The 126243-nt window shown below is 42.8% G+C and overlaps 3 protein-coding genes across 24 annotated transcripts; 1 reads left to right on the top strand and 2 right to left on the bottom strand.

Annotated features, from left to right (window-relative positions):
• Nucleotides 1-7963: 7963 nt before the first annotated feature.
• RIIAD1 (regulatory subunit of type II PKA R-subunit domain containing 1) lies at nt 7964-15338 on the bottom strand. Its single transcript, XM_068540824.1, has 5 exons — nt 15196-15338; nt 14625-14701; nt 9918-9964; nt 8677-8804; nt 7964-8071 (listed from the first exon to the last, which is right to left on the bottom strand). The coding sequence occupies exons 1-4, from the start codon at nt 15277-15279 to the stop codon at nt 8734-8736; spliced, it is 279 nt and encodes a 92-aa protein (XP_068396925.1). The 5' UTR covers nt 15280-15338; the 3' UTR covers nt 7964-8071; nt 8677-8733.
• A 5586-nt stretch (nt 15339-20924) lies between these two features.
• Nucleotides 20925-32383, top strand: CELF3 (CUGBP Elav-like family member 3). 20 transcript variants are annotated; one of them, XM_068540813.1, is made up of 14 exons: nt 20925-21069; nt 22304-22386; nt 27519-27567; nt 27999-28127; nt 28265-28344; nt 29382-29522; nt 29718-29859; nt 30106-30255; nt 30672-30737; nt 30980-30985; nt 31042-31103; nt 31149-31167; nt 31401-31484; nt 32256-32383. In XM_068540813.1, exons 1-14 carry the CDS (start codon nt 20925-20927, stop codon nt 32381-32383), a joined length of 1284 nt encoding a protein of 427 aa, XP_068396914.1. The 20 variants fall into 20 exon arrangements, with proteins under 20 accessions (XP_068396914.1, XP_068396913.1, XP_068396907.1 ...); XM_068540812.1 differs by having other exon boundaries at nt 29382-29525; nt 31045-31103; XM_068540806.1 differs by having other exon boundaries at nt 29382-29525; nt 31401-31544.
• A 2672-nt stretch (nt 32384-35055) lies between these two features.
• SNX27 (sorting nexin 27) lies at nt 35056-124636 on the bottom strand. 3 transcript variants are annotated; one of them, XM_068540798.1, is made up of 13 exons: nt 124154-124636; nt 101281-101512; nt 74515-74707; nt 72831-72895; nt 71143-71247; nt 68113-68191; nt 64050-64213; nt 56315-56404; nt 45652-45801; nt 45194-45322; nt 44744-44803; nt 35621-35721; nt 35056-35299 (listed from the first exon to the last, which is right to left on the bottom strand). In XM_068540798.1, exons 1-12 carry the CDS (start codon nt 124474-124476, stop codon nt 35638-35640), a joined length of 1674 nt encoding a protein of 557 aa, XP_068396899.1. In that variant the 5' UTR covers nt 124477-124636; the 3' UTR covers nt 35056-35299; nt 35621-35637. The 3 variants fall into 3 exon arrangements, with proteins under 3 accessions (XP_068396899.1, XP_068396902.1, XP_068396900.1); XM_068540801.1 differs by lacking the exon at nt 35621-35721 and having other exon boundaries at nt 35057-35299; XM_068540799.1 differs by lacking the exons at nt 35056-35299; nt 35621-35721 and adding an exon at nt 39996-43849.
• Nucleotides 124637-126243: the final 1607 nt, after the last annotated feature.

Genomic DNA, 126243 nt, shown 5'->3' with positions numbered 1-126243 from the left:
TGTTCCCAAGAGAGCTGTATTTCATTAATGATCTCCAAAGCCCTCTGCCGGTCAGACCTTAGCTGCCTCTCCAACGTTTCTGCTCAGTACAGTAATTCAGCCACTCTGATGTCAATGGCTAGGCACCCACCACCTGCCCGTTTCAGCGTCCTATGGTCCCCATTACTATCAGTGAGCCTGGTTCTGTGACAGTTCAGTCCTGCCTATGGAGCAAGGCCATCCCTGAGCTTCTCAACGAAACTGGTGCTCATCTCACAGCACGTTCTTTCTCACTTCAGTAAATAAAATATCCTTTGGGCCCTCTGATAGAACATAATCATTTGGTGACTTTTCTGACTTGATGTAGCATATAAAACTGGCATATTCACTCTAACCTGCCAACTTTTTTGACCCCTTTGATACCTTCTTCCATCATATACCAAGTGGCCCCCACTCACGGCAACTAAAGAAAGCCCGCACGCAGCAACGAAGACCCAATGCGGCCAAAAATAAAAACAAATAAAATAAATTTTAAAAACAAAAAACTTATCTAGAGCTCTGCTACTCTTATAATTAAATCCTGAACTTTATTCTCAGCTTTTTGGGTCCTCTAGATGCAGGAAAAAAAAGTCTCTTCACAAGCTGCCAAGGAGGGCCTCTGGCTTTCACAGGCTTCAATTAGTGACTATCACCCTCAGCCTTCCGCTGTCTTTCTCCACTGCACTGAGGGCCTCCAGCAGCAGCCATCCAATTCCACTGTCTTTATAACTTCTCAAACCTGATGTATTTCCCCCACTAATGCATTCCCTCCCACCAGGATCCCATCCCAGTGCACCGCTAGTGAAAGTTTTGACAATTGCAGCCATCCAGTGTGCCAGGAGCCATCCATGCTCTACCCACCACCAGCGATTGGGTCCTCATTGCCAGCCGGCCGGCAGGTGATTTGGCTTTAAAGTCACATTTTGGAATCTGCTTCCTCAGTACTCTTGGCACCAACTGTTGCCAGGCTGGGTTCCCTGGGTAACATACTTTGAGATGGAGATTTGAGTAAAGGAAGTTTATTAGGGTGTGCTGTCAGGATCAACAACACCTGTGAGGAAGTGAAGGCCACAGGACTGGACAGAAGGAGCCATGGAGCTGTGGTGACCCTTCAGTGCTGTCCCCCATAGAGGCAAGGGAATCAGGCCTTTGAACTCCCATACTGACCAGTGAATACAGGCTGTCTAAGGATGGGGCACTACCTTGGATGATTTTTCAGTTGAGGGCAATTTCTAGAGGGGTCTCGGCTTAGAAATGTTAGCCACCAAAACCACCCACACCTTGCGCAGGAAGGAAGGCTACAGGGTTGAGTGCTTCAGTCCTAAGGAGGGGTATCTGGATGGCACACCATGGCATCCACTGTAGGACCTTTAAATACGAGAAGTAGAATATATATATTTTTTTGATACTTCTCACCTAGGACAGCTATAGACAACTTCTCTCCCCTCTTAGATGGTTTGGTGTGTGGGGTCTCACAATCAGTTACTTTACTACTGGAAGGGTCGTCAGCCGCAGGGAGAAAAACGGTGTATTCCAAAACCAAATAGACATTGTATTAAGATCTTACTATATATTAGTCCTAACATCGCTATGAACTATTGAATACATGTGACCAAGAATACACTGTTCATCTTACCTTCCTCTCTAAGGGGTGGACTACTTTTCTTTACACTCAATAGATCTTCCCATAACATCTAGTGCAAGTCGATATACAGAACAGCAAACTGAAAAATGAAAATCATGGAGACGGAAATGATCTTGAATGAGAGATAGTTGGCACTCAAAATGTTTGTTGATAAACGAATGGATTTTGACCTCAGCTACAGTTAGAATGATAGATTAATTGCCCAGAGGTGTACTACATCCATGTTCCTGAACTGTCATCCAGCCATTTTTTGTTCTCCAAGCTAAACGGGTCTAGGTATTTTTTTTCCTAGCGTGAAATACTGGAATCACATTAGATTGGAAATCAGGAGAGTGCAAGCCCCCTGTGCCACTCTGTCATCTGTGGATAAGTTTCTTCATCTGTAAAATAAGACTGGACTGGCTGATCTCTAAGGCAATTTCTACTTGAACAAATTCTACGATTCAGTCCTCCCCTTTGGCGTCTGGTTTTCATTTCTCTAATCATAAAGTGTGGAAACAAAACGCAGTAACCCATTTAGCCTTTTTCCATCAGATTTAGTTTGCAGATACATCTTAATTGAACAATTAACCTATCCTACAGCTACCAGACAACTATTAGGAGTTTGTTCTTCCAGTCTCCTGAGATGCGCTTATCGCTGCAATTCTTTGAGGGCTCTGTGCTGTCACTTATCCAGCCCAGTGACTGAAGAATAGGATACTTTGTGAAGTCCTGCTCCTGAAGGACCCGCCTCAGATTCCAGGCCACTTGGGGCCTGTGAGAGACGGGTCAGGAGTGTGACTAGTGAACTGTTGTGTTGGGCCTTGAAGAAGCTTTCTGGAGAAAGCGCTAAGTCTTCAGTCTCACACAAAATAGCTCTAAACTCCAACATATCAACTTGCATTTAATTTTAGTGTACTCCCTCTTCTCCTTGTGACTCTCCTCAGTGACCGTCCCCTGTGCCAGGTTAAATTACTACCTCACTGACACTATAGCTGCTATCTACGAAGGCCTACCATAGGCCAGACATGGGAATGGTGCCTGCATGTGTAATGACACCCCGCACAAGTCCACAAGGGACATGTTATCCCCCTTATAGATGAAGAAACTCAGCAACCCAAGGGGACAACAGGAATGCTTTAACAGTGCCAAGAGCCTGTTCTTTTTCAACAAGCATTTAGTGAAAAGCTACTGTATGCAAAGCACATTTGATTCTTTTGGATTAAAGCAGAATTTTCCCATGGATGCTGAAAAATTTCTGGGTTTGTATGTCCACATGCACGTGCCAGCCTGCTCCCAGGGAGCTGTTTTTACAAAGCAAATGTTAGGATTCATGGATTTCAGATTCACGATGACAACAATGCTCAAAGATAAAATCTAGTAGCATGCCCCGCTTTTTTTTTTTTTTTTTTTACAGATATGAAAACCAACGCCCTATGAGACTGTTAGATAACAGTGATATCTAAGAAAAAAGTGAGGAAAGGCTTCAGGAAGAAGTTTCCTTGGAAGAAGCAAGACTTGCCCTTCAGATTTAATAACGGGGAGATATGATATTAGACAGTAACTTGATGCCTGTAATTCCTAATCATCTGTTAGCATTTAGCTCCCACGCTGGGAAACATTTTCTGGCCAAGCCCCCATCATGCCCACCTGCCACTATAGTGCCAGTCAGGTATCCCTCCTCTGTGCCCCTGCAGTGGCTTGCCCTTTTCTCTTATCATTTCACTTCTGAAACTGATTATAATTATCTATTAATCCATCTCCACTCACTAGACTACAAGTTCCTTGAGGAAAGTGTATCTGACTTCCAAAAGTTTGCAGCCTGAGTATATAATGTACCCTAATATTTGTTGAATAAACGAGTGAATAAGTGATCAAACAAATGAATTAATAATCAACCTTGCAAGGTTTCTTTCTTCTGACACTACTAAGAAGGAAACATCTAAGGAGTTCATGAAACAGCACTGCCAGAGATTAGGCCCTGGATTTTGCAACTTCTGAAGGAACTTTCTATTACAGGAATCTGGAAATTTGTGAACATTCTCCCACTCCTAGCCCTGTTTCTCTTCCTCCTGCTCACTCCACCCAGGCCTGGAACGGGCGTTCTCCGAGCGGAGCGGTGTCTCGCCCAGGAGAGGGCAGCAGAGGCCCGTCCAGGGAGATGAGAGCGACGAGCTTTCCAGCTCTGGCCCTGCCTTCCCACCCAGTGAGAGCCAGCCGGAGGCCATCCTTGCTGCAAGCCTGTGACAGCTTCTGCTCCAACTGTGAGGACAGGAACCTGACACAGAGGTCACTCTAGGTCACGTGGTGGCAAAGTTAGGCCTGCCCATTAGTTCCCATTACTTCTGGACATCAGGGCCGATCTGCACAACATTTCCAAGAAGCCCCTAATGTTTTTTAGCCTAAAAGTAAAATAGACCCGAAGATATGGAAAATGTCAAACCCCTGGATGCTCAAGCGTCTCCCATTACAAAAGCCCGTCCTCGACACTGCCTCCCCTTCTAGCTACTGCCCTTCCTCCGTCCGCCTCACAGCCTTGCTCCTAGAAGGTCATCTCCACGGGCAGCATGCATCCACTCCCACATCCTCATCTCACAATTGCTGCTAAGCCCACTGCAGTCTCACTTCTGTCAACCCCACTGAAGCTAATCATATTAATATTATGCACGACCCAATTGCAAATCAGTGGAAACCTTCTGGCCTAAATTCATCCCCCGGGGAGTTCCCTGGTGGTCTAGTGGTTAGAATTTGGCGCTTTCACTGCCATAGCGCAGCTTCAATCCCTGGTTGGGGAACTGAGATCCCACAAGCCACACAGTACGGGCCAAAAAATAAGTTAAAAATTTTTAAACATTTTTAGAATTAAAAAATAAATTCATCTCCCCATTGCCCCTGCCCCTGTCGACTTCCCTTCTGCTTTAGCAGATGATCCTATCATCCCTCTCCTTGTCCACACAAGAAACCTGGAAGTCAGTCTAGAATATACATCCCCCCTTATAACCCCGCCCCATTCAAATCACAAGCCCTGCCAATTCCTCCTCCTAAAGACAACTAGGATTCATCTCCTGTTTTCATGCCACTGCCTCGATCAAGCCTTCCTCGTGCAGTCAGGCTTCTAACCACCACCCACCCATCCTTGCAACCATTCAGCAAGTGCACACTGAGTAGCTACACGTGCCAGGCACAGCTGTGGGTGCTGGCCTTGGAGTGATGAGCACGACTGACAAGGCCTGCTCTCACCGGGGCTCACATTCCTGGGGCCACAGACAGTAACAGGAAAATAAGCAGACAAGACAATATCAGACAGTGGTAGGTGTTGTAAAGAAAACCAGACAGAGGGATGTGACAGAACGGCTAGGGGGAATACCTTTCTAATTAAATATGTTTAAATGCCTGGGGGAAGCGACTTCAGTCTGCTCCCTAGAAAAGGACTCTCTGAGGAAGTGACAATAAGCTATCTAGGGCACTGTTCAATGGCTAAATCCTCAACTTCCCAGCCTCTCTTCAAGAGGGGGCCGCGTACACAGTTCTGGCCAATGAGATGGTAGTGGAAGTTGCAGGGAGGAAGCGGGTGTCCCGAGGAAGCTTTTGCTTTCCTGAAAAGACAGACAAGTACCACTTGCACAGTCCCTTCCTGGTCCTCCTGCGTCTCCTCTGACCATGAGGGAGGGAAGGAACGGCAGAGAGGCGGCCCCTGAAACAACGCCAGCAGCCGCCACCTGCGGGTCGGCCACGTGAGGAAAGCACGGCCTGCTTGCTTAGCAGAGTCTTCTCTTGTTTCCAGCACACAGCATCCCTACTTGGACCATTAGCTCTGTGAGGTTCTGGGGAAGAGAAATCCAGGCAGAGTTCGAAGGCCCTAAAGTGGGAACTACCTTGGCATGTTCGGGGAGGAGAGAAAAGATTGGTGTGGCTGGAGCCCCGTGAGGAGGGAGGGAAAGAGCAGCCGACGACCGAGAGGTGGAGGGGCTCATGAAGACTTGCAGTCCCTGGAAGGCCATCCGGACTTTAAGTGCACAGAAGACCACTAAAGGGGTTTAGGCAGGAAAGTAACATACTGATTTAGGTTTCTTAAAAGATCATTCGAGCTACCACGTGGAGAATGAGTCAGGGAGGGAGGGTACGGCAGACACTGCTTCGGGACTGACCCAACAGCTGCTCCCCTCTCCTTTTCTCTTGCCCCCTTCCGCTCTGGAAGCAAGGAAGAAAGGAGTAATAAGAATCAGCAGACCAGGACTTCCCTGGTGGCGCAGTGGTAAAGAATCCGCCTGCCAATGCAGGGGACATGGGTTCGAACCCTGGTCTGGGAAGATCCCACATGCCATGGAGCAACTAAGCCCGTGCGCCACAACTATTGAGCCTGAACTCTAGAGCCCGCGAACCACAACTATACTGAGCCCTCATGCCACAGCTACTAAAGCCCGCGCGCCTAGAGCCTGTGCTCCGCAACAAAGAGAAGCCACCGCAATGAGAAGCCCGCGCACCGCAACGAAGAGTAGCCCCTGCTCGCCCCAACTAGAGAAAGCCCGCGCACAGCAATGAAGACCCAACGCAGCCAATAAATAAATAAATAAATAAATTTATTAAAAAAAAAAAAAAGAATCAGCAGGCCACCAGCATCCTGCTCAGCAGAATGTAAGCACCGAGACACCCTGACTACCCCATGCCTCTTGCCACGTCTGCCTAGCAAATCCCTTCTTACACATCACATGCCAGTTTCCGTGAGGCCTCCCTCACTCCCTCACTTCGCAAGGAGACCAGGTGTTCCTTCTTCCACCGCCTCCTGTATCATGTCCCTACTTCCATCATAGGTATACAACGGTCTTGATAGCAGTCGACATAATGGGACTGCTCATTCAACTATACAAGCATTCATTCTCTCCACAAATGCATACCAAGCACTTGCTATATTCAGACACTGTGCTAGGGGTCTGGAACTCAACAGTGAACAAGTTCGATTTTTAGGTTTGGTCCCTGCCCTGGTGGAGCTTTCAGTCCAAAAAGTGAGATATTCAGACAGTTAAGGTTTGGGGAGAAAAGCAGCCCGTCTCCCAGACCATGAACCGCTGCACGGCGGGGACAATCGCTCTGCCTTACCCCCAGGACCGAGCGCACTGTCTCACACAGAGAAGGCGCACTGTGACCTAAAAGTGCATTTCTTATCTCCACCAGGGAACTCCCCAAGCATGAGCCGCTGCACTCTCGTGTATTAAACCACGCGCCCAAGCATCCTGAAAAACGCTCTGCTCTCTCCCCACACTGTTGCAAGCCTCTGCCCCTACAAAAGGTTCCAAGAGTGTCTAACATAACACTTCACATCAGAGATCCTTAGTAGGTGTGTGTTTGGCTGAAGGCTTCGTTTGGATTTTCTAAACAGGGATACCTCATTGTCAGAGCCATGGCTGTTGAAGTGTGATTCTGAAAGCACTTAAGATAACTCCTCAGGTTCCTACCCCATAGCTTATTATGTGTAGCTTTAATAGTTCTCTAAATGCCCCATTTTGTTGCCCTTTCTACTACTGCAGATGATGGTAGCTGGGAACAAGACAGCAGAGACAAGGGAAATAAAAATAATACAGCCTCCACGTCGGTCTGTATTATTTGTTGCTTCTGTTGCCATAGTGAAGTTGACAAGTGACACACAGGTGAGAGGTCCTTCCCACGGTGGAGCCAGTGAGTGGTGGAGGCCAGAGAGGTAGGACACACACACACATGCAAGACTTCCATGCCTCCTAGGCCTGGAAAGGACTTCACCAGGCCAACTGGCCCCTCTCCTGCCTCTAAGCTGAAAGTCAAATGGTTGGGCAGCTTGTTCCTAAAAACCCTCAAGAACAAAGTCCACCACCTCTGAGTCACCCATGGGGCTCTTATTTCACAATATTCATGGCCCTGAATGGGTTTTCTGTGTCTAATCTCATTCGCTCTTGCCGTCCACCCAACCCAATTCCTCTGACTATTGCTTCTATGGAAATAAAAGTTAATCATCACCTGTACACTTTGTACAGTAACCCCGGCGGTAAGATAAAAAACAAAAGCCACCTTGGAAGCGTGGACTCTGCTTGAGTACAACCACGACCAGCTGTGTTCCTCTCAGGATTCCCCACCCCTGCTCTTTTTTCCGGTCTTGGCTCTGGGAGTGAGTGGCCTGGAGGGGCAGGGAGTGCACGGGGTTGAGGCACATGTGGAAACACCCACTGACCTAGCTCAGAGGCCTCTGCCACGAACAGAGAAACAGGCCTGCTACCTACCCGGTCAGAGTAGGGGCAGAGCAGCCTCCCATGAAGGATGTCTTCTTCCTTCTAAGTGAAATATAGCAGAGAGAACAGGGAGGTCTGTTTTTAATGAGCATCTTTAAAAGCCTTTGCAACAGCAGACACAGCCCGCAAACCCACAGTGATGGCAACAGGGCTCTCTCGCTTCCAGATGACCCTGCAAAACAGAAATGGTGCTGCTAAATCAGGAGTGTGGCTCTTTCCCACTTCACATTTAAAAATCCCAACCTTCAAAATCATTTCAGAAATCCTGCCCGAAAAATGTGATGGCCCTCACGGCGTAGCCTGGTTTGACGATGAAGGGGGCAGGAAAGCGCCCAATCCAAATGCAACGAGGGAAACTGCCCCCACCCTTGACAGAAGCAGTGGGAAAGCCCTTCTACTCCCGCCGCCAAAGACACAAGGAAAAGGCCACCTGCAGGAGCACACAGGAATTCTGCAGCCTGAGAGCAGGCCCTTGATACTAACGGATCCCACCCCGTTTCCCTAGCTCTCTCTTTCCTCCAGAACTACTCCACTTCCATTCTCTTGATCCATGTCACTAGATTAAGAAGACGGATGTCTCTCCCTGACACGGACATGCCAGACAAACCCTGGGCCTCTCTTCACATTCCCCAAAGTAGTGTCAGGAAAATGAAACACTTGCACGGAACTTCTCTGCAGCATCTCTGTTTGGTTTCTTTCACACCCTGGGCCGAGGAGCCAGTGCTTATTTTCACAGGAGTAAAGAAGCCTCTGACTGTAAGTGAGGTTAACACCCACCCCGAGGCTGGATTCTTTCTGTTCTCTCTCAACAGCTGAGCATCAGGATTTTGCTAATTAAGCCGCTTTCTTCTCCTTAATTAGCTGCATGTGAATCTTGTTGGGAAGTCTTGGATCCGTGAAATAGTCTGGGATAAGAATTAAAAAGAAGAAATCATCTAAACCCAAGGGAAAAAGACTAGGCGAGAGACAGCTCACTCTGCTAAAAAGCCAGGACGGCTCTGTCTTAGCAGGACTGTTACTGGTGGTCCTGCTTTACAATGTAATATGAGATGCCACAGCAAATCCCAAGGTCGCTGTCTTCCCCGCGCCCACCCCCCCAGAAGTTCTGAGCCTCCAGCTCCAGCGTTCCCAGCAAGGGCTGACAGGACGGCCCCTGTCCCCTCCACACCGCCCTGCCGCTGGCCTGTCAGCTTGCTGACGCACAGGGAGCCATCAGAGGGCTGAGGGAGTTCCTGGCTTTCTGCTCCAGGCCCATCTTGGGGCCCAAATAAATACCAAGTGTTATTCTTGTCTCAGCTCGGCCTGCTGGCTCCTGTCTCTGAGACATCACGCCCTCTCTGAGAATATCCTCTCAGAGGAGAGCCAGGCTCTTGCAGGATGACGACAGAAGAGGATTTTTATATACCCAGCATAACGTGAATCAGAGGCAGCATCTGCTGTGGCAGCAAAGACATACTTAGATTCAGTCAGAAACGGTTTGAGGCTGTAATCCCAGGGCTAAAAGGACCCAAGAAATCATCGAGCCCAGCCCCTTCCCTTTAAATACCATTGACCTCAAGCCATCTCAGGGCAGCGGAGCCCATTAGAATCACCTGGGGAGCCTTTAAAACTGTGGATGCCCGGCCCCACCCCAGACTAATTAAATAAAAACCTCTGGGGGTGGGCCCGGGCATCGGTATTTTTTAAAAGTTCCCCAGATGATTTTAATGTGCAGCCAGGGTTGAGAACCCTGCTTTAAGATTCCCAGGGAAAGAGCTGCCAGTCTGTTCCTTAGGGAGTCTCAAAATTCTTAACAGTCTTTACCACGAGGAAGTTCTGCCTCCTTTCTTATCTGTCCTCATTTTGAGGAAATGACATTGAGGAAAGAGCCTTTTGAAAAAAGCTCCCTTGGGAGACATTGGATAAAGAAGCACCCCAGACTCTGCAGGGAGAATCCTGGGCTTGTCCGAGTCTAAATTCACAGTAACACTCCTGGTGCTCGTTTATCAAACGCCCAAAATGGACTCTGCCTTACTCACCTGCAGCAAATTCTTGAATGTTGTCTGGTCTTTTCAAAAACATTTCTCTGGAAAACATCAAGGGATAAGGGGAGGAGGTAAAGCAGGTCCTGCACTGTCGGGGCAGATGACCTGAGACACACCCGTCGTGGCAGGCGGAAAGCCGGAGGACTCCTGCCAAGGACCCTTTCCTTCGTGATTTTCCTTCTAGTCAGGATCTGAGGCCAGGAGCAAGACGTTCTAAATGGCAAGAAGCCTAGGGAATGCTCACCTCACAAGACAGCGAGTGCTGCAGCCAAGTGAAGCTTGTCATTCACTCCGCAAACATTTCACAGAACCAGAGACCAGGCCCGGGCCAGGCAGCAAGTTGAAGAGCTCGCTGCCTCCTCCTCGAGGGACTCACGTGTGGTGGGACAGATGTGCAACCCACAACCTTCCAAGGAAGTGTAACCAGGAACCGCCACGGGTGGGGGGGAGGGCACAGTAAACCACGCTGAGAAGACAGACTTGAGATGGTTGTTGGCCCTGCATACAGTGGACACTGGGACAAAACCCACGGTGCCGGTGCCACTGGGAAGCTGAAACTGCCTTATAGCCCACCGACTTTTATAGCCCATAAAGCTCGTTCACAAACATTATCTCACTCTACACTCTGGGAAACAGCAATGACTGTGCCCCATTTTACATATGAAGAAAGCAAGCTTTCAAAAGGTTGACCATTTGCCCAAGTTCATAAAGCAAGTAAATAAAGGAGAGGAGGCCCAGGTCTTGTGGTTCCAAGGCCAGTGCTCTACAACATGGCCTTGTGGCCATGGCTGCCCTGCCCCACCAGCATGGAAGGCCCTCCCTGCCCAGGAGGCCCCTGCCTCCCAAGCTTCAAGAATTTTGCTTCCCTTCTTCTCCTTCAATTCAATTTGAGAATTGTTGAGCACAAATTCTGTGTAAGTCACTCTATAAGATATGAGGGATTGATTTTAAAAAGATAAGATATAGCCCCACCTCAAAGGAATTACAGGCAAGTGAAAGGAAATGGGTAAGTTCCCAAATGTCCAAAAGGCCAAGTAACCTCCAGGGTACGAAATAGTGTGCCGGGAGATCAGAGGAGAGAGAGTGATTCCTTACGGCAAGACCCCCAAATCCTCACAGAGCAGCTGGCGTTTGAGAGCGCCCTTGAGGTACACATGGGACAAGGGCTGAGGGACAAGAGCCTTCCAGACCAAGGAGCAGCAGGAATAAAGGCCCGAAAATTAAAGGGAACTGCCCATGTCCTATCGACAGTGAACTCCAGAGGGTGGGAACTGGGTCGTATCCGCCCTTGTTTCCCCAGGGTCTAGAAGAGCACTCAGGGAGTGTCAGTGCCCCTGCAGAGGGCGGTGGAATGATCAGAGAGGTCCAGTCTGGCTGGAGTGGGGGCACGTGCAGGGAGTAGTGGGAAGCGAAGGAGGCCCTAGTATGGAGGGCCTTGAAGACCAGGGAGAGACATTCATACTCAGTTCAAGAGACGATGGTGGGGGGACTTCCCTGGTGGCACAGTGGATAAGAATCCGCCAGCCAATGCAGGGGACAAGGGTTCAAGCCCTGGTCCGGGAAGATCCCACCTGCCGTGGAGCAACTAAGCCCATGCGCCACAACTACTGAGCCTGTGCTCTAGAGCCCGTGTTCCGCAACAAGAGAGGCCACCGCAATGAGAAGCCCATGCATCGCAACTAGAGAAAGCCCACGCGCAGCAAGGAAGACCCATGGCAGCCAAAAATAAATAAATAAATGAATAAATTTTTTAAAAAAGAGAGAGACAATGGGGGGACTTCCCTGGTGGCGCAGTGCTTAAGAATCCGCCTGCCAATGCAGGGGACACAGGTTCGAGCCCTGGTCCGGGAAGATCTCACATGCCAGGGAGCAACTAATGCCATGCGCCACAACTACTGAGCCTGCGCTCTAGAGCCTGCGAGCCACAATTACTCAGCCCGAGTGCCACAACTATTGAAGCCCATGGGCCTAGAGCCCATGCTCCGCAACAAGAGAAGCCACCGCAATGAGAAGCCCACGCACCGCAACGAAGACCCAACGCAGCCATAAATAAATAAATAAATTTATTTTTTAAAAAAGAGAGAGACAATGGGAATGGGTAAACAAAGCGTGGTAAAGTCACACAGTGGAATACTACAACGAGAATGGAGGATCTAAAAGATACTGCTGAGCAAAAGAAGCCAGGCACAAAAGAGCACATATTGTGGAATTCCATTTGTATAAAGTAGACAAAAAGGCAAAATGAATCTGTGTGATTAGAAGTCAGGATACTGGCTAACTTTTTGGAGGAAGTGACTGAAAGGGGCCACAAAGGGTCTGAGGTGCTAGTCAGGTTCTAGTTCTTGATCTGGACGCTAGTATCATGTGTGTTCTCAGCTTGCGGAAAGTTCATCCAGTTTAGGATATGCCACTTGTCTGTACTTTATATTTCAATAGAATGTTTAAAAAAAAAAAAGGCAATATTGTGGATCCACTGAAGATTTTTCCAGCCAAGGAATGATATGATCCGTGCTATGGTCTGGGAAGATTCATCTGCCTGGCTGTTTACAAAAACACCTAATAAAGCCTGTCTACAATTTCACACTTTGTTATCATATCTCCAGCCTAAAACCTGAGCTCTCTGGGTGCCTAAAAGAAGTTAGATCCCTATGTCTTCCATTTTTCAGTTCTAAAATTCAAGGCATTAAGAGTTCCATGTACTGTATATATGAATATAGACTGGAGAGTTGTGGCTGAATGGCCATAAATCATTAGGATCTGCAAAACCCAAGTGGTGAGCTTGCTTCCCAACAAAAACAGCGTGGGGCTTCTCATGGCTTGCAGTGAGTGTACAGCAGAGACCTGCAGACAGGTGAGGACAGGCATGCTGCCCAGGATTCTGTCCCCTCTTCTCCCTTCCTCTTTTCTCACAGGAAGGACCATCTGAAGCATCCAATGCAGATGAGGGGCTGATTCTGGTTCACTCTGGTATCATCCAAAGGAAATAACAATCACACCAAAAAAAACCCAAAAGCAAACCGCCCAAGTTCAAACACTTCCTCTCCCCTCTCCCCTCCCCTTCAGAAAGAGAAAGGCCTAAAAGGGGCCAGGAGGATTTCACGAGAGGAGCTTCTGGGACAGCAAAAGGAGAAGCCTGGTGGCCTACCTGGCCCAGGGAGGGGGATGATAAGGAAGGAAAGGGAAGATGCCTAGGGCTGTCTTTGCAGACACCCAGCTCCTCCTGGAAACTGTTCCTGGGCAGAGAAGCAGGGCCACCCCTGCCATGTGACTAAAACAACACCCTCTTCATTCACCACCCCCAAGGGTTCTAATCCTTTTGTTTGTGAACATTGCAAATGGTGCGTTAATTCAGGTTTTAACATCTATCCCCAATCTCGCTGCTGGAATCATTCCTAACTTGGATTGCAAGCTCCCCAGGATAGGAAAGATGTCATCCTTTATCTCCCTTTAGAAGAAAAGGTACAGAAAGTGATGGCCTGATCTCCAGGGCTGACACTGACGGAGGACCCCTAAACTATCTTTTGCCCAAGCCTTACCCCTGGCCCAAAAAAACCAAACCTCACAGACAGGTTTCCATTTTCCCTTTCCCCTTCCCCTATCTGCCCTCTGAGAATCGGCTGCCACTTTGAAGAACAATGAAGCATGGAAAAAAAGACACCCCTCCAGGGCTACTTTTAAAAAGACAAAGGAGAGCCCTACCTCTGGCTCCCCAGCTCCTGTGTGCTTACGGTGCAACACAGTGGAAAAACCAGGGGTTTGGATCCTGGTTCAGCAATTTGGGGAAGGTATTTCACCTGTAAAATGGAAGTGATAATAAACTATCTTTGCTAGGAGGATCAGCAAAAATGTACCAAAATGTCATACACTGTGGGCCCTGGGGACGCAAACATGGCTCCACCAGCTTAGAGCTTTGGTCCAGGGAGAGAAAGAAAAGATCGACAATGCAATCATACAATGTGATAACTGCTAACGTAGGAAACCAATAGCAGTGCCTGGAAATGGAAGCCGTTATTATTTAAAGCTTGCCTATCTGTCTGTAGCCAAACAGTATTCGACATAGCTCTGTCGTTTTCATCCATTGATGCGCCATGATTTTTTTTTTCCCTCAGTTCTTTGCTTTTCAACCTATTAGGAACATTTTCCACTGAAGCAAATGCCATGCTGAAAGGCATTGTGGGGGAAGGAAAAAGGTGCTCCAAGACATGGTGGAAAATGGTTTTCTTTTCCCCATGACTTACAAGGGAGTGGCTTCCAACCCTTGGGAGTCTTTCCACACCAATGTTCTCAGGTAGAGAAAGGCCAGACGTCTGAATTTTTTTTAAGTTCTAGTGACCTTGTTAAATGCCTCTGATAGAGAATAGGGGTCTACACCCAATGGCTGCCTGCTGAGTTTCTCAATGCCAAATTCCCTCTTCCAAGTGTTGGAAGGTATGTATTTATCCTTAGAGCTAAAGTGAATGCATGCATATTAATATTTTTGAGAATTTTGAGATAACTGAAGGAAACCTCTGGAGATAACAAGAAAACCCTGGGTGCCACAGACCCCAGCGCTAGAAAATATTCAATCTCAGGATATTTTCTAACCTTCAGACCCTAAAGGAAGCAACAAGTAATGTTTAAAGAAAGAAGAGGTCACTCACACTCATCCATCCCCAACGAGATTTCCACTATTTGCTCAAGGCCAGTCTGAAAACCACCTACCTGAAGAAACCACTTATGAGCCACTCCACTTCTTTGTGGGTCCTTAGGTACTTTTCATTAGTAATCCGAGTCTGAATCTGGAGGGCAAGAGCAAAAGGTCATGCTTCATGAGGCGAAAGATTTCAGGGTTCAAGCCCTGGAGGTGTGGAGGGCTTGGGGAAACAACGTGCGCACTTAACCCGGGTCTCTTCGCAGGATGTTTGAACATTTAAGCCATCTGTCTTCTTACAGATCAACATCTTCAATGCTGCCTCCGGCTCAGGCTTAGGGGCCTTAACTAAGGTCGGGGTCTCTACCGTTGGGAAGTTCTTGTTTGTATCTAAGTTAAAGTATCCGGCAGTCATTTCGGTCCATTTCTCTGGCCCATCCCTGTTTAAGTTTTTTCCGGCACTTTCAGGCGCCTGTCGGGCTCTGTTCAGGGGCCCAGAAGCCTAGGGGTCCGCCGGGGGTGTCCCCACCCACCCAGCCTTCCACCCCTTTGTCTGGGAACAGGCTCCACGTCCCTTTTCTCTGGGGCCCTTAGCCAGGGGAGCTGCACTCTAATGGAGGCGGGGGTCGGGGCCTCACCCACCTTGAAGCCGCGCAGCTTCTCCAGCTGCTCGGGGTTCAGCGCCTCGGGGTACAGCCCTTGAATCCCGCCCGGCAGGGTCGCCATCTTGTCGCGGTCGTCAAGGCGACGGGAGGCGCGGCTGGTGAGGACCCGCCCCCGGCCTGGACCCGCCCTCTCCAGCAGGGGGCGGGGCTGAGGGAAGAAATAAGGGGGCCACTCTGAAGCCGAGGAGGAAGCTCAGGAGGGTGTCTAAAGGATCCCCTTCCCCAGATTTGGGGACTGAATTCCCAGCTTGACTGTATATGAAAATGAGCCCTTCTTGTTGACCCCACCCAACCTCAAATAGTTTTTTCTTTAGCTCTAGAGCATAACTGGAAAAGGGATTCCTAAGGCAGAGTCTCCCAGAATCTGGTTCCTGACTCTCTCACTTTAAGCCTAGTAGTGGGGAAGGAGAATCTAGGCTTCTTCCCTTTCCACCGGCCCGGAAGCCAAACCCCTCCATCCTTCAAGTGCAGACACTTGACCCTGAAGTCTTGGATTCTTAACACAACATGAAAGCACCCCATAGGATGGAATGAACCGAGTTCTACAAAGGAAGGAATGTTCTCAGACTAAAAATGCTGGAAAGGACCTGGGGACATGCTGCCAGAAGTTTCCCCTCTTGGACTGACTTTCTTGTGTAGATTAACTGCTCCTTATAAATTCTAAATCATGTCTCCCACTCCCAATGGAGTAGGGGTCGGGAAAGGCAGTTGGTCTTCAAGATGTGTTCTTCTGCTATCTAATTAAGAAGAGAAAGTGAGACAGAAAGCCAGAGAGCTGAAAATAGCACCTAGAAAGGGCAGGAGGCTGTCTGACAATACACACAAGTGCTGAATTTCTACACCCCCCAGAGATCATGAGCAGCAGAGACCTTCTGAGAGGCAGAGAAGAGAGCCCAAAAGGAGGCAGTCTTTTTAGATTTGTGAAAACTGCCCAAGGAGCAAGGAAAGAGCTTAACAAGCCCAGCATTAGGCCATGGCCTGGGAGGGGGTCTCCCTGCGATCTGCCTCTCAGAAAAGACTGAGGAGGGAATTCGCTGGCGGTCCAGTGGTTAGCACACCGTGCTTTCACTGCTGGGGCTGGGTTCAATCCCTGGTCAGGGAAGTAAGATCCCGCAAGCCACGCAACGTGGCCAAAAAAAAAAGTGAAAATGTTGGCAGTTCCCAAGCCAGGAAAAAACCTCAAGAGGTAGATTAAATAGTGGGCTACAAACCTCTTCTCAGAAACCCCATCTGGGTAGTAATCATTTTGATTGTTTTTTAGGAGCGAGAGTTATAGTGAGAGGTAGATAAGCTGCCATCTGTCAGAACTGATTTTTTTAGGCAGGAGCAGAGGTTAATCAGAGGTGATAGTTCCTGTTGGCCAAGACCTGTCTCTTCCCACCCCTCCACCCCCCCAGAGAAGCTAGTGTTAGAACCTCTAAGTTGCACCGTCCAATGTGGTCACCACAAGCCACCTGTGGCTATTAAGCACTTGAAATTTGCTGAAAGTGTCAGATGAGCTGTAAGTGTAAATCACTGACTGGATTTTGAAGACTTGGTATTTTAAAATGTAAATATCTCATTAATAATCCTTACATTGATTACATGTTGAATATTTTGGACATATCATAAAAACTCGTTGAATAATATATTGAATATACTGGTTAAATAAAATATATTATTAAAAGTCATTTCACTTTTTCTTTTCACTTTTTTAATGTGGCTACTAGAAATTTTTAAATTATATATATAGCTTGCATTATAGTAAAGGGTGCTGGTCTGGACTGTCAAATCTACACACACATACACACACACACACACACACACACACACACACATGCACAATTCCCCTCCATCCCCCACCCCCATGCATAAAATAATTAATGTCTTCCTTCTGCTAGGCTATGATCTTCTTATGCTTTGAGAATCAGTCAAGCCTTTCTTGACTGACCACATCCCATGGCCCAAACCCCAAATACACATATGTGTAAATGAGAGAAGCTACTTTTCTTTTTTTAACAGCACCTCAGTTCTCGCTATTGTAAATTGTGTTGGCCTTTCTTACCTCTCCACTTGAGGTAGAAGCCACTTGAGGGAAGAAGATTATATAATCAATTCTTTGTACACTCTCACAGATTCTGCTACAGAAGTCTTCACTCTGTTTTCAATTATTGAGGCCAGCAAGTATTTGGTGACTAGTCATTCTGCCCACACATACCATCACTACATTTTGACCTTTCTGAAAAGTACCCCAATTATTTAGCATGTCTCATTTCCTAAGAATCTAAAACCAGGAGTGAGCTCTCTCTTTATAAAGTCAATAATCTTTTAATGTAGGGCATCTTCACATTGAGTGCAGAGAATAAGAAAGAGGGTGAGCTTGGGGATGGTGGGCAGAGAAAGTACCTTGGAGGAACCTAGTTGGAAGCCTCATCTCCTCCTGGAGAGCAATTCCCCAGTATGCGCCTCTGGGTCATTTTTCCCCCTAGTCTTCACCCCACAGGGCTTCCCTCCCCTACAGCCTGAAGGACAACAGAGATGTGCCCACAGTCGCCCAGCAAGGAGGGCCTGAAGAGAGCTCCCACCTCTTCTCTCCTAAACCCCGCCTCTCCTCTCAGACTGAAGCCTTCCATCTGGGGACCACAAACTAAGCGAAGGATCGGAAGCGTTTTGCTGCCTGCAGCTGTCTCCTCAATTGCTGACTGGGAGGAGGAGTGAGGGGAGTTCATTATAATTCATTTTTGTGAATGTTTAATATTTCAATTAATATGATTAGCCCCAAGCCTGAATGAGCAGCAGGGCGGCAGATCTGCTGACAAGACACAGAGTAATGAGATCAACAGGGCCATGGGGTCTTCCTAGGCTCCATCCTCAGAGGGCGTGATCTGTTTAGCATCTCCATAAATACCAAGATCAGATTAGGAGGCAAGGGAAGGAGCAGTGGGGGTGGGGAGATGAGTGGAAAGTTACTTTCCAGATGTATTTGCCCTCTTGACTCCCTGGCACTGCCATCGCATATTCTGACCACCCTGCACTGGGTCCTCTTCCATCTCCCCCCACCCACCCATTTTAGAGGACCCTATTGGGAGGACCTGGACATCCATACCATAAAGTGTAAACATGTCTACACATACACACACACACACACACACACACACTCACACTCAAACATACACATCTGTCAGAATGTGGCTTCAGGCCACAGAAATGATGCTAGGGAAGGATGGATGGTGGTTAATGGAGAATCAAGCAGTAGAAGGAAGGATAGCTCTCACCCAGGGCTCAAATGAAGACACAAGAGGAAGAAAGGCCAGGCTCAACCACTCCCCCCATTCCCAAGAGGAGATTTGACAGGGAAGTTAAACGCATGGACTTGGAAACACACTGTCCGGGCTCCACTCTCAGCTATACCTCTTTCCAGTGCGTGACCTTAGGCAAGTCATTTAATCTCTCTGTGCCTTGGTTTCCTCATCTTTACTCGAAGATAACAATAGAACCTACATCATAGGGTGATGCTGAGGGTTAAACAAGTTAGCAAATATAAAGCACTTAAACAAGGCCTATGACACGGACCAACACCGTAAGAGCCATCTAAGTGATAGTACTATTAATTCCCTTCCAGAAGAAAAGCCTGCCTGTCCAGAGAGCTGAGGCAGGGCTGCTGGGATTCATGTGGGACAGATTTCAGAGACACCAGCACCACTGTGGAGACATCAGCCCCATTCTGGGGTGAAGAAGGGGTGACAGGAGGCAGGGAGTTCCACTAAAGCTGTGAGCCCAGGTCGGTGAGCACCTGATGGCAGGCAAGGGCTGCCTTGCCTGCATTGAGGGGGAGCTGTGAGTGAGCCCAGTGTACAGAGGGGTCAAGCTCCCTCGACATCACAGGGCAAACTGATCATCTATAGAAGTTTAACTGTTTAGGGGAGTAATGGCCCCCAAATATGCTTCCCCCATCCCTCTTTGTTACCTGACTCAATTAGAGAGTCCCAGTCAGGGAACATAACTGGGGTGGGGGGGAGGGGAGAAGCAGAAGGAAGGAATTTTGGGGTTTCCTCTGCCCTAAAGGGGAGCTTGCCAGCTGTGATTCTGCCCACTGAAGGAATCAGGAATCTACTCTCATCAGAGGTTCTTGGCATCGACTACATATTCGAGAAATATTTGTTAAGCTCCTACTACGTGTGAACAAGACACTGTGCTAGACACTGTGAACAGTAAAAGCTGAATTAAACAGTGTCCTGGTCTTCAAGCAGCTTCCAAGTGCGAGCTCCCGCTGTCACCACTGCTGCCTCCCTGCCCACGCACTTATACACACAAACCCCCCAGAGGGCGAGAAGGGGGCGTCGGCAAATGCCAGCAAGATCGAGTTTTTCTTGTTTCCCTTTCTGGAAAACACCGTTCCCTCTCTGCACTCATCTCACCCTGCTCTCTCTTCCACAGCCCCCTTTCCATCTTTCTCTCTGGGTCCCTTCTGCCCTTTCCCCCAGGCTCTGCGACCTGCTTCCCTCCCCAGCTACACCCTTCTCCTCACCCGCCCCTAACCTGCCCAGCCGTCTCTATGCCATCTTCTTTTCCCTGTTTTCTTCCCTTGGCTCCCCACTCTCAGTCTCCCCAGATGCCAGCTCCTCTCTCTTCCTCCCCCCTGCTCCCCTCTCCTGGGTCTTCTCTTCCAGCACCGGGGACAGCTCCAGCCCCCGGAACAATGGACCCCACCTTAGGGCTCCTCTATAAATTCTCCATCTTAGTGCCTTGCCCAACTCGTGATTAGGGAGTAAGATGGGGGAAGGGTTATTATCAACAGGACCAGCTGCTCTTCTGGGGGTGGGAAGGGAGTCAGGGAGGAAGGAGATAGAAAGAGGGCGTGGCTCTTGTCTGGATTGTGCGTCCCTCTCCAGGGTAGAGAATTTGTCTTCCACCCCTGAGACTGACATCACTGATGTCAGGGGAAAGGAGGTGGGAGTGGGGAGGGGGGTGTGGAGGGGGGAGGTTTTTGTTGAGGAGAGCGCGGCCGGAGAGCAGAGCTCCGGGACCCAGGTGACCGGGAAAGCAGGCAGCCCCAGCGGCGGGAGCAGCCAGCAGCAGCCCAGGCCCGGGGACCGGGGTGGGGGTGGGAGGGGGGCTGAGGGGAGGACCTGAAGGGAGGCGGCAGGGCCAAAGGGACCCCCGGCGCCCTGCCGCCATCAGAGATCAAGCATCTGGCATCAGGGATCTTCGGACCCAGCAGAAGGATCAGCCACAGGGGAGGTGTCCTCCCAGGGAAGCCAACGAGAGCTCCACCTGCCCCACATCAGGAGTGCCCCCCCCAACGCTGCTGGCAACCATACCAGGACCCTAACCCCTCAGCCTGCAACCCCATCACCCTCCTCAGGCCCTTTCCTCCACCTCCAGCTCTAATCTCAACCCCTAGTTCCCAGCGCCCCTGCTACCACCCTAACCCTCCAGGTCTTGGCCACACTGCCCCCCATCCTGGGATAGCTGCCAGATCTCTGGGAGGGAGATCGTTTGCTTGGGCTATGCCCCCTGGTGGCATGACAGTGTCTGCCTAGACCCCTGACCCCTAGCCCTCAACTCCCTGGGCCTCCTTTGTGTGAAGAGCGGCCCCTCTGCTCAGCACTGTGGTTGGGGCCAAAGGGAAAGCCAGCCCCGGCCACCTGCCTCCTTGCTGGGCAGCTCCCCCTGGCCTTCGGGCCTCTCCCTGCTCCCCTCGGCCCCTTCTCCTGGGCCGCCCCAATGAAGGAACCGGATGCCATCAAGCTGTTTGTGGGGCAGATACCGAGGCATCTGGAGGAAAAGGACCTGAAACCCATCTTCGAACAGTTTGGTCGGATCTTCGAGCTGACTGTCATCAAGGACAAGTACACCGGGCTGCACAAGGGTGAGGGGTCAGGCCAGGCTGGAGAGGCTTCAGGGAGTGGGCTGGGAGGTTGGGAGGCTGGGAGGAGGTGGGGAAGCCAGGCTGGAGGGATGGAGTGGCTGGAGAAGGCTGATCTGGAAGGAAAAGAGTTCACGGGCTGGGGAGTGTGGATGGAGGAGCTAGAAGAGAACTCAGCTAGGGTGACCAGGGGACTCCAGGTGGAGGACCAAGGAGAGCCTCTCTGGGGGAAGAGTTGTCAAGGTGGCTGCAGAGATGTGGACCCCAAAGTTGAGGGGGATGATGTGGATGAACTCAAGGAAGGATGGAGGAACGAGAGAGCTGGTTTGAGAGATAAGGAGCTGGGCAGGGGTGTGTGTGTGAAGGGGGGCAGCATGCACAAGACTGAGAGTCTTAGTAGCCTCAGATACTATTGGGATGGGGGTCGGGACACAGGGTCAGGTGCTCAACCAGGAAAGAGTGGATGTTCATGGAGTGGGCAGGGCAGCTCCAGAACTAAAGAGAGGGACCTGGGAAACAGTGTACAAAGGACAGAGATTGGTAAAGATCTGGGAAGTGTAGGGACTCGAAAGTTAAGGGAGCTGGGGGTGAAAGAGGATGTGCCTCAGGCCTAAGGGCTGTGCAGCTAAGCAGGGTCAGGCCTGGGGTCAGGCCTTGGAGAGCCCCAGACACCGGGAGTCAGAGGGGCCACGCTGCCTCCCCCTCCACCGGCCCAGGGACTCCCGCTCCCCACTCTTCCCTTTCCTTCTCTAGTCCGCTCTCCACCCTCCACCTGCCTCCCATGGAGCTGGAGAGAGAGGAGGAAATAGGGAAAATGGGAGAGGAGAGGGCTGATGATGACCAAGATGGAGGGAGGTGGAGGCAAAGAGAAAGGGGAAAGGAGACCAGCTAAGGAAGAGAGAAAACCACACTACACGTACTTGTCTGGAGATCACATGCCCCTTCTCCTCCCCCCACACAAAGCCCCAGCTCCCACAGCCCAGGCGTTCTCCCTCTTCCATCACCCCACCATGGAAGCCTCCCGGTCTCGGGGTCTCTGCCCTGTGCTCATCAGCCCAGAGACTCCGGGGAAGAATGTGCACCCCCTCTCAGACACCTCCCCGCCCCAGCAGGCAGAAGGTGGCGAGAAGGGACAAGCTTCCCAGTCCTCAGTTTCGTGGGGGGTAGGGGGCCTTTTAGGGAGGGGAGACCCGGGACTCACCCCCGACCCGGTCTCTCTGCCCCTGCCCCTCCTCAGGATGTGCCTTCCTGACATACTGTGCCCGCGATTCAGCCCTGAAGGCCCAGAGCGCCCTGCACGAACAGAAGACGCTTCCAGGGGTGAGTCCCGGCCTTTTCAAGGCCAGGGGGCTGAGAAGGGCCTTAGAAGGGGCACCACCTTCCCAAGACACTGAGTGTATATTCCACCTCCTCTCATCACCGGGAAGCCCCTACCTCCTTGTAGCACCCCTCCTCCTTGCTGAAGATGCACGCATTTCTTCTCACCAAGAGAGAAGGAAAACAGCGATGAGCAGAGTAGATATAACCCTTGCAAAGAGCAGAGGTAGCCCTCTCCCCACTTCCCAACCTGCCCCTGGGGCAGCGCTTAGAGGAGGGACTTAGCTGGTTGGGAGGCATGGGGAGAAGACTTTGGACACCAAGTGTAGGGCCGAGTGAGCAGGAGGCACTCAGGCACTCTTTCTGGCTCTGGGGAGGAAACCTGGCTGTGAAATGGGGGAGGGGTGCCTGCGGCCCGAGGTGGGCATCTGGTGCCTGCCCGCCTGGCATCTCTGTGCTGACTTCTGAGGTCCAACAGGCTCACCTCGCGTCTCCCAGGAAAAGCCGCGGGAACAGTGCCACAGGGCATCAGGGTGGTCAGGGCCTGGTGGGCCTGGGCTGGGAATAAGCCCTGTGGAGGGCGGCAGCGGGCAGCAGACAAGGGCAGGGGCAGTCATCAGTGTGGAGGATCGGGCCTGACCCCACCAAGTGTGCCCAGGGAGGCAGGGGGTGCCTCTGACGTGGCCTCCCTCCTGCAAGGTCAGAGCTCTTTGTCTGCTTCCCAGGCAGCCTTGCAGCTCGTCCCAGGCCTGGGCTGGCACGGGCAGGAATAAAGAATCTCAGACTGCCCCCCAGTTACCCATCCTGTGGCGAAAGGATGCGCCACTCCCTTTCTGTATCTATCGGCTTCTGTTGTCTTCCCTGGAAAGTACCTCTTGAGAGCTAACTCCACCCTTCCCTCCAGCCAACATTTGCTAAACACAGTCTGAGTGCTGGAGACACACCTGTCACATCCTCTTCTCCTCCCCTCGTGTGGGAATGGAGATGGAGCCCGATTCTCCAGCTCTTCCTGGGAGAGAAATAGACAAAACAGATGGGAAAGGGGGGGGGGGATCTAGGAAAATTAGAACCACTCCCAACTTCACACCCTCCATGGCTCTGTAACCCTCTGTGGCCCTCAACCCTAAATACCACTAGGACAGCAGATCCACTGCCAGCTCCCCACCTTCACCCCACTATCTTATCCCAGTCGGGGGCAAGGCAGCCCAGAATAGCCATCGCCCACAGAGATAAGTATCTGTGTATGTGTGAGCAGGCTCGGGCTCTAAGAAGCATATGTGTGTGCGTGTGTGTGTGTGTGTGTGTGTGTGTGTGTGTGTGTGTTTGGGCACATGAATCCCCGGGAAGCCCGGTTCCCATCACATGACCTCACAACTCTCCTCTCTCTTTCCTCTGGGGAGGCCCCTCACAAATCAACAGTTTTCATTTCCAGTGCCGTTTCTCTGTCTTTTTCTGTTGTCTCCTATCTCTCAGAGCCCCTGTGGAAACCAGAGGGGGACAAGGGAGAAGGTAGAAAGCAGGGGTACTGCAGTGGGGACATGGGTGAGAGAGATGGCGCCGGGTGGGCAGGAGCCCCAGGGCCATCTGTGCCAGCTGGGGGCTTCTGCCCTGGCTCTGTCCCCCTCCAGCTGCCTGTGTGGCTCAGGCAGGGCTACGCCCTGGGTGTGGAAAGGCGCTGCCTCCTCTTCCTGAGGTAATAAGGCCCAGGGTGGGAGGCGAGTGAGAAGGGAGCCCCGGTTAATAATTGTCGAGCCCTGCCCCAAGCTCCCAGGTGAGGCTGAGTTCTCCACTTTGGCCCTTGCCCCAGGGGACAGAATCCAGAGGCACCTGACAGAGCCTTTAGTAGGAAATGAGGGGTTCTATCCTCCAAGGGGCCCCCCGTGCTGGGGGTTTGGGGGAGCAGATGTCTATAACCAAGCTCTGCCTGACCCTTTGTGCCCCCAGGTCTTTTCTCAGCCACCTGCCCTTCTGGCAGCAGTGTTTCCCCTCAGATAGTCATTGAGTGTGAGTGTGTGTGTGTGTGTCCACTGTGTCAGCTCTTGCACAACTGTGTTGGGAAGTTCCTCCTACTGTCTAACCTCCATGCCCTCTGACTGCAGGTTCCTTCTTTAATGGGGGCGTTTACCCGCTCTCCTTTCTCCCCATCTTTGTCAGCTCAGAATCTGGAAGATGCCACCATATTTGAGTGATGCTTCAGGCTGCAGAGAGAAAGAATGGGAGCTGGGCCTATGGCCATGGAACCGCATTTCCTTCTCTCTCCCCTAAGAGTTCCCAGGAGAGGCTCTGTCACAGGTTCCCGGATTCTTCCTAGGAGCAGGGTGTGACCCCCTGGAGGTGGTGGTGTGAAGGACTCCTTCTGTCTGGCCTGTGCTTCCCCCTCTACTTGGGCCAAAATCCCACTCTGGGGACATGGGTCCTCCCGGTCATCTTGCTGTTGGGCAGGTGGATTCTGGCTCCATGGAGAGGACCTGTGTGTGGTCTGGGACACCGGGCGCAAGTCTAGAGTCGGGGGTGGCAGGGCACCAGGCCTGTGCCCTCAGGAAAATTAGATCTGTGGGCATGGGGAGCTCTTCTTGGAAGTGGGGTCTTAGCTATTGGTGAGAGGGACTTACTTACAAGTGACCATGTTGGTAGGGGTCTCAGGGATACTTGGTAGGAGTATAAATAGCCCCTTCTTCTTTGGGAGGCCCTGGAGAGGGCTTATCACCTGGCGGGTGGTAGCTAGGGAAGAGAGGTGCCCGCGCCAGGTTGCCCGGTAAACAGGGCCCAGCTGGACTCAGGGGAGGGGGCAGGTGTGACCGAGCTGAGCTAACAAAGGCTGAGCTTCCCACAGGAAGTGCCAGGCCAAGAAGGAGAGGCTGGGAACGGGGCACTGGGGGCCACTGAGGGAGGAGTCCGTCTATGAGGGAGTGGGGAGAGCCTCCCGTCAGCGTGGTCTGTGCTGTGGTCTGCGCACTTGTGTGTGTTTTTGTGCGAATCCATATCAGCTGTGGATATTTATTGATATGCTATTTTTGTGCCTGGGAGCCTGGCAGGGAGGGAACACCATCCTTTCTCTCTGGATCCCAGGTTCCCCATCCCCACCTAGAGCAGCAAATCCCCAGGGGCCTGTTGGGAAGGGGTTAGTGCCGAGCATAAGAATTCCCCGACGCTGTGACTCCAGTGCGGATCCTACCTCTCCTGTAGTGGGAGCTGGGGGGCTGGCTGCTGAGCTGCCCGTGAGGGGACTTCCTGATGGCTTTGACCGGAGTACGGGAGAGAGGGGGAGTGAAAGACCAAGAGTCCTGAGTGTCTGACCCCCACCCCTTGCTACACACACACAAACTCACACACACAAACCCACACGCACTCCTGAGGAGATTGAACCTCCGATGGGATAATCCCAGATTGGTGGATAAAGCTGGGGCAGATTGGCCGGAGGATTTGTGTGACTGTTCCCCCTCCAACGCCCGCCCCCCCCACCCAGCTGCTCTCAGATCTAGAGACTGGGGGGGAGGGGTGGACAGGGAGGAAGTATTGGTTGAGGCGGGGCCTAGATTTGATCCGGGCTGAAAATACCTCACCTGCAGAGTCCAGCCAGACTGACTGGCATGGCGTGACACCTGGGAACAGGGTGCAGTGTGAGAAGGGGCAGGGGCAACTATCATTTCTGCACTTCTCTGTCTTAAGTGCGGACACACAAGACCTCAAGGCTAGAATACTAGAGCTGAGGGGAACCTGACTCTAAATCGCCTGATCCAGCCCATTTTACAGATGAGGAAGCTGAGGCCTAGAGGAGAGAAATGACTTGTCCAAGGTCACCCAGCCAGTGAGTGGCAGAGCCAGTCCTCGAAGTCCAGTGCCTTTCCTGAGGGTAACTTTTGCCCCACCCTCAGAATTTGGATGAATGGTTTCTTCTGTTTATTTTTTTGGTCACTAGAACTAGGGCTGCCCCACCATCAGATGAGTGGGGTGGCCAGGTGTGGCCCCAGCGGTCAAAGTCTTCAACAGCAAAATATTTTCAGATGTGAAATACTGAGTCCTTCCCTCCCTCTCCAGTTCCTAAGATGCTCCCCACACTGGTTAAGGAAATCAACCTGCGGGAGTCATTCCCAAGTCCTCTTACCAGACAGGAACATGGAGTGGGGAACTGTCTGCATTTCCACTGGAGGCTGAACAAAGGGAGATGCTGCAGGAGTAGGGAGAGGGTAGAGCTCAGGAGGACTTCCGGGTACCCGGAGAATCGCGAAAGAGCACAGGACAGCACTTCCTCCTTTAGAGCTGTCTTGGCGGTGAGACATCAAGGATTTGATCTGGAGGAGGAAGGCAGGAGCTTGGACAGTATGGCCCCTGCAGGGCCTGCTCAGCGCCTCCCTCCAGAATCAGGACGCTCTCCTGGGCCCCTCCCCCACCTCCCAGCCCCCACCAAATCCTCCACCCCCAGCATACCCTGTTCCCACCCCCCTCCCCACTCCTTCTCCGGGTGTGTGGAACAGCAGAAGTGATGACGTCACCATGGTCGCCAGGGCGACGGGGACGGATAAATCAGTCTGAGTGGGCGGTTGCCATGGCGCGCATTCTCCCGTTGCCACGGAGACTGGGCATCTGCTCCCTTTGTGCTGCCCGAGTGCCTTCCCCCTGGGGTCAAGGGGTGTAGGGGGGGCAGAAAGAGAGGCAAACACACCTCTAGGGGTCAGAAGGAAGTCGGGGCATCTGTGGGGTCTCCCTCAGTCTAGAGTCTTCCTTGGGGCTGCTTGAGGGGGTGGCCTCTGTTGCTCCTACTTTGTAGAACTGAGGCAGCTTTTGCTGAACAGCCCTTGGCTGGGCTCTAACTCAGGACCCGGGTCCTATGGGCAGCCCCACTCTCCCCCTAAGGAGAGCAGCACCTCTCCCTGGCAAATCATCTGGGGCCGTGCCTGAGCTTAGAGTCCTGCCCCAGGAGCATTCTCCTCTACATCCTCTCCTTCCACTACCTCTAATCCCCGCAGGTCCTAATCCTAAACAAGATTAAGCCCCATCCCTCCCTTCCATCCACACTTTAGAGGGCTGGGCCTGGGGCTTACTCCCTCTAGCCTCTCCACAGGTCCTGGCCTGGGGAGGCCTCCTGGGGTGGTCAGAGGAGGTCCCCAGCAGTTGCTTTCTCTTCTTCCCTTTAGATGAACAGGCCGATCCAGGTCAAGCCAGCCGACAGCGAGAGCCGAGGAGGTAGGTTCTGTACCTTGGGACTCAATCCTTCTCCCTCAGTCCGCAGGCCCAGCACTTGGAGTAGCTGAGGGGCAGGCTTTCTGAGGAAGAAAGTCTGAGAATTCTGAAGGGTTCCCAGTCAAAGTGGGCATAGGAGTCAGGGTGGCCAGAGGGGATGTGATCCAGCCCATTGCAGAGACAGCAAAACTGAGGCCCAGAGTGGAGTGCAAGTCAGTCCTTCAGAACTGGGATGCCCAGTCTATGTATCTGCAGCCCATCCCCCAACCATCCCTTCTTTCACGCCCTAGAGCCATCGGTTCGGGGTGAGGGGAGTTCCAGGGAAGAGCTGAAGGCGAAGGGGAGGGGTCTCTGCCTGCCCCAAGCTGGAGCAGGGCTGGGAAAGCAGCCTGGAGGCCCTGAACCTGCCCCTCCTCCTGTGCCCTACCCGCCAGAAGACCGGAAGCTCTTTGTGGGGATGCTAGGGAAGCAGCAGACAGATGAGGACGTCCGGAAGATGTTCGAGCCTTTCGGGACCATAGATGAGTGCACTGTGCTCCGGGGCCCAGACGGCACCAGCAAAGGTAGCCCACCGATACCCCTCCCCCGCCGGGCACTCCGCCTTCCTGCCCCTCCCCCACTGGTTCCGTGGGCAATGGGGACTGTCGGGGCCCTCAAGGGTGGGCACTCACCCCTTCCTCCTCCCTCTTGAACTCTCCAGGCTGCGCCTTCGTGAAGTTCCAGACCCACGCCGAGGCCCAGGCAGCCATCAACACCCTTCACAGCAGCCGGACCCTGCCGGTGAGTCCTGTTGCCCCAGCCCTCAGGCCTCTTCCAGCCTGGCTGGGCCCACGCCAGACCCTGGCTCAGAGGGCGCAGTCCGTTCTGGATAGGGTCTTTACTATCCAGAACAGACTGCCTATTATTGAATGACTATTATTCAAAAAGAATTTTCTGGCAGAAGAATCAAACCTCTTAGGGACAGCTTCCCCTTTCCAATAACATCTCCCAGCCCCTCCTCTCCTGCCTCCTCCAGCCCTCAGCCCTGGTCACCTCTCACCTCTTCTCCCTCCTTCCCATATCCCCACCCACCCCTCACTGGCTGGGCATCGGGACACTTGCTTAGAGGCCCTGCGTGCCCTCTGCACATTCATCCTGCTGCCCCACACATTAGCAGTGGGTCAGCTGACTGATCTCGCAGAGGGCTCCCCCAGCAGAACAAACCTCTCAAAAGGAACTAGCTGGCTCCCAAGGAGGTGAGCTTCCTATAACTCGAGGTTCTCCAGCAGAGGCTGGGCAAGCACTTAGCAGGGACCTGGGCGAGAGGACGCAGCATCAGATAGAGAACTGCGTTCCAGACCCTAGGATTCTACAACAGGCCTTGCAGATGTTCCAGGCTGGTTTTTATTTGGCATAGGCTGGTATGAAACTTTGAGGCTGCATCCCTGAGCACACCGTGAGGACTGGGATGTGGGAGCAGGGGGTGAGGTAAGGGGGTGGGGTAGCTACCAGGCAAGACGAGCTTGAGGTTAAACGTTTGCTGTGGCTGATCCACCCTGGGGAGGATTTCCGGCTCAGAATCTTCATGGAGAAGCCAGGACTGCCCTTTGCATTCTGGGAGCACTTTCCCTTTCCCAGCACATTCCTCTACGTTTTTTAGTCTGGCACAGGGGGAGGGTGGGATGAAAGTCTCCCTGCTTTGACATAGGCACAGTGATGGCTGCCCTCCCAAAGAGGCCAAGCCATGTGTGGTGGAACTGAGCCCAGGTCCTGAGGGCTCTGGGGAAGAGAGACCCCCAACTCTGCCCCTCTGACCACATGGGGGGGCCGGTGCCCAGGGTGCCTCGTCCAGCCTGGTGGTGAAGTTTGCTGACACGGAGAAGGAGCGAGGTCTCCGCCGAATGCAGCAGGTGGCCACCCAGCTGGGCATGTTCAGCCCCATCGCCCTCCAGTTCGGAGCCTACAGCGCCTACACCCAGGCCGTGAGCACTGCCCGCTGCCCCCCGCCCCGCCCTCACGCCCCCCAACCCCTCCTCCCCGTGCTGGGCTGGGCCCATCCCCAGGCTCTCCAGCGTCCTGCCCCCCAAACCAATGCCCAGGCCCAGGGTTGGGAGGGGAGCCAGGCCAGGGTGCAGGGGGGCTGGCCCCACTCTCCTCTCTTCCCCTGTCCCCAGCTGATGCAGCAGCAGGCGGCCCTGGTAGCGGCTCACAGTGCCTACCTCAGCCCCATGGCCACCATGGCTGCCGTGCAGATGCAGCACATGGCCGCCATCAATGCCAATGGCCTCATCGCCACCCCCATCACCCCATCCTCAGGTAAGGTCCAGGCAGGGCTGGGCTGGGTGTGAGTGGGGCAGGTCAGGGGAGCTACCACGTGGTGGGGGAGGGGAGGGGGGCACAGGGCATCACTCAGGGAAGCCATGGGGGCTGGGAGGGGTTCAGGGGTCAAAGAGTAGACTGCTTCCTCCCCTCTGCCCTCAGACTTGTTGACTGCTTCTCTGCATTTGTGTGTATGTGTGTGTCTGCTTCTCTGTTCTGTCTCTGCCGCTTTCTCTTCCCCAGGAACCAGCACCCCTCCTGCCATCGCTGCCACGCCCGTCTCTGCAATCCCTGCTGCCCTGGGCGTCAACGGCTACAGCCCGGTGCCCACCCAGCCCACTGGGCAGCCTGCCCCTGATGCTCTGTATCCCAACGGGGTTCACCCCTACCCAGGTGGGGTTCTCTGCCTACCCACCCCTCTCCCCGGCAACCATCCCAGCTATCGCTCTCACTGCCGGCAGGCATGACACACCTTCCCTCTCCAGGCTGTGGGGTGATAACGGCGCTTTCTCCTGCTCTGTCACCCTGGGCAGGGATGTTCCTTCCTGGTCTCAGCCAGGGAAGCTGAGGCACAGAGAGGCGAAGTGAGTTCGTCCAGGGTTGCACAGCCAGTCACAGACTCAAGTCTTGCTAACGCCAGGCTCTCCCCTCTCCCTACGGCTCTGTGCATTTCCACCCTCTCATTTCACATCCCATGCTCTCCCATGAGGCTCTCCTCCCCACCTGCCTGGCCTCTGCTCCAAGAGGCACTGGTGGGGCTCCCAGCGGCGTCCCAGCCCTGCCCTCACGGTCAGTGCTGCTCTCCCCAGCCCAGAGCCCCGCGGCCCCCGTGGACCCCCTGCAGCAGGCCTACGCGGGGATGCAGCACTATACAGGTGAGGAGCCCCAGGGCAGGCCCCGGTCCGGGTGGAAGGGTTGGAAAGAGCGAAAGACGCCCAGAAGTTGGGTCTGGGCTTCGTGCTGTCTGCCAGCCGCCCCGTCAGACTTCCCAGCAGGCCATACCTGTGAGGACACGCCTTTACGGGCACGGTCTGAGGCAGCTCCCCCTCCGACACCTCTCGGCCCTGTCCACTCCATCGGCCTGGGCGAGGGGGAGGAGGACTGGGGTGGCTGGGAGGGCCAGGTGGGGCAGGGGCCTCTCAGGAACCCCATTAGCTCTCTCTGTCCTCCCCCCACCAGCAGCCTACCCGGCAGCCTACAGCCTGGTGGCGCCCGCGTTCCCACAGCCTCCTGCCCTGGTGGCCCAGCAGCCTCCGCCTCCCCCCCAGCAGCAGCAGCAGCAGCAGCAGCAACAGCAACGGGAAGGTGCGGCCTGGGCGGGGAGTCCCAGCCAAGAGCCTTCAGGGATGGGGTGCCCTTGCCGTGGGCTCCAAGGCCAGCTCTGGCCCCGTGTGTGGGGATGAAACTGGGGGGAGGGGGGGCGGGGGAGGTGGCTGTCGCCCTGGCCCACATGTTGGGGGCTGCCTTCCCCGGCCCCCTGCACCTTGAGTCTGTCTCCCAGTCACTGAGCTCTTCCTTCTGTCTCCGCTGCCACCCAGGCCCTGATGGCTGCAACATCTTCATCTACCACCTGCCCCAGGAGTTCACCGACTCAGAGATCCTCCAGATGTTTGTCCCGTTTGGCCACGTCATCTCAGCCAAAGTCTTTGTTGACCGGGCCACCAATCAGAGCAAGTGTTTTGGTAAGAATATGATGATCCAAAAGATAAAATATAGCACATTTTGGCCAAACTCCAGATGAGGTCAAGATCTGATGCATTTGCAGGCACTTATGGTTGCAATGGACCCAGTAGTTGAAATCCAGATTGTCCAAGAGTCTGAAAGGACCAGTTTTTACACTCCTGACATCCCATACCAGCTGCTGCCCAGGCCCATCTCTTCCTCCAGAAAACCACATCTTTTCTCCTTAAGAACTGGTCAGATCCATGCTCTGTGAGGATTGGAAGAGGCTCGGGAACTGGGGAAGTTCAGCGGTCGAAAGGAAGGCTTAGGGAGCAGGGTTTAGCTGCCTTCACTCTTTGAAAGGCTGCTTCAGGGGAGAAAGGGGATGTGCTTGTCCTCTGGGCTTCAGAAGTCATTTAGGGTCCGGAGTGGAGGTTTCAAAAGGCAGGTTCTGAGCTATCCAGGCCAAGGAAGGGGTTGCCGCCCCTCAAAGAATGCTGAAAGGAATGTCCCAGGGTGTGCGAGAGGCCGGACTGGACTCATTCACTCAGCCTGTCAACAACTACTTACCGAAAGCCTCCTGTGTGCTGGGCAGTTTTCCGGGCATTTGGGAGACCTGGAGGAAGTAGGGTGGTGACGGGAAAGCAAAGAGCAGGCCTCGGCCTAAGCACAGGACAGTGGGGCGGGGCGGGGTTGGTGCTGGGCCAGGCCTTATGCCCCTCTCACCTCAGGCTTTGTGAGTTTCGACAATCCAGCCAGTGCCCAGGCTGCCATCCAGGCCATGAACGGTTTCCAGATTGGCATGAAGCGCCTCAAAGTCCAGCTAAAGCGGCCTAAGGATGCCAACCGGCCCTACTGAGGGCCCCAGGTGGGTCCCGCTCCCGTCCTGTGACCTCTCCAGCCCCGTCACATGGCAGCCAGGGCCCTCACTTGGACTGCCCCCACCCCGTTTCCCACCACCCTCAGGGATGCCCACCCCTGACTCTGGGCACTTGAGGCAGGGATCTGCAGCAGCTTCCTCAGCTGTTTTTCAATCACCCAAGTCTCTCTCTCTTTCACTTTCTCTCTCTCTTGCTCTCTCTCTCTCTCTCTCTCACACACACACACACACACACACACGCGCGCACACGCGCGCATGCGCGTGCGCACACGCACTCCCACTGTGACCCCAGAGAGAGCCGGGTCTGTATATGTCTGTGTCCACTCCCTAGAACCTGCCCAATATCTGGTCTCGTTTGTCTGGTCAGTGTCCATGTGTCTTGTGTGTCTCTCTTTCTGGTTTTCCTTTAGGTTGGAGTAGAATTAGGGGAGTAGGGTTTGGGGAATAGGGGGCTGGTTTAGGGTACTGGAGGGTCCTAGAATCACTGGCTCCTAGAATGTCTGTTGTCCTGAGAAGTGGGGACAGCAGGTCCCGGTGCCCTGGACCCCAGGTGATTTCCCTCATGTAGCAGTAGACCCATGGGACAGGGGAGAGTACACAGAACAGACTGGGGGGGAGTCCGAGTGACAGGGCTCTGGGGAGCAGCTTTGGTTCAGGTGGAGGCGGCTGGAATGCTGGACTGCCGTGAATTTCACTTAACAGGTCCCCTCCTCCCCACTGCCCGCCACCCGCCAACCTCATGGCCACAGAGCTGTGAGCTTTCATTACTTTTGTGTTGTTTAATCTCCTTTGGACCAAACCCCTGAAAAAAACACAACCCAAGAACAATACCCACATTTTCTGTTTTTCCCCCTTTCCCCCCAATCCTGGCTGCTTAACTCCTCCCACCCTGGGGGCCCCCCAGCCCAGGGCCCGTGTCCATTGTCGGCCGAAGCCCCCATCCCCGGACCCCTGCTCCGGGCCCCTGTAAGTTGCATGGAACGAGCGTGTTGTCTTTGGAGCCGATTGTTTGTTATTTGGGGAGGGGGCCGCGGAGGGAAGCGCCCCCCAGCCCAGAGTCAGGGCCGGGGGCAGCTCGCGGGATGTGCTTGGTCAACAGTGGTTGGTGACTGTGGTCTGTGTTCCGTGCATTTCTCTCTCGCTTTCTTTGTTCCTTTCCAAAAAGGAATGAGAGCGCCCCCTAGGGGCTGGGGGGGGGGTCCTCGCTCGCCCCCACGAGACTCCAGCCCTAAGTCCAGCCCTGGTTCCACCCCGGCCTGCTCTGCTGCCCTTTTGCGGATGCCCCCTTGCTCTTTTTCCAGGTGTCTGTCCCGACACTGCACCCTCCTCCTTTCTCTGAGTCACCTCTGCCTGCCTGTTTGTTGTCTCATTTCTTTGCCCCTCCTCCTCTAGTCCCTGTCTCCAGTATCTTCCACGTTCCTTTTCTCACGGGCTGTTTGAGTATTTCCTTCCTAATATCCTTTGGTTTCTTGTGTCATTCGCCCCTCCCTCCCGTCTCCTCCATCCCTGCCCCTTGTCGAATGGCTGGGGGGCCGGATGGTTCAGTTTGGACTGAGGCCTTTCTGATGACCTGCCTTCCTCAGCCACCCCAGCTCCCTCCCCACCCAGGGCCTGGGACCTGCCTCAGCTGCCTGTCTTCTCCACTGCTTCACCCACGTTTCCTTCCTTCACAGGCCTGGAGACACCAGAGGAAGGGGCGCCTCACCCCCTCGCCCCGTGACTGGCCCCAGCCCTCTCTGCACATTCGCCCTGGGCCTTGATTGGGCTCTGGGGCAAACGCTGCTTCATGGCCCTGGGGGCACAGGACACCGGCCCACTCCCACCACCCCGCCTCCCCGAAGGGCCTGTTTCCTCCCAGGTGCCCTTTTGGCCTTTGTGAGGGAGCAAGGAACAGGCTCGAAGGCTCTGGGGTATCTGCCTTCTGCTGGGGCTCCTGTGACGGGCCTTCTGCGCCCAGCCTTCGCACTTGCCTCCCCCAGCGGCGGGCCTCTTCTACCTGTGCGGCCCGGGAGGGCAGCGGGGGCCTCCCACATGCTCCCTGCCCACCCTTGCCCCAGCCTCACCCCCATATTCGGGGTTTCTCAGAAGCTGGTTCTCACACTCCCTGTGGCCACCCTCAGCTCGAGGTAGGATATCCCTGAACCCTGGGCTCCCAGCCCTAAGACTCACTGCCTCCCCCAAGGGCCCCCTCCAAGGAGAACGTGGAGGAGCCCTGAGGGCTGCCTCTCCGCCAGTCAGCCACAGAGACCCTCCTCCTTTCACGAGGAAAAGACCTCCCCCAAACCCCTAAAAATGTTTACAGTCTCTGCTGGCCCCTCCGTGTAAATAGCACTACCACCCGTGCGTTATCCAGCCCGGCCCAGCCCGGACGCTGCCATTTCTCTTTCTGGGGGTTTAGACAATGTTTCCCTTGGATTTTCTCTCTCTCTTGAGTTCTCCCTTTGCTTTGGGGGGTAATTGGGTATTTGGGAGGAGGGGTGTGGGGCGGGCTAAAGGGGTTTATTACCTGATCATTTTCTCTAGAAAGAGGTTTTAGGGAAGAGAAATGGGGTGGGGGTGGGAGTGGTCCGGGGAGAGTGGGGAGTCCGTTTCAGACACTTCTCTATGCTTAACTTATTTATTTATTGCATTTTACTTTTAAAGAGTTGGTCTTTTCTGTCTAAATAAAGAAAAAGTTTAAAAGCATCAAATAAGTGTCTTGGGAGGCTGAAGGTATGGGATGGTGCACGTCGGGGACGGGGTGGGAGGGAGGTGAGGGGAGTGAGGTTTGGGAGAGAAAACTCTACCAGGAAGGCCCAGCCCTTGCCTTTGAGCAGTGTCCAGGCGCTGATCACGGCTTCATGATCCTATTCTTCTGCCCTTCTTTTGGGCTTAATTCTGGAATGCTCTGTAGAGCTGGGCACAGAGGGAAGAAAGCAGGTCAGCAGGCCTCTCTCCCGCATCCAGCCCTGTCCCTCTGAAGGCTGAGGACGTGCAGCCTCACACTCCAGACCTCCACTTCTCCCTTGTTCATGTGAGGGAGCTGTCCCAGCACCCGGCCAGTGGGGCTACTGGGAGCTGACTATACCACCACCGTTTATGAAGCAGTTGCTCTGCACATGATTCTGTTCTAGGCCCGTAATGTGCATTTCCTCATTTAACCTCCCAACGGCCCTATGAGGCAGGATAGAATTCTACAGACAGGGAAACAGAGGATTTGGAGGTTAGTTAACTTACCCAGTGTCACAGAGCGACTAAGGGACGGCTGCAGGAATGGAACCCAGGCGCCAAAGCCCATGATGTGCTTGTCTCATAGCTTCAACTACCTGTTCTGTGACCTGAGGCAAAGATCCCAAGGAGTATCTAGCAGGCTGGAGCAGTGAAGGTGGACGCATTAGCCCTAAGGTCCCTGCAGTTTCTAGATTCCTCTCTGTGAATTGCTTTCGGGCTGGGCTTCACACAGGTATCGTCTTTAACTTCACAACATATGGGCCATTTGCTTCTAGGCAGCTACCTGCTACCCCACCCTCATTATGTCCTGCTTATAAACTTACTCACTTCCCAGCCCAGATCTGGCCTGAGGCCAGGATGAGTAAATCCCCACAACTCACCCCCCACCTCTGCCCCATACTTCTGCCTTCTCTTAAACTGCCCCAAACTAAGAAGAGTTAAAAACAGAAGTAACATGTGCAGCACTATAGGGGCTATCTGTGGACATTGTTTCAGGAAGAAACGTCTCTCGGAATGGAAAGACATCAGGAATGGGACTTACTCAGAAGAAAGGGAATCCAGTCAGGATTCTGAGCCAAGTACGCAGCATCTGAAATCTCAGTTAAATAGAGATATGGGTGTGTGTGTGTGTGTGTGTGTGCGCGCGCGCGCGCGTGCATGCAGTCAGACATGGGAAGAGGTGCGCAAGGAGGAAGGTAACAGGAGTTGGTATTAACACTATGAATTTTCCCCTGAGCTGCTCACTGTGGCTTTGCAACAGTTTCTGGGTCAGGACGGAGAGATGGAAGGTTGGGTTTAAACCAAAGGGCATCTCCCAGAGTGATTTACTGACTGGTGGGTTCTCCTGAGATGTGGGAGCTGGGGGAACTAGGAAGGATCCTCCTTCCTGGCATCTTTCCAGATCTCAGGCAGCCCCTCAGTGTGGTAGCCCTTCACACAAACATTGAAGACTACATTTATTGTCTGTCACTGCTCACTGCTGTCCCCTCTCCCTGCAAGGCTGCAGCCAGATTTCCTCCAGAGGAGCAGTAGATAAGTCAGGCTGAATGATGGGGATGAAGAAGACACAGAGGGTTCTTCTGGGGAATCAAAACAACATCTGGGCAGGGATTCTCCAGGCCCTTTGACAGCAAAACATAGGAGGCCATCTGAGATGGAAAAGGAAGCTCCTAACTTGTTTCTTGTATGAACACAGACTTTTTCAGACATCATACTGGCTTCAAATATAGTAGGAAGGGTATAAAGGAGGGATAGTTCTGTTAACTACCAAAGTTCACTAACATCTCTTTTGAGCAGAAGAGGCCTCAGTAATAAAATGCAGAAGAAACAGAAAATGATGACAATAGGATCACCTAACTTCAGACCAAACAAGATGAAACTCAGCACCAGTTTCTTCTAAAATAATCAAGTTACTGTTCAAATGTTAATGGCAGAATAAAGAGAAGGGAGAAGGAAAATAACTTCTCGAGGCAGAAGAGTGGAGCTGACAGGTTAATAGCAGGGATTGGGAGAAGTCTCCTAGTTTTAGAAACAAAAACAGACATTTAGAAAAATATCCTCAGTTAGGGGGGACTGTGGTGATGAGAATGTGGCAGGGGAAAAGCCCTAGATCATTCCCTCAATGCATTCTCATCCCGTCTGTATTTTCTGAGCTTTAAAATGTATGAATGTAATGCAAGGTGTCTTGCTTCCTTAGGGTTGGACCCTTCAGTAGCTTGACACCCTCTCTTTCAGGGTTGCCTTTGTCTTTTCATCCTCCTGCTAAAATTTCAAAGGCTGTCACAGCCTTGGCTGCTTGTATTTGTGATTGAAGGAATTCCCATTCATGGCCAAGCCATTCTCTTCTCCAAATCTGAGAACTTGAACAGCCCTGCCTCAAGCTCCTGGCTCTTAGATTCTCCCTTCTCTGGCCCCTCTTTCGGTCTATCTCCCTGAGTAGTCAGCTTCCTCTTGCTCCCCGTAAATGGGGTTGCATCTTCCCATCTGCTCAATGAAAGTGACTCCCAGCTATGTGTTTCTAACCTAATGTTTCTCCTGAACTCAGTTTCGGTAGTGCCTTTCCTCCCTCAGTCCTCCTTGCTCGTAAAGAGCACCACTGTGTATCCACCCAGGCCAAAACTTTGATCACAGCCTTTCTCTCACGTTTCATATCCAACCCAACCGCAAAGCCCTACTGGTTCTCTCTAAAATGCATCGGTGATGTACTCACGTCTGTCTCTCCATCTCCACCGCCATCAACACTGTCCAGGTCACCCTCGCCCACTGGAGGCCTGCAGTATCCTCCTTACCCGTCTCTGCATTTCCCCTCCTCCTCTCCTACAACGTGCTCTCCAGAGAAGATACCTGTCTTCTTCGAATTCATTCACAGGTATTTACTCTGCCTTATCACCACTGTATCCCCACCATCCTCATCAGTGCCCAGAACATTAGAAGGTGCTCAGCAAATAATTAAGAAATAACTGCTGGACACCTGTATCTAGATTTCTCACACATGCCTGATTATAATTGGTCCAGAGCTAAAATATTTTCTTCCCCAAAGTTCACCTAACCATGAAACCTTGGGAGTCTTTTACTCCTCTCACATCAACTCAGTGTTTAATGCTAAATCATAAATGATTGTACTTCCACAGTTTTTTCATACCCATTTCCCTCGTTTCAAGTTATCACTGCCTACACTTACTAACTAATCACGGCAGTCTCCTAATTGATCCCTCTGTATGTATTCTGAAACATCAGTGTTTCTAAACCGGAGCTGATGAAAAACAAAACTTCTCTGGTTCTTTTTTCTGGCTGTGCCATGGCTTGTGGGATCTTAGTTCCCCAACCACGGATTGAACCTGGGCCATCGGGAGTGACAGCGCAGAGTCCTAACCACTGGGCCACCAGGGAATTCCCCCCCCTCCCTTTTTTTTTTTAACGTAGAGCACTTCACCTGGCATTTAAGGCTCTTCGAAGGCTTATCTTCTGTTTTATTCCTACACACGCCTTAAGTTCTAATCAAACAGGACTATTTGTTGCTCATCTGGCCAAGTTTGATCCCCGCCACACCCATGTCTTTTCAATTCCCAATTACTAGTGTCTGGCACATAATGGCTCAGTAAAGCTTGCTGAATGCCTTCTTGTTGAAATTCTGCTTATTCTAAACATTTCACTTTCTTCATCAAGACTTCCTTCATTGCCTTCATCCAGAGATCTTTCTCCCCTCCTTTTCTAGTCCTTCCGGCACTTAACCCTTCCACAGCTAGGTCATATGGTCATTCCTCTGAGAGGCTGAAAGTTAGCAGAGTGTCTCTTACTTTGCTTTTGTATCTATTGCAGTATCTAACACAATACCCTGCACACAGCAGATATTCAATAAACGTTTGACTTTAACTTCTATAATTCTAACTCTGGAGTTCCACTTTCTACTTCTCTGTGGATTCTTTCCTTGTTAAAGAAAAAAAAAACTTTTTTCCCCATTAGCATAGTAATATTTACCAGATTTCAATTATTGAATGCTGACGGCTCAGTGAGAGACCCACAGCAATGTCTCTCCCCCGAACTGCCAAACAAAATGTCAAACTGCTCCTTGCTCTTATGGTCTCCAATCAAGGAGCAAAAGCACATGGCTAGGGATTAGAAAAACAAAACAGGAAGGTTTATGAAAAATAATTTAAAATATCCGACCTAACACAAATGCTGAGCTTTTCAGAATAGATTCAGCCCATAAACTAACACACAGAGTAGAGTAGGTATCCTTAAGAGTAGGTACTCAGCCTACAACACCTGAGATTCCTCCGCAAAAGCAAAGGACATACAAGACCACGCTTATTCTCAGGAGTGTGGGTAGAGGGGAGAATATAATCACCCAGAGGACACAGTATTGAGCTGGCATTCGTTAGGGGTAATAGGTACCCTTCAGTTCAGATTCCAGAGAGAAGTTTCCTAAGTAACTTGAAAAATGAAAAAGTATATACATGTGGCTGGGGGCAGGCAGACGGTGCTAAGATCTGTCCCAAGGGCTCTGCCAGGCTCTATCTGCATAAGGCTGAGGAACAGAAGTCCTGTGAGTCTTAACGTGGAGTTTGTGCAAGCTGGCACAACCAACCCTGAGGGTTGAGGGGGAAGAAGGAATTTTCAAAGGAGGAATTTTCTGGAAATAGAACTTTGGACCAGGGGCCTCCCAGCTTCTCCTTTTCCCACCCTTCCCCATCTCCTGCTCTCCAACAACCGCCTCACTAGTTAGTTGCTCAGGAGAACTAGTTAGATGTTCCTTCCCATTTTCAGACTGATCATTCAAACTCAAATCTCAAACGTCCTTCTTCACCTCTTCCCACACAACCCAAAGGATTTGTAAGTCTAGGAAACCAAAGAATAGTTTCATCAATAAATCAATTTATTTAAAAGAATATGTTACAATTAATTACACTAAGTGACATTACCAAACAATTTTAGAGTGGTTAGCTCTAGAACAAGGAATGAAAGAAACACTGTTAGCCATTATGTGTCTGTGTATTTTCTCTTCACATTTCTTAAATCACAAATAAAAAATACAAGATACTGCAGTGAAAATACAATTAGAGTTTCTCTCAAATAAATTAAAAGTGTGCATGGTCTGGGGAAAACTGAAGCCCTGCTCACCGGCTTACAAAGGGGGATGTGATATAAAACTGGTGTCCAAGTTTAGCAGTTAGTTGGCCATTGCCTCCACCCACATCATCCCCTCTTCGATTCTGTTCTTCCCCAGAGCCCTAAGCTTCCCACACACACCCTAGATTACTGCTGAGGAGTGAGCTGACACCATCCTGTATGAGTGAGGCCTGGCATGATGCGCTCAGGTTTGGGGCAAGAGGAAGGCAGGAGGTGAAACCGGAAGATGGGGAACCAAAGACGCGCACCCACCGCCTCTGCTCTCTGAGTATTCAACCACATCACCCTCCCTCCAAAAGGAAGCTAATGTGACACAGTGACTCTGGAAGGAACCTAGCGGTATGTTGGGGCGCAACAGACCAAATGGCTTCTACCGCTGAATCAATCCAGCCAGAGAACATGAAGCAGAGAAGGGAGGGCACAGTTGTCCCTCTAGGTCTGGAGACTTCGGGTCACCCAGGATGCAGTCCTCTTTAAGAAAACTGCCTTCCAGAGCCAGGCCCCTAAGCTGGCAAATTCTGAAATGAAAGAGAGAGGTATCACCTCCTGTTAGAGCCCTATGCTGCCGCTCCAAGCACTGGGTTTGGAGATACAAGGGGATAACCCGAAGCTACTGGCCTGGGTAACTAAAGGATGAAACTAGATGGGCCAGGCACAGGGATGCTGAACATTTATCTAATTCCTCCCTGAGAGCTGTCCAGGCCTAGGAGCTGCCCCGAGCACTTGCCTGTGCTGAGCTTAGACCTAGGGCAAGGGGAGGGCAGAAAAATGGAGAGTAAAATAAAAATATAAAGAGCAGAAAACCCAAAGCATGGCCCAAGGGAACCCTTTCTGCAGGGATAGGTTTCTCAGCGCCTGCATTTTCTCCTGATCCATAAAAACTCTGAGTTTTTATCAAAGAGGATAGAAACTCTCTGTTGGGAAGGGAGGACAACAGGAGATCAGGGAGACCCTGCTGGCTCTGCTGGGGCACAGCAGGGGGAAAGGGGAGCCTCTCTATTTCCCGGAGACAAACTGCAAAAAAAGACAGCAGAAGCCTCCCTGGGCAGAACCCTGGACTGAGAAAGGTGGTAGGGATTCGAGGAAGGAAGTGCAGAGCAAGGGGGAAAGGGTATCACACTAACACTGCTTCGTGCAAAGAAGAGCTTGACCCGATGGAGCTGTACAGCCACAGCGACCTCTGCCTCCATCGCAGGATGCTGCTGTGGGTGGGAGAGAAGAAGGCGCTGTCCTCCAGGGCTTCCCTGCTTTCCCCTTCTCACCGTAGCTGGGGCTTTGTTAGTGGTACAGCCTCAAGCAGGGGCTAAACAGGCTAACTACCTACAGGGCCCTCACCCAATCTCCAAGCACCAAGTGAGTGCCAGGTCAGAACGACACAGGAGCAGCGTCTATGCACGCTGAAGTCATCCCCGCTACTCTCACATCACAGGTCAGCGACTGGGCTTCCCACGGACTCCCGGATTTGTTCACTCCTCTCCCACTCTGACGGAATAGGGGCAAACTGCTATTTTTAAAGTTTGAACAAAGCTGGTGCCAAAAGCCTCTTCAGCATCTTGCTTGGAGTGGGCAATCAACATACCTTCTTTCCAGGGTCCTTTGGCTCATTATTAAACTCATTTAAGCCAGAAGAAGTTAATTCTGTGCCAAAGCCTCCAAATCAGGGATCACTCTCTGCAATTTTAAACATTCAGCTTTCTTACATTTTGCATTCTGTGATTCCACCTGGGTTTGGAGAAGGTGAGGAAAGATAGGATGTCCTATATGATCCCACACCCCCTGGGGCAAGCGCCTGCCAAGATAACAGAGTGAGAGAGAAAGCAAAGTGGCCTCACAACAATCTGCAAAAACAAGTTACAAAAACAGAAACTTCAAACCACCCCAACACTGCTCAGTGGAGTTGACTACAACCAACTATGGTTGCCTCCCAGTTAGACAAAGCAAAAGATGCCACTCTATGGAGGTTTTTGTTCAGAAGGTAGAGAAGGAAAAAAGTAAAGAAGGCTCAAAAATGTTTCAGGTGCATCAGAGCCTGACTGCATCAGAGCTCCCAATGCAGTACCTTTGGAGGCTGGGGGTTGAGAATGTTGCTCTACCCCAGTTAGCCCTGGCCCCAGACCCTGGGATGTAGCCCTCAGGTCTCAAAAGGTCTAACTGCAAGGTCAGATGAGGAGCTCTTTGAGGGACAAAAAGATTTTCCTTCAGGGTCCTTTTAATTCAAAGCTGAGATCCAACCCAAATCAACCATATTACTACTGCTCCTTCCTGGGTCCTCAGCTGGCTTGGACGGGGTATGGTTTGCCTGGCACAGACCACTGACCCTTCCAAGTTTCCCCAAGCCCTTGGGGATGCTGTCAGATCCTTCCCCAACATGGGTGTTTAAGGAAGTCACAGAGAATGTAATAGTTATGGGTGGTTACTGGTCAGCAATGGAGTAGGGAAAAGCTTATATTCATAGGGACTTTCTTCTTTCCTTCCCCCTACTTAAGTCCAATCTTTGTGCCTAAAGGTATCAGCTTTAACTCTGCTCCCAAGTACCGTCCCTGCTTCAGAAAGAGCAGGGAAATGGGAAATCATGACCACTAAGTGTTTCAGGTGTCTGTGGCATCAACCTCCTGAGCCCGCCCTCCCCTTCATTCTAGGCTTGTTGAGGGAAAGCATACAGGGGGCCCTCGGGAAGCAGGAAGATGTGGAATGTGGCTAAAAGCCATGAGTGGAAGAGACAGAGATGGACCAGGAAAGTTGTCTTGGAATCAAGAGAGACCACACCAAGTCTTTAGACTCTCACTGCAGATCTGCAGCCTTGCTGCCCTTGAGAAACACACCTCTTTCTCTTCCCCAGCAGCCTCTTGGAAGATAAAGAAACTATGCTCCTTGCTTCTCAGACTCTATGGCAACCCATGATCCAGAATCTTCATTCAATACAAAAAAGGGGGGAAAAACCCAAGCAGGTTGTAAACTTTTCGAGTCCTTCATGAGGAGAGGTATTTTTCCCTGTAAATTTTTTTTTTCCTTTTTAAAGTTTGTTTCAAAATAAAGAGAGCAAGAGAGAAGTCATGAATTCTAGTGAAAGGTGTGTAAAAACACAAGCTAAAAAAGGTACTGCCATCAATATGAAATTTAAAAAGAAATATATATATGTATATACGTGCAGCTAATTTGTGTATATATAATTTTTACATACATACATATATATGCCTGAACAGTGCAAATGGATGGAGTTCATAGTTCCAGTTCTAAAAATATAGTACAAGGAGAGTCTGTTGGTATGAGGCCCAGGTGAAAAGACAAAGATACCTTTGGCGAGTTGGTTGGGCTTATTTCTTTTCCTGTCTTAACTCAGTTGACTCCTGGTGCTGACCCATCTGTTGTTCTCTACCAGCTCAAATCCAGAGATATGAAATTCAGAGGGATTATTAATAATATTTAGTTTAGGGCTTTTGAATATAATGACTTTTTTCCTTTTTCTCTTCTTTTGTGTTAATGGTTACTCTGTCTGACACGGGAGACGAAAGGGATAAGAGGATGAGAGTGAAGAGAAGGGAAGAGGGTAACGAAAGGCTAGGTGGCCACATCCCTCTGCTGTGACCTCGCCATCTGGAAAATGTTCTGAAAGGAAAAAAAGAAAAGAGTTACTGGGAAGCCTGAGGTGTCCTCATCTCCTCCCATCTAGAGACAACCCCTCACACAGAAAATATATGACTGGATGACTTGATCTGATTGGCCTCTTCACTTGATATAACTTTCCATCAAGAATCACAGCGTTTTAGAGTTGGAAGGGACCTAGGATATTAACTATCTGGTTCAGCCTTCCTGTCTCACAGATGAGGAAAGATGAGAAAACTGAGATCCAGGGAGGCTGATCTGTCCAAGATCACAGAGAGAAAAAAAGATGGGAGAGAATCCAGATCTGATTCCCAGAGCCCAATGTTCTTTCTACTATACCAAGAATATAAATTTTCTTATTCCTGACTTCACCTTCTGAACCTTGGAAACATCTTCTTTGAGAGTAAGTAGCTAATTATTCTGAATGTTTTAAATTCTGTTCCAGCACTGGCATATACAGACAGCAGAAAAGCAGCAGCAAAAACCTTCTCACGCACACACACTCTTGGTTAGCCTAGACAGACTCTTTTATGTCTCACCCAGTCAGAACGGCGAAAACTGAGGACAGCTGCCCTTCTGGGTCAGGAAGAACATGGAGGGCGACTGATAAAAAACAGGCAGAGGAGGGTGCATAAAGTCATGAGAGATGGAATAGCCTGCAGCCAATGGCCAATCTCTAGACAATGGAAGGAGGGCTTTTTGGCATAGTCTGTTTAGCGTCCAAGGCTAATAACCTCTCTGGAAGAATATCCTGGCTCACATTGGATAACCAGTCTCTAACTAATATTCCTAGACAGATGGAGATGAGGGTCCCAGGTATTTGGCCACAGGACTATACATTTTAAACAAACAAACAAAAAAAGATGAAAAGGTCAATTCAAGATTGTTTAGAATTACCTCTTTTCTCCACTTGAGCTCGCAGAACACCCTCTCGAAGCATTCATGCATGTAATTGAACTGGAAAAAAAAAAAAACAGAGCAACACTCACTGACTTCTCAAGACCAGGCACCAGAGGACCATGCCTTTGAACTCCTGCCCAGAGTCAGTCACCTTCCAAACCTGCTCAGCCTAGAGAAAAACCTTAACAAGCTCCATAAAACCCAGGCCTGGCTCATCTGCTATTCTCTGGCTCCTTCTAGTGGTAACTGTGAGTCAAGTGGGATATGAAATTGCCAATCCTACGCGGGCCTAAAGGAAAGACAGGAAGAACCTGGGGCTCTAGGATTCAAACAGGTTCAGATCTCAAAACAACTGCTCTACAGCTCTCTCCATTTACGCATTTAGCTTAAGGAGAACTTTAAGCCCAATCTACTTTCCCCGTGCATGCTTCCCCAACTGCCACTCACATATGGTGTGAAGATTTTAACCCATCGAGGCTTCTTCTCTCCTCGAGCATATTCAAAACAGAAGGCCATTCCTTCTTCATCTGTATCCCATCGTTGCATCTCATCCCATTCAAATGCTATTACCTGGTTCTAAACAACCGAGAACAAGAGCGTAAGTTTGAGAATGCTGGGGAGCTTAGGTAAGATGGTTCTGAACCAGACAGCAGAAAAGAAATCAGTAGAGATGTCTACATCATTTCAGGGAAAAGACTGTGACAGAAGAATAAAAGTCAGTGTAAGCAGCCAGTGAAGGTGAGGAGCAGTGTGGATCCAGAGCCTATTTACCCCAGTCAAAACAGTTTTGATATCATTTCCCCCACAAGGAGGAACTAAAACATAGCAAGTGAGTATCAAAGTATTCCCAGTGTTCCTGGACCCCGCCCCGTGACTTCCCAGCTACATGCTAAATGAACTCTCACCTCCAGTTGTCCTTCTTCAGTGCAGGCATGCAGTTTAAAGTGCGTGATGCTGATGGCTGTGATCACATGCCCCTTTCTCCTGGAGTCGCAGGCACAGTGGGGGAAGATGATTTCATTGTAGCCCTCACAAGTCCTTAGCATGTTGAGGTACTAGAGAAAAAAGGAAAGAGAAACAATGTTACTATGGAACTACACCATCAACAGGAGCTGCTGAGATGGCACACAAAAGAACCAAGAGAAACCTTGCAACCTGAAGACCTTGCCTCTGGTCTCACATCCAGTGCCAAGCTGGGACAGGACTCCTAGGTGATCCTTTATCCTCCTTCTAACTTCCAACTCCATACTTCCAACCCTGCTCTCTTTCTCTACTTATATATAAATGAAGCCAGAAGAGATACTGCAACCAAGACTCCTAGGACTAGAGGGAACTCACAATGCCATTTAGTCCAGCCCTCTATTTTCACTGTACCTAAGGCGTGGAATCAAATCTATCCTTATAATTAAGGCAAGAGAGCTAATGTTTCTCATCTCTTCTCCAATCAAAAGTTAGAATGATCTCAGTGATGAGGATTAAGCTATCCCAAATCTCATATTCATAAAAAGTTTAAGCTGAAGGAAACTTTAAAAGTTAGTCATTTTACAGAAACTCAGAATAATATGAGACTTGCTTAATGTCACAGGTAATAGTAAGTGGCACAACCAGGATTAGAAGCCAGGTTTAATTTCTAGGCCTCTGATCCTTTCTCTATTACCAACTAGTCCCATTTAGCCCCACTGCCCCCTGGGTCTCCAGCATATGTGTCTCCTTAGAAAGCATCTAGACCAAAAACAAGTGACATATGTGACCCTCACAGGTACAATGCTCCAAGACTGATCCAGAGAGGTCTCTGAACTCTTTGTCCCTTCTCCTCTACAGTTAAGCCTGGCCTCTCTCTTACTTAACTCACTATGTTGAGTTGAGAGGGGAGAGAGTAAAAGAGAATGAATGGGAAGGAGAGTAGAAGAGAAATAGGGAAAAGATGATAAGGAAAAAAGAAGACGCATGGACTCTGACCTGGTTTCCTCAGTGATTGCCTGGGAAACAAGCAAATAGTCTCAAGTCTGTGTGACACCCCCATCTGCATGTCACACAGGAAGAACAAGGCACAGTGGGGAGGTGCGCAGAGAGTTAGAGAGAAGACAAAGGTATAGCACGCTAGTTGATTTCAACTAGATGGGTACGGAGGTTAGAATACACTGGAGAGCTGCCTTCTGCCTCACCAAGAGAAAAGAAGAGACAGGCACAAAAAGGACCCTAGGCAACCTATGGCTGTGGTACCAAGGAATGGCACCTAAGACTGTCTCTACTGCCACCAGGGACTGTCTGGGAAGACCTAAGGGCCCAGGGGGAAAAAAAAAATTACACCACAGGCTCCCTTCCCTACTTTGTATTTACTTCTGCTTAGGTAAAATAATAGCAACTTTAAAGGTGAAAACTTATAAAGGGGTACCAAGAACACAGGGACAGGGTCAATATAGAAGTGCCAAAATACTTCATTTGCATCATTTTTCTTCTCTGTCTCCCTCCATTACCCCATCCATCCCCCTTTATCATCATCCATCCTGAATCAGTGATAAACTGCTTAGGCCTTCTACTGGCACTATGAACAAAAAGAAATCTCTGACTACTATCTATACTTTGGTAAATATGACAGGCAGTGGATGATATAGCAGAGAACTCTTCTGGGGTTATAACAAGCAGCAAACAGCACAGAGTAGTGATCAAGAGCCTGGGCCCAGAACGCCCCAGGCTTGAATCCTGGACCCATAACTTCCTAACTCTGTAACCTTGGGCAAGTTATTTGAACTCTAGCAAATTATTAAATCCTAGGAGCCTTAGTTTCCTCTTCCATAAAACGGGAAATAATAATAGCATCTATACCATACAGTTATTTGTGACCTTGAAAAGTATCTAGCATAGTACTTAGTACATAATTAGGTATTCAATATATGACAGCTTTAAAAAATAATTTTAAAGGCTCCATTAAGGTAAGGTGTCATTGGGGAAATTTAAGGTTTTCCCGAGATTATCAGGTCAGGTAGTATTTCTCAGTTTTAAGTGGGCAATCTCTACATTCCTCGATTTGCAGAAAACATAGAGAAGAAATATTTAAAATTTTACATACATCCAAATTTCCAAAGGAAAGTTAATTTTTGTTTTCAAACATATTTACATAAGGGTGTAGCTATGTACTTCAAACAAAAAATTATCCTGTCTATTCTCCTTTCATATTAAATTCTGAGTAGCTAAATATGTATCCTAAATTACCTTCCTTGATTTGCATACCACTTAGATGATGGTGCACATCAGGCAAGAGAAGAGGACAGGTACGACATGGGACATTTTATAAATGTTCAATGTTCAGCAAGATAGGTAAATACTGAAATAGGACGGTTATTAAAGCAGAGACACAGTACTTAACAGAGCAAAACACTTTAGGTGAGGGGATGGAGGTCCATTCTGGAGAACTCTCTGTTCTCCCAAACAACCTGCCAAGGGTCAAACCAGATCTAAAATTGAAATAAAGGCCTGAGAGGAACCTTGGAAGCCAACTCTCCCAAATTCCAAGGGTAGTGTTTCTCAAGCACCTAAAGTTGCAGACTCACTAGGGTGCTTCTGTAAAAATCTTCACAAATATTTCTAGATCCTACCCTTAGAGATTCTGGTTTAGTAAATGTGAGGTGGGGTCCAGAAATCTGCATTTTGAGCAGGCTTGACAAGTGATTCCCATGTAACTGGGCTGGCAACTACACTTTGAGAAACACTGACTTCCACATATACCGCCTTGTGTGAAATCATTAAAAATTATGTTGACAAACACAAACCCAGAAACTTTTTTTTTTTTAATAAATTTATTTTATTTATTTATTTTTGGCTGTGTTGGGTCTTTGTTGCTGCGTGCGGGCTTTCTCTACTTGTGGCGAGTGGAGGCTACTCTTCGTTGCACTGTGCGGGCTTCTCATTGCAGTGGCTTCCCTTGTTGTGGAGCACGGCCTCTAGGCGTGCGGGCTTCAGTAATTGTGGCACATGGGCTCAACAGTTGTAGCTCGCAGGCTCAGTAGTTGTGGTGCACAGGCTTATTTGCTCCACGGCACGTGGGATCTTCCCGGACCAGGGCTTGAACCCACGTCCCCTGCACTGGCAGGCGGATTCTTAACCACTGCGCCACCAGGGAACCCCAAACCCAGAAACTTCTTATTTGTCAGTTCAACAATGGCAAGACGTAAGTTACACATGTTCACTGTTTGTGTGAGAGTTAAAAAAAAAAAAGAGAGGGACTTCCCTGGTGGTGCAGTTGTTACGAATCCGCCTGCCAATGCAGGGGACACGGGTTCGAGCTCTGGTCCGGGAAGATCCCACATGCCACGGAGCAACTAAGCCTGTGTGCAACAGCTACTGAGCCTGCGCTCTGGAGCCTGCAAGCTACAACTACGGAGCCCACGAGCCAAAACTACTGAAGCCCACGTGCCCAGAGCCCGTGCTCCGCAACAAGAGAAGCCACTGCAATGAGAAGCCCGCGCACCGCAACGAAGATTAGCCCCTGCTCGCTGCAACTAGAGAAAGCCCACGCGCAATAACGAAGACCCAACGCAGCCAAAAATAAAATAAATAAATAAGTATTAAAGACTTACAAAATAAAGAGAGAGAAAAAAGAAAAAACAAGTCTTATGTACACTATATTCTCAACCATCCAAATTTGAGATTCAATCTAACTTTGCAAACAGGTAAAAAACAAAAACATTTTGATCACACTGGGTATTACAAACTATGGCAAAGGTATGAGCTGTCCTCTGTATTTGGAGAGCAAGGGAACTTACACAAAGCTTATTTATCTGTTAACTTTGGAGTATTTTGTCAAGATTCTACTTGAGAGCTAGCAACCTGAACATCCCCAATTTACAGAAAAGAAACTGAAAGGGACAAGCTTGTGAATTGCTGAAGATCTCACAGTGATCTGGCAACTAATCGTAGTGATCTGGCCTAATCTCAGGCCTATCAACTGTGCTAAGTTGTTATACATAATGGTATCAAGACCTACGGGCTCTGAAGGGTCCATCTGAGGTGGTAGTTTCAATGTACTGACCATGACCATTGACTAGGCTAATGTCTTTGAACACTGATACCTGAATAAAACCCAAACTTTTGTCAGGGGGGAGGTCTTTAAAATAGGACTGCAGTATTATGGGGCCGGTACACACTTGTACACTGGCACTAGGTTTTCAAGAGAAGCATACTTTATACTCAGTTCAGATGACCCACAGGGAAACCTATCAATGTACTAACTGCACTTGTGTTCTTAACTGAGGATTACAAGATACAAACTTGAGTCTAAAAAGTAATTTCATAATAGATTACTATGCTTGTTAAATTCAGATTTTCTATATTTTGACACAGAACAACCCAAACCTATTTATTTCTCTAGCACTGGCACACACTTGGTGCTCAACAAATATTTTTTGTTAAATGTATAAATGGAAGCTAGTGTGTTTAGAGTGCTGTATGTGCAAAGAAACAATATGTATTCCATATTCAGAAGGCCTTATGAAATTACTTTGATTCTGTTGGCTTTGACAAAGGCAAAGAACTACTGCAGAGGTGGATAGCCCTTTTCAGTAGAAGATGCAGGTGTGTTGGTCAGAACATGCATTAATATATAGAAGACAATACCATTATCTTAAAGAAGAGGTGGAAGTTGAGTTTTAAAATCCTGTCTCCCACATAGCAAAATTCCCGTAACCAAAATTCTGCCAAGACTCTATTCTATTTTTTAAAAAACATTTTTATTTATTTATTTATTTTCGAATATTTATTTATTTATTTATTTGGCTGCACCGCAGCATGCGGGATCTTCGTTGCCATGTGCGGGATCTTTTTAGTTGAGGCTCTTAGCTGTGGCATGTGGGATCTAGTTCCCTGACCAGGGATTGAACCCAGGCCCCCTGCATTGGGAGCATGGATTCTTAACCACTGTGCCACCAGGGAAGTCCCAATACAATTAATTTAGATGGATCAACATTCCCTCCTAAGAACTGCTCAGAAAGTACAAAAGAAATTCAAGTGGCCTATCAGAATTATTACCAATGCAATTACTGCCTTGTGTAAAAACTGTACGAAAACTATTATGAAAAACTATAAATGGAAATTTTTCAACTATCTGAATTGGCCAAGAAAGAAGTTTTAAGATGATATGAGGGCTTCCCTGGTGGCGCAGTGGTTGGGAGTCCGCCTGCCGATGCAGGGGACACGGGTTCGTGCCCCGGTCCGGGAAGATCCCACATGCCGCAGAGTGGCTGGGCCCGTGAACCACAACTGCTGAGCCTGCGCGTCTGGAGCCTGTGCTCCGCAACAGGAGAGGCCACGATAGTGAGAGGACCGCGCACCGCGATGAGGAGTGGCCCCCGCTTGCCGCAACTAGGGAGAGCCCTCACACAGAAGCGAAGACCCAACACAGCCATAAAAATTAATTAATTAATTAATTAATTAAAAAAAAAAAAGATGATATGAGTGGAAGTCTTTAGAAGTGTTCTTCACAAATTTTATTTTTGACAATTTTCATCCCTCTATTTATGGCAGATACCAATTCAAAACTAATTTTGAAATATTCCAAGAATATCATAGGTAGCCCTCTCCAACAGAACTTTCTGTGATGATGAAAATGTTCCATATCTGGGCTGTCCAATACAGTACCTACTAGCCACATGTGACTACTCAACACCTGAAATGTGCTAATACATCGGAAGAATTGGATTTTAAATTTTATTTAAGTTAAATGAATTTAAAATTAAATTTAAATAGCCACATGAGGCTAGCAGTTATGGAATCAAACAGCACAGCTTTAGGATATCATACTAACCAAAAGCACTACTGAGCGTAAATGTTTAAGCAACTGCACAGATGGGAGTTGTGAAAATAAATGATTTTGTGATTGCTAAATCACAACTAAAATAATTTCTAATGTTAAACATCTAAATATTAATTCTTACAGAATCTTATTTTTATCATATTAAATGTTTTGCACATCTTTTATTTTAGGACTTTTTATTATCAAAAAGAATACTGTTTGGTTATTATTAATAATAAAGTTATATACCTATATATACCACAATAAGCTTTCTGTGTGCTAAATGGAGGAACACAATGGACTATATATCAAGGTCTGTATCTCCCTCCTTCTTTTTAAATCAGTTAAGCCACTGACCAGGCTGTAAACATCTTTCAAAAATGACTAGAATAGGTTTAAGAGATAAGAAGGGGCATTTTCAAAAAGCACATGAAAAAATGCTCAACATCACTAATTATTAGAGAAATGCAAATCAAAACTACAATGAGGTATCACCTCACACCAGTCAGAATGGCCATCATCACAAAGTCTACAAATAACAAATGCTGGAGAGGGTGTGGAGAAAATGGAACCCTCTTACACTGTTGGTGGAAATGGAAGCTGATGCAGCCACTGTGGAAAACAGTATGGAGGTTCCTCGTAAAACTAAAAACAGAACTACCATATGACCCAGCAATCCCACTCCTGGGCATATATCTAGACAAAACCGTAATTCAAAAAGATATATGCGGGCTTCCCTGGTGGTGCAGTGGTTAAGAATCCGCCTGCCAATGCAGGGGACACGGGTTAGAGCCCTGGTCTGGGAAGATCCCACATGCAGCAGAGCAACTAAGCCCATGCGCCACAGCTACTGAGCCTGTGCTCTAGAGCCCGCAAGCCACAGCTACTGAGCTGGCGTGCCACAACTACTGAAGCCCGTGCCCCTAGAGCCTGTGCTCGGCAACAAGAGAAGCCACCGCAATGAGAAGCCCGCGCACCTCAATGAAGAGTAGCCCCCACTCGCCACAACTAGAGAAAGCCCGCGCACAGCAACAGAGACCCAACACAGCCAAAAATGAAAATAAATAAAATAAATAAATTTATTAAAAAAAATATGCACTCCTATGTTCATAGGATAGCAGCACTATTCACAATAGCCAAGACATGGAAACAACCTAAATGTCCACCAACAGATGAATGGATAAAGAAGATGTGGTACATATATACAATGGAATACTACACAGTGCTATAAAAAAGAAGAAAATAATGCCATTTGCAGCAACATGGATGCAACTAGAGATTATCATACTAAGTGAAGTCAGAAGGAGAAAGACAAACACCATATGATATCACTTATATGTGGAATCTAAAATATGACACAAATGAACCTATCTATGAAACAGAAACACAGATACAGAGGACAGACTGGTGGTTGCCAAGGGGAAGGAGGTTGAAGGAAAAATGGAGTGGGAGGTTGGTGTTAGCAGATGTAAGCTTTTATATACAGAATGGATGAACAAGGTCCTACCGTACAGCACAGAGAACTATATTCAATATCCTATGGTAAACCATAATGAAAAAGAATATTAAAATGAAGTGTGTGTGTGTGTGTGTGTGTGTGTGTATATATATATATATATATATATGGCTGAATCACTTTGCTGTGCAGCAGAAATTAACACAACATTGTAAATCAACTATACTTCAATAAAAAAAATATTGAAAAATAAAATCTATAAAACAATAAATACTGGAGAGGGTATGGAGAAAAGGGAACCCTCCTGCACTGTTGGTGGGAATGTAAATTGGTATAGCCACTATGGAGAACAGTATGGAGGTTCCTTAAAAAACTAAAAATAGAACTACCATATGACCCAGCAATCCCACTCCTGGGCATATACCCTGAGAAAGCCATAATTCAAAAAGAGACATGTACCACAATGTTCATTGCAGCTCTATTTACAATAACCAGGACATGGAAGCAACCTAAGTGTCCATTGACAGATGAATGGATAAAGAAGATGTGGCATATATATACAATGGAATATTACTCAGCCATAAAAAGAAACGAAATTGAGTTATTTGTAGTGAGGTGGATGGACCTAGAGTCTGTCATACAGAGTGAAGTAAGTCAGAAAGAGAAAAACAAATACCGTATGCTAACACATATATATGGAATCTAAAAAAAACAAAAAAAACGGTTATGAAGAACCTAGGAGCAGGACAGGAATAATGACGCAGATGTAGAGAATGGACTTGAGGACATGGGGAGGGGGACAGGTAAGCTGGGACGAAGTCAGAGAGTGGCATGGACATATATACACTACCAAATGTAAAATAGCTAGTGGGAAGCAGCCGCATAGCACAGGGAGATAAGTTCAGTGCTTTGTGACCACCTAGAGGGGTGAAATAGGGAGGGTGGGAGGGAGACGCAAGAGGGAGGAGATATGGGGATATATGTATATGTATAGCTAATTCACTTTGTTATAAAGCAGAAACTAACACAGCATTGTAAAGCAATTACACTCCAATAAAGATGTTTAAAAAAAAAAGTGTGTGTGTGTATATATATATATACACACACACACACACACACACATATATACATATATACCTATATATACACACAAACATATATATATATATATATGGGTGAACCACTTTGCTGTGCAGCAGAAATTAACACAACATTGTAAATCAACTATACTTCAATAAAAAATATATTGAGGGCTTCCCTGGTGGCGCAGTGGTTGAGAATCTGCCTGACAATGCAGGGGACACGGGTTCAAGCCCTGGTCTGGGAAGATCCCACATGCCGCGGAGCAACTGGGCCCGGGAGCCACAACTACTGAGCCTGCGTGTCTGGAGCCTGTGCTCCGCAACAAGAGAGGCCACGATAGTGAGAGGCCCACACACCGCGATGAAGAGTGGCCCCCGCTTGCCGTAACTAGAGAAAGCCCTCCCACAGAAATGAAGACTCAACACAGCCAAAAATAAATTAATTAATTAATTTTAAAAAAATAAAAATTAAAAAAAAAAGGAAGCCAGGGGACTTCCTTAAAAATATATATATATATTGAAAAATAAAATCTATAAACAATAAATGCTGGAGAGGGTATGGAGAAAAGGGAACCCTCCTGCACTGTTGGTGGGAATGTAAATTGGTACAACCACTATGGAGAACAGTATGGAGGTTCCTTAAAAAACTAAAAATAGAGCTACCATATGACCCAGCAATCCCACTCCTGGGCATATATCCAGAGAAAACCATAATTCAAAAAGATACATGGACCCCAATGTTCACTGCAGCACTATTTACAATAGCCAGGACATGGAAGCAACCTAAATGTCCATCGACAGATGAATGGATAAAGAAGATGTGGCACATATATACAATGGAATATTACTCAGCCATAAAAGGGAACGAAATTGAGTTACTTGTAATGAGGTGGATGGACCTAGAGTCTGTCATACAGAGTGAAGTAAGTCAGAAGAAGAAAAACAAATACTGTATGCTAACGCATGTATATGGAATTAAAAAAAACAGTACTGATGAACCTAGTGGCAGGGCAGGAATAAAGACGCAAACATAGAGAACGGACTTGAGGACACGGGAGGGAAGAGGAAGCTGGGACGAAGTGAGAGAGTAGCACTGACATATATACACTATTAAATGTAAAATGGATGGCTAGTGGGAAGCTGCTGCAGAGCACAGGGAGATCAGCTCAATGCTTTGTGACAACCTAGAGGAGTGGGATAGGGAGGGTAGGAGGGAGGCTCAACAAGGAGGGGATATGGGGATATATGTATATATATATATTCATATAGCTGATTCACTTTGTTGTACAGCAGAAACTAACACAACATAGTAAAGCAATTATATTCCAATAAAGATGTAAAAAAAAAAAAGTAAGGAAATTAATAATTGTTGGACTTTAGTTAACATATAACAAGTGTACCATATTAAGTAAGATAGGAACTCTGTACTATCTCCTTAGTTTTTTCTGTAATATGAAACTGCTATAAATTCTATCAATAAAAAAGTAAAAAAAACCTAAAAATAGAACTACCATATGATACAGCAATCCCACTCCTGGGCATGTATCTGGAGAAAACCATAATTCGAAAAGATACATGCACCCCAATGTTTACTGCAGCACTATTCACAATAGCCAAGACATGGAAACAACTAAATGTCCATCAACAGAGGAATGGATAAAGAAGATGTGGTACATATATACAATGGAATATTACTCAGCCATAAAAAAGAATGAAATAATGCCATTTGCAGCAACATGGATGGACCTAGAGATTATCATACTAAATGAAGGAAGTCAGAAGGCGAAAGACAAATACCATATGATATCGCTCATACGTGAAATCTAAAACATAATACAAATGAATGTATATACAAAACAGAAACTGACTCACAGACTTCAAAAACAAACTTATGGTTACCAAAGGGAAATGGTTGGGGGGAGGGATAAATTAGGAGGTTTGGGATTAACATATACACACTAACATATACACTCTATATTTTACTATATGTGAAATAGGGATAAATAGATAATCAACAAGGATGTACTGTATAGCACAGGGAACTCTACCCAATATTCTGTAATAACCTATATGGGAAAAGAATCTGAAAAAGAATGGATATATGTATAACTGAGTCACTTTGCTGTATATCTGAAACTAACACAACTTTGTAAATCAACTATACTCCAATATAAAAGTAAATTAAATAAAAAAAGAGATAAGAAGGGGCATTTTATAAAGAGATTATGGGGACATAAACCTACCATGACCATTTTCCTTTGTTCATACAGCTTCTGTAATTGGTAGGATTTTTCCTCTGCTTTGATGTAACCTTTTTTCACATCATCAACAGCCTGTCACCAAAACAAGGCAGGGAAGAAAGAAATGTAAAAATTAGTATCAAGCACATTCTTGATAAAAATAAAGAGACACAGATTCATTTTCACAATAACTCTTATCCATCTGGTTATCACCAGTGAACTCTGCCACATGGGTATATTTACTGGAATAAGTAGCATTTAATGAGCGTCTGGTATGTGCTCAAGGATTGTTCTAGGCACGTGAGGGATCTGGTTTCTCCTGTTAAGAGAATTAAATTCTGGTTAATGTGTACATGAGAAAGAATTACAGAACACTGCAGGATAGTATACAATACTGTATTAAAGACAACAGTGAAGTAGCAAAAAATGTGTGGCATAAATAGTAAGTGATACACGCAGCCAGAACAGGAGAGCTTATTGCTAACCGTAGTTATCAAGGAAGTCTCGGTTGGACCCCAAAGGAGAGGCTGAACAGAAGAAACTACAAGCTAAAGTCAGGAAACGGGAATGGGTTTGACCTTAAATACATTCAGGAGACAGACCTGCCTGATCTGAATAAAGGGTACATGTTAGGGAACAATGAAAAATATTCTGAATCGGTAGGTTAATAGGGTATGAAGGATCCTAAAGAGCAGGCACAGGAATTTAGACTTAGGGAGAGTAGAGAGCTAAAATAAATAATAAAAAAATCGTTGTTGTTATTGCTGTTTTTTAAGAAAGATTGATCTGTATATGACTGCCCAAATGATTTAAGCCAAGGAGAGAATGAAACAAGGGAGATCAACGATGTTGTGGTACTTTAAGCATGAAATGAAACAAGACCTTAATCTAGGGTGGTAACAACTGGAAGAGAGGAAGTGATAAATCTGAGACCATGAACTGAAAAACTTTCAGAGAGGACTTGATACAGGCATGAAGGTACCCAGATATAATATTCTAATATGCTAATTCTAAACTATTCCTGGTTCAGCCATATGAAACATACATCCCCTTTCCAACCTTACTCTACTCCTCCTCCACTCCAAGAAAACCTTAAAAAATCTAATGGAAGGGAAAACTGATCTTTGGGAGGAAAAAAAGAAAAAGAACAAATAGAACCATTTGTCCAGGGTATTCAGGATCTAACCTCAGTGAGTTACTGAAAGGACAACTCTATACAGACACCAGGCAGGGGCCCACTTGAATCTTTATCAGAAAACTGCTGATTTCCTTAAGGTAGAAATCATTCCCCATAGTCTTTTAAGGGAAAATATTTGCATAACAGAATGAATTCAGGACTGAAGTTAAGAGACTAGTTCAAATTCTAGCTGTCACCTACCAATATGCACTTGAGTAAGTCACTTAAACCCTCTCAGTCTGTAAAACAGGAATAACACTCAACTTGTAGGTGGACAACAAAATGAGATAAAAGATGTTAATAGTTTTGTAAAGTATATATAAATATATATAAATAGTTACTATTACTATCATTTATATTAGCATCATTTAGCGGTTAAATTCCTCTAAGAACCACACAAGGATATTAATATCCTGCCTGGACTGTCTAATGGAAAGATTATGCAGTGTCTCCCCAGTCCTAGCCGTATAAGCGAGGATTCACTTAGAGAGGATTATATTCACAGAGGCGATGCTCAATAAGAACTGCCACCAATGTCCTGAAGAACCTGAACATTGTGTTGTTTATCACCAAAAGACTCAGCTGCTCCAGGTCAAATTTAAACCAGTTACTGAAAAGCTGGGAGAGAAGTAAAGAGGGAAAACAAACAAATAAATACTGGTTTATCTATTCAGTTTCCCCAATACCTATAACTGTGTCTGACTAGTAATAGCACTTAAATATTTTTTTATAAGCTTTTTTTTTAAAATTAATTAATTAATTTTTGACTGTGTTGGGTCTTCGTTTCTGTGCGAGGGCTTTCTCTAGTTGTGGCAAGCGGGGGCCACTCTTCATCGCGGTGCGTGGGCCTCTCACTATCACGGCCTCTCTTGTTGCGGAGCACAGGCTCCAGACACGCAGGCTCAGTAGTTGTGGCTCACGGGCCTAGTTGCTCCGCGGCATGTGGGATCTTCCCAGACCAGGGCTCGAACCCGTGTCCCCTGCATTAGCAGGCAGATTCTCAACCACTGCGCCACCAGGGAAGCCCAGCACTTAAATATTGATGAACGTTTCCCCAGGGCAGAGGTGGGTCATCTACCCAGAGTGAACACCTACTCCAGCAGCTCTAAGTGACCTATTTTCACATAGGGCAGTAAAAATGTTCTCTCCTCACTCATTTCTAATCAAGATTATACTGCTTGACTAGCCCTGAGTGAAAAACATAAATATTACCACACTAGATTCCTTTTTCCCTTAATTAAATTTTTTTTATTAAAATAAAAGACATACATAATTTTTTTAATGTGTATTACTAAGAGGTGCCTAATAAAAATAAGTCTCCTGATCCCACAGCCTCATTACACAGATACTTTAAAGCACTGTAAACAGTTTTTTGTGATATTCCTTTCATAATTCTAAATGTCATGCTTATGCTGCTAATTCCTAACTTATCAATTTTAGACAATGTTGACTTGCTGTTAAAAATAATAAGTTTTGGGGACCTCCCTGGAGGTCCAGTGGTTGAGAATCCGCGCTTCCACTGCAGAGGGCATGGGTTCGATCCCTAGTCAGGGAACTAGGATCCCGCAGGCCACGCGGTGCGGCCAAAAAAATAGTAAGTTTTAGCTTTCTTATACCACTCCTACACTCTCACTTCTTCTTCCTTCAACACCCATAAAAATTAAATCAATAATCAGTATTGATTACTGTAATCTATACATTATTGTAAGCATGTAAACATTGTTCACAACTAAATCATGTACTGTACCAGGGCTTCCTCTCTTGTACATTTTTTTTTTCCTCTTAGGTTATCTGCCTCATGTTTGTTTGTAACCTTCCACATGTCTCTCACCAATTCTTCCACGATAACCAAACACCAAAGTCATGTTGATTCGTTCAAACATTCATTTTCTAAAAACTGTTGACTGTTCTCATGTGCTGTGTCTCATCCTGTTCTCTTTGCAGGTTTACGCCTCTTAAAATCCATTAATGTTATTTTAGTGAGCTTTCAGGAAGAAGTAAGTTTAAAAGTATGTTTAGTCTGCCAGGCTTAGCCAGAAATTAAATATATCCTACTATGGATTTTGACCTTATCAATTTTTTAAGGAAAAGGCACATTACTATCATTATTATCCAGTATTTCATCAATTCTAAGGTGCACATTTTTTCACGTTTTATTGTTCCTAAAATTGGGATGCATCTTATAATCAACGTGTGTTGTTTAACCGGTAGCTTTTTTCTCTTGGTAGTACATAAAATACTAGTGCATCTTACAACTGATGGCATCTTAGAATTGATGAGATGCATGAGATATTCCCACCATCAACATATGATACAAAAAAATAACTAAAATTAAGTGAGGGAAAAAATTTAGTATTATTTTCCAAAAGGCACAATTGTTTACCTAGTCAATCAAAAAAATCATTTGAGCTGTTGTGCACTGCTGGGAATGTAAAATGGTACAGCTGCTATGGAAAACAGTGTGGCGATTTCCTCAAAAAATTAAAAATAGAATTACCATATGATCCAGCAATCCCAATTCTTGGTATATTAAAAGCAGAAGTTTGAAGAGATATTTACATAACCATGTCCATGACAGCATTATTCATAACAGCCAAGAGGTGGAAGCAACCTAAATGTCCATCCACAGATGAATAAACAAAATGTGATATACATGTACAATGGAATATAATTATTCGGCCTTAATAAGGAAGGAAATCCTGTCATATGCTACAACATGAAAAAGCCTTAAGGACATTATGCTAAATGAAATAAGCAAGTCACAAAAAGACAAATAATGTATGATTCTACTTACATGAGATACCTAAAGTAGTCAAATTCACAGAGTGTAGAATGGTAGTTGCCAGAGGTAGAGGAGGGGGAAATGAGTTGTTTAATGGGTAGAGAGTTTTAGTTTTGCAAGATGAAAAATTTCTGGAGATCCATTGCACAATAATGTGAATATATTTAACACTACTGTACATTTTAAAATGGTTAAGAGGGTAAAAAAAAAAAACTTATTAAATTACAAATTTTAAATATGTACAGTTTATTGTATGTCAATTATACCTCAATAAAGCTGTTTAAAAAATTGTTTGAAGAAACAGAAGAGTTCAGAAAAGTTGTTGCATATGAGATACTGCTACAAAAATAACAGCTTTTCTTTCTATATACCTAAATATTTTATTTTTGCTTTACAGTTTTATAATTCAAAAAGTAATTTCACAAGCTCTGCTTTGTTTAAATTTTGATACTGATTAAAAAAATGTGAGGTACTACTATTACCCTTTAATAGATCAGAAAACAGATCTCAGCAAAGCTATGTTAAGGATTTACCCAATGGAGAGCTTGTACTTGAACCGGATATTCTGACTCCCGGTAAATAATTATTCCGTTCCAACAATACAAAGAAAAAATATATCATTCATAATTGTAATAAAAATATAAAATACTTGGGAATAATTTAAAGGGGCATATGTGAAACATAAAACAACAGAACTTTATTTGGGGAAACAAAAGATGAGATGAATAAAACAGAAACATTAAACATTTAGTTGGGAATACCACATTTAATAAAAATGGTGACTCTTCTTCAGTTAAACTATAAATTTAACAAAAACCCAATTAGAATTGTAACGGATACTTTATAAAGTGTTATGAAATGGGTTAATTATTTTCAAAATAATCTTAAAACAAAATGTTTAAAAGAAAGTAAAAAGTAAGGATAGTATTCTCTATATGGCTCTGCTAAATTCATTATTTACAGTCATAGCAGTATAAACACTGAATATTAATCTAACAAATATTGTAATTTGACTATAGTGAGAAGATGGGACAGATGAAAAGGTACGAATATGTAGTGCAGTGGGGGAGGAAATGGAGCTAAAGTCTCATCTTCTATAGCAGGTAATTAAGCAATATTGCTTGAATCGGAAACAACAAGTAGGAGTAATATAATTAAGTTATAATAGAGGTATGGAAGTAAACATAAAATGAAATAGATATCCCATGTTCTTGGATTCGAAGAATTAATATTGTTAAAAAGGCCATACTACCCAAAGCTATCCACAGATTTAATGTGATCCCTATCAAATTACCCATGACATTTTTCACAGAACTAGAATAAATAATCCTAAAATTTATATGGAACCATAAAAGACCCAGAATTGCCAAAGCAATCTAAAAGGAAAAAGGGCAAAGCTGGAGGCATAATCTTCCCAGACTTTGGACAATACTACAAAGCTACAGTAATCAAAACAGTGTGGTACTGGCACAAAAACAGATATATGGATCAATGGAACAGAATAGAGAGCCCAGAAATAAACCCACACATCTATGGTCACTGGTCACTTAATCTTTGAAAAGGAGGCAAGAATATACAGTGGAGAAAAGACAGTCTCTTTAGCAAGTGGTATTGGGATAGCTGGACAGCCATGTGCAAATCAATGAAGTTAGAACACTCCCTTACGCCATGCACAAAAATAAACTCAAAATGGCTTAAAGACTTAAATATAAGACATGACACCATAAAACTCCTAGAAGAGAACATAGTCAAAACATTCTCAGACATAAATTGTAGCAATGTGCTCTTAGGTCAGTCTCCCCAGGGCAATAGAAATAAAAGCAAAAATAAACAAATGGGAGCTAATCAAACTTTTAAGCTTTTGCACAGCAAAGGAAGCCATAAACAAAACAAAAAGACAACCTACATACTGGGAGAAAATATCTGCAAACCATGCTACTGACAAGGGCTTAATTTCCAAAATATACAAACAGCTCATACAACTCAATAACAAAAAAATAAACAACCCAATCAAAAAATGGGCAGAAGACCTAAACAGCCATTTCTCCAAAGAAGACATACAGATGGCCAATAGGCAAATGGAAAGATGCTCAACATCGCTAATTATTAGAGAAATGCAAATCAAAACTCAATAAGATACCACTTAACACCAATCAGAATGGCCATTGTTAAAAAAATCTACAAATAACAAATGCTGGAGAGGGTGTGGAGAAAAGGGAACCCTCCTATACCTGTTTGTGGGAATGTAAGTTGGGGTAGCCACTATGGAAAACAGTATGGAGGTTCCTCAGAAAACTAAAAATAGAATTACCATATGACCCAGCAATCCCACTCTCGGGCATACAACTGCAGAAAACTCTAATTTGAAAAGATACATGCACCCCAATGTCCATAGCAGCACTATTTACAATAGCCAAGTCATGGAAGCAACCTAAATGTCCGTGGACAGATGAATGGATAAAGAAGATGTGGTATGTGTGTGTGTATTCACACACTCGCATGCGCACACACACCCACGTATATATAATGGAATATTACTCAACCATAAAAAAGAATGAAACAATGCCACTTGCAGCAACATGGATGGAGCTAGAGATTATCATACTAAGTGAAGTCAGAGAAAGACAAATATCATATGATATCATTTATATGTGGAATCTAAAATATAACACAAATGAACTTCTTTACAAAACAGAAACAGACTCACAGACATAAAAAACAAACTTCATGGTTACCAAAGGGGAAACGGGCTGGGGGAGGGATAAATTAAGAGTTTAGGATTAGCAGATACACACTACTATATATAAAATAGATAATCAACAAGGACCTACTATGTAGCACAGGGAACTATATTCAATATCTTGTAATAAACCGTAATGGAAAAGACTATGAAAAAGAATATATATGTATAACTGAATCACTCTGCTCTACACCAGAAACTAACACAACATTGTAAATAAACTATACTTCAATAACATTTTTTAAAAAGATGAAATAAAACAAACAACAAAAAACAAGCTAAAAGAGGTGAAAGTGGTTGCCTATGAGAGGAAAAGAAGTGGGAATAACTAATATTTTTCATAATAACCTGTGTAGAACCATTTGATACTTTAAGCTCTATGTATGTATAATTTTGATGAAAAATTTTTTGAAAAAGAACATAGCCCCATAATGTTCATTTGTTATTGTTTTAAAAAATAATAATAAATACATTTTGAACTCCAGGATATCCCCTTCTTAAACTTTTTTTTTTTTAATGGCTTTATTTATTTATTTATTTATTTTTGGCTGTGTTGGTTCTTCATTGCTGTGCACGGGCTTTCTCTAGTTGCAGTGAGTGGGGGCTACTCTTCATTGTGGTGTGAGGGCTTCTCATCACGATGGCTTCTCTTGTTGCGGAGCACAGGCTCTAGGCGTGTGGACTTCAGTAGTTGTGGCATGCAGGTTCAGTAGTTGTGGCTTGTGGGCTCTAGAGTGCAGGCTCAGTAGTTGTGGCGCACAGGCTTAGCTGCTCCGCAGCATGTGGGATCATCCTGGACCAGGGCTCGGACCCGTGTCCCCCGCACTGGCAGGTGGATTCTTAACCACTGCACCACCTGGGAAGTCCCCCCACTTCTTAAACTTATCTTTTGTCAAAATGGGATAGAACATTTTACAAATTTAACTAAGATCCAGGAGGCAAAACAGCTTTCTCAAGGATTCACACTGGATTGGCAAATGACCACTACATATGAACAGAAAAAGAAATCAGGCCTTTCCAGGGAGATCAATTCACCCACCTGATGAAAGAAGTAGGTAACAGCAAGGTCATTGTCATTTAAGAGGATTTCTTCTTCTGTCGTAAAAAGCCACTTTCGAATGGTCAGGCAGGTGCCTGGCACAGCTGATGTGTAATTCTGGACGTAGAGTTTATGAGGAAATTCATTAGGTGCCAGCTTACGTACTAAAGAGAAGACAAAGCAAAGAAAGCTAGAGTGAGAAGATATACAAGGCATCTCCCTAGTATGAACTGTGTAAAGCAGACAAGAATGGAGGTTATCATTAACCAGCACATCAGCTTAGTTCCATCCAGGAGCTCTGCCTTGGGACCACAAAATATCAATTTGTCTAACCAAATCTACGCCTTCTAATATGACTGGCCAACTGAGCCTCAAGCTAACTGAAATCTATCACCTGAGTGAAACACCTTTCAATTAACATGCTGACTTTGCAGACAGCACCTACTCCAAAGTCAGTTAAAATATCTGATCCATAATTGAGTTAAGTTACAGCAATGTCCACTGAACATCTTTAAAGCAAGCCTCCCCTCTTACCCAGCTATGGTGCATTCAGAGTCTCTCATGTGGCAGTTCTCAATGAACAGCTTTTATTGTTAGGAGCTGAAAGGCTCTCCACATCCCCCCACAAGTCTAAGACATTCACCAAAGTGAAAAGTGACTTCTGGGTAGCCTTACTTCCTCTTCCTAACAATGCTCAAGCAGGATAAAACACTACCACTTTTAATTTCTATATTGTTTTTCTTTAAAAAGGTAGAGTTTTCTTCTCTTGATGTTTACTTGGCTTTATAACAGAGCAAAAGACAGATTTAATATTTCCCATTTTTTGTTAACTAAAGCTTAGAGAAGAAGGTAAGATTAGAATCCAAGTGTCCTGGGTCCTTAGCAATCCTTTGTAATATTTATATCTGCCTAGTTAGACTGTAGAGAGTTGGGAAGAAAATAAACAATTGGGAGATAGCTGCTTTAGCGGGATTCAAAGTTGTTCTACCTTGACCTGGGATGGCAAGGCGACTCAAATCTACCAAACTCTCTCCCTTTCCGGGATGAGGAAGTTCTGATCAGTCAATATTATCTGTTGTTTCTGGCCTTAGCCCTGTACATATATGATGTGGAAAAGACCCATAAACCGTAGAAAATTTGTCATTTAAAGCAAGCCTTCCAACTTCCTCCCCTTTGTGGTCTCAGTGCAACCATCCCTAGCTTTTATAAAAGAATAAATAAGAGAAAATCTCTGTCACCGTGCAATAAAACTTCCTAGGAAGAGGATATCTGTTTATGCAAACTTAAACACTGGGTTGGCCAAAAAGTTCGTTCGGTCTTTTCCATAAAATGGCTCCAGTAGCGCTTAGTTGTCTTTAACTTCATTCGAAACAGATTGTATTGTGACAGCTATCATATCAGCATGCATTTAAAAAAACTTATCAAAATTGGGTGAATTTTTGTGTAGCCATTTTAATATTGAAGATGAAAGAAAAAAGCAACAATTTCGGCATATTATGCTTTATTATTTCAAGAAAGGTAAAAACGCAACTGAAACGCAAAAATAGACTTGTGCCATGTATGGAGAAGGTGCTGTGACTGATCAAACGTGTCAAAAGTGGTTTGCTGGACTTCTCTGGTAGAGCGGTGGTTAAGAATCCGCCTGCCAATGCAGGGAACACGGGTTCGAGCCCTGGTCCAGGAAGATCCCACATACCACGGAGTAACTGAGCCCATGCACCACAACTACTGAGCCTGCACTCTAGAGCCCGAGAGCCACAAGTACTGAGCCCGCCTGCCTAGAGCTCGTGCTCTGCAACGAGAAGCCACCGCAATGAGAAGCCTGCGCACTGCAACGAAGAGTAGCCCCTGCTCGCCACAACTAGAGAAGGGCCCCGCACAGCAAGGAAGTACCAACACAGCCAAAGAAAGCAATCAATCAATCAATCAATTAAAAAAAAAAAAAAGTGGTTTGCAAACCACTTTCTTTCGTGCTGGAGATTTCTCGCTAGATGATGTTCCATGGTCGGGTAGACGAGTTGAAGTTGATAGAAATCAAATAGAGACGTCAACTGAAAACCGTCAATGTTATACCATGTGGGAGATAGCTGACATACTCAAAATATCCAAATCAAGTGTTGAAAATTATTTGCACCAGCCTGGTTATGTTAATCGCTTTGATGTTTGGGTTCCACATAAGTTAAGCGAAAGAAACCTTCTTGACTGTACTTCCACGTGCGATCCTCTACTTAAACATAACAAAAACGTTCCGTTTTTAAAACAAATTGTAGTAGGTGATGAAAAGTGGATACTGTACAATAATGTGGAACAGAAGAGATCATGGGGCAAGCGAAATGAACCACCACCAGCCACACCAAAGGCTGGTCTTCATCCAAAGAAGGTGATGTTGTGTATAAGGTGGGATTGGAAGGGAGTCCTCTAACATGAGCTCCTTCCAGAAAACGAAACAATTAATTCCAACAAGTACTGCTCCCAATTAGACCAACTAAAAGCAGCACTCGACGAAAAGCGACCAGAATTAGTCAACAGAAAACGCATAATCTTCCATCAGGATAATGCAAGACCACATGTTTCTTTGATGACCAGGCAAAACTGTTACAGCTTGGCTGGGGAGTTGTGATTCATCTGCCGTATTCATCAGACATTGCACCTTCGGATTTCCATTTATTTTGGTCTTTACAAAATTCTCTTAATGGAAAAAATTTCAATTCCCTGGAAGCCTGTAAAAGGCACCTGGAACAGTTCTTTGCTCAAAAAGATAAAAAGTTTTGGGAAGATGGAATTATGAAGTTGCCTGAAAAATAGCAGAAGGTGGGACTTCCTCTGGTGGTCCAGTAGTTACGAATTCACCTTCCAATGCAGGGGACGCGGATTCGATCCCTGGTCGGGGAACTAAGATCCCACATGCCGTAGGGCAACTAAGCCCATGTGCCACAACTACTGAGCCTGCGCGCTCTGGAGACCAAGCCCCACAACTAGAGGGAAGCCCACGTGCCACAACAAAAGATCCCGCATACCACAATGAAGATCCTGCGTGCTCAACTAAGACCCGACGCAGCCAAATAAATAATAAATTTAAAAAAAAAAAGAATATAAACTCTACTGGAGCAAAGAATTTTAAAAAATGGCATAAGGTAGTGGAACAAAACGGTGAATATGTTGTTCAATAAAGTTCTTGGTGAAAATGAAAAATGTGTGTTTTATTTTTACTTAAAAACCAAAGGAACTTTTTGGCCAACCAGTACATGCATTAAAGCAAAGGCTTGGGACTTCCCTGGTGGCGCAGTGGTTAAGAATCCGCCTGCCAATGCAGGGGACACAAGTTCGATCCCTGGTCCAGAAAGATCCCACATGCTGCAGAGCAACTAAGCCCCTGCACCACAACTACTGAGCCTGCGCTCTGGAGCCCGCGAGCCACGACTACTGAAGCCCGTGCGCCTAGAGCCCGTGCTCCGCAACAAAAGAAGCCACTGCAATGAGAAGCCCATGAACTGCAACAAAGAGTAGCCCCCACTCGCCGCAACTAGAGAAAGCCCACGCGCAGCAACGAAGACCCAATGCAGCCAAAAATAAAGAAAGAAATAAATAAATAAATTTTTTTTTAAAAAGCAAAGGCTTTTAATCAACATATTTCTTTCTAACTCCTGAAAACAAAAAGCTATTCTTAAAAATCTACAAAAACCATAAAGTACACTAAAACAAGCTGTGGCTAAGTAGAAAATCCCCTCTTTTTAAGGCTGTTTCATTGGAATATATTAATTTTGAACTCTGATTTTTAAAAATCTCATGAAAGTATCTGCTTCAGTGCTGGGTGTAAGTAACTGATACTGACAAAAGAGGAAAAAGGGGTGATCAGGTATCTAGACTTAGTGGGATTATGCTTAATGGGATTTGTCCTCTCTGCTTGTTAGAAACAGCCCCAATTAGTGGGATTGCCCCTTGTCTTCAAGATCTTCTTCTCCAGGCAAACAGTTTCAATCTGACAGCTTTTGGGAGCTTCAGTTTCTTAGTATTAGGATAAAATATCCTCAAACAAAACTTAATATTAGTCACTGGCACTTACCAAAGAAATGATTGATCACTTCAAATAAGGCAAAGTAATTCACTGTTGTACTGTCCATGCCAACCTTTGCTGCAATAGCCTAAAGTGTAAACAGGATAGATTAGTTTCAGGAAAACAAAATCAGACAGTGCTGTGGGCAAAGACAGGTATATGCATGAGGAGTGGGGAGAAGAGAAGGGTTTTGCCATCTTGGTTTCATATAAACTAAATTCATGGTCCATAGCTACTCTTTTTTGTATGTATGCATACATATGCATGAAATAACAGAGAAAAATACCTGTATTTGATCCAAACAGCTATGATCTCTAAATATTGAGTTTCTCCCCTCCAATTAAAGCTGATAACAGTCTCTCCTTAAATATCAGCTTTGCTCTCTGAAATAGGACTTCATATCATGAGGATCTTTTTGAGTAGCACTTACCAAAAATGTGCTACATAAGGACAGATTTTAAGAAGAAAATAAATTCTTAAATATCTAGTCTCACACATTCAGCCTACATTTAATATAGGCTGTTAACATACAAGATCTATATCTTTGGTTCTTGAGCTTAAAACATTGTTTATCAATTTTGCTCATACTTCACAAATTATTCTTGTTTACTTTTCAGGTGATCCATGTCTCATGCTGGGGACCTCCGTATCCTAAGAATTATCATCATCCTTATCCACGTGAAAATAGCAAAATGTTGGGACAACAGAGACATTTTAAACAAGTATCAGTCCTTCTCTCTAGGAACTCAGGCCCCAACATGATAAATAAACAGAAATTGAAAGACTCCACATGCAAATAAAGGAGAATTGAAATTACATACAAATAACAACAAGAAAACACAAAGCAAAAAACACAAACTAGTAGTACCAAAATTCCTTTTCAAGATCAATCCCAAAATGTATAAATAAGGTGTTAATTAAACAAGAGAAAATTATTGAGTATTAGTGTCTCAGTAAACCAAATATGATCATATCCTTCTTCCCGTATCTACTCACATATCAGACCTAGGTTCATCCCTGATGTGAGGCAGAAACTGGAGACTGTAAGTGTTCTAAGCTACCATTCTATACTGCACTAGATAGAAACTGAAATCTTCTCAAGGTTTGGAAAATGGCTTATAGCTAGAAGTCTCTGTAACAGGGTGAGGAGAGAAGTGAAAAAAAAAATTAGGCCTTGCTAGAGAAGTATTGAAAATGAAACAAAATATCAATAAGCTATACAAAATTAATGTTTTCCTTGCAATCAATCCACCATTTTATAATTTCTGAAATACCTCAGATCCTGTACATATCCTTTGCCATGGTATACAGTAAATATTTGGGGGGTAAATTTTTTGTTTGCCACAAAGGAGAAATAAGTACTAATATCCAGAAACCCACTAGTCTCCCTGAAAATCTTGATCAAATCAGGATTAAAGACCAATGAAAAGGCCTAAAAGAAACAATTATACCCAGCACCTGGATCATGATCTTTAAATACCATTCCTCACTGAAAGGAAAGACTCCTTGGGGAAATGACTGATTCAAGATCTAGTGTAGGAAATACACAAAGATGAGCCCAGAGCATCTTGTTGTACCAAAAAGCAAGGATGCTATCATAAACAAATGGGTTGCACCAAAAAAATACAGGAGCAGACGTGAAGGAGCTTCCACTGACCAAAGACAGAACAATGTGAGCACCAAAAAGAATATATGTTCTTGATTAATCATACTGAGTATCTAAAAACCCACATGATACTAAAAAAATAATTATCTCATTGGACATCACTGGAATCATCTAGGGCACTGATCCTTTACGCCAAAAATTGGCAATAAAAGGGAAGAATTAAATATTTATCCCCCTTTTCCTATAAACTGTATTTCAGGATACTAAATAGCCTTAGTTGATAAGGGAAAGTTCTTTACAGAAGAATTCTAGTTAATAAATGTGAAGAAATGAGAAAATTGGAAAATCAGCATTTTGCAACCCTTAATGAAATCACTGGTTAAGACAGTAATCATCAGTGATACACTTATTGGATAAAAGATCAGTGAAGAACTTAACAATGGAGACATCAGGTTATTACCACGTAAACCTACTGATTAATCACTAAAAGTGGATAACCAGATATTGTGTTCCTCCCATTGAGAAGCAATATGAAGTATATAGCACCGATTATGAAGTATTCTCATCAAAAAGCTGAACCTGAATCTAATCAAGCCTCTAGAGAAAAATTCCATTTATAGAAAATATAAGTAGACAGAAAGACATATTAAATGACACAAATAGACAAAAGAAGCAAACAAATAAATTCAGAATGTGGGACATTTCACAGGACACAGACCCAATTTCTGCAATAAAACAATAACATAGGGGAAAAAAGTTGGGGAAGGGAAGGGAAGAGAGACTGCCCTATATTAAAAGAAACATAAAAACCAAATGTTTTTTAAGGACATAAGGACCTTGTTTAGATCCAGATTATAACAAACCAACTGTTAAAAATCATTTTTAGACAATTGGGAAAACTTGACTATGGATTTATTATTAGTTAATACCATGGAAGTAGTTAATTTTTTAGGTTTGATAATGGCTTTGTGATTATGTAAGAGGAACATCCACATTTTTTAGAGATGTATACTGAAATATACACAGGTCAAAAAACATGGAATTTGCTTTAAAATATTTAAACAAAGGAAAAGGAAAAAAGGATATATAACACGAATGTGGCAAAATCTTGAGGATTATTAAATATGAATGATGAGTACATGGAGCTTCACTGTACTATTCTATTTTCACATACATTAGAAAGTCTTTTACAATTAAAAAGATGGGGTGCTAATCACAACCATTACAACCTGGGATATTTATTGTATCTTTCTTTCAAGGAGGACAAAGTACTTCCACGTTAATAATCATAACATCAACAGCAGCAGCTAACATTTAATAAATGTATTACATGCCAGATACTCCAAGCTCCTTGTATGTATTAACTCATTTAATCTATCTTTCTTAGTTTTAAACCAACCAATGTCAAGCCTACTTGTTCAAGTTTAATTTACCTGATATACTTGGTCTGTAGTACTGTTCTTTTTAACCCTGACTGTAACTGTTGTTCCATCTGGTAATGCTACTCTCAGCTCTACGTCAGACACACCATTGTAGTTCTGGGGAAAAGGCAGAAAAAGAATTAATTTTTTAAAAAAAACGAATTTATGACCCAGTATATCCTCATTCTCCTTGCAACATGCTAGCTAAACAACCTAAACTTGTGATAGAAAGAAAGTGAGTTCCAATGAAAAGGGGAAAAAAGACATAAGTCAATACATTGCAAGTCATAAAGCTGACTTTAGGCTGCAGCAGAAGTTAACCTTTAAGATGAACAGGGAGGAAAGAAATATGTTGAACCCAGTGTGTTCATATCTCAAAACAGAAAACTTGTGTGAATCAGTCTAGGTCAAACACAGATAAGATTTCTGGCTTACTTTCAAACATTCAGAACTCACAAATGAGAAAAGAAAACAACCAAAAGCAGTAGTTTCAACAAATATTCTCTGGTTTTAAATGGTTAGGCATGCTAGATTGGCTCAAGAGGTATCCTAAGTTCCATTCTGAACCCTGAAATAATCATGACACCTTTGAAAGGAAAAATTGATGAAACTCAGGAATCTGAGTTAGTCTGATGTCCAATTTTCTTCTAGCAAAGAGTAAACAATTCTTATCCTCCTTAATTCAAAAGAAGTCCTTCTCTCTTACTGCTTTTGAAAATTAACACATTCCTCTAACAAATTTGTGACCTTGTAATTTTTATTACAGAGAAACAACTATTTAGAAACAAGTCCATCGTCATTTACCACTTTAAAAAAACTACTATTCATTGCCTAAAACCATCCTAAGCATTACTTTGTTATAAAAGCCCTTGTCTGCAAGAAACTTATAATCTAGTTGGGGAAATAAAACATATACATATAAAATAATTAGTGGATGACACACTAGTTAATACGGCAGCATTACATAGTCATTCTTCTATTCAATTAATATTTATTAAGCACCTACAAAATGCTTGACATTGTGGTAAGGCACTGGGACTATAAAGATGATCAAGATTTAGCTCTTGTTCTGAAGATCTAATGTACAGCGTGGTGATCATAGTTAACAATACTATATTCCATATTTGAAATTTGCTAAGGGGGTAGATCTTAAGTGAAGAAAGGAAGGAAGGAAAGAAGAGAAAAGGGAGGAGGAAATGGTAATGAGGTGATGGATAGGTTAATTAACTTGATTATGGTGATCATTTCACAATGTATACAGATATCAAAACATCAAGTTGTACACCTTAATATATACAATTCTTATTTGACAACTATACTCAAAAAGCTGGAAAAAAAAAAAAGATTTAGCTCTTACCTACAGGTAGCTCATGATCTAGTAAAGTAAAATTATAAAGTGATCATCTGACTATATGTATAAAAAATTAGAGACTGAGATAGCAACAAGGTGATAATTAAGTGTACTGACTGCAGAAGTTCTTGGTGGAATGAAAAATCAATGACTTGAATATCAGGGAAGGCTTCAAAGAGAAGGTGGACCTAGCACTAGGTCTTGAAGGATAAGCAGGACACATAACAAAAGGAAGTCGAAATAACAGTCATTTAGAGAATTTATGGCAATTCAATCCATCATCGATATCTTTATTTTCCCCCACAAGGAGCCAAGAGGTAAATAGTCACTTTGGTGGGTATTCACCTACCTCATCTGATTCTGACAGGAATTCCTGCATGATGTCACTCTCACCAATGACTCGTATTGAGCACACTACAGAAAACAAAGACAGAATCTGGCATGAGGCCCTAAAATCAAGAATATAAAGTCAAAACATATCAAGGTTTAAGTATAAATCATCATTAGCAGGCAGTGCTGAGGTAGTATGCCATCCCTGACACATGATATTTTACGGCACAACAAACATTTATATAAATAGGAACCAGAACAGAGGAATAACAGGATGTACAAAGATGTAGCTTACTAAAAATATTAAAAATAGACAAAGGAAGTTACCTGTAAAAGAGAAATAAAAGTTCAGTAAATCTAACTTTGCTGTCTTGTGTTCACTATTAATAAGCTAGACAATAATAGAGCAAGGGTAAGGTCAATTAGGAATAAACACAAAATTAAAATACAAAGAAAAATATCTATTTGGCCTAGGAGCAGGCCAGTAAGAGAATCATAAGCATTTAAAGCCACTTTGGAAAAGATTGGGTAGGTAATCAAGTATTAAGCTGAGCACATCTTCTCATCTTCTCACCTCACTAACTTTAACTTCAAAACAACTACAACTAAAAAAAAGAGAGAGAGAAAGGGAGAAGGAAGGAAAGGAAAACAGGCAGGTAGGTAGGTAATCATCTAAATCTAAGAGAGTTAATTTCCTAACATTCTCATGAGGATAATAAATTACACTGCTGATTTTACTTCATTTTATTAAAAAAAAAAATTGTACTCTTTCTCATTTCCCAAAGGCTGTGTTAGGAGGCCATTGTTAGAGAAAAGCTAAAAATAGATGAAGTTTAACTACCTTCTATGGGGGAAATGGTTTTTCTTCAGGGATAAAGCTCTCTACCAAAGTTTTAAAAAAATTCAACTAGGTCAATTAGTGTCCTTCTTCTACAAGGACACAGAATTATTAAATACCACATAAGACCATTATTCTGTTAAATTAGTATTTTAAAGAAAAGCCTATTGCATGCCTAGCAAATTATGTAACTCTATAATGTAGCAAAACAAGGAAGGTCTCTTCTCTGAGCCACAAACTGAACCATCTTATTCAGGAGATCTGTGTCATTTCTCCCTGCCTTTCTAGACAAATGTTTCAGCATCCACATCCAAAGACTCCTAATGTATTGTTTGGAGGTCCTGAGATAACAAGTAAGTTTTAATATTTCTACCTATAACCTACTTAGAACAAGGGGACGTTAGCTTACCTACAACTCATCAAACCTATCCATGGACACGTGTAAGAGGAATAAGGAATTTTCAAGTAGGACATGCCAGTGAACCAAGAATCACTTTCATAAAAATGTCTTAAATACTGCCCATCTAGTTCCCAAATCAATTTAGCATGTTGTTGAGTCTGTATATGTTTGCTGTGTGCAAATAATATAACCCTATAAATAAAGGTCCTTAATGCATCAAAAAAATAATTATGCATTTTTCTGTTGTTGTTAAGTGTTTGGCGAGTCAATAAAATAGGCTATTAATTGCTGTACTGAACATTTCACTCTTGGCTTCAAAGCTCAGATCATTCAACACCTAAGTCAAAAACCTGATTTACTTTCACTGTTGAGTTTCAGGAAACTTAGCTATGCAGTTTAGGAGCTGCAATATATACCTAGACCCTATGTTTACTCAAGATAGTAGAGTTTAATAGGCTGGCTTACCTTTTTCTAGATATTCTTCCAACCCCCGACGTCGGGCATCTAATTGCTGTTCTGATAAAGAGAATGGCCACTTCCCTGGAAGTCGGGGAAATGTAAAGTTGGCAAACTCTCTCTTCAGGTTCTGGTGTAGGATGGCAAACTCCCGGTACCGCTTAGAACACAACTGCCTCCCTGCCATGTAAACATTGTATACCTGGTGAGGGTGAAGCACAAAAAAAAGCCGACTTACTACAAATTAAATCACAGAATCACCTACAGTCAGGCTCAGATTGATACTGGTTAGGTATATTCTGCTACACACTTAACAGAGAATATATGTTCAAGGTCACTGTAAAACAAGATTTACTTTTAATAAACATGCCAGAAATTATATGTACAAAAGAGGGCTACTGCCTTCAGGGGGCCCATGATCTTATTTTTGCTATTACAATTACCTCCAACATGCTGTTTTAAATATCTTCAGAGGCAATTATCAGCTTTTAAGGGTAGATTTTATTTTCAGAAAGTTAAAAATCATTCAAAGCCAATGTGGTAAGTATAGTGAATGAACAAGCAAGCAAATTTGGAGAGAGATGTAAAAAGTTAGAATTGATTATAAAGCAATGTGACTGATATTTGTGTGTGAACCACACTTCCAAAGAAAAGATCTAAAAATGATGTAAGCAACAGTGACATTTTTGTTACCAAATATATCATTTTTGCAAAAGCTCCTTTCCTGAAGTCAGATATCCCTAGTTTTGTTCTTCTCCCTTCCATCATTAAAACAGGGTTAACAAAAAGTTGACGAATAAATGTACTCTAAGGACCTCCTCATATAAACAGTTAATAATCCTCATAAAGAAATAGGTAGAGGGACTTCCCTGGTGGTCCAGTGAGTAAGACTCCAAGCTCCCAATGCAGGGGCCCTGGATTCAATCCCTGGTCGGGGAACTAGATCCTGCATGCATGCCACAACTAAGAGTTCGCATGCCGCGACTAAGAGGCCACATGCCACAACTAAGGAGTCTGCACGCCACAACTAAGAAGCCCACCTGCCACAACTATGAGCCCGCATGCCGCAACTAAAAGATCCCGCATGCCACAACTTAAAGATCCCACATGCCACAACTAAGACCCAGCACAGTCTAAATAAATAAATAAATATTTAAAAAATAAAAAACAAAAATAGGTAGAGATTTCTGTCTACTGTTCACAGATGCATGCCAAGCTTCTAGAACAGGGCCTGGCACACAGTAGGCACTCAGTAAATATTTGATGAAGAAATGAATGTATGTATGTGTAATTCTTAAATATGTGTCCTCATAAAGGAAAGTGGTGGGATGCATAATCCAAAAACATCAAATAATCTAAGTTACTTTGTATTCTCAGAACATATCAAATTATGCAGAGATGGGAAAATTAGCCCCAAATCACATTTACTGGCTTAGCAAAAATCATTCAAAAATTTAAATGTGCACAAAATAGGTCATCTACTCATGTAATCAAGACTTAGTCACTGAGCATACAGAACAGACTGGTAGTTGCCAAGGGGGAGGGCGTTGGGGGAGGGATAGAGTGGGAGGTGGGGGTTAGCAGATGTAAGCTTTTATACACAGAATGGATAAACAACAAGGTCCTACTGTACAGCACAGAGAACTATATTCAATATCCTATGATAAACCATAATGGAAAAGAATATAAAAAAATGTATATTTATGTGTAACTGAATCACTTTGCTGTACAGCAGTAATTAACACAATACTGTAAATCAACGATACTTCAATTTAATAAATAAATCAATAAATAAAGACTTAGTCACTGAGAATGTATACACCAAAGCCCTTCCTTCAACCTCAGGAAGAATCTTTTCCATGCTTCTGTGATTTAGGAAGTATAAATTAAATGCAACAATAATTTAAAAACTCCTCTCTCACAACTCTCCTTCTATGATCCCTCCCCTACTTAAAAGCAAAGCCTCTAACCACTATCAAATAGTGTCCAGGGATGAGTATGATCCTGATCAATGAGTTTTCTTCTTATAATTATCGCTCAAATTTATAACTGATTGTAATGAATCATACATATTACCAAGTATTCCTTCTTAAGTACAAAAGCATTAAAAGGAAAACAGTCTTCCCCTCAGACAAGACCACACATTCTCTTAAGGGCAGGCAGTCTCAAGAAAGTCTTATTCAGTCAACCTGGTCTTATATACTTACTTCTCAAACTAAACTTCCCAAATTTCTCAATAACATCATCATTCCTTCGCTTAAAAAGCAAGTCCACAACCCTACTGGTGTTAAAATTCAGTCTGACTTCCTCACACAAGGAAGGAAGGAAGGGAGGTAAAGCTAGCTTAGTGGCATTGGTGAATTAGGTATTCCCCAATGTCTTTTTCCAGGGAAGAGTAGACTAGGGCTTTGATAGCACACAGAAAGACTATGACTGGATTTCCTCAATGATGATGACTTGAGTAATCGCAAGTCTAGAAAAACATTTCCTAGGGTAGAAAGAACCCTACAACTTGAGAGGCCTTTGTGACAATTTCAATCCTAAAATTTCAGTTTCTTATAAGGTGAGAAGAGTAACATCAAATAGCCTCTCACCACCCACCTCTTCCCACTTAAATGTGAAGTCAAAGGGAACAGAACTATAAATAGGATGCCTGACAGTTCAGTAATACTTTAATGCAGGTAGGAATGGCTTCCACAAGAGCCAAACCGTTTTTTTTTTCAAATAGACCTTTATTGGAGGATAATTGCTTCACAATACTGTGTTAGTTTCAGTTGTACAACAAAGTGAATCAGTCATATGCATACATATATCCCCATATCCCCTCCCTCTTGAGCCTCCCTCCCATCCTCCCTATCCCACCCCTCTAGGTCATCTCAAAGCACCAAGCTGATCTCCCTGTGCTATGCTGCTGCTTCCCATAACTATTTTACATTCGGTAGTGTATACATGTCGATGCTAATCTCACTTCACCCCAGCTTCCCCCTCCACCCTGTGTCCTCAAGTCCATTCTCTATGTCTATATCTTTATTCCTGCCCTGCCACTAGGTTCATCAGTACCATTCTTTTTTTTTTTTTTTTAATTCCATATATACATGTGTCAGCATACAGTATTTGTTTTTCTCTTTCTGACTTACTTCACTCTGTATGAGACTCTAGGTCCATCCACCTCACTAAAAATAACTCAATTTCATTTCTTTTTAAGGCTGAGTAATATTCCATTGTATATATGTGCCACATCTTCTTTTTTTTTTTTTAACATCTTTATTGGAGTATAATTGCTTTACAATGGTGTGTTAGTTTCTGCTTTATAACAAAGTAAATCAGTTATACATATACATATGTTCCCATATCTCTTCCCTCTTGCATCTCCCTCCCTCCCACCCTCCCTATCCCACACCTCTAGGTGGTCACAAAGCACAGAGCTGATCTCCCTGTGCTATGCGGTTGCTTCCCACTAGCTATCTATTTTACGTTTGGTAGTGTATTTATGTCCATGCCACTCTCTCTCTTTGTCACAGCTTACCCTTCCCCCTCCCCATATCCTCAAGTCCATTCTCTAGTAGGTCTGTGTCTTTATTCCCGTCTTGCCACTAGGTTCTTCATGACCTTTTTTTTTTTTTCCCTTAGATTCCATATATATGTGTTAGCATTCTGTATTTGTTTTTCTCTTTCTGACTTACTTCATTCTGTATGACAGACTCTAACTCCATCCACCTCACTACAAATAACTCCATTTTGTTTCTTTTTATGGCTGAGTAATATTCCATTGTATATATGTGTCACATCTTCTTTAACCATTCATCTGTCAATGGACATTTAGGTTGCTTCCATGTCCTGGCTATTGTAAATAGTGCTGCAATGAACATTGTGGTACATGTCTCTTTTTGAATTATGGTTTTCTCAGGCTAAAACACTGATGAAAGAAATCAAAGATGACATAAACAGATGGAGAAATATACCATGTTCTTGGATTGGAAGAATCAATATTGTGAAAATGACTGTACTACCCAAAGCAACCTACAGATTCAATGCAATCCCTATCAAACTACCAATGGCATTCTTCACAGAATTAGAACAAAAAACTTTACAATTCGTATGGAAACACAAACTGTTTTTAAATTAACTGTGCTTATTAGCAAATGAGAAACATACAAAAAGAGATCACAACAGACACTGCTTTGTTCTTCACTTGTCCTTAAAATTAACCAAGATCCATTAGCATCCATTTCCCTGGTTTGGACACACTCATTTGCAAAGAAAATGACTGACTCCCTGCTGAATCAACTCATGAATATCCATGATCCATGAGAAACGACCATGGTCTCATTACAAATGAAAACATCCGTCAAAAAATATATTCTCTGGACTTGAAGGAAGATTATCAAATAGGAACTAAAGATATACACAGGCGGACAGTGCTTCTAGGATCTTTCCACCTTAATGTAAACCCTCAGACTGGCTGGCTCATACATGGAATTAGATGATGTTTGTCAAGCTTGCGATAGCACGCTGAATTTAATGATCACTGGTCACTGTCTTCTCCAACTGACCATATCCTACAAAACTTCAAAAGTTAGAATGTTCATACAGATGGCCAAGAGGCACATGAAAAGATGCTCAACATCACTAATTATTAGAGAAATGCAAATCAAAACTACAATGAGGTATCACCTCATGCCAGTCAGAATGGCTATCATCAAAAAATCTAGAAACAATAAATGCTGGAAAGGGTGTGGTGAAAAGGGAACCCTCCTGCACTGTTGGTGGGAATGTAAATTGATACAACCACTATGGAAAACAGTATGGAGGTTCCTTAAAAAACTAAAAATAGAACTACCATACGACCCAGCAATCCCACTACTGGGCATATACCCAGAGAAAACCATAATTACAAAAGAGACATGCACCACAATGTTGACTGCAGCACTATTTACAATAGCCAGGACATGGAAGCAACCTAAATGCCCATCGACAGATGAATGGATAAAGAAGATGTGGCGCATATATACAATGGAATATTACTCAGCCATAAAAAGAAACGAAATTGAGTTATTTGTAGTGAGGTGGATGGACCCAGAGTCTGTCATACAGAGTGAAGTAAGTCAGAAAGAGAAAAACAAATACCGTATTCTAACACATATATATGGAATCTAAAAAAAAAAAAAAAAGGTACTGATGAACCTAGTTGCAGGGCAGGAATAAAGATGTAGACATAGAGAATGGACTTGAGGACACAGGGCAGGAGGGGGAAGCTGGGGTGAAGTGAGATTAGCATTGACATATATACACTACCGAATGTAAAATAGTTATGGGAAGCAGCAGCATAGCACAGGGAGATCAGCTCGGTGATTTGCCTAGAGCAGTGGGATAGGGAGGATGGGAGGAAGGCTCAAGAGGGAGGGGATATGGGGACATGTGTATGCATATGGCTGATTCACTTTGGTGTACAACAGAAACTAACACAGTATTGTGAAGCAATTATACTCCAATAAAGATCTATTAAAAAAAAAAGTTAGAATGTTCAGATTGCAAAGCCAGCTTCCAAGGGTAACAAGTTACAGCCCTCTTGAGATACTCTTTGCTGAGTTAGACCCCAATAAGGGAATTACAAGTGGGGAAGGTGTACAACTTATCTGATCAGTGATCTAATTTTGTGTCTCTGGATTCTGCAAGCCAAAGTTTCAAACTTCAGCTTTGAAATAATTTCCAAATTTCTCAATATGTAAATGTTGAAAATCCATGCCATGCGATTTCTCTCTTTATCCTCATGAATTAATTCTATGGAATGAATGCCAGAAGACAGTTACTGATAAATTCTCACAATAGCACAAACCACTGAAGGGAAAGCAATTCTAGTAATACCTGGGCTCTGTATTCAATAGCAAAAACCAAAATTCCAGGTATCAGAGATCTTTACTTTGTTGCTTCCTTAATCCCCACCTACAGATTTCTTAAGGCTTTTAAATGGTAACATCTCATTCTATGTAGGATCTGAATATTAAAATGTTCTCACTTTCTCAAACCTCTAGTAACCAACAGGAATTGTGCTACTGAACAGACAGAAGAGACTCTCCTTATACAATGCAAAAGTGATTAGAAAAAAAGAATGATGACAATTTGGCCATGACAACATCACCCAAGTTCTGCTTCCAAATGTCAAATAGACCCTGATCTAGTCCATGCTATTGATCTGAATGAATCTTCAATTTACATTATGATCAACAAATTGTTTCCAATGTTACCTTGCCATTTAATCTTGTTTTTAGCTGAAAATTCATCTTCAAAAGGACAATTATTTGCTATTCATAAGCTGCTTATAATAGCAAAAGGAGATACAGCACTCTTAGATGATTTCTGGCTAAAATGTGTGAGATCCTTAACTAAGGGATTCCTCCCAAATACTTAAGTATTTAGGCCTCTTCCTGGAAAGAAAAAAAGCAAAAGGAAACAACATGATCCTAAAGAACTTAGGTTTAGTGTGTGTGTGTGTGTGTATGTGTTTTCCCTAATGTGGATCATAAATGGTATCTATTTTCTTAATTTGGACCTCAGGTGTACAGAACTGGATTAATCACAATCCTTGGTTCATAACACAGTCTCATTTTGGCAAACTCTTTGCTTGGATATTTAATTTAGTTATTTTTATTTTACTTTTATTTTTTCGGCCATGCCACACATCATGTGGGATCTTAGTTCCCCAACCAGGGATTGAACCTGTGCCACCTGCAGTGGAAGCGTGGAGTCTTAACCACTGGACCACCACGGAAGTCCCAATTTAGTTATTTTTAACATTGTGAAAAGCAAACTAAAAGCTAAGACCTCGACAAAAACTTATTTCTAACCATACAGTCTCTGCCTCCTTCACCCTATCTCCCTGTTTCTCTAACTCCCAAAATTATTATGCTCAACCATGTTTCATTATTCCCTTGTTTTTATAGTTTTTTCATTATTCCCTTGTTTTTATAGTTTTTTCCTGCATTTATATGTAATCCTTATATTTTTACTTTTTATTTTAATTTTTGAAGGGTATTTTAGTTTTATGAAAAGGCTATCATGCAGAAAGAGACCTTTTGAGACTTATTTTTTCACTTAGTCTCATCCACAACGTTACATATCTTTGTGGTTTATTCTGTTTTATATGACACTTCGTTGTTTCGCTTTTCAAAAATCTGTTCTGTTGATGGGTATTCAGGTTGTTTCCGGGTTTTTACTACTTCTTAGTTTTGGTTATTATGAACAATGCTGCTATGAACATTTATGCATATGTCCCCTGTAGTACATATATAAGAGATTCTCCTGGGTATACCCTACAAGAGGAACTGCAGAGTTACAAGGTATGTGAATATTCAACCTAAGGAGGTAATGCCAAACTGTAAGCTAAAACAGTTACACCAATTTATACTCCTTTCAGTAATAATATAAGAAGATCCTCTTGGGGCTTCCCTGGTGGCACAGTGGTTGAGAGTCTGCCTGCCAATGCAGGGGACACGGGTTCGAGCCCTGGTCTGGGAAGATCCCACGTGCCGCAGAGCAGCTGGGCCCGTGAGCCACAATTACTGAGCCTGCGCGTCTGGAGCCTGTGCTCTGCAACAAGAGAGGCTGCGATGGTGAGAGGCCCGCGCACCACGATGAAGACTGGCCCCCGCTTGCCACAACTAGAGAAAGCCCTCGCACAGAAAAGAAGACCCAACACAGCCATAAATAAATAAATAAACAAATACTTAAAAAAAAAAAAAGATCCTCTTAATTTTTGCCAGTGGAATGCGTATGAAAAGATTTCTCACTGTGGTCCTAATTTACATTTCCATGATTACTAATGATGCTGATCATCACCTCTCCATATATTTATTGGCCAGCTGCCCGGGGATCCAGCCCCACCTACCAGTGGGCCAACATCAACTCTGGGAAACCCTGGGCCCCACAGCCAGCCAAGTCAGGAACTGGCCCCACTCACCAGCAGGCTGACACCAGCCCCAGAACCTTCCCTGGACATGGCCCCACCCACAAGTCGCTGGCAGCTTCTGCACTAGGCAAGGCCTGGCAACCAACCTGATCAGGGACCATCCATGCTTACCAATGAGCCCACAGTAGTCAGCCTGACACAACAGAAGGGCCCACGCAGCCCCCATAGATGGCACCCCTAAAGCATATAGGTCTGGTGACCAGAGGGGAGTATGCTGCTGGCCCATAGGCATTTCCTACATAAGGCCACTTCTCCACGATCAGGAAACATGCCAACCTACCAAATACATAGAAATAAGAACACAGAATTAGGCAAAATGAGGCAATAGAGGAATATGTTCCAAACAAAGAAACAAGACAAAACCCCAAAGAAGAACTAAGTGAAACAGAGATAAGCAATTTATGCAATAGAGTTTAAGGTAATGATCATAAAAATGTTCAAAGAACTTTAGAGAAGACTGGATGAACACAGTGAGAAGTTAGAAGTTTCTAACAAAGAGTTAGAAAATATAAAGAACCAAACAGAGATGAAAAACACAATAACTAAAATAAAAAATAAACTAGAAGGATTCAACAGGAGATTAGATGATACAGAGGAATGGATCAGAAAACTGGAAGACAGAGTGGAGGAAATCACTCAAGCTGAAGAGAAAAAAGGACAAATAATTTTAAAAAATGAGGACAGTTTATGACACCTCTAGGACAACATCAAGCTTATAACATTCACATAACAGGGGTCCCAGAAGGAGAAGAGAGAGAAAAAAGGTGCAGAGAACATATTTGAAGACGTAATAGCTAAAAATTTCCCTAACTTGGGAAAGAAAGCAGACATCCAGATCCAGGAAGCACAGAGAGTCCCAAACAAGATCAACCCAAAGAGGACCACAAGAAGACACATTGTAATTAAAATAGCAAAAATTAAAGATAAAGAGAGAATATTAAAAGCAGCAAGGGAAAAGCAACTAGTTATGCACAAGGGAATTCCCATAAGGCTATCAGTTGACTTTTCAGCAGAAACTCTGCAGGCCAGAAGGGAGTAGCACAATATATTTACAGTGATGAAAAGAAAAAATCTACAACCAAGAATACTCTACCTGGCAAATTATTCAATGATTTGAATAATTATTCAAAACATTAAGATTTGAAGGAGAAATCAAAAGTTTTACACACAGGCAAAAGCTGAAAGAGTTTAGCGCCATGAAACCAACTTTACAAGAAATGTTAAAGGGATGTCTCTATGCAGAAAAGACCACACTAGAAAGAAGAAATTATGAAAGGAAAAATCTCGTTGGTAAAGGCAAACATACAGTGAAGGTAGTTGATCACCCACTTATAAAGCTAGTAGGAAGGTTAAAAGACAAAAGTATGGAAATCATCAATATCACAATAAGCAGTTAAGGGATACACACACCAAAAAAGGATGTACAATATGATGTTAAAAACAGTAAATGTGGCGAGGAGGAAAAATGCAGGATTGTTAAAATGCATTCGAAATTAAGAGATCAGCAACTTAAAATAATCATATAAATAGATGGACAGATAGATAGATTGCTATATGTAAACTTCACGGTAATCACAAACAAAAAGTCTATAAAAGATATACACACAAAGAAGAGAAAGGAATCCAAACATAACACTAAAAATATGGAAAGAGAGCAAAAAAAGAAGAAAAGAACAATAAGAGCCATAAAAACAACCACAAAACAATTAATAAAATGGCAATAAGTACAAACCTATCAATAATTACTTCAAATGTAAACGGGCTAAATGCTCCAATCAAAAGACATACAGTTGCTGAATGGATACAAAAACAAGAACCATATATATGCTGCTTAAAAGAGACCTACTTCAGATCTAAAGACACACACAGGCAGAAAGTGAGGGAATAGAAAAAGGTACTCCATGCAAATGAAAATGTAAAGAAAGCCAGGATAGCAAATATATCAGACCAAAAAGACTTTAAAACAAGGTCTGTAATAAGAGATAAAGAAGGACATTACATAATGATCAATGAATCAGTCCAAGAAGAAGATATAACAAGTGTAAATACATATGCACCCAACATAGGAGCACTGAATACATAAAGCAAATATTAATAGACATAAAGAGGGAAAAACTGACAGTAACACAATGATAGTAGGGGACTTTAACACCCCACTTACATCAATGGACAGATGATCCAAACAGAAGATCAATAATGGAACACTAGCCTTAAATAAAACATTAGACCAGATAGACCTAACAGATTTATATAGAACATTCCATCCAAAAGCAGCAAATTGCTCATTCTTTTCAAGTGCACATGGAACATTCTCCAGAATAGATCACATGCTAGGTCACAAAACAAGTCTCAGTAAATTTAAAATTGAAACCATATCAAGCATCTTTTCTGATCACAATGCTATGAGACTAGAAACGAACTACAAGAAAAAACTGCAAAAAACACAAACACACGGAGGCTAAACAATGTGCTACTCAACAACCAATGGGTCACTGAAGAAATCAAAGAAATTTAAAAATACCTGGAGACAAATGAAAACGAAAACACAACGATCCAAAATCTATGTAATGCAGGAAAAGCAGTTCTAAGAGAGAAGTTTATAGGGATACAAGCCTACCATAGGAAACAAGAAAAATCTCAAATAAACAAGCTAATTTTACACCTAAAGTTACTAGAAAAAGAACAAACAAAACCCAAAGTTAATAGAAGGAAAGAAATCATAAAGATAAGAGCAGAAATAAACAAAATAGAGACTAAATAACAACAATGACAACAACAAAACAATAGAAAAGATTGATGAAACTAAGAGCTGGTTCCTTGGTGTGACATTTTTAAAGTACTGAAAGAAAAATCATCCCAGAATTTTATGCCCTGTAAAAATATCTTTCAAACATAAGGGTGGACAAGAGGGCAGACAGCAGAAGCAAGAAGAACTACAATCCTGCAGCCTATGGAACAGAAACCACATTCACAGAAAGACAGACAAGATGAAAACCCAGAGGGCTATGTACCAGATGAAGGAACAAGAAAAAACCCCAGAAAAACAACTAAATGAAGTGGAGATAAGCAACTTTCCAGAAGAAGAATTCAGAATAATGATAGTGAAAATAATCCAGGACCTCAGAAAAAGAATGGAAGCAAAGATCGAGAAGATGCAAGAAATGTTTAACAAAGACCTAGAAGAATTAAAGAATAAACAAACAGAGATGAACAATACAATAACTGAAATGAAAACTACACTAGAAGGAATCAATAGCAGAATAACTGAGGCAGAAGAACGGATAAGTGACCTGGAAGACAGAATGGTGGAATTCACTGCTGAGGAACAGAATAAAGAAAAAAGAATGAAAAGAAATGACAACCTAAGAGACCTCTGGGACAACATTAAACGCAACAACATCCACATCCGTCCCAGAAGGAGAAGAGAGAGAGAAAGGACCAGAGAAAATGTATGAAGGATTATAATCGAAAACTTCCCTAACATGGGAAAGGAAATAGCCAACCAAGTCCAGGAAGTGCAGAGAGTCCCATACAGGATAAACCCAAGGAGAAACACGCCAAGACACATAGTAATCAAACTGGCAAAAATTAAAGAAAAAGAAAAATTATTGAAAGCAGCAAGGGAAGAACGACAAATAACATACAAGGGAACTCCCATAAGGTTAACAGCTGATTTCTCAGCAGAAACTCTACAAGCCAGAAGGGAGTGGCATGATATACTTAAAGTGATGAAAGGGAAGAACCTACAACAAAGATTACTCTACCCGGCAAGGATCTCATTCAGATTTGATGGAGAAATCAAAAGCTTTACAGACAAGCAAGAGCTAAGAGAATTCAGCACCACCAAACCAGCTCTACAACAAATGCTAAAGGAACTTCTCTAAGTGGGAAACACAAGAGAAGAAAGGACCTACAAAAACAAACCCAAAACAATTAAGACAATGGTCACAGCAACATACATATCGATAATTACCTTAAACGTGAATGGATTAAATGCTCCAACCAAAAGACACAGGTTTGCTGAATGGATACAAAAACAAGACCCATATATATGCTGTCTACAAGAGACCCACTTCAGACCTAGGGACACATTCAGACTGCAAGTGAGGGGATGGAAAAAGATATTCCATGCAAATGGAAATCAAAAGAAAGCTGGAGTAGCAATACTCATATCAGATAACATACACTTTAAAATGAAGAATGCTACAAAAGACAAGGACGGACACTACATAATGATCAAGGGATCAATCCAAGAAGAAGATATAACAATTATAAACATATATGCACCCAACACAGGGGCATCTCAATACATAAGGCACCTGCTAACAGCTCTAAAAGAGGAAATCGACAGTAACACAATAATAGTGGGGGACTTTAACACCTCACTTACACCAATGGACAGATCATCCAAAATGAAAATAAATAAGGAAATAGAAGCTTTGAATGACACAATAGACCAGATAGATTTAATTGATATTTATAGGACATTCCATCCAAAAACAGCAGATTACACTTTCTTCTCAAGTGCGCACGAAACATTCTCCAGGATAGGTCACATCTTGGGTCACAAATCAAGCCTCAGTAAATTTAAGAAAACTGAAATCATATCAAGCATCTTTTCTGACCACAACACTATGAGATTAGAAATGAATTACAGGGAAAAAAAAAGTAAAAAACACAAACACATGGAGGCTAAACAATACGTTACTAAATAACCAAGAGATCACTGAAGAAATCAAAGAGGAAATCAAAAAATACCTAGAGACACATGACAATGAAAACACGACGATCCAAAACCTATGGGATGCAGCAAAAGCAGTTCTAAGAGGGAAGTTTATAGCTATACAAGCCTACCTAAGGAAACAAGAAAAATCTCAAATAAACAATCTAACCTTACACGTAAAGGAACTAGAGAAAGAAGAACAAACAAAACCCAAAGTTAGTAGAAGGAAAGAAATCATAAATATCAGAGCAGAAAAAAATGAAATAGAAACAAAGAAAACAATAGCAAAGATCAATAAAATTAAAAGCTGGTTCTTTGAGAAGATAAACAAATTGATAAACCATTAGCCAGACTCATCAAGAAAAAGAGGGAGAGGACTCAAATCAATAAAATTAGAAATGAGAAAAGAGAAGTTACAACAGACACCGCAGAAATACAAAGCATCCTAAGAGACTACTACAAGCAACTCTATGCCAATAAAATGGACAACCTGGAAGAAATGGACAAATTCTTAGAAAGGTGTAACCTTCCAAGACTGAACCAGGAAGAAATAGAAAATATGAACAGACCAATCACAAGTAATGAAATTAAAACTGTGATTAAAAATCTTCCAACAAACAAAAGTCCAGGACCAGATGGCTTCACAGGTGAATTCTATCAAACATTTAGAGAAGAGCTAACACCCATCCTTCTCAAATTCTTCCAAAAAATTGCAGAGGAAGGAACACTCCCAAACTCTTTCTATGAGACCACCATCACCCTGATACCAAAACCAGACAAAGATACTACAAAAGAAGAAAATTACAGACCAATACCACTGATGAATATAGATGCAAAAATCCTCAACAAAATACTACCAAAGAGAATCCAATAACACATTAAAAGGATCATACACCATGATCAAGTGGGATTTATCCCAGGGATGCAAGGATTCTTCAATATACGCAAACCAATCAATGTGATACACCATATTAACAAACTGAAGAATAAAAACCATATGATTATCTCAATAGATGCAGAAAACGCTTCTGACCAAATTCAACTCCCATTTATGATAAAAACTCTCCAGAAAGTGGGCATAGAGGGAACCTACCACAACATAATAAAGGCCATATACGACAAACACACGGCAAACATCATTTTCAATGGTGAAAAACTGAAAGCATTTCCTCTAAGATCAGGAACAAGACAAGGATGTCCACTCTCACCACTATTATTCAACATAGTTTTGGAAGTCCTAGCCACAGCAATCAGAGAAAAAAAGAAATAAAAGGAATACAAACTGGAAACGAAGTGAAACTGTCATTGTTTGCAGATGACATGATACTATACATAGAGAATCCTAAAGCTGCCACCAGAGAACTACTAGAGCTAATCAATGAATTTGGTAAAGTTGCAGGATACAAAATTAATGCACAGAAATCTCTTGCACTCCTATACACTAATGATGAAAAATCTGAAAGAGAAATTAAGGAAACACTCCCATTTACCATTGCAACAAAAAGAATAAAATACCTAGGAATAAACCTACCTAGGGAGACAAGAGACCTGTATGCAGAGAACTATAAGACAGTGATGAAAGAAATTAAAGATGATACCAACAGATGGAGAGATATACCATGCTCTTGGATTGGAAGAATCAATATTGAGAAAATCACTACACTACCCAAAGCAATCTACAGATTCAATGCAATCCCTATCAAATTACCAATGGCATATTTTACGGAACTAGAACAAAAAGTCTTAAAATTTGTATGGAGACACAAAAGACCCCGAACAGCCAAAGCAGTCTTGAGGGAAAAAAACGGAGCTGGAGGAATCAGACTCCCTGACTTCAGACTATACTACAAAGCTACAGTAATCAAGACAATATGGTACTGGCACAAAAACAGAAACATAGATCAATGGAACAAGATAGTAAGCCCAGAGATAAACCCACGCACCTATGGTCAACTAATCTATGACAAAGGAGGCAAGGATATACAATGGAGAAAAGACAGTCTCTTCAATAAGTGGTGCTGGGAAAACTGGACAGCTACATGTAAAAGAATGAAATTAGAACACTCCCTAACACCATACACAAAAATAAACTCAAAATGGATTCGAGACCTAAACATAAGACCGGACACTATAAAACTCTTAGAGGAAAACATAGGAAAAACACTCTTTGACATAAATCACAGCAAGATCTTTTTTGATCCACCTCCTAGAGTAATGGAAATAAAAACAAAAACAAATGGGACCTAATGAAACTTCAAAGCTTTTGCACAGCAAAGGAAACCATAAACAAGACGAAAAGACAACCCTCAGAATGGGAGAAAATATTTGCAAATGAATCAACGGACAAAGGATTAATCTCCAAAATATATAAACAGCTCATTCAGCTCAATATTAAAGAAACAAACAACCCAATCCAAAGAGGGGCAGAACACCTAAATAGACATTTCTCCAAAGAAGACATACAGATGGCCAAGAAGCACATGAAAAGTTGCTCAACATCACTAATTATTAGAGAAATGCAAATCAAAACTACAACGAGGTATCACCTCACACCAGTTAGAATGGGCATCATCAGAAAATCTACAAACAACAAATGCTGGAGAGGGTGTGGAGAAAAGGGAACCCTCCTGCACTTTTGGTGGGAATGTAAATTGATACAGCCACTATGGAGAACAGTATGGAGGTTCCTTAAAAAACTAAAAATAGAATTACCATATGACCCAGCAATCCCACTACTGGGTATATACCTAGAGAAAACCATAATTCAAAAAGACACATGCACCCTAATGCTCATTGCAGCACTGTTTACAATAGCCAGGTCATGAAGGCAACCTAAATGCCCACTGACAGACGAATGGATAAAGAAGATATGGTACACATATACAATGGAATATTACTCAGCCATAAAAAGGAACGATATTGGGTCATTTGTTGAGACGTGGATGGATCTAGAGACTGTCATACAGAGTGAAGTAAGTCAGAAAGAGAAAAACAAATATCGTATATTAACGCATATATGTGGAACCTATAAAAATGGTACAGATGAACGGGTTTGCAGGGCAGAAATTGAGACACAGATGTAGAGAACAAACGTATGGACACCAAGGGGGGAAAGCGGCAGGGGGTGTGGGTGGGGGTGTGATGAATTAGGCGATTGGGATAGACATGTATACACTGATGTGTATAAAATTGATGACTAATAAGAATCTGCTGTATAAAAAAAAAATTAAATTAAAAAAATTTTTTTTAAAAAGGAATATTAAAGAGTATATATATATATATATATATATATATATACACATATGTATGTATAACTGAGTCACTTTGCTGTACAGGAGAAACTGGCACAGCATTGTAAATCAACTACACTTCAATAAAATTTTTGGTTGTTTGTTTGCTTTTTATACTGCAGGTTCTTATTAGTCATCAATTTTACACACATCAGTGTATACATGTCAATCCCAATCGCCCAATGCAGCACACCACCTTCCCCACCCCACCGCAGTTTTCCCCCCTTGGTGTCCATACGTTTGTTCTCTACATCTGTGTCTCAACTACTGCCCTGCAAACCGGTTCATCTGTACCATTTTTCTAGGTTCCACATACATGCATTAATATACGATATTTGTTTTTCTCTTTCTGACTTACATCACTCTGTATGACAGTCTCTAGATCCATCCACGTCTCAACAAGTGACTCAATTTCATTCCTTTTTATGGCTGAGTAATATTCCATTGTATATATGTACCATATCTTCTTTATCCATTCGTCTGTCAGTGGGCATTTAGGTTGCTTCCATGACCTGGCTATTGTAAATAGTGCTGCAATGAACACTGGGGTGCATGTGCCTTTTTGAATTATGGTTTTCTCTAGGTATATGCCCAGGAGTGGGATTGCTTGATCATATGGTAATTCTACTTTTAGTTTTTTAAGGAACCTTAATACTGTTCTCCATGGTGGCTGTATCAATTTACATTCCCACCAAAAGTGCAGGAGGGTTCCCTTTTCTCCACACCCTCTCCAGCATTTGTTGTTTGTAGATTTTCTGATGATGCCCATTCTAACCGGTGTGAGGTGATACCTCATTGTAGTTCTGATTTGCATTTCTCTAATAATTAGTGATGTTGAGCAACTTTTCATGTGCTTCTTGGCCATCTGTATGTCTTCTTTGGAGAAATGTCTATTTAGGTGTTCTGCCCCTCTCTGGATTGGGTTGTTTGTTTCTTTAATATTGAGCTGAATGAGCTGTTTATATATTTTGGAGATTAATCCTTTGTCCGTTGATTCATTTGCAAATATTTTCTCCCATTCTGAGGGTTGTCTTTTCGTCTTGTTTATGGTTTCCTTTGCTGTGCAAAAGCTTTGAAGTTTCATTAGATCCCATTTGTTTATTTTTGTTTTTATTTCCATTACTCTAGGAGGTGGATCAAAAAAGATCTTGCTGTGATTTATGTCAAAGAGTGTTCTTCCTATGTTTTCCTCTAAGAGTTTTATAGTGTCCGGTCTTATGTTTAGGTCTCGAATCCATTTTGAGTTTATTTTTGTGTATGGTGTTAGGGAGTGTTCTAATTTCATTCTTTTACATGTAGCTGTCCAGTTTTCCCAGCACCACTTATTGAAGAGACTGTCTTTTCTCCATTGTATATCCTTGCCTCCTTTGTCATAGATTAGTTGACCATAGGTGCGTGGGTTTATCTCTGGGCTTACTATCTTGTTCCATTGATCTATTTTCTGTTTTTGTGCCAGTACCATATTGTCTTGATTACTGTAGCTTTGTAGTATAGTTTGAAGTCAGGGAGTCTGATTCCTCCAGCTCCGTTTTTTTCCCTCAAGACTGCTTTGGCTATTCGGGGTCTTTTGTGTATAACTGAGTCACTTTGCTGTACAGCAGAAACTGGCACAGCATTGTAAATCAACTAACTTCAATAAAATTTTTAAAATAAATAAATAAAAACCTCCTAAGGGAAAATGAAACTAGACCCTTTTAAACCCAGCTCTGGGGTTTCCCAGGTGGCGCAGTGGTTGAGAGTCTGCCTGCCAATGCAGGGGACACGGGTTCGAGCCCTGGTCTGGGAAGATCCCACATGCCGAGGAGCAACTGGGCCCGTGAGCCACAATTACTGAGCCTGCGCATCTGGAGCTTGCGCTCCGCAGCAGGAGAGGCCGCGATAGTGAGAGGTCCGCGCACCGCGGTGAAGATGAAGAGTGGCCCCCACTTGCCGTAACTGGAGAAAGCCCTCGCACAGAAACGAAGACCCAACACAGCCATAAATAAATTAATTAATTAATTTTAAAAATGGAAAAAAAAATACTGCATTATACCATTGTGGCAATTAATAAACTGATTTATTTAAAAAAAAACAAAAAACAAAAACCCAGCTCTTACCACAGGTTTCGTTTGGGTCAAGTTGTGTCCCTGACATAACTACACATTTTAAAAAGGTGTCAGAACACAACTTACGAGCTCCAAAAAAGAAAAAAAAACATAAGGGTGAAATAAAGACTTTTTGAGATCAACAAAAGCTGAGAGAATTCATTGCCAGCAGATCTACACTACAAGTTTATTAATGGAAATTCTTCAGGCAGAATGAATATGATACCAGATGGAAACTGCAGTTACACAAAGGAATGAAGGAGACCAGTAATGGTAAATATGTGTTTGAATATAAAGAAACTCTTCTCATTTTCAATCTCTTTAATTATTTTTTTAATATTTATTTATTTAGGCTGTGCCAGGTCTTAGCTGCAGCACACAGGATCTTCATCATGGAGTGTTTAGTTGCCACATGCGGGATCTTTAGTTGCAGCATGTGGGCTTCTTGCTTTAGTTGCAGCATGCAGACTCTTAGTTGCGGCACGCGGACTCTTAGTTGCAGCGTGCGTACTCTTAGTTGCGGAATGCTACTCCCTGTTGTGGCATGCATGTGGGATCTAGTTCCCAGACCAGGGCTCGAACCCAGGCCCCCTGCACTGGGAGTGCAGATTCTTACCCAGTGGACCACCAGGGAAGTCCCCTCTTTAATTATTTAAAGCAAAGACAACAAAATATCATGGAATTTATAATACATATAGAAGTAAAATGTATAACAACAGCACAAAGGATAGAAAGTGGAAATGAAATGTACTGTTATAAAATTCTTATACTAAATGAGAAGTAATATTGTATTATTTAAAGATAATACTTACAAAGATGTATCCTGTAAATGTAGAACAACCACTAACAAAATAAAACAACAAATAACATGGAGATAATATGGGATCATTAAAAATACTCTATTAATCAAAAAGAAGGCAAGAAAGGAGGAAAAAAGGAATAAAGAACAGATGAGATATAGATAACAAAGAATAAGATGGTAGATTTAAACCTAACTACATCAATAATTATACTGGGACTTCCCTGGTGGCACAGTGGTTAAGAATCCACCTGCCAATGCAGCGGACACAGGTTCGAGCCCTGGTCCAGGAAGATCCCACGTGCCGCGGAGCAACTAAGCCTGTGCGCCACAACTATTGAGCCTGTGCTCTAGAGCCCATGAGCCACAACCACTGAACCCATGTGCCACAACTACTGAGTCCGCACTCTAGAGCCCGCGAGCCACAACTACTGAAGCCCGCGCACCTAGAGCCCATGCTCCGCAACAAGAGAAGCCACCACAATGAGAAGCATGCGCACCGCAACGAAGAGTAGCCCCTGCTCGCCACAACTAGAGAAAGCCCACGCGCAGCAAAGAAGACCCCACGCAGCCAAAAATAAATAAATAAATTTTAAAAAATAAAATAAAATAATTATACTAGGTAAGCAGACTGTACACTCCAAATAAAAGACCAAGATTGCCAGATTGCACAAAAAAAGCAAGACACAACTATATGGTGTCTACAAGAAACCCATTTTAAGTATAATTATACAGATAGGTTAAAAGTAAAAGAATGGAAAAGATATCCAATGAAAACAATAACCAAAAGAAAGCTGAAGTGGCTGTTAGTGGCTATATGTTAATATTAGAGAAAGACTTCAGAACAAAGAACAATACAAGAGATGTTTAAGGTGTCAATTCATCAAGAAGACATAATGGCTTCATTATACATAAAGAAAAAACGGATAGAACTGAAGATTCTGCTTCAGGTAAACTCCCTATAGACCAACCCTCCCAATGAACAACTACAAGCTCTGGAAAAAATACAAAAACTGATTACCTGAGGATTCTGAATAGTACACTAAAATTGTAAAGGGGAGTCAAAACATGAAGCAATTGACAGAGTTGGGGAGTTTCCTGCTTTTAGGGGATTTTGCCATGAGAGTGGGCATCCGTCACAAATTAGCATAACTTAAGCAACTAAAACTCCAAGAGAAACTGTGACATCTTTCTGGCCAGAGGAAAGAGAGAAAGGTTCTGGGCAATCATGGATGCCACCAAAATGAGTGGAGAATCCCAAAAGAGACAGAACCAGAAAAGGGGATGCCTTAATTCTGTGAACGAACATCACATACATCTCAGGCTGATCCCTCCCTAAATGATATATACACAAGACACACTCAAAAGTAGCACAGCAAAAGCTGAAAGAATTGAAATGAGACTTGAAGTGCAACTCACAGAAGCTGACACAGCTTACAGTTAACTGCCAAGTAAAACAAACACATCAACATTCCTCAGAGGAATATCACAGAATCCAGAGTCTACACAATGTAATATTCACGATACCCAGGATACAATCCAAAATTACTCACTGTACAAAGAACCAAGAAGATATGACCCATTCCCAAGGAAAAAGACACTAAACAGAGAACAACATCAAAATGACATAAATATTAAAATGTTCAGACATACACTCAATGGAACAGAACAGTATACAGAAATAAAACCACACATATGTGTTCAACTGATCTTCAACAATAATGTCAAGGTATTTCAATGCAGAAAGAATATTCTTTTCAACACAAGTTGCTAAAACTGGATACCGGTATGGGGAAAAAAAATAACCTTGACCCTTATATCATACAATATACAACAATCAACTCAAAATGGATCACAGACCTAAACATAAGAATAAAACTATGATGCGGCCACTTTGGAAAACGGTTTGGCATTTCCTCAAAAGGTTAAACATAAGAGTTACCATATGACCCAACAATTCTACTCCTAAGTATTTCTTTCCAAGAGAAATGAAAACAGGTATCCACACTAAAACTCGTACACACGTGCTCATACCAGCATTATACACAAGAGGCAAAAAATATAAAGAAACCCAAATGTCCATCAATTGAAGAACAGATAAATTAAATGTGTTATATTCATACAATGGAATGTCATTTGGCTGATACATGCTACAACATGGATAAACCTTGAAAATACATATGGCTTCACTTATATGAAACATCCAGAATAGGCAAATCTATAGAGATGGAAAGTAGATTAGTGGTTGCCTAGCACTAGAGGCGATAGGAGGTTTGGAGAATGATGGCTAAAGGGTATAGAGTTTCTTTTTGAGATGATGAAAATGTTCTAAAATTGTGGTGATAGTAGCACAATTCTGTGAGCATACTAAGAACCACTGAATTGTACACTTTAAATGGGTGAATTTATGGTATGTGAATCATACCTCGAAATAAAGTTATTACAGAATCAGAAAGCTAAAACTATAAAACTTTTATAAGAAAATATAAAAGATTTGTGTTCTTGGGGTAGGCAGATTTCTTAGAACACAAAAAGCATTATCCATAAAAGAAAGAAACTGACAAACTACACTTCATCAGAGTTTAAAACTTGTTTTTTTGAAAGACACTGTTAAAAGTAAAATAAAAAGGCAAGCCTCAGACTGGGAGAAATATTTTACAAAGCATTTATCTAATAAAAGACTTATATACAGTATACATAAATAACACTTACAACAAAATAAGACAAACAGCCCAATTTTTTAAATGGGCAAGAGCAGAACAGATACTTTAACAATGAAGATATAAGAAAAGCCATTAAGCACATGAAAATACACTCATCATGAGTCATTAGGCAAATGCAAAATTAAAATCAGAATGAAACACCACTATACTCACTAGAATGGCTAGAATTTAAAAAACTGAAAATACCAAGGGTTCAAGAGGTTATGGAGCAACTGGAACTCTCCACTACAGATGAGAATACAAAAACAGTACAGCCTCTTTGGAAAACAGTTTGACAATTTCTCATTTGACCCTGCAATTCCACTTCTAGCTGTGTATGTACTCAAGAGAAATGAAAACATAAATCTACATAAAGACCTGTACATTAATGTTATTTCATGGCAGCTTCAGTAATAATAGCCCCAAACTGGAAACAACACAAATGGGCAACAACAAGCAAACAGATAAATAAATTGTAGTAAATCCATCCAATGGAATACTATCAGTAATTAAAAAGGAATAAACTATTGATATATGCAACAATATGTATCAATCTTAAAGGACTACACTAAGTGAACAAAGCTAGACATGAAAGACTACATAGTGTATGCTTCCATTTATTTGACATTCCAAAAAAGGCAAAATACAGTAACAGAAAGGTGATCAGTGGTTGACAGAGGCAGTGGAAGGGAAAGAGGACTGACTACAAAGGGGCATGAGGGAACTTCCTGGGACAATGAAAATGTTCTATATCTTGATTGTGGTGATTATAAAACTATGTGCATTAATTAAAACTCACGAAACTAGACATTTAGCATGGGTGAATGTTAATGTTAATAAATTATGCTCAATAAAGTTGATTTTTTAAAAAAGGACAATTAGTAGTTTCATTCCTTTTCTAAGTCTACAGAGGTTCTCGAGGTCTTAGGTAATTCCCCAAAGGTCTCAATATCCAATCTGCTCCATTTTTAGGGTCCAATCTTGATTTCTACTTCTTACATGTCTTATGATTAAAAGTATAGCACCTCTACAAAGGATCATAAGAGACTACTACGAGCAACTATATGTCCATAAAATGGACAACCTAGAAGAAATGGACATATTCTTAGAATGGTACAATCTCCCAAGACTGAAGCAGGAAGAAATAGAAAATATAAACAGACCAATTACCAGTACTGAAATTGAATCAGTAATTTTAAAACTCCCAACAAACAAAAGTCCAAGACCAGATGGCTTCACAGGTGAATTCTACCAACATCTAGAGAAGAGTTAACACCTATCCTTCTGAAACTATTCTAAAAAATTGCAGAGGAACGAACACCTCCTAACTCATTCTGTGAGGCCACCATCACCCTGATACCAAAACCAAACAAAGATATCACAAAAAAGGAAAATTACAAGCCAGTATCACCGATGAGCATAGATACAAAAATCCTCAACAAAATACTAGCAAACTGGGACTTCCCTGGTGGCATAGTGGTTAAGGAACCGCCTGCCAACGCAGAGGACATGGGTTTGAGCCCTGGTCCGGGAAGATCCCACATGCCTCAAAGCAACTAAGCCTGTGCACCACACCTACTGAGCCTGTGCTCTAGAGGCCGCGAGCCACAACTACTGAGCCCGCATGCCACAACCACTGAAGCCTGTGGACCCGTGCTCGGCAACAAGAGAAGCCACCACAATAAGAAGCACACACACCGCAACGAACAGTAGCCCCCACTCGCTGCAACTAGAGAAAAGCCCACACACAGCAACGAAGCCCCAATGCAGCCAAAAATAAATAAATTAAATAAATAAATTTAAAAATAATAATAAAGGTCATATATGACAAACCCACAGCTAACATCATACTCAATGGTGAAAAGCTGAGAGCATTTCCTCTAAGATCAGGAACAAGACAAGGATGCCCACTCTCACCACTTTTATTCAACACAGTTTTGGAAGCCCTAGCCACAGCAATCAGAGACAAAAAGAAATAAAAGGAATCCAAATTGGAAAAGAAGAAGCAGAACTGTCACTGTTTGCAGATGACATGATGCTACACATAGAAAATCCTAAAGATGCTACCAGAAAACTACTAGAGCTCATCGGTGAATTCAGTAAAGTTGCTGGATACAAAATTAATATACAGAAATCTGTTGCATTTCTAAACACTAAAAATGAAATATCAGAAAGAGAAATTAAGGAAACAATCCCATTTACCATCGTATCAAAAAGAATAAAATACTTAGGAATAAACCTAGCTAAGGAGGCAAAAGATCTGTATTACAAAAACTATAAGACACTGATAACAGAAACTGAAGATGACCAAACAGATGGAAAAATATACCGTGTTCTTGGATTGGAATAATCAATATTGTTAAAATTACCATGACTACCCAACGCAATATACAGATTCAACACAATCCCTATCAAATTACCAGTGGCATTTTTCACAAAACTAGAACAAAAAAATTTTTAATTTGTATGGAAACACAAAAGACCTTAAATAGCCAAAACAATCTTGAGAAAGAAGAACGCAGCTAGAGGAATCATGCTCCCTGGCTTCAGACTATACTACAAAGCTACAGTAATCAAAACAGTGTAGTATTGGCACAAAAACATACAGATCAATGGAACAGGATAGAAAGTGCAGAAAAAAACCCACACACTTATGATCAATTAATCTATGACAAATGAGGCAAAAATATACAATGGAGAAAAGGCAGTCTCTTCAATAAGTGGTGCTGGGGAAACTGGACAGCTACGTGTAAAAGAATGAATTAGAACATTCTCTAACACCAGATACAAAAATAAACTCAAAATGGATTAAAGACCTAAATGTAAGACCAGATACTATAAAACTCCTAGAGGAAAACATAGGCAGAACACTCTTTGACAAAAAAAAAAATCACAGCAATATTTTTTTGGATGCATCTTCTAGAGTAATGGAAGTAAAAACAAAAATAAACAAATGGGACCTAATTAAACTTAAAAGCTTTTGCACAGCAAAGGAAATCATAAACAAAATGAAAAGACAACCTACGGACTGGGAGAAAATATTTGCAAATGATGCTACCAATGAGGGATTAACTTCCAAAATATACAAACAGTTCATACAGCTTAATATCAAAAAAAAAACCAAACAACCTAATCAAAAAATGGGAAGAAGACTTAAATAGACATTTCTCCAAAGAAGACATACAGGCACATGAAAAGATGCTCAACATTGCTAATTATTAGAGAAATGCAAATCAAAACTATAATGAGGTATGACCTCACACCAGTCAAAATGGCCACCATTAAAAAAAAGTCTACAAATAATAAATGCTGGAGAGGGTGTGGAGAAAAAGGAACCTTCCTACACTGTTGGTGGGAATGTAAATTGGTGCCGCCGCTATGAAAAACAGTATGGAGGTTCCTTAAAAAATTAAAAATAGAGTTATCATATGATGCAGCAATCCACTCGTGGGCATATATCGGGAGAAAACTCTACTTTGAAAGGATACATGCACACCAATGTTCACAGAAGCACTATGTACAACAACCAAGACGTGGAAACAACCTAAGTGTCCACTGACAGATGAATGGATAAAGAAGACGTGGTACGTATATAGAATGGAATATTACTCAGCCATAAAAAAGAATGAAATAATGCCATTTGCAGCAACATGGATGGACCTATAGATTATCATACTAAGTGAAGTAAGTCAGACAGAAAAAGCCAAATATTATATGGTACCACTTATATGTAGAATCTAAAAAAAATGATACAAATGAATTTATTTACAAAACAGAAACAGACTCACAGACACAGAAAACAAACTTATGGTTAACAAAGGGGATAGTGGGGCGGGAGGTTGGGGTGGGGGAGATAAATCAGGAGTTTGGGATTAACATATATACACTACGATATATAAAATAGATAAATAACAAGGACCTACTATATAGCACAGGGAACTATCCTGTAATAACCTATAATGGAAAAGAATCTGAAAAAGAATAGATATATATGTGTATGTATAACTGAATCACTTTGCTGTACACCTGAAACTAACACAACAGTGTAAATTAACTATACTTCAATTTAAAAAATGGTTAAAAAAGAAGTATAGCACCTCTGAAACACAAAACTCTAAATTTTGTGTGTATGGTTCGGAGAATACATAGACCAGACTGACATAAAACCTACATGCTATCATCTCCAGCTAAATTACAGATGCAGTCAAACATTATTTGATCCTTCTGGAACTTTTCAGGCTTCCTTGCTTGCTTTTCTCATCTCCCCATTAAAAAGAATTTACCATAAATATCTAGTAGCTCATTCTTATACAGGGTACAAATCTCAGTTTCAGAGACTGCAACATTAAACAGCAGATCAGCTTTAAACACATGTAGTCTGTTTGCCAATACCTACAGAATGCACTGCATTTTCCACAAAGATTAATGAATTTCTCATTATACCATCACTCCCAAAATAATCACAGGCAAATAAAGAATACTGCAACCAAGGGAAAAATTAAGCAGATTGGGCTATCAGTTGCAATTAGGTTTTAAAGAACAAACAAAGGCATTTGGGAAAGGGGCTGGCACACATTATCCAGAATTCAAGATGGGCTTTCCTGCATATCTACAACAGCAAGAAACTGGAAATGTATCAAATAGCCCATGTGAACTGCATGCAGAATATAATGAGGACCTTGGAGAAAACCAGAATTAATCATTCACACAGATATCTCCAAAGAAAATGAAAAAGAACAAGATGTGAAGGGGGGTATAAGGCACTTGTAGGTTCTGACATGGACAAACTCTGTATTACCCAAATGTTTTGGAAGACACACCACACTTTAAAATTAATCTTGCTCTATAGCTCTACAGAGTCAACAGTAAGTGAGAGACTGCTATTAGCAAAGAGATATGACAACTAATAAAAAGAACAAACAAAATAAACTCACACATGATTGCAAAAGGCCCAAATGCAAACTTAAAACTGTCTAGAATAAAATGGAATTATACTTAAGCAGAAATATGCCTCTTCTTCCATTACTGTAGTTCACCCCCTGCAATAAATCAGGGCCAGTGTCTTTTATTTATGTGTAAACCCATATTCCTGGTAGGCAAACTGACCTAGGTGGCAGTCATTTATCCTAGTGCTCTAATATATATCATAAATGGTAAGATTGGGAGAAACAAAAGCTAGGTGTTTGAGGATGGAGTTGGGCTGACACTCACCACAAACTTCTCACCATTCTGCTCCACATGTTTGTATGTGGGGACCGATATGGGCACTGCTTGCTTTTCTGTGTAATCATAAAATGACTGTCCCAACGAGTCGTCACTGGGATCTAGGTTATCTGCCTCATGAGGAGGTACAGATAACACTGTCAAGATCAATTCCTTCTCGCCTGCTCGGATCAGGTCCACCACCTGCTTGTGTGTCGCCCCCTCAACATTCACGCCGTTCCTAAGGGGAAAAAGGGAAAAAGACAATCCCATAAACCAGAAGGGTCCAAACACCTTATAGCTCCACCCTCCTGCCCCCACTCCAGTGTCATGAAGTATGAACCACAAAATAAAAAGATCACTTTGGTTCCAGAAAAGCTGTTCATGTTTTTACAAATCATAATGTGAAAAAGTGTGTGTGAACTTATGGCAGGGGGAAAAAATGGCAACAGGTGAAAGGACCTACCCTTCCTCTATGCTGGAACCTCGCACACAGCCTCAGGAAAACACAAGGGAAGGAGGGTGAAGCTGAGGAGGGAACAAAGCTTTTAAAGCCAATTTCCTCATCCTAACTAAGCACGTATACAATACAATAAAGTGGCTTTTAACAATCCTGCCATTTGAACTGTTCTTTGCCCTTTTTAAATTTCTTAGAATTGGGAATTCTGTCAAAAGAAATTTTTCACAAAATATGCTCCCTTAATTTGTAAAGACTCAAAAAGTATGACTTAAGATAGTTCTTTTACATTTGTATCTGATTTCTCCCCATATCTTAAAACTGGTCAACTTAATTTTGCTTTATACCAAGTTTCATCACCTTGGGAATTAAATGATATATATCTTCATACACACTAGTTTCCTCTATCACTCAGTTTTAAAAAAGGCAAGGAGATAACCTCTCTAAAATTTTATTATCTGACCCAACTTCCTTTGTTCTCCCAATCTCTTCAATTAGTATCTACTTTTTTTTCTGTTCTGTGCTATCTCACTTAAAGCCCTGTTTAACCAGTTCAAACTAAAAAATGTACCGCTAAGGTTACATAGTATATCAACCTACGCATTCTCCTTCCTGTTCCACTGTGTATAAAAAGGCTGAAACTAGGAAAAGTACAAGGTTTGGAAGAACAATAATTTTGTCAAGAAAGATGCTGCGTCTCAGAAAACTCACTCAGCAAACTGAACTACCTTCCCAGAATGCTGACCCAGCCCGTTATCTCAGCAAAAACCACTAGGCAGCTAGCTAGCTGACCTGGAGGTTCCCTCCATGGCTATCCCAAGAGGGTTAGGAAATACACACCTGGCCTTTAGTCAATTTGATAAAAGCTTATCTGCCCTTTAAACTCTTTTTCACTCTTGTTCCAAACCATTAGGGTTTTTCCTTCCTGCAAATGATGCTAGGTTTAGTAACAAGCCTTCCACAAACTTTTCAATCACTGGAATTGTCTGTCAGACAGAGTATTGTATCTGAAACATCCATTAATATAAACAGAACAGGCAGGAGATCATCCAGCTAAGCCTCCTTCCTTATTCTAGGTTTAACAATCTAGCCAGTAAATTCAGTACTGTTGACATTTCACAACCGAAAGTCTAACTTAAATACACACACACACACACACACACACACACACACACACTACAGCAATTTTACAACTGGCTAGCTATAGAAGAAAATAAAGAGCTCCCTCCACTGATGGAAATTTGAGCTTTTAAAATTCAGATCAGGTCAGACCAGTGGCCAGAAAAAGTGGTCAGTTCTTTGATCATACAGCAGGATGGTAAAATAGAAGAAAATGGGCTTTGGAGCTAGATCTACATGGGTTCAAATCCTCGCCCTGCCAGAATTGGTCTTAAGTCATTTAACCTTTCTTAGCATTGCTTTCCATGTCTATAAAATAGAGACAATAATCAGTCCCTAACAGAGTCGTTGTGAAGATTAATGTAATAAAACATGTAACTTGCCAAGATCAATGCCTGAACACTCATATCAGAAAGTATATTAAGGAAAGAAGTACTATGTATCTATGCGTTATGAAGAGATTTTGATTAAAGAATAAATAGAAACCTGAAGTTGGGGATTGGTAAAGCATTTCATCTGAATCTTTGACCTAATTACTAGTTCTGGGAAAATATTTTGATGGTAGAAGAAATAAAATGGAAAAGGCAAAAGTTAAAAATCAACATAGAGAATTTGATCTATCCCTAGGAATCTTAGCTTAACTCATGAATATCCTTGTTAATTTTTTTTTTTTTTAACAAAGTGAGGAAAACTAATACCGTAGAGACTGAAGAAAACATCTTGGATACTAAAACACGATTTTTATGTTAGTACAATCAATTTTATGAGATGAGCATTTGTGAAAAAAGTTTAAGAACTGATGAGCATTTGTGAAAAAAGTTTAAGAACTGATGCTCAAATCTTATTTTTCAGCTCCCTAATTTTTCCTAATTTTAAAGGATTTTTAATCTGGACTACTCTGTCGATAGGCTTGGGGGCGGGGGGCGGTCAGTGAACCCCTACAGAATTTGTATGTAAAATTATATTTGTCTACATATATGCATTTTTTTCGGGAAGAGGGCCCACAGCTTTCATCAGCTTCAAAAAAGGAGTATGTAATCTCCAGAACGGTTAAGAACTATTGTTTTCAATGCATACCTCCACCCATTCAGTTTTCAAGTCAGAATACATGTTCCTTGGGTCACTCACAGAAATAAGCCCTGAAAATCGGCAAACTTAAGTGAGGCTTACTCCAAAAGCAGTCAGGGAGCAAGGAAGGTTGCTTAGGTTTCACTTCTTTAATAGTAAGACCAAGCTTCAAACTGGCTATCATCCCAAAAACCCTCTTAAAAAAACCCAAAACAACAACAAAAACAAAAAACCAAAAAGCAGGAAAGAACTACCAGTGTCATATTCTAAACACACTTGCTAATACTTATCTGGTTCAACTATAGAAAGAATTCTATACATTCCACAATTTAATACAAGCTGGAAATTCCTTCATTCTTCAGAGAATGAAATGGGTCAGTAAAAACCCCAGGATGCCTGATTTCAAAAAGGGCCCTCCCTCCTCAAGAATTAAGAGACCTTCATAGTCATAAAAATGTTTATATGATATCCCCTGTTCCACAAGAATGCTACTATACCAGGCTCATATTAGGTGTGGCCCAATTTGGCCGATTCTGAAGACATAAATGAATGTAAACTATAAATTCTGCAGAAAGGGAACTTTCAGCACTACAGACTTCTGGTTCAAAGCATGGGTTTTGGAGTCAGAGAGACTTCCGTTTGAATACCAGTTGTGCCATTTAAGAGATGAGACATTTGGCAAATGATTCAATCTCATTAAGCCTCAATTTCTTAACTCATAAAATGGGGCTAATAATATAACAGAGTTGCTGTTAAGACCTCAAATGAGATAAAGCTCTAGAATACAGTAATCACTCAATAAAAGGTAGTTATTCATGTGACAGTATTTCTATCAGCTGGGCAAGCAGGTTGGTAGTATTTTGGCCTCCTGATGAAACAAACAAACCCTTTCTACGACCAATTTCCCTTGCTTTTCTTTTGTCTTTGTAACATAATCTAGATGGAATTCATTTGAAAATAAATGACTGAGCTCTCAACCAATGATAATAGGAAACACAAGATAGTCAACTTCAAAAGATAACTACCACATCAGAGAACCACTAAGTCCTATACCACACAAAAGTAACTACTGCCCAGTAGGTTCTACCCATCAATGCTTTTTCTACAAAGAAAGGCTTAAACACACCATCAAAAATTTTCAACAGATATGTGATTAAACAAATACAGTAAAATGTTAATTATAGAATCTAGGTGGTAAACGGGTATTCTCGTGCAATTCCTTCAACTTTTCTGTATGTTTGAAATTTTCCAAAATAGAAAGTGGAGGGGGCTTCCCTAGTGGCGCAGTGGTTAAGACTCCACCTGCCAATGCAGGGGACAAGGGTTCAAGCCCTGGTTCGGGAAGTTCCCACACGCCACGGCGCAACGAAGCCCGTGCGCCACAACTACTGAGCCTGCGCTCTAGAGCCCGCAAGCCACAACTACGGAAGCCCGCGTGCCTAGAGCCCATGCTCCGCAACAAGAAAAGCCAACGCAATGAGAAGCCCACGCACCGCAACGAAAAGTAGCCCCCGCTCGCCACAACTAGAGGAAGCACGCACACAGCAAGGAAGACCCAAGCAGCCAAAAATAAATTAAATTAATTAATTAATTTAAAAAATAAATAAATAAAATGTGGAGGGAAAAAAGAAGGCAACCAAAAAATCCAACCATCCACAACTAAGACCAAAATTTAGTTTCCTTAGGCAACTAGATGGTACCCAATTACTTTGTGTCTTCAGCATTGTAAAGATACACTTGATAATTTTAATAAAATGCCCCTCATTTTTTACATAAGACCAAAATTTGACCCCATTGGAGAGGCCTTTAGGTAGCTAATGGGAGTGGCTTTAAGTAAGGCTTTTATTCAACTAAAGTTAGCCAGCTGAAGAAACTGCAAAGCTAATGTAAACACTCCCAAAAGGCAGGGGAAAAAAAGTTCTAAATAGTCAGGATTTGTATACGGTTTATGAAGGAACCTGTATATAATGAAACTAGGTACGGATGGAAATATGACACAGCCAATCACTCACTATACGTGCCACAGGAAGGAGCCATTCTATGTGGTAAGCAGAATATTATTTTGACCCCCTGTGACACGCAGGAAAGTAATTAAAGTGTAGTTAGTCCCCCAGAGGGAGCCTGTAAAAAACAGACAATGAAGTCCTATAACTGCAAGCAGTAGGAGACACTTCTCAATTCTGTAGGTTAAAACACAATGGCTACATGTTCACAGAAAGGTTAAAATAAAAAAGTTTTGCCAAGGATGTGGAAGAGATGGAATTCTCATGCATTGCTGATGGGAGCATAAAGCAAAAACAATCTGGCAGTTTCTTATAATGTGAAACATAAACACATTTACTATATGACCTAGCAATTCCACTCCTACGTATCTACCCAAGAGAAATGAAAACATGTCCATACAAACAATTATAGTAGAACGTTCATTGAAGCTTTATTCATCATAGTCCAAAACTGAAAACAGTCAAATGTCTATCAAGAGGTAAACAGATAAACTGTGGCACATTCATGCCACAGAGTATTACTCAAGCAATAAAAAGGACCAAACTACTGATGTCCACAATATGGATGAATCTCAAAAATACACTGAGCAAAGAAGACAGAAAAGAGTCTGTTTGATTTGATTTCATTTATTTGAAGTTCAGAACAGACCAAAACCATTCTATAGTGATAATTATCAGATCAGTGGTTGTCTGTCAGGGAGGGGGCGGGGGTAGGGGGAACAACAGACACAAGGAAGCTTTCTGAAGTAATATACGTGCTCTATATCTTGATTGGGGTGGTAGTTAAATGGATCTATACTTTTCTCAGATTTAAAACTCTCAAAATGTGTGCATTTGACTGTATGTAAATTAAACCTCAATAAAGTTGATTTTAAAATAAAATTATATAATATCCTCATTTATAAATGTAAAATAGTAGTCCATCATCAGAGTGAAACAGCCCCTATTCTGCTTTTAGATTACTCTGAATTTTTTTTTGTTGTTATTGACAATGTTGTTATGAAGATCCTAGTAGATGAATCTGTACACATATCTGCAGTACAAAATTGTTTAATGGATAAAACACACCCTTTTTCCTTCACCTCCCATATCTTTGTGGAAAATAAGCTAAGCCTTCAATACTTTCACTTCTTACAAGCCTATTTCAACAAAATAATGAAGAGAAAATTAAGCCAGAGCTAGTTTTACCCCTGCTACTGCTTTGGCCTTTTGTCTTAACCTCTATAAACAACAGGACACGTATTTCAAGCCTAGTGTAGTTAAGAACGTCAGTAACAGATGATTATAAAGCTAAGCCAGAGAGCAACAGCATCTCTGTCTAGTTTATTAAAGCCAAAATGTGAGAAACATCAAACTCACTCAACACTTGATTAATACTATTATACTACATTATAAATATAATTGATCTTTTTTAGGAGTCCTAGAATCCCCTTGTTAGATTTTTAAGCATTCAAGGCTGTAAAGCATCTTCTTCTCAGAGAGTATTTGAAAAAGAATTTGTCCAGCCAAACAGCTAACATTAGAAAAACTTTTAATGACATTGAAGTACATCAAGCAAATGAACTTACAGCTCAAAAAATATTTATGAAGACTATATGCAAACATGGAAAAGTCCTTATAGTATGTAAAATGCAAAAAACAAAGACTATAAATATTGTTTGAGGTTTTTTGCATTTAAAATATAAAAATATTGTCCATTGTGATCTTATGAGCACGTAAGATATTTCTGCCCCCAAATAGACACAGTATGTAAACAATGAAAATAGCTGAGTTAGGGTAACTATGGAACTATGGGTAATTTTAAAAATTTAACATAGCTTTTCTTTTCAATTACAACAAAGCTTTTTAAAGAAACTCCCTATCTTCTCTGCAATATATCTTCTTGGAAATTGGGTGAAGATCTTCCAAGCTGGAGAAAAACAGTCCCCTGCATCATCAAAAGAACGACACTTCCTTTGACTTTTCACTGGTTCATTGCCCAGTTGTTGAGTACATCTATACTAGACACTAGACTATAAAAACAAGGAACTACTCTACTGAAATGTAAAGACATGTCCTTTTAAATTTTGCAGTTAAATCATCTGGCTGGCTTAGGTTGACTCCTTTTCATCCACCTCTGCCTCTTTGCTATCTAACTTAGGCAAACAATCAAGTCACATAATTGACTAATTGTCTTAGCAATCACGCTGTACTTTGCCCTAACACTCTGGAGATAAGGGATTCAGACATGCATAAGCAATAAAAATAGCCAAAGGAAGTCAAGCTTGATGGTGTCTGTACCAAAGTACAATGCCAGACCACTAAATATCAATAACTTTTTGGAATTTTGTTTCAGAAATAGTAACATTTTAGAACACCTAATTTACTGACAGGACAAGAGAAGTACAACTAGAGAAAGTAAATGGTCAAAGGTTTCTAAAATGCTTGCGTTTTTTCTAATAAACAATCTGGTTAACGATTTTAAAAGCACAAAACTTATCTCAATTACTCTTAATGTTAACTTATGTGGAAAATGAGATGATGACTACATAAACAGGTAAAATCCTTTTGGAAAGCAATTTCACTGGTAATATGCATCTAAAATCATAAAAATGTTCATGTTCTTTCAACCCAAAATGGCCTGAGAATTTATCCGAAGGAAATCATCAAAATATGAGCTCCATGAGGGCAAGAACTTTACAGTGGCATGTAGACCATTCTCAAGTATTTGTTGAAAGAAATGAAATAATCCTGAACACAGAAAAAGCAAGGTACAAGTATGTTCATCATTATTTAGGTTGTTTCCAAATTTCTGTTCTTATAAAAAGTCAGCAATAGGGGGAAATGAATGGTAAAGAAAATTATAGCAAAACAATTTAACTATAAAGCAATCATTTAAAATTGTAAATATGAAGAACAAAATAATCTATAAATATGTTTGAGCCAATGTTATGTTAAGAAGTGGATTATAAAAATGCAACTTCTAAAAGATAACATAGGAGAAAATCTAGTGATGGGTATGACAATGAGATTTTAGACAACCAAAATGTGATCCATGAAAGAAAAAATTGCTAAGATGAATTTATAAAAATTAAAAACTTCCTCTGTGAAAGACACTTAAGAAAAACAAGTCACAGACAGGGAAAAAATATTTGGAAAACACGTATTTGATAAAGGACTTGTATTCAAAATATAAAAGAACCTTAAAACTTAAAACTCAACAATAAGAAAACAAGCCAGTTAAAAATGGGCAGGGACTTCCCTGGTGGTCCAGTGGTTAAGACTCTGTGCTCCCAATGCAGGGCGCCCGGGTTCTATCCCTGGTCAGGGAACTAAGATCCCACATACCGCAACTAAGCCCAAGTTCTGCAACTACTGAGCCTGTGCGCTCTAGAGCCCATGAGCCTCAGCTAGAGAACCCCGTGCGCCACAAGGAAGACCCAGCGCAGCCAGAATAAATAAATAAATAGATAGACAAATAGATACATTTTTTTAAATTAAAAAAATGGGCAAAAATCTGAACAGACACCTCACTAAAGAAGAAATACAGACGGTAAATAAGCATATAAAAGTTACTCAACATCACTCATCATTAGAGAACTGCAAATACCATTAAATACCTATTTGATTGGTTAAAAAAAACCCCACAATAATATCAAATGCTGGTGAAGATGTGGAGCAACAGCAATTCATTCAGTGGTAGAGCCACTCTGGAAGACAGTTTGACAGTTTCTTAAAAAGCTAAACATAGTCTTACCATAAGATCCAGCAATCACACTCCTAGGTATTTACCCAATTGAGTTGACAACTTATATTCACACAAAAACCTGCACACAGATGTTTATAGCAGCTTTATTCATAATTGCCAAAAACTGGAAGCAACCAAGATGTCCTTTATAAGTGAATGGATAAACAAAAGTGGTACATCTAGACAATGGAATATTATTCAGCTATAAAAAGAAATGAGCTCTCAAGCCACAAAAAGACATGCGGGAATCTTAAATGCATATTGCTAAGGGAAAGAAGCCAATCTGAAAAGGCTACACATTGTATGATTCCAATTAATTATATGACATTCCAGAAAAGGCAAAGATCAGTGCGCTGCCAGGGGCCTGGAGGGAGGGGAGGGATGAATAAGTGAAGCACAGGGGATTTTTAGGGCAGTGAAACTATTCCGTATGATACTGTAACACTGCATACATGACAGGATGCACTTGTCAAAACCTACAGAACTTTCCCACACAAAGAGTAAACCTTAATATATGCAACTTTTTCTTAAATCAGTAGGTTCAGAGAATTCCAGGCTGTAACAAGAGAATCTAACTGTATTTCAAATCTATTTCAAAAAACCTCATGGAAGCGGGTAGGGGGGAAAAGGTACAGACCTAAGTAACTGGAAATGAATGAATTCTGTAAGATTAAAGGCCAAAGGGACTGCACATAAGTACTGTATTCTAGTCAATAAAGTTGTTTCCCGCAGGGGTACAGGTTAACAATTCTGGTATTACCACACATGTATACTGGAATTGAAAAATTAAGTAAATAAATGGTGGATGTAGGGAGCCAAGTTTCTCACTGTTGGAGTGGAAATGTACAAATCAGCAAGGGGAGGGGGACAAAACATCCATATGGTAATGAAGAAAAGCTAGAGACATCAGTAAGAACTCATGTTTAACTTAATATAGATACAGATGGTTACATATAGAAATACTTATAGATATGTGTATATACAGGGATTAATAAACACACATATATTTCTTTGCTCTGACAGCTGAGAGGGCCTGAAAGAAAGTACACCCTCTTAGCAAGAACCATACCTAATGCCTAGATCTTGGTTTCTAATAACATTCTCCAGTAAAAAGAACCAGTGCCTCTTGGAGAAATGGCTGATTCTAGGACTGGGGCAGGAAACACACAAGATGAGCCTGGAGCACTGTGTAGTACCAGAAAGTAAGGAAGTGCTCAAAAACAAAATAAAACAAAGAAACACACATTGACGAGAGTATGCAGAAGGGCACAGAAGCCAACTGAAGGAGCTACCAATGGCCGATTCTGGAACAACTGGAGCAACAAAATAAAGTGGCAGTATCAGATTATACAACCCAAAGTATAAAATAAATATCCATGAGCCCATACTGATATAAATAAATGACAGAATAAATTAATACACAGAGGAGAAGAGACATTCTTCTCCTATGCAGAATTCCAAATAAATTATACAGTTACTACATGCTAAAGGAGAAAAGCATAACTTCCCACTCCTTAAGTGTGGGCTGCATATAGTGACTCCTATCCAAAGGGTACAGTATGAAGTGGGGGAGAGGAGGAGGAGAATAACTTTAAAGTAGAGAAACCTGGCAAATACTACTTTAGCCAGATGATCAAGGTCAATATCAACAGTCATAAATCATGATGATAGTATGTATTGTTGATATGCACTGATGAAAATGATACTTTACCTTTGTGACTGTCCTCCCAAAATCACCAAAACTCCAATCTAATCATGAAAAAAAAATCAAATTCTAATAGTCAGGCATACTATACCTGACCAGTACTCCTCAGAAGTGTCAAGGTCATCAAAAATAAGGAAAGACTGAGAAAATGTCACAGCCAATATGAGCCTAAGGAGACATGACAACTAAATGTAATGTGGTATCTTGGATGGGATCCCGGAATAGAAAGACATTAGGTAAAAACTAATGAAATCAGAATAAACTATGGGCTTCAGTTGGTAATAATGTATCAGCATTGGTTCATTTATTTTAACAAATGTTAAACATTTAACAAATAACCATACTTATATAAGAGGAGAAACTGTATGGTGGGAGTGGGGGATGTATATATGGAAACTCTACACTATCTGTTCAATTTTTCCGTAAATCTAAAACTATTCTAGAAAATGGTCTATTAATTCTAAAAATTAGATCACAAATTATATGTAACAGTATAACTTCATAACAAATACATTAAAAAAGGACAGCCAAAATACAAAAAGTAGTTGTGTTAGGATGATAAGACGATGGGTGATTTTTTTTTTCCTTAGTCTCCAAATTTTCTAACATTACTAACACATTACTTTTATAATTTAAAAAATGAATTTTATACCACTAAACACCTACTAGAATGACCAAAATCCAAAACACTGACAACACCAAATGCCGACGAGAATATGGCTTAACAGGAACTCTCATTCACTGCTGGTGGAAATGCAAAAGGGTATACTTTGGAAGACAGTTTGGTGGCTTCTTATAAAAATCACATACTCTTACCACCTGGATCCAGCAATTATGCTCCTTGGAGTCAAAAACTTTTGTCCACACAAAAACCTGCACACAGATGTTTATAAGCAGCTTTATTCATAATTACCAAAACTTGGAAGCAACCAAGATGTCCTTCAGTTGAGGAATGGATAAACTGTGGTAGATCCAGAAGACAATGGAATATTATTCATCACTAGAAAGAAATGCGCTATCAAGCCATAAAAAGACATGAAGGACACTTAAATGTATATTACTAGGTGAAAGAAGACAAGGCTACATACTATATGATTCCAACTGTATGATAATCTAGAAGAGGCAAAACTATGGAGACAGTAAAAAGATCAGTAGTTGCCAGGGCTTAGGGGGAGAGAGGAATGAATTAGCAGAGCATAGAGGATTTTTAGGGCAGTGAAACTACTCTGTATACTACAGTGGCAGATACTGTTATTACAAATTTGTCCAAACCCATAGAATATACAACACCAAGAGTGAACCCTAAAATAAACTATGGACTCTAAGTGACAATGATGTGTCAATGTAGGCTCATCAATTCTAACAAATGTACGTCTCTGGTGGGGGATGTTTATAATGGTGGAAGCTATGCATTCTATGGAGAGCCCTAATTCACAAACCCTTACCAAAGCCTTTTTTAAGTATCAAAAGCAAAATTCAATATTTATACCAATATTTTAAAGCACCTACATCCAAAAATTTAATGCTGGGCAAAAGAGAGTACTAATAACAATAAAGTATGGCCCTGGCAGGGTTGAGAAACTGAGAGCTATGTCAATCAGCATCTAGTCTTCCCAAAGAGGGAAAAAAGAATAAATAACTTGTCAAATAAGCTGCTCACCATCACTGGGACTTTTTACCCTTGGCTGGGTGTTCTATTCACAAAGAACGCTGCCTGAGGCAGGAAAAGTACAAATAAGCATCATCTGTCTTTCGACCATAATACCTCCAGCCACAAGTAACAAGGGTTTACTACTTGGGAAGGAGTAATAGATTCCTCAAACCTTCTAGTTCCAAGGCAATCAGGATACAAATATAATCTACACAGGTAGACTTATTTCTAAAAAAATGAATCTTGTCATTCAATAAAAAAAAGTATAATAAGGCTTAAGGCTTTAAGGTATTTTAAAAATCAATATAAAATTATAATCAAGCTATTCAGAAGAAAAGTTCATTTGTTATCTGATAATTACCTGTAAGGCCAATGTAACAACTTGACACCAAGAATAAAAACAAACTTGTTCATTTCCCTCCTAATAAAATACAAAATTCTAGTCTTAGAATTTTAAAACAGCCTCCTATATTAAAATTACTAAGGCTTTGGATCTGTGCTCCACATGGCCAGGACACAACTAGTTTACACCTTTTATCCTAGCATAGTTAATGGGCCCCTTTCATTTTCAAGTGTCTCGGTCTGGACAATAAACTATACAGTCCTCCTAGTTTTAGTACATTTTGTGTCTGGAAGACTCCTGTGAATATGCACATAGTCTCTAGGCACTTGCATTACTAGTTTAGATAACTAAGGGCAGAAAAGTACTTATGGCGACTTGGAGGAATTGCTCTAAACTTGTTCATCCCATTGTGGTGAGGCAGGACGGGGGGAGGCTAGGGAGGAGGAATGAAAATCAGGTCAACTGGGCTTAAGAAATAACCTGAGGCTGCCGCTTTCTCCATCAAACCTAAAATTCCTTAGTGCAAAGACTATATGTCATTCAGCTTCCTATCCCCAGTGTCTAATATTGTATGTGTCATGTAGTAAGCACTCATTAAAAGTTTTCCCTGAGTGAATGAAAAAAATTATTAAGATTAGCACACAAACTCAATACTGGTTTTCCTTCATGCACTTCCATAATTTCATTCTTTATTTTTAACTTTTATACTGGTTTCACTATTTAGAGGGAAGTACTAAAAATATTATGCAAGCTCTACATTTTTCAAGCCTTAGTATTAGTGATCACTTTGCTTTCTATTATGGGTAGCAATAAAAATAATGGTTAAGAGTAAAATATGACATTCAATTATGTAAGCAATTCCAAAGTGAGGCTATGTTTTCTTTTACTGAACTATACTGAAAATAAAAGTAAATTGTTTTTATTAATTTTTAAAAAAATAAACACTGATTCCAAGGATAGCAAAATGAGGTAAGAAGAAGGAATAAGAAATAAACATGTTGACATTTAAAAAGCAGCCTTTATTTTATGTTAATTCTGGGAATAATCTATTATAATTATATTGTTTCATCTCATAAAAACTAAATGCACCACACTTAGCTAAAAAATTTAAGCACGGTGGGTCTCCTCACACGACAGAGGCTAAAGTATTACCAGTAAAGTCTTAAAAGAAATTTCTGATACTAAAGCTATAAAAGTATACATTTATCTTGTTTGGATAAGATTTTTTTGTTTGCTTACTTTTCAACTTTTGTCTTTAAAAACTTGATCAGCATATAACAACTCTATGGTTCAATTTAAATGTAAAGCTGCATGTGAAAATAGGTTACTTCTTCACACTGCGGGATAATGAATGCTAGATAAAGGTAGGAAAGTTGCTAATAGCCATAATGGTTTCCCTAACCTGACTAACTCATTCTCCTATCTACCCTATTTCTCAGGCCCCCTCAATCAGTTATTCACCAGCAAAACAAACATAATCAGTCCTAAAGCATTTCTCAACACCAACTCAGGCTTTGAGATCTGCTATAATTTGAACCATTGCCTAAATGGCCAATTTAAACACAACTCCCCAATGTTTTTAGTTTGGTGTACAGTGAAAATTAAAGAATAAAATCTACTTGCTTTATCAACAACCTTAGTTTGCAAGTCAGGTAAATTACCAAAGAAGGAATCTTAATATTTTAAAGTTCTATTTCACTACTATTTCTGAATTACCACATAATGCAACTAAAAACATGATTCCTCATGTGATCTGATAAGTCTGTTCTGCGGTGACAAACTGCACCCTGAATCCCAACACCCATTTCCTAAATATTCAATTAGTCTCCAGAGGTACTGTATTTGAGTGTGAGGAGAAGTGTAAATCTATCACCACTACTGAAAAAACAGTTCAAAATACCTTCATCTATGTAAGAAGCCCTTAGAAATGAATAACAAGACATACTTTTTAAGTGATATGGCCCTTCAGCAATCAAATACCATCCTTTAACCCAAATTAAATTTGCGCAATTTCTTCTGGAAGCTGAGGAACACAGACTACAGTACAGTTTTTGTAAGCTGTAGTCTATTTCAGCATATTGAATAAGAAGAAAGTTACAGTAAGACCTTTTCCAAATCAGCAACATAAAGGATAATTTGGTAGGCCAGGGAAATCTAAAATAATCTATTAGCACACAATTCAGAAAGGGAAACTTTAGTGTCACATTTCCTTGGATTCAAAACACCAGGTAGAGAGAACAAAACTCATTGTCGTTTCTAAGAAAAGAGATGCAAGTTACGTACCTTGAGAAAACAGATCCAAAAAATAGTTTTTAACCCTACCAGAATCAAAATGATCATAATTTTGGGTAAAAAGAATTAAGTAACCTGCATGGTACATTCAGTAGACAAACTACACACTTTATAAATTACAAACTTTATCACGATTAAACTGATCAGCAAAAGAAGTGGAAGAAGTTTCCAAAACTTTCACAGAGGTCATCACATCTCCAAATATTAAGTTAATCAATCTCCCAATTTTCAAAACATACTAAATAAACATAGCTAAAACTAGATAGGCCCACAGATATAAAAGTACTGTCGGGGGCAGGGGGTTGGAGGGGAGAGAGACAGCTTCCTGGTTAATCGCACTGAATAGTTCTGTAAGAGTAATCAGCCTCTTCAAAGCAGCTGGGAGAAAATCCACACAAGCAGCTGACTCTGCAGACTGCTCTGTACTTTTCCAAAGAGAAGTAAACTAATTACTTGTGTTTCAAGTGCACAGAATACGTAGACCTGTCATTCTAGTCTTGCTCTGAGGTCTGACACAAGAATCTGCAGTTTCAGAGAGCTTAAGCAAACACCATTTTTTTAAAAGATGTTTTCATAACAACGGAAGTTCATTAAAGGAAGTACACGTAAGAGTATTCAAATGCAGTACCTTACTCTGCAACTTTAATACCTTGCAGATAGGTATATTTCCTCAACTATATGAAAACCTTATTAGTTAGCAGGGAGCAATAAATAATAAACAAAAGAGACTACACACGTACTACCTAGCATTTGACTGATACCATATCACAAAATCTAACTCTGAAGTACCCCTCACATTACTGACAGGAGAAATTCACTGTATGGTCACCACCAATTCTTAAACTTACCTGGGGCTTCCCTGGTGGCGCAGTGGTTAAGAATCTACCTGCCAATGCAGGAGACACGGGTTCGAGCCCTGGTCTGGAAAGATCCCACATGCCGCGGAGCAACTAAGCCCGTGCGCCACAACTACTGAGCCTGCGCTCTAGAGCCCACGATCCACAACTACTGAGCCGGAATATTGCAACTACTGAAGCCCGCGCGCCTAGAGCCCGTGCTCTGAAACAAGAGAAGCCACCGCAATGAGAAGCCCGCGCACCACAACGAAGACTAGTCCCCACTCGCCACAACTAGAGAAAGCCCGCACGCAGCAACGAAGACCCAACACAGCCAAATAAATAAATAAATAAATAAATAAACTTATTTGAAAGATCTTTGTAAGAATTTTCATTTTGAAGGTAGAATGCAGGTATAAATCTTAGTACTATATATATTAAGTTCCCTGTCTGTCTTCAGTCCCCCTCAACTCCCAGCGACACGCTGTATGCCAAAATAAAAGATTTAAATTAAAGGAGTCATCTTCAAATCAGAGGAGTACAGCTAAAACAGAACATCTGTAGGGCAGAGCACAAGTGGACCTACAGCATATAGGATCAAACTTATCAACTGTAAACACAATAGTAAGTACAGTCATATAAAACATAAGAGAAAGAGAAACGGATATTTGAGAAGCTGAACTGTGCTGTGAGTAAAATACATATATACAAATTAAAGGCAACCAGCTCCTCACCAGCTGCTCCCAGCTCTAGGCATTAGAGCTTAGTTGTCTTTAGTTCCCTTCTTTATATAGTACAAGACAGCCCAAGAGAGTAGATGCTCTGAAATTCTTCTAACAGTGATTTTCCTCTTTGGCCTTGGAAATGTTATTCAACCTCTTCAGGTAAATAAATAAAAACTAAATTCTCAGGGAGTCCTGGGTATTAATGCACATACAACGATATTCTGACCTCAAAAACAGAATAAAATCCAAACTTTTTAGCACGGCAATCAAAACCCCATTTGATCTAACCTGAAGCACAGGTTGTCTATAAACAAACAGCAACTTTAGATTCCTTGTTATCCTAAGATCCTCCCTTTGGTCACACAGTTACCTCAGCCTATAAAATCCTTCCCCCTCTTCTGCCTACTAAAATTATACCTGTCCTTCAATCACAGTTTAAAAGCCTTCTATGACCTATCCACCCACCAATCTTCCAATCTTCTCAAGCATATTCACTCTTCTTACCTCTAAACTCCCATTGTGTTTTTCATTTATCTCCATTATTTCATTTTGCTTTACATACAGTAAATTGTTTACATGCACCTTCCCCACTGCAGTGTAAGTTTCCCAAGGGCAGGGATACAGGGACTCTGTGACTCACACAAGCCTAACAGTACTTTACACATAGTTTGTGCTTAATTGTGGTACCAGGCTGAACATGAAGTGATATTAGCCAACATCATAAAATTGATACCCTAAGTCAGTTTTTCAAACAGTGGATTACAACCTAATGAGTCATGAAATTAATGCAGTGGGCCACCATCAGCATTCAAAAAACAAAACAAAAAATCCAAAATACTGACGGACTAAAAACTACCAGAGTGCATGACACTAGTAAACACAGTTTTGTGAAACTTGTTTCAGGTGTTTTTTTTTAAACTGGGTGTAATACAAAATCCATGAGTTCCAATTTTTTTTAAATGGTTTTAAACTGCCTAAATTTTTTTTTTTCCAAATATGGGCCTGGAATTGCACCACCCATACACTGGCTCTTACTAGACTGCCTAAGTGAAGCACAGAAACCATCTCTATAGCTGACAGTCGAAGAACAGAATGACCCTAACTGGCGCTAACCTAAACCACTACAATATCCTTTGTGCCAGCAATGTCAGCATCTAACAAATGAACTTACCACAGATCATGCTCCCAAAGCACCATGCAGTGATCATAAATCGTAAATGTTTGCTTGTCAACTGAGTCTCTTTGCTTTATCTACCGGATCATAAGAATTATTCCCAACAGGACTTATCTAAAAAAACAATTATCCTTTAGAGCGTGGTAATAAACCCTCTCCTGAAACAAACTGGAAAAGTGGTGGCTGGAAAAAGAATTGTTCTTCACAGTAACTTATATGACCCAAACAAATCTTCACGTTAGTAACAAAAACTCTTTTCCTGGTCACAGCAATGTTGCAGAAGACATTTCTGTGGGGAAGATAATGCTATTTTCAAATTTAGTTTTATTATTTTGCCGCCCTCACTACCTATGGAAGTAAAAGTATTTCTTGGGGTTGCAATTACGATCATCATGCTCTCTTCACTGATAACCAATAAAGATAGCAACAAATAAGGGCAAAGAATGCCTATTTTGGTTCCCTGTCTTCTACCCCATTTAACAATAAGAGAGACAGGGTAAATAAAGATATAACACAGTTACATTTCAAAATCATAGAACCATAGTTCAACTGCTATCCAACTTCATAGGGATATGACTGAATTTTTAAGAATTTTAAGTGACTTCAGTCAAGAATAGTTGACTATTAACAGTCAAGAACAGCTGAGAAAACAAAGAAATGGAAAATACACTGGATTTAGCTTCCAAAGACCTGGGTTTAATTCTGGTTAACATTCATTAGTGCAACACCCAGTTTCCTCTCTTATGAAATAGGGATAACACTCATACATTCATTCAGCAAGCATTTATGGAAGAGTACTTTTTATGTGCCACTATATTTAGCTACGGAAACAGCATAGACATAGTCCCTGTCACCAAGGAGCTTATATTTTCCCTATCTCACAAGGCTCTTGTGAAGATCAAATGTAAAAACACTGTGCAAACTGTAACACTGTACAAATTGCAAAGTGATATAATAATAATTATTATTAACTTGCTCTACCTCTTAACCCTCACCTTTATTATAACAGCTTATCAAGATTCAATAAATAAAGTGTAGATGATTAGATACAACAGTTAGTCCACTATCTACTGAACTGATTTTCCTAAGGGCTGGGATTTCAAGAGCCTAACAAATCACTTTGTTCATATAGTCTTAGCTAATGACTCTCTACATAATCATGACAATAAAATGAACTGAGAATTAAAGGCTTGTAGTTTCACTCCAGGTATGGGGTGGGTATGTTGACTGCATTTCCCACACCTGGCCAGGGAGTAAAAAATAAAGATTTCTAGGCCCCATGCAAGACCTACTGAATCACAACCTTTAAAGGGTGAGCCTGAGAATCCATACTTTTGACAAGCACTCCCAGTGATTCTTACACTCACTAAAGCTTGAGACTCACTGCCATAAAAACTTCCTTTGATCAATAACCATGATTTCAAACACCATTTCCAAAACCTACCTGGAAAATCTAAGCCAAATAGAATTCAGCTACAACTGAGAAAGCAGATCCTAAGAAGGTACTTTTTAACTCATAAAAATACTTCGTGTGGCCCCAACCTCTTTTTAGTCAATTTTCAAATTTTCACATAAAATTAAAAAAAAAAAAAACAAAGAATGCCCATGACATATTTATACGTTTTTAAAATAAATTATCACTAAACAAATATATATACACACACATCTTTTTCTTATGGTTTAACTTTAATACAGAAAAGTTATATTATCTTGTAGCTATCAAGAAGTAAGGTGGGACTTCCCTCGTGGCGCAGTGGTTAAGAATTGCCTGCCAATGCAGGGGACGTGAGTTCGAGCCCTGGTCCGGGAAGATCCCACAAGCCACGGAGCAACTAAGCCCGTGTGCCACAACTACTGAGCCTGTGTTCTAGAGCCCGCGAGCCACCACTACTGAAGCCCACGCACCTAGAGCTCGTGCTCCGCAACAAGAGAAGCCACTGCAATGAGAAGCCCACGCTCCACAACGTAGAGTAGCCCCCGCTAGCCGCAACTAGAGAAAGCCCGCGCAAGGCAACGAAGACCCGACACAGCCAAGAATAAAATTAATTAATTAATTAATTTTTTTTAAAAAAAGAAGTAAGGCATATACTCTCTGCCTAGCATAAATATATCATGATATTGAATGCTTACAAGCCAACCTTAGGGTCCATGCTTACTGAAGAGCATATTATCCAAATACCAAAGAGACAAAAACTAGCCAACAGACAAACCTAATCTCTCAAAAATAGACAGTACAATATCCATATCCACTGCACACTTAAACCCTCCTAAGGGCATCTCTCAAGAAATCAATCAAGAGCCCTTGAAACTATCTTAACCTTAAGAAAATCACCTGAAGTCTAATATTACTTCACATGCTATATGATTAGTGCAAAGACGTATTTATTTTGGTTTGATTTGTTGAAAGCATCCTTCACTCACTAGTCTCCAAGTATATACCCATCAAAGGGAAGACACTCAATATATGTTACACTGGAAAAATTACACGGTGGAGACTAACATTGCCATTCAAGAAAACTTTCCATCTGCAGTAAAATTCAGAGCCCAGAAGCCTTGTTCATACTCCAGTACCAAGCCCTGCAACATGACTCTTTCCCTAACCAGTTAGAATCTAGTCAGTTTTGAAGGGAGAAAGGACAAACCAAACCATATTGAATTTAATTTAATGACTTTTCCAAGATTCAGTTAGGACAAGGCCTTGGTAAGCAGCCTTTAAAGAAATGCACAGAAATAATGCTCTTTTTTGTCTAAGCTTCTATTCTCGTAAATCTCATCTGTTCTTTCAAACCTCTATCAGTTGTCCAAACTACTGCAATATATGAAAATTGGAATAAAATAATTTGCATATTGGAGGAAAGAGTCTAAAATAGGGAAAAGTCTTAATCAACAATTATCTGTTTAAGGAGGTCCAGACATCCACCTATAACTCAATACAAACTACATCTACACAATAATAATCTACCTATGCCTACTCTGACCCTACTTGGCACTTCATCAACATGCAAAGCTTACCTGGGACAACAGAGAGGTTAATTTAAGGAACTTGGGTGAGAGACAGAAAAAAGTGTTGCCTAAAGAAAGCTTTAGGAAAATTAGCATCAACCTAACCAAGATCAAAACAAGTAGGATACAGATATCCCTCAAGAACAATGTCTGTTTGGTCTCTCTTTTCCTCCTCTCACTTGAAAACCTAAGGAGAAGATGTAGACTTTGGAAGAAGGGAAAGAAAGAGAAAGAAACTGTATAGTTGAGGACCCAATTTACCATCTATCTTGGCTCTGTGTTACAACTATCACTATTTTCACTATAGTAGCAGAGAAACTTCAAAGAATTTGGAAATCAAAATACAGTTGGAAGGTGAGAATCCAATGCCAGGTAGATGTCCAATCATCACAACCTTCCAGAAAAAGGTTCTCTAAGCAAAGAGTGCTCTTTTTGCCCCGCCCACTAAAAGAGAGAAAGTTGTCTACTCATCACCACTAAAATGTAATGTCTTTTCTCTAGAAGAAGAAATGGGCCTAGACTGGAACCTGGGCCTGAGGCAAGTCCTTCTATCTGTCTAGGGAATCATCTGAGGTCTCCTTTACAGTACCTACTTTGCTTCTGGACTCTGCTGCAAAAACCACAGTACTCTACTCAAGTAAAAAGTAAATGATTTAGAACTTTATGATAAATTTATAATTTTAAATAAATACTTCAGTTTTAAATTTAAAAATAAACAGCTGGATACAAAATTAACTTCCAAAGGGAAAGAAAAATGACAATTCCAAGAGCTTCTATCAGAAGGAAACATCAGCCACAGATCTTGAGTTATCTAGAAAGAAAAGAATTAGGTGCCCAGGTACAAAGCAAAAGGTCAATACTGCATTCTGTACCTGAATGCCCTGACACCCAAAAAATTAAGAATATATTGCCAGAGTACCAGAAAAGTCATAGGACATTAACAGAAAAACGAACGCACCTATTTACAGGAAGGACAGAGGAAAGGTATAACAGCTTCACTTACTTTGGTGAACTACTCTTTTTTGAGGTGGAAGGTAAGAGGAAACAGAATGAATGGATACCATAGAATAAAAATGTCAAGGATAAGGGTAAGAGGCATAAGCTGAATAAGAAGGGATAGACTACTCTATAGGTCCTTCAAAATACTTATCCCCTTGAAACCTTGATCAAACCTACTGTATAAACCTACTGTTCTACTAGAGGAAAGACTGAAGGTTATGGAAATTATGGTTAAAATAACATTTATAGTAATGAGAAAGAGGGAATTCCCTGGCGGTCCAGTGGTGAGGACTCTGCGCTTTCACTGCGGTGGGCCTGGGTTCGATCCCTGGTGGAGGAACTAAGATCTCTCAAGCTGCGCGGAGCGGCCAAAAAAGAGAGAAAGATTCATGAGGGCAAATCCTAGCACTGAAAGAGAGGGCAAAAGTGTGAAACAAGAATATACAAGATAGAGTCAGTAAGCAGGAGAGAGATACAGGATTGAAGACTGCTGAGGAGAATGGAGACAATGAGAGCATACACCACCTACCAGTCAATCAGCAATCACTATACAAATCTTAATACAAAGTATAAAAACATAAATGTAACACCTGGATTAAAGGAGTAGGAGGAGGTCTGCAAAGAAACTGCAAGACAGGGCAGCATCCTGCCAGAGCTTTAAGGTATGCGGTGAGGAAGTAAGGATGAAGGAATATGAAGTGGGAGGGACTGCAGCAAGGAAAGAGGATGGGTTTCAACATGAAGGAGCCTAAAAAGAGAAAGAAGGGAAAACAACCTCAGAGAGAAAGAACAGGATAAAGTCAAGCATGGTATCACAAGAGAACAGACTAGAGGAGAGAATGAAAACGGCATGCCCTGAAAAAGTGGGGAGGTCAAAGACCCAAAAGGGGCTGTAGTTTGGGGGAAGCAGGCGCTAAGGAGAGCTCTACCATAAACCCGACTAAAAAGAAATACGAGTATGGTGCAGGAGTGAAGACAGGGGCCAGAACAGGGATGCTCTCAAGAGGGATGTGGTGATGGAGACGCTAGATTCAAAATACTGGTGTGACAAGGGGACTACTGTGAAGAGAAACTATCGTGTCAAAGACGACACCACCATCAAAAAAAAAAAAGCAAGGATCAGAAAAGAAGGTATTCTCCGAGTATGAATACAAAAAAGAGGGGAGGAAAGGGACACACGGAAGGACAGAAAAATATAGGGAGTGCCTAACCATAAGGAGAGGGTAACTAAGGAAAGAAAAAGGAGTGCAGCGTGGAGGGATGATGTTTCCGGAAGAAAAGTAGGAGCCGACCAAAGGTCCTGCCTATTTGGTTTAGAGGGCAGAAGGGACGGTCCACGGGGGCTAAAAGGAGTGGTGGAGAACAAGAAACTATGATGCTCAAGATGAGAACTTGGGGAGGACACACAGCGGCTGGGTCAGAAAAGGAGATGCTGTCAGTTAGAAGCAGAAAGAGGTTCAACAAGAGGAAAGCAAGGGGCACCGAGGAGCAGAAAGCAGCATGCCAAAGGGGAAGAAGGCAAGGGGGCAGAAAAGAAGCCAAAGCAATGGGGGCAGGGGTAAAAGCAGTAGGGGCGCTGGGACACTGGAGATTACAGGGAGGGTGCGGGGGTCTCAGAAACCCAGGGTGTGCGGAGGTAAAAGGGCCAACCTCCATGGAGGGGCGGGGGGCCGGTTCGGGGGTTGAGGGGAGGTGCGGCCTGAGGGTGACAGGGGTAGAGGGGAAATGCAGGGACAGACAGAGGGGAAGGGGTGGGGCGGCGGGCAGCCCCGATACTCACACCTCCAGAATGCGGTCCCCCTTGCGCACCCCGGCCCGGTCGGCCGCCCCCCCGGGCAGCACGGCGCTCACATGCTGCAGCGGCGCGTACAGCTCCCCGTTGATGCTCCGCAGTTGCCCGCCCTCGCTCACTTGGCCCCGCACGTTGAAGCCGTAGCCGGACTCGGACTTGACGATGCGCACGACCCGCGGGCCGCCGCCTCCCCCGCCGCCGTTCCCGGCGCAGTGGAGCCCAGACCCCCCGCCGCCGCCGCCGCCGCCGCCGCCACCTCCGTTCCTGTGAGGGGCTGAGGGGTGAATCCCTTCCCCGTCCTCATCCGCCATCTTGCGAGCGAGCGAGCCGTACTCCCACCACCCTACGCCTCCACTCCCTCCGCGCGTGCTCGACCTTCTCAGCAGCCGCGCGACCCCCGGCGCGCGCGCCCGCTCCGCCGACAGCGGGACCCGAGTCGGCCACGGAGCTGCCGGCGCGGGTAAAGGGGAGACAGGGGGCGGGGGGAAAGAAGACGGTTTAGATGCCGTGAAGCCTCCTGGGAGTTGTAGTTTCTGAATGGTGGGGGCGGGGAGAGGGCTGGGCCCGGGCCGGAGCTGAGGTTATATGACGCAATTTGGGCGCAAAGCCTGCTGGGGGTTGTAGTTCACCTTTCAAGCCCTTCTTAGGAGTGTCCTTTTGGATGGTGAGCAGGTAACCCAGCCTGGAGTGGAGGTGACAGATTCATCTGCTGACGTGGAGCATGTTTTATTTTTCTTTCATTTCATAACCTTTAAAAAACAATAATATTAGGACAACTTGATGTTTGTGATTCAACATAGTCTTAAATTATAACAATTCGTTTGCTCAGTACCTTATGTGTCTACATACTTTTTTTTTTCAGGCCCCACGGGCTGGCAGGCGAAATCTTAGTTCCCTGACCAGTGATGGAATCGCCGCCTCAGCCCCACCCCACGCCCGTGGAAGCGGGAGTCTTAACCACTGGACCACCAGGGAAGTCCCTATATACATTATTTTATTGAATGACCCCAACAATCTTGTGAGACAACTGAGTCATGAATTCGCTTCTCTATTTCACATATTGGGAAACTGAACCAAAGTCATCCAGCTGTTAAGTAACAGGAACTGAGGCCCAGTTATTTTTGCGCAATTTTCTTTTTATATATTGCAACTACATAAAAACTTGCCCCATCTATGTAAAAAAGCATATGTAGGGCTTCCCTGGTGGCGCAGTGGTTAAGAATCCGCCTGCCAATGCAGGGGACATGGGTTCGATCACTGGTCCGGGAAGATCCCACATGCCACGGAGCAACTAAGCCCGTGCGCCACAACTACTGAGCCTGCGCTCTAGAGCCTGTGAGCCACAACTACTGAGCCCGCGTGCCACAACTACTGAAGCCTGCATGCCTAGAGCCTGTCCTCTGCAACAAGAGAAGCCACAGCAATGAGAAGCCCGCACGCAGCAACGAAGACCCAACGCAGCCAAAAATAAATAAATAAAATAAATTTTTTTAAAAAAAGCATATGTAGAGGAAACTATGGTCTCAGTGATTTAGACCTGGATATTAGAGTGGCCAAGTAATAATTTCAATTGAGCAATGATTTTGTTTTTTAAGTTTTAAAATATCCATTTTTTTTTCTTATTGAAGTATAGGTGATTTACAATATTATGTAAGTTTCAGGTATACAACGTAGTGATTCACAATTTTTAAAGATTGTACTCCATTTATAGTTATTATAAAATATTGACTATATTCCCTGTGCTGCACAATATATCCTTGTAGTTTATTTATTTTATACACAGTAGTTTGTACCTCTTAATCCCCTACCCCTAACATGCTCCTCCCCCCTTCCCTCTCCCCACTGGTAACAACTAGTTTGTTTTCTGTAACTGAGAGTCTGTTCCTTTTTTGTTATATTCATTACTTTGATTTATTTCTTCGACTCCATGTATAAATGATAACATACAGTACTGAGCAATGATTTTGAAGTTACCATTATTTCAAATTCATTTTGTTTCCCCCAACAACACAGTAGAGTTCTTTGCATATGGCAGCAATTGATGTTTTTTGGCTACCTACCCAAACACAAACTTGCAG

The sequence above is a fragment of the Eschrichtius robustus genome, chromosome 3 (genome assembly GCF_028021215.1).
Source record: "Eschrichtius robustus isolate mEscRob2 chromosome 3, mEscRob2.pri, whole genome shotgun sequence".
NCBI classification, from domain to species: domain Eukaryota; kingdom Metazoa; phylum Chordata; class Mammalia; order Artiodactyla; family Eschrichtiidae; genus Eschrichtius; species Eschrichtius robustus.
This window is presented reverse-complemented; position numbering and strand designations above follow the sequence as displayed.

What these genes read in the sequence shown, in the direction of transcription:
- SNX27 (XM_068540798.1), bottom strand. Translation starts at nt 124,476, where the DNA reads ATGGCGGATGAGGACGGGGAAGGGATTCACCCCTCAGCCCCTCACAGG. An exon ending in GGAAGAATATCTAGAAAAAG is followed by an intron (nt 72,896 to 74,514) that starts GTAAGCCAGCCT and finishes TGTTTTCTGTAG; the next exon opens with TGTGCTCAATACGAGTCATT. An exon ending in AGTGATCAATCATTTCTTTG is followed by an intron (nt 64,214 to 68,112) that starts GTAAGTGCCAGT and finishes TCTTCTCTTTAG; the next exon opens with TACGTAAGCTGGCACCTAAT.
- RIIAD1 (XM_068540824.1), bottom strand. Translation starts at nt 15,279, where the DNA reads ATGGCGACCCTGCCGGGCGGGATTCAAGGGCTGTACCCCGAGGCGCTG. An exon ending in CTCATAAGTGGTTTCTTCAG is followed by an intron (nt 9,965 to 14,624) that starts GTAGGTGGTTTT and finishes GATGTTTTCCAG; the next exon opens with AGAAATGTTTTTGAAAAGAC. An exon ending in CATTCAAGAATTTGCTGCAG is followed by an intron (nt 8,805 to 9,917) that starts GTGAGTAAGGCA and finishes TTCTTATCCCAG; the next exon opens with ACTATTTCACGGATCCAAGA.
- CELF3 (XM_068540802.1), top strand. Translation starts at nt 20,925, where the DNA reads ATGAAGGAACCGGATGCCATCAAGCTGTTTGTGGGGCAGATACCGAGG. An exon ending in CGGGGTTCACCCCTACCCAG is followed by an intron (nt 30,256 to 30,671) that starts GTGGGGTTCTCT and finishes TGCTCTCCCCAG; the next exon opens with CCCAGAGCCCCGCGGCCCCC. An exon ending in CAATCAGAGCAAGTGTTTTG is followed by an intron (nt 31,545 to 32,255) that starts GTAAGAATATGA and finishes CTCTCACCTCAG; the next exon opens with GCTTTGTGAGTTTCGACAAT.